We start from the raw sequence: 144,179 nt of genomic DNA, 5'->3' as shown, positions 1-144,179 counted from the left end.
CCGACCAAGGGTCCTTCTTCTGACCGGGTTCCAGGGAGAAATCAACCGGGAGGGGCGCATCCCCATCTTTCCCCGCGCTGACGTCGTCGTCACGGCCACGAGGCGGCCTGTCCAGCGCACGGGGACCGGCAGAGCGACGGGAAGGGCCACAGAACTGGTGGGGCTCAGTTGCAGAAGGAGATGCGGAGCCTCCTGTTGGATGGCTCAATTTCGAGCCCGGGCCCGCAGCACATTCTGCAACCCATGGGGCGGCCGGCGTGGGTCCCCTCGGGTACCCAAGAAGCCAGCCTGGCCACACCAACAGCCACGCTTGTCTGGAGGCCGGACGGCCCCGTCCCGCACATGGAGGCTCCTCCTCCTCCCATGAGATCTCTGTCTCCGGGTCTCCGAGGCCCCTTCTCTGCCCTGCTTACTACCGCACAAAGATGCCACATCCTAAATATTTAAGGTATGTCTGTGTGTTTGAGGCCTGGTCTAAATCAGCATCCATGGGGCCCCCGGGGGGCTCAGCGACTGGGCACCTGCCTTCAGCCCAGGGCGTGACCCTGGGGTCCCAGGTTCGAGTCCCACGTTGGGCTCCCTGCATGGAGCCTGCTTCTCCCTCTGCCTGGGTCTCTGCCTCTCTCTATGTGTCTCTCATGAATAAATAAATAATATATTTTTTAAAATCTCCCAGATTTTTGTTTCTTTTCTAATCACAGGAGCCTCTCTATCCTCCACATCTTCTAAATAACCCATGACTGCAAGGGGATAGGAAGGGAGATGGGCCGTGCTCCACCCTAGGACAGGAATACCAAAGGCCTAAGGCATCACCTAACCCCCCTCAACAGGGGGACCCCCGGGGCCTCGCTCTCTCACACCCGTCTGCGTGCCTGGACGTGCATGTAGCCTCCGCCGCAGCCGTCCTGTGACACGTGGGGGTCCAGGAGGTCTGGATGCAATGAATCGAGCAAATACCACGTTGACTCTGTTTTTCCGTCTTTATGCCAAGAGGATGTGCTTCGACCCAGGATGCCCACCCCCTCTTGGCAGAGGCCTCACAGCCTTTTCTCCTCCCTCTTTTGTGACTCATCACTCGGTCGGGGCTTAATTTGTTAAGAACGGAGCACACGTGTTCACATGCAAGTCCCGAGTCCCTCCGAGATCCTGGCGACCGGGGCCAAACTCCCTTCTCAGACAACCCAACGGACGTCGGTGCTGAGCCCTCGCCCCTGGACCTGCGGGACCGTAGGTTTCAGAACGCCCCCTCCGTGGAGTCGGAAAGGGGTAACTCAGTACTTCTGACTTCTTCTCTTCATTTCAAAAATCCAATCAAATCAGGATAAATAAATAAATAAATCCTTCTTGACACGTTGATAAAAATTTGGGAGGAAAAATGCTGAGAAAGGCAATGGGGGCTGCACCCAGCTCAGGTTAACCCAGCTCCATCTCTTAAGAGTGATGGCAATCAAATTTGTTCCCATCTCTCTCTCAAAAAAAAAAAAAAACATAATTAGAATGCAGGCAGAATTATATGAAAAGGGATAGGATTATTTATAAAAGTTTTAGAATGAATCTTTCTGGGTCAGGAGATTTGCCCAGTGGCAGGAATTTAATACATAAGCATAACTCTTTAGAGAGCTCTTGCTCCAGGGATTCTTTTTCCACCCACCCCCCAACAAGGGCGATCTTGAGGAAATGAAAAATTTCAAAAAAAAAGAAAATTTCAGAGGGATGTTAGGAGTGGCTGGGCAAAACCCAATTTGATCTCCACTGTAGTGGCATTATTTGATTTTTGCATTAAAGAGTGATCTCCATAATGTGAAGATTATGCCAAGCGCCCTATAAAAGGATGCAGACCTCGGGGCAGTCGTCTGTGACTCGCTTCCAATTGTGCACAGAACGACACACACACACGAAGACAGGCCAAGAGGTGCGGGGTCAGCAAGGCATTCGGGGCTGGCAGACGGAGGAGGAGGCAGCGGAGTCCCACCCGCCGAAGACAAACTCCTTTCCTACGAGAACAAAGTATGCTTGAGAGGTTGTAGAGCTGGTCGACCCAACGGGTATGGGTAGATGAAGACGTGTGGGATGATTATGAATTGGACCTCCGAGGTCGAAAAAAATCCTACATAGAGATACAGATACACCCGTAGATGCAGGACAGACACACACACGCACACAAGCTTTCCGCCCGGCGTACCCATCCCTTGGGAGAAATCACATACAGAGTTGTGGACGTCTGTCGCTCTCGGGCACAGCGTCCACACAGGACAGCCCAGATTTCACTTTCGAACCACTGCAGGCCCATCCCTAACCCTGCTCCTATTCGTAGAGAAAGGTCAGAGGCCAGAAGGGGGGCTCGATTTTATTGCACCTGTCGCACCTGTCGCACCTACAGCAGCTTCCTCGAGAGCGCGTGGGAACACTGGTGTGTCCACATCTGCCGTCAGCGGGAAAGACCACCCACCTGGATGGACCCGAGTCGGCCACCGGGGCCCGCCGAGGAAGCCTTCAAACTCTCCGTGTCTGTTCTGGACTTAACGCAGGTTTGGGAAATAAGTGACCCTCTTTGCCCCGGGGCTCCAGGTCTGGCTTAGAAGTTCTCAGAGATGCTAGAAGCTTGAGCCTCTTCCTACCCAGCCTTCCTCCCCCCCTCCTCTCTCTGCTGTAGCCCTCACAGGCGTTTTCTCAATTACTATCTCAAACTTCTAATTCTGTCGGAAGCACCTTATTCCTAGGGAAAAATAAATAAATAAATAAATAGTTGACACACAGGGTAAAAATTAACGCTGCACTTGGTGGAGTATCTCAACAAAATAAAGTTTATCCTCTTCCTTCCGTCTTCATTTCAGGAAAAGTTATGTGGTGTCAATAGTAATTGATTCTTAGGTAAACGCAGAAGCTTCTCGATGTAAGATTTTCATAGAAATGAGCAAAGCTGTGTAGGTAAGCAATAAGGTATGGTCGGCCTCCACCGCGAGGAGTCGAGCTGTGTGGGTTGACCTTCGGCTTGAGGCCCGCGGATTTGTATACGCTTCATCCAACCTAATTGTTTATAGAGGGTGAAGACCCTCCGGTGTTTAGACGAGTGCAGAGAAAGAAAAGGATCCACCCTTCACACACTTTCGGTTCCTGACATTAAGCTTTGAATTTTCCCTGCGCTTACTACTACTATGGCAGAAATGGTTTCTGTATCTCTTAATTGTTGGCTCAGAGTGACTCATTTTGTTGTTGTTTTGTTGTTTTTATTTTTTTTTAAAGATTTTATTTATTTGAGAGAGAGTGAAAGAGCAAGAGAACACACAGGGGGAGAGAGAGAAGCAGACTCCCTGCTAAGCAAAGAGCTGGACGTGGGGCTCGAGTCCAGGACCCTGAGAGCGTCACCTGAGCAGACGCTTGACGGACTGAACCACCCGAGCATCCCCAGAATGACTCGTTTTTTAATCTGATAAAGTACCCTTTAAAAAAGACCCTTTTTTAAAGATGGTCTATACCTGGATATATATATGAACCCAGTTCATATATATGTTGAAGTCTAGAAATTTACCGATTTAGTACCTAATCACTAAAAATCCAGGCATTAACAAGTCAAATCCACCCCAAATAAACCATTTAACATCAACCCAGTGGATGACGCAGAAGCTGTCGTTCCTCCTCTATTTCCGAGACCCACGCTTCCCCAGCGCGGGCCTTCTATACATCAGGCTGGTTGATGATGGGAGACACCAGCCCCTCTAGGTTACTTTTCCCGTTGTGATGTATCTTCTTGGGTTTGGCCAATGCTCAGCTTTCTTCCTTCCCAAGGCTTTGCCTTTGACTCATTCCAACAATATAACCCTATGTGATCTGTTATCACTACCGGCTATATCCCTGTACTCACGAGGATGGCCATGGAATGACAACACCGAACCCACAGAGTTCAAGGAATTGGAAAAGCTTTTTGTAGAACACGTTTTTTATTTTATTTTATTTTATTTTATTTTATTTTATTTTTTTTATTTTATTTATTTATTTATTTATTTGTTTGTTTTATATCATTTCATTTCATCTTATCTTATTATTTTATTTTATTTATTATTTATTTTATTTTATTTTATTTATTTTATTTCATTTCATCTTATTTTATTTTATTTTATTTCATTTCATCTTATTTTATTTTATTTATTTTATTTTATTTTATTTATTTTATTTCATTTCATTTCATTTCATCTTATTTTATTTTATTTTATTTATTTTATTTTATTTTATTTTTTTACACATTTATTTTATAAAGGGACATTTGCTATGTGCCCGCTTTAAACGGCAGACTTTTTGTTGCATTTGATGTCGGCTATATATGTCTATTTAAATACCCATGAGGATTATGAATTCCTTCTCTTTAAACTTTGTTCCTCAATGTTAACAATCTTATCAAACGCTCACGGAGGGATATTGAAGGAGGGGCGTCCCATGGAAGAAGGTAGCAAACGGTACCGAGAGAGAAGAGCTTACTCTTTTCTAGACTTCAACAGATTTACATCAGATCTGCTAATGAAAAAAAAAAAAAAGCTACCCAGGCAGGCACACGTCAAATTTGGCCAAATGTTTTACAGGAAGTAGAAGGAATAACTTCGCCACATAGTGGGTCACGGCTTGATGATCCATTTCTTAGGTAGCAGCAGGATATTTTCCTGGTAGGACTGTGAAAGACTGTCCTTTCTTTCTCTGGTGAAGAATTGCTTTTTCATAGTTCTCAAAGGATTTTGTTTTTCCCTCTTCCCATATTATTTTAGTTCACCGTACATGCTTCTAACATTGTTTTCATAGAATTGAATTTCATTCTGCTCTTGGCGAATCCCTCTGAGAAACTAGAAAAAAATGAAAGTCTAGATAGTCCTGGTTCCGGATCGTATTTTTGGACTGATTGCTAATTTAAGGGATCCTGGTTAGATATTAAAAAGAACCAAACAGATTCTTGGGCAAGAGGTGACTCTGCTTTGTAACTAAAGTACAAATAATAGTTTCTGTAGGAAAAGCCCATAAAGCACATTGGAATTTCAGTTTATCTGCTCACAGAGTCATTTGATGAGGCCCCATATTTAAATGGATAGATTACCTTTTAGACCATATCACTGAATATTTTTACGTAACTTTAGCCATGGCAGCCTAAGTTTTAAGTTGGTGGGATCCACTGTCGAAATCTATGCTTATTATTTAGTTCAATTTATTGACAGAAGTCTAATTCTAAGGAGCACTACATCTCTCTGATACCTATGATTAAGGCGGATATGAGTGGATTAAGTGAGTCTGAGATGCGGTCCTTACTGCTCCTGTTTTGACATATGTGATTAAATCGTAATTAAAGCTACTTACCGCCTAATGTGTCTATCTCCGTGGTTGACATTATGCAGGACGTCCTCGTAGTTCAGAGGAATGAATGCTGAAGCGACTGCTCCGCTGTTCCTCTTTAGCTGCTAGGGGGACGCAGATTGTTAGTTTTCCCTTTTTAGAACAGAATCACACTAAGGTCAAAGGCTGACTTTTTATTTTTATTTTTTTTTATTTTTATTTTTTTGAATTTTTACAGAGCGTTGAAACTGCAACTCTCAACAGCAAACTCCATGTCCACTTTTTTTCATGGGTCACGACTTATGCAAGATTTAACTTCTCATTTCTGGTTCTCTCCTTTGGGCTCGTATCCAGGTTCACCCGTCCCCCCCAGCTGTACAACCCTGAGTAAGCTCGTCCACCTCTCTAAGCATTAAGATCCCCATTTATGTTAAACGTCCACCTCAGATATACAGATAATTTTTTTAAATATGACTACAGGGTTTAGCAAAGTCATTGACAAGAATAAAACATAACATCGTGTTTATACTTTTTAAACACATGAATTCATATTTGAGATAACGCCCTAAAGAAATAATCTAACATATAGAAGAAGTCACATGTTCAGATACGGCCGGGGGTGATATTAGCAGATGTGATGTTGGACCGGCCAAGGCCCATGGCCGGTAGATTTCTTGGCTTTGCTTGAGAAAGAACAGTAGAGCAAGTCGCTTACAGAATTAAATATAGATTTGATTTAATATATTTATATTTTAAATAATATGCAATTAATATTCATAATATATAAATATAATATATAAATAATTCATATTTATATGAATTAAATATAATAAATATAACATAAAATATAATATAAAATATAATATAATTTATAATACATAAATATAATGTATAAATAATTTATATATTATAAATAACAATTTAATTTATAATAATTTATAATAAATAATAATTTATAAAATATTTTTAATTTAATATATTTATTATTATCTAAATTAAATAATCTAATTTAGATTTAGATTTAGATTTATTAAATATAGAAGAAAGGAGCTACTTCACAGACAAAGGAGTGATCTCTGCTCTCAGAAGGAGGCTTCTGTTGGCCCCTCGGTGAAGGGGTCCATAAGCTTGTTTAAAAATTAGCTAACTGTCCAGAGGGGCGCTTGTTCCCTGACTTGGGCTTTCTCACTTACGTTGGGTGATTAGTTTCTCCCTTGTCTCAGGGTCATGGAATCACCCACGGGGACCAACTTAAAAAATGTCCAGCCTTTGTGGCTTTTACTATTGATGGGAGTGGGTTTTGTGGTTTCCCATGAATCTGGATCTTGTGACTCCTTTAAGTCATGACCTGATGACTTTTAGGGTAAGGGCCGGCGTAAACCCAAAACAGCTTTACATTGGTCAACTTGTCTCACGAGTCCGCCTTCCTTCTTGCCTCAGAAGTAAAAAAAAAAAAAAAAAAAAAATGCATAATGCCAGACGACTGTTAAAGACTGGTGGATAAAGGTAATTTTATGCAACCATGGAAAATTATGACAATATATAGATTATATATTGGAGAATTATATAATATATAAAGAGGAAAATATATAAAGTGGAAAATTATATAATATATAAAGAGGAAAATATATAAAGTGGAAAATTATATAATATATAAAGAGGAAAATATATAAAGTGGAAAATTATATAATATATAAAGAGGAAAATATATAAAGTGGAAAATTATATAATATATAAAGAGGAAAATATATAAAGTGGAAAATTATATAATATATAAAGAGGAAAATATATAAAGTGGAAAATTATATAATATATAAAGAGGAAAATATATAAAGTGGAAAATTATATAATATATAAAGAGGAAAATATATAAAGTGGAAAATTATATAATATATAAAGAGGAAAATATATAAAGTGGAAAATTATATAATATATAAAGAGGAAAATATATAAAGTGGAAAATTATATAATATATAAAGAGGAAAATATATAAAGTGGAAAATTATATAATATATAAAGAGGAAAATATATAAAGTGGAAAATTATATAATATATAAAGAGGAAAATATATAAAGTGGAAAATTATATAATATATAAAGAGGCAAAGTACAAAACTAAATTTACTGTAAAACTCTGTTAGAACATGAATGTCCAAAAAAAAAAAAAAAAAAAACAAGTTGGGGCAGCTAGGTCACACAGTCGGTTTAGCAACCTACTGCTGGTGCTGGTTTCAGCTCAGGTCGTGAACTCAGAACCCTGAGTCAGAGGCCTGGGTTGGGCTCCGGGCTCAGTGTGGAGTCGGCCGAAGAGTCCCTCCCGCTCTCCCTCTGCCCCTCCTGCTGGGCTCCTCTCACGCACGTGCACTCGCTCTCTCTGAAATGAATAAACAAATCTTAAAACAAAACAAAAAAACACATTACATTACTGATTCTTTCAGAATGGTAACTTGTGGATGAGTTAGAAGTGCTGTTTCCTGTTTTTCAAAATTCCTATATGCGGTCATGTTCCTATCATGAATAAAAATTTTACCGAGGACCTTATCGTCAGGCCTGGAGGCCTGGGGGTGTGGGACGGTGAAAGGAGGGAGGTCGCCGAGCCGGCTGTAGGACACTGGAGGTCGCTGGCGTGGAGGCGACCTCGACATCTCAACGGCCTTAACCAGGAAGGCTGCGTCCGGTTCAGCCTCAATCCTGAGACGCGCAGGCCGAGTCAGCAAAGTTCTTTCCTATTTCGATGTTATAAATATTTCTATCACAAACATCCTCATATAAGGTCATTTTGTACTTACCCAAGTATATCTGCAAAATGATTTCCGAACATGGAAATCTCTAGGTCAAATGAAATGTGCATTTTATAGATTCATGCACTCTGCCAAGCCACCTTCCATTCAGATTATAATAATTTATTCGCCACCAACAGTGGTATGAGAGTGTCTCTTCATCTCAGCATTTCTAATATGACGGTCAAAAAATTCTATTGCAGCACAGTCTCATTTTAATTACCTATTTATGTTAAGCATTTGTCCAGATTTTGAGAGACTTCCGTATTTCCTTTTCCCTTTTTTTTTCCAGATCAGTTCATTCTGTTACTTGCCCCCCCCCCTTTTTTTTTATCTTTTTCTTGGTTTGAACTGACACATTTTTCCAAAGGGTAGGTGTGCAGTGCAGAAGCACTAACTCACTTCCCTTTGCATGGAAACTGCGACCTCTGGCTCGAAAATGCTCAGAGGCTGCCTCTTGGAAGTCACCCGTGACCTCCAGATTGCTCTGTTTAATTGTGTCTTCTCAGTCAGAATTCTTGCTTTTTCTACAGCATTGACCAAGCTTGCCCATTCCCCTTCCTGGGGCACTTCGGAGACTTCTACATGACACACTTCTGCATCTCTTAGGAGTTCCCCCCCTGCTTTTTGGTTCTTTGAGGATGACCACGTGGACCACCTACCAGCTAAGCTTAGGGTCCTCCATATAATTTATCAACAACCCAGGATACTTTTTAGGGTAAAACGTGCTTTAATGGCCATTCCAGGGCAATGGTTATAAATGGGTCATGCCCCAAGCAAACCATGACATACGCACATGGTTTCTAATCAAGTCTCTAATCGAGACTTTCTAATCAAGTCCCTAAATCATCTTTCTGTCAAGTGTTTTCTTCCTTCTCCAAAATCCAGAGCTTTTTTGGCACAGCTGTGGTGCTTTAGCTTTTACCATTTATTTCTTGAAGTTGCATTCTGCAAGATGAGATAAGGAGTAGAGTCTATTCACCCCAGCACCCTGTTTCCTTGCTGTTTCCCAAATCAAGCATCAATCACTTGGAATGATGAAGATTGTCTAATAACCTTAAGAGTATCAGAGAAGGTAGGTCCTCAGAGAAAGGAAAGCACGGCCGTGTCGGAAACCGCGATCCAGCAGCTAAGGGGGTGACTTAGGATGAAGCTTATGGTCAGTGAGGATGAGCCTATCTCTTAAAGGTAGATACTCAAGGGACCTCCAGCAGCTCAAAGCGGCTACACCTTTGCAACAGATGATGGCGTCCTTCATTTTAAGGCACCTGAAGACCCTGATATTCTGATTGTCCATCTACCACCGCAGTTGCTGCAAATCTCTTGAACCAAAACACCGGAAGGAATTCACTTCTGCCCAGACAGGAGCCACGGCTGGCCCGAATGGTGGAAGCTGGACCTCCGGCAGGCAGTCTACGCGATGGACATTGGACTCCTGTCTCCGGGAGGCAGCCGGTCCACCCTACAGGCCTGGGCCACACGGCTGCTCCTGATGTTTCACCCGGGCTGGATTGGGCCCCCACCATTCAGTCCCTGCTTCGTCTCTTTCTACATCGATATGTAAGCCTGGGGATAACCTTGTGTTCTTTGTGTAGCTGGTAAAAGGGATTTTTGTGGCCAGAGGTTGAAATGGATGTTAAAGGGCTATGCTTAGAGAATAGGAAGGGGAGGAGGCCGGGGGGTGGGGGTGAATGGGTGACGGGCACTGAGGGGGGCACTTGACGGGATGAGCACTGGGTGTTATTCTGTATGTTGGTAAATTGAAAACCAATAAAAAATAAATTTATTATAAAAAAATAAAAATAAATACAAAAAAAGAATAGGAATCCAGAAGGTGGGAAGCAATTCACCTCTATAAAAAGTGTGACATGGAGCAATGAGAGTTGCCTGCCCAAAATCTAGTCCCACCTTTTCCTTGCTAGCACAATAACGGTTTGCTTTATTTACTTTGTCCCACCTTCAGTCCATTTTATACATTACACCATTCAAATATCCACTTTATTTATGTCAGTGTCTGGCTCAGAAGTCTGTAGAGATTTCTCCAGTTTCGAAGAATAATATTTAAAGCATTCACCTTTTTTTTCCCCTACCAAAGCATGGTACAGCACACTAAATCTAATATATTTTTAACAAATGTTTATTTATTTTTTTTAATTTGCAGCCATGAGTAATTTTCAAACACAGCTAAGCCTATCTTTGAAAATACTTCCTACTACCGTTTTATCTATATTTTGTTGATGAGGACCCCGAGAAAGACGCAGAGAAAGTTGCACAGCTAGAAGGGAAAAAGAAAACAAAACAAAACAAAACAAAACAAAAAACAAAAAACAAAAAAAAAACAACAAAAAAGAAAAAAAAAAAGAAAAAGAAAACAAGAACACCAAGCCCTGACTTTGGTACATGCAACTTTCTCACTACAATATGCTCCTTTCTGATAATCTGTTGGGCTGCCAACACCAGGCCACCATCCCCAGCATTACTGGTGCACTCAGTGACATCTATGACATCTGGGTTGTTTCCATTCGTTGTCCAGAGGAAGACACAGTATAGTTCCATTGCATATCAGAGCTATGCAGAGGTCCCCTGAAGGCCCGAGAAGAGCAAAAATCCCAGGATACCCTCATCATAATTGGAAATAAGAGCATCCCAGAGTACCTGGTGAGAATGTTCCACAGATACAGGAAAAAAAGGAAAGCCTATAAATCTATATTTCCATACTTACACAGGAAAGGGTTAGCTCAGCAAGTGTGGGAGCCCAAACCCTGAGCATCGCAAATAAAGGCCTGGCCTTTCCCAGCTCCTGGAAGATCATCTCAGAGTCCTTAGAATATCCCAAGAGTGGGATATTATGCCTGGGAACTTGGGCCATGCCAGAGAGTTTGTGCCAGCAGTGCCATAGATGGCAGAGGCCTTGGGCCGTCCCATACCAGTTTGAGGCTGGAGAAGCTGGGGAGTAGCTTAACGTCCGCCACGTAGGTGTTCTATGCCTACATGACTGTTCCCCAACTAAAATGCTGAACAGCAAGACTCGGGCGAGCTTCCTTAATGGACAATACCCTGTATGTCTTATTACGCATTGTTGCCGGGAGCGTGGGGTGCTGCTATCTGTAGATCTCCACTGGGAGAGGACAACTGGAAGTTCGCATCTGGTCTTCCCCAGACTCTGCCTTTTGCACCTTCTACCTCTGCTGATTTTAATCTGTATCCTTTCACTGTGATAAGCCATAACCATGAGTATAACAACTTACCTGAGTCCTGTGATGTCCTTAGAGCAACTCATTAAACCCGAGCATGGTCTTGGGGATCCCTGCTGCAATACCTCTTGGTGGCTTATTTACAATTAAGGTCACCTGGAGTGTGGTAAAGGAATATGTGAAATAATCCTAGTAGTTGGCATTTGTATTGACACTTTATAACTTGCAACTTGCTTGCTCTCTTTCCAGACTCTTTCCAAAACTCTGAGGTAGGTATTATTCTCATTGTTTAGATAAGAAACTATATTTGTTATTTATTTGTGTAAAAAAAATAATAAACCCTCAAGTTTACCGAATGAAGGCAACAAACAAGTACTATCTCATCATTTCTGAGAGTCAGGAGCCCCAGAGCAGCTTAGCTGGATGATTTTGGTTCAGGGTCGTTCATGGGGCCTCAATCACCTGCAGTTACGTGATCCTGTAAAGCCTTGATAGGATTCTAGGCTCAGCCTCCGAGGAGATTCAGCCCAATGGCTGTGAGTTGGAGCCCTCAGTTCCCTTCTGCCTATTGTCTAAAAATCTCAGGTTCCTGCCGTAGAGGCCTCTAGACAAGCTTGCCTGGGGATCCTCAACACATAGCCTCTGGCTCCCCCGCAGCGCACGCTGCCTAAGGCAGAAATTATGGTCTTTATAGCCTGATCTCAAAAGTGACCTGACATCATTCCTGCCACACGGCGTCGGCCGCACAGGTACAACCTTGTCCATTGAGGGAGGGCGTACGCGGGGGCTCCCGCCTCCATCTTCAGGCTCACCAGACGTGAACCAAGAAGTTAGCTGACAAGCGTACAGTCACCCCCTGCGAGAGGCAGGGCCAGAAGTGGAACTCTTGTCTCCAGACTCCAAATTCTTTGCAGGTTCCCCCATTACCGACCCAACTTCCTTGCGAATATTCCCTTTGACGCCAAGGGAAGAGCAGACAACAAGCTAATGTCAGCCTTGAATCACAGCTCTACGGAAATATTATTGTCTCATCTAATAGCTCAGAAGGGGGGTTCAGAAAAGTGGCCTTGCGCCAGTTATGTAATAAGGCCGAGGCAGAGCCCCTAATCGATAATGATTTCTAATGTATCCGTGTCCTGTTCTAAGTTGCCTCTGTGTCCTGCTACAGGAGCAGCACATCGACAAAATACTTACCTGCTCCTGCACTTCTCCGTACGTTATTTTTAATCTAATCTGCGGTATCAATGCTCACACCACAAAGAAAGCAAGAATTGGGCAGGTTGAAGGATGCGTCGATGCCTTGATGAGTGTCCTGCACAACTCACGAATTACTCACACTAGCCGCTCATGGTCTCGAAATTTCGTTTACCTTGTCTAAGGGACTTGTCGACTTCTCTTTCCCTCAAATACATTGCTTGAAATCGAATAGATAATCCTCGCACATACCCCATGAAGAAAATAATATGGCTTATAGGTCAGTAGCTTTTTCTTAAATTCTTGGTTACTGCTTTTCCAAAAAAAAAAAAAAAGGATGATTTTAGTTACCCTATCCGCAATGACTATTTGATAAGAGCAAATTTATGCCCTGCTGCACTGTTTTTGTGCCTTTTTGCTTACATACCAGCTTTTCCTTCAATGCCAATTAGATTTTACCTGCAGTAGGGACAATGCACAGGTCAGTAAGTTCATGGAAATGATGACAAATAAGAAAAATTATGAACAAGTTATGGACACTTGCTTGGCTGGGGAGGATGGTAAAATGCCCTTGGTTCCATGATAAATGTGCATTTCTAATATGTTAAAATATAAAAGCGTGTCTTTGAATCCGTAAATGCCTATTATAGTCCAAGTTTCTCTCTAACAATGGTTGTGTGGGACACAGTCGGGTTGTCTTCAAGGTGCAGTTCAACCTCATTAAAACCAACCCAGGCCTCTCTGACCTCCCCAATTATATCCCGAAGCAACTTTTCTGTTATATTTAGGATCACGCAAGAATAAGTGAGGGGCCAGTTCAGAAGACTAAGTCTGACGTCCAGAAGAGAGTGAGAGGGTCATCCATCAAAGCAGTTTATATCGACATAAGCGGGGGACCTACAGTGACAGAGCCTGACAAGCCTCATTTGGGTAAAATGAGAAAGCAAGAACTCGTGAATCCACTCTCACCGGCAATTTCAATAACCGTGAGTGAATTCTCAAGGAAGGGTCAGGGATGGTTGCTGAGCACTAATGGAGTGAGACGGGTTGAGAGGCAAATGCCGTGTGTACTTAGATCATCCTGACACAGTCACAATATTCAGGAGACAGCTATCATTTTTTTCCTACAAACATCGTTTCCAGTTCAGCCGTGTACATTCTAGAAACAATTTGTATTAGTGTCTGGTTTGCTGCTGTGACTAATTGCCCCAAACTAAGTGGCATAAAACAGCACAGACATACATCTAACAAGTCTGGGGGGCAGGAGGGTGACACAGATCTCTCTGGGGTGGCATCAGGGTGCCCGCAGGCCCACGCTCCTCTCTGGTGGCTCCAGGGAAGAGCTGCCGTCCTTGCCGCCGCAGCTCCTAGACGTTGCCCATATTCCTTGGCTCATAACTTCCTTTCCCCACCTTCAAAACCAATAATGCTGCATCCATCTGGGCCTTTTCCCCCTAGGCTCTCCCCCTCTGACTCTTCTTTCTTCTCCCTCGTCCACTTTTAAGGACTCTTATGATTACTTTGGAGCTGCCCATGTAATCCAGGACCTATTTTAAGGTCCTGAATTAAGATGAGCTGATTAGCAACCTTAATTCCCCTTTTTGACGTAACCTAATATACTCACAGGTTCAGGGACTGCACATGCGCATCTGCTGGGAAGGGGGGTACGTTACTCTGCTGAACACTCTCCTTTTGCTCTTAAGATGTTCTCTTATTTAATTTCAAATTCATCTCAAAATTTTCAGTATTATTTTAGACTGCTAGAGATGTCAGGATCACTGATTTGGCAAAGTATATTTTTAACACTCACTGCTGGTTTCATGAAAGACTGTCAGGCCGAGTTTTAAAATGAAATAGTTTCTTTTCTGCTATTGACTTTCTAGGACAAACCCTTGTGCGAATTGTAGTTTCCAGCTCATAACGTGTGGATAATTTCCTACGTATCTCACGGGGTGATGGTGAGATGAGCAAATATATGTTAAAATATTACACTGTCATTGCTGTGCAAATATAAGACAATTTATCTATTAGTAATGATTTGGGTTATGATCATTTAAATGTTCCGATTCCACTATTTGTTCCTTATCTCAGAGCTTCAAGATACTAAATGTTGCAAGAATTGATTAAAGGCTCATGGGAAAACGTCTCCTACATTTTCAAAGAATGAACTATTGTATAAGCACAGCATTTCCTCCATGAGTAAAATGTTTTTAGAGAGCCCTTAAACTCATCGAATCCCCAGGGTGCCTCATCTTCAGAGGAGCCGATTTAAAATAGACCGTCTTTATTACGGATGTAAATTGGGTGACAATTATGATTGGCCACATCTTCCACTTTCTGCAGGTGGTATTTTTTTTCCCCTTTCCATACCTGCAATTGTATCAAGAAAGGAGACTTGCTTAAGTGCAAGGATGCACACAGGTGGGCCACGGCTCATGGTCGTTAATTTAAGGGCACACTTTCATTTTCAGTGCAATTAGCTGTCTAATAGAGCATCCAAATTTAGCAGTGCATTTGCATGTGCAATTAATTATGATTTAAAAGCAGTCTGCGTTAATGGTTTCTTTTCCATTATCTACAAATGTAATTACTGAAGGATGGATTGAGTTTGGGAATCATTTGGGAAAATGTTTTTGCACCACTGGAGCCCAATGGTGTAAGTGGTGACAGTGAAATCAGAACACCACACCCAGAGGCATAAGGCTGAAAAGGGAGTTATTTGGTGGGGACGAGCTGTAACACAGGACCAGATTGCTGATTTGGGTATAGGGTAATCTTTTTCTTGCTTACTGGAATTAACTCAAATTATAGTCACCATATGACTTCACTCAGTCAGAACAAAGATAAACCCTGAATTTGCAACAGTAGATTTTAGAAGGGAAAAACAAAACAAAACAACAACAACAAAAAAGTTCGCATTAAAAAAAAAATCTAAAATGAGACATCTTAGTTAATTTCTCACAAATCACAAAAATTAGGATCTAGTTCAGTTTAGGAACATTTGTGTGGTTTTCCTGATTAAAGGAAGTAAAATATGACCTCAAAAAAAAAAAAACGAGATAAAATTCAAATGAGGAGCCAGTGATAATTAATGGAGAACAGACTGAAAACATAGTAGTTGGAGAGAATACAAAAATTCTGAATGAGCAGACTGTGTCCCTTCCATCGGCTCAACAACGGAAAAACTCTGCTATTGTTTCCTGAGGGAAAACAAGCCTTTTGCTAACCTGGGATTTCTAATCAATGCAGTGCCCAGAAGTTTGCTGCGGAAATAGGAAGTTCAAGAGCCATTGCAGACTCTGACCTCTTGTATCACTGCCCTCAGGAGCACAAGCAGGGAGAGACACTGGGTTGGGTCATCTTGATGGGCCTAGGCAGGGTGGAGCCTGACCTCCTTACTGGGACCTGCTGGGAAAGCCATCATTGAGAAACTGTGGGGTGCTTCAGCAAAAAGGGGGAAGAGGGAGGAAAAAAACGTCAGGAAGATGGTGTGAAAGACAAATCCTCAACCATCATTTCATTAAGGTTTAATTATTTTAAATAATGGTTTTAAATAAATAAAATCACTTTAAACTTTATTTAAAATTGTGTGCTGAATTACCGAATGAGTAATTTAAGAAATGAATGAATTTTAAAGATTTAAAATGATGGTTTAGAATAAATCGTTTTAATTAAAACCAACCACAACAGTATAAAACAATAAGTAAAAGTCTTTCTTCCCACTCAGAACCCTGTTTCTTCTCCTCAAAGGTGATCACAGTAAAGTTTCATGCATGTATCCCTAAAACAATATATACCATAGCTCAAAACTGTAGGCATATTTTTATATCACACGATCATCGATTTCTGGTTTGCTCATCACTTTTTTTTTTTCATATTAGAGGAGCTTTGACTTCCTTGCATATCAAGATCTTCAGATCTGCTTCATTCTTATGGCTGTTCAACATAATTGAACAGATTTCTGATGAAATATTTCACTATTCTCTTACTGATGGACACCTGGGGTTTTCTAGTTTCCTCTTTTATGTAAAATAATACAAAGTGCGTTTATATAATTACCTTGGCATACTTTTGGTATAAGTGTATAGAGAATACATTGTTTAAAATGAAACTGTTGTCAGATGATATGTACATACATACACTTTACATTTTGAGAAGTATTGGCAAATACAATTTTAATACGATACTCATCACCACAAGTAGTGTCTGAAAATGCTAATTTTCCCAACGCTTTTATCCATTTACCTTTAACATTTGAAAACTTTTCCCAGGATCATGAAGAAAAAAAAATATGTTTTATTTTGCATTTTCATAATTACAATTAATATTGAATACTTTTTACATGCTTGTATTTAGACTTTGGCATCGTTCTATGAGTGACTTATTTACAGTATTTTTCTTCCTCTTTTTTAGAAAACACCTTTTCCTTATTGGTTTGTAAGTTTATATTCTAAGCCTTAACTTCTTGTCTTTTCTGTATGCTACAAATATTTTCCATTCTATTTGTCTGTTGGCTCTTGGTCATGCTGTCTTCTGCTCTGTAGTGCTGCGATATCCCTGACTTTGTTCTGCTCAGTGTCCTTCAAAAATTATATGGGGAAATTGTTTGAAGACTAGGAAAAGGAGGCCTTATCCGAAGACGATTTCCACAAGGTGCGCTGGAGGTCCTACTAGTCCAGAGCAATCATAAACCAACTTCAACGTTTGAGTGTTCCCTTCCCCACAGAGTAGGATTATTGACTTACTTCTGAGGTCTGTTTTGTATTTTTTCTCTGTAACAATCTATTGTGGGGAACATCTCCACTACAACGTACACTACACTCCCTGTCTTTTTTCTCTTTAAGGTTTATTTATTCATTCATGAGAAACACACACAGAGAGAGGCAGAGACACAGGCAGAGGGAGAAGCAGGCTCCCCACAGGAGCCCAATGCGGGACTCGATCCCAGGACCCCGAGATCAGCACCTGAGCCAAAGGCAGGCGCTCAACCACTGGGCCACCCAGGCGTCCGTACACTTCCCATCTTGAGCAGACCCTAGACTCTGACCACCATTTAGCCTCCTTTATCCTCACAGAGCTAAACAAAATGATTAAATTGTTTGGAATGGCCAACGTTCTTAAGGCAAAATGACTTCTGGGGTCTCTATCTTTCTGGAATCCCTGCCTTGTTTCCTCCCACTTTGTTCAGTTATTTTCTTACTTGGTTTTGTCAATTTTTTTTATGCTTTTCAAGAAAATTCTTAAAATAGTTTATTCAGTACTTGTGCTTGTAAGCAGCATAAAGTTTGTCACAATAACTTAGTTTTCTATTTCCTTAGCTGAAAGTAAGGAAATCTTTACCTTATTAATCTTATGATTTGTTCTATTTAGAAGAAGGTGGTCATTTTTCTGCTCTTTTTTTTTAGTTTTTTTGAGATTAAAATGTATTTATTCTCAGGTTTTTCAACTTGGTGAATGTATTTAGGAGCACGATTCTTACTCAGAGAAAGTTTTCTTTCTTACAATGGAAAGAAGTTTCCATTGGTTTTGATATGTAGTTAATTGAAAATAGTATTTTAATAGCTTTTTAACCCAGCAGTGAATTAAAAGGGTTTTATTTTTTAAGACATTGTTTAAATTTTGGGGCCCACCTCCAGCTTATTAATTCCTTATTTATATTATTTTTTGTTATTAATTATGAACCATACGGCATGGTTTTTACAAGTTATAAATATCACTCTACCTAATACCTAAACAACTTTTGTAATTGTTGCTTGTATTTAAACTGACTATGCTGCAAAGGTTTCCCTTTTTCTGGGGTTAAGGGGAAGTTTAGTTTCTTTGTATCAGTTTATCCTACAGATATTCATAGTAGGATAATGTATTGTCATACAGTACTATGTACTGTCATAGCTCTGTCATAGGCTACGAGGACAGAAGAGTCAACAAAACTGACAAATCTCTGCCCTCAATATAATTGACACTTTGCTGGAGGAATCAACCCATAAATAAATAAAGGTATTTTTAGTGATAATGTCTATGAAAAAAATAAAGCAATGTAAGGGAATGGAGAGTAGCAGAGGTGCTAGACTCAATAAGGTATCCAGGGCAAGTTTTCTTCAAGTCAGACATTGAGAAGAGACTTGTATGCAGTTATTGATTGACCTTGTGGAGATCTTAGGGAAGAACATTCCAGGAAGAAGAAAAAAATTATTGATATAGCTCGTCGGTTATATTACTCAAATCCTCCATTCCTTAACAATTTTGGCTGTTCTAAATATCTTAGAAAGATATTTAAAAATGTTTTTAAGATGTCTACTATCATGAGACTTTGTAAGTTTACGAATATTTTAAAATAGGAATTAATTGAAAATCTAGCTATGAAATATTTGTGCTGATATTGTACTAATAATCCTTGGAGTGTTAAAAGAAAATTAAATAAAGAAATTAAATAAATGGATTGGAGGTGGGGAGCTAAGATGTCTGGTATTAATATAATCCCCTTCAGCATTAAGCTATTCTAATTGAAGCTTACCAGTTAGATTGTTGTCTAAGTACCCCAAAATGAAGTGAACCATCCAATAAGGAAGGTACACAAATATCCCAAGGAATTCTTCCCATTTAAAGGGATGAAAAAAATGGGGAAACCAAAATACCCATATGACAATGAAAAAAGCCCCAAGTATCTATCAAGAGAATAAGTCTAGCCCACAATTCTTAAATATGAAAGGACAACCAAGAATAAGTAGATATATAAGGAAAACAGTGTCATGAAAGAGAAGATAAAGAGAGGATCCACACATAATGCAGGAAAGACAACTTAAATCTTCTAATTATTATCCTGAAAGAAATTTGAGAAAATATTACAACATACACAAAAACTAAAAATAAAATTGCTAAAATAGAACAGTTGGAAGATACTAGATTAGAAGACAAGGTCAAAAATATCCTAGAAGGAAATTTTCACTACCTGACATCTGAGAAACGAACATTAGGGACAGAGGACGTATGCTGTTATGCCAACATCCAATTTTAGTAAGTATTCTAGAAGAAGAAAAAAACATTAAAAAAAGAGGAAATAAGTTGATCAGAGAAAAACAGAAGAAAATTTTCCTAAACACATTACTTGAACCATATTATAAGGTCTTATGTTAAATACTAAAGAATTTAGAATTAATCCTATAGAATTGAAGACTATATCTATAGGCTACAATACTATAGTCTATAGGTAGTAAAGAACCAGTGAAAGGTTTTAAACATGGAGTAACATAATATTTTTCTTTTAGGAAATGATTTCCTATCAGCAATATGGATAATAAGCAGGTTAAGAAAAAGCTTACATTTTACTAAATCTCTTCATCTATATTTACTTTGCAATTTATGAGGGAGGAGTTGTTACAATTCCCATTGACAGTTCTGTTTGAGAGAGATGCTATAGACTGTACATGTCAGAGCTGACACTAAAGCTCATTGCTTTTGTTTTTTGTTTTTTTCTGAAGCCAACATAGCATTCTTTTTCCTCTCAACCTTTTTTTGTCCTTCGTTAACATTTCATGTGTATTTGACACCATTTTGGCAGTAACCTGTGCAACTCAAATGGAAAATGTTTCTTTGAATTATCTAAGTACATGTTATTCAATAAATGCATGTTATTTAATAAATCTATTTTCTCATATTCCTAGGAACATAGAAAGATGACTTTTTCCAGATCCCAGTCTGATATTCCCATGAACTATTTTCTAGCCCGTGGAATATGAGAGGAGGTTGTGTGAACCTCTTTTAATCCTAATGGCTAGAAAAATTCATGTGATAAAGAAAACTTGTGTGATATAGAAAAAGCTAACATACTAAACTGTGAGAAACCTAAAACTTTTCAATTAAGATCAGGTACAAAGCAAGGATGTTACCTTTCACCATTCCTTTACAACACCATACTGGAAGTTCTAGCTAATGCAATAAGAGAAGAAAAGGAAATAAAGGGACATAGTTGGGGAAGGAAGAAATAAAACTGTCTTTATTTGCAGGTGACATGATTATTTATAGAGAAAATCTGAAAGAGATGACAAAAACTCCTGGGTCTAATAAATATGTATATTGAGGTTGTAGGATACAAGGCCATTGTATAAAATATATATATATATATATACATATATATATATAATACAAAATACACAAAAGTCAATTGTTTTCCTATACACCAGCAATAAACAAGCATAATTTGACATTTAAAAAAATACAATTTACATTAGCACCCCAAGAATGAAATACTGAAGCATAAATCTAACTCCATATGTACACAATATTTATGGTAAAAACTATAAAACTCTGATGAATGAAGTAAAAGAACTAAAAAAAATGGATATACTCTATGTCCCTGGATAGGGACCCTCAGTATTGTCAAATGACATTTCTTCCCAACTTGATCTATAAATTCAATGAAATTCCAATCAAAATACAAGTAAGTTATTTTGTGAATATTGACACAGCAATTCTGAAGTTTTTTTGAAAAGTCGAAAGGCCCAGAGTAGCCAACACAATATTAAAGAAGATCATGGACAAAGAATGAATCTAGACACAGAGCCTACACAAAAGATGAAAGTACCTGTCACAAAAATTAACTCAAAATGGATCATCGACCTAAATATAAAATGTATACAATGCAAAATTATAAAATTCCTAGAAGAAAACATAAAAGAAAACTTAGATGATCTTAGGTGTGGTGATGACTTATTAGGCACAACACCAAAGATACAATCCATGAAAGAAATAATTGATAAGTGATCTTTGTTAAAATTTAAAGCTTCTTCTCTACAAAGACAATGTCAAAAGAATGAGAAGACAAGTCACAGACTGGGGGAAAATATTTGCAAAAGATACGTCTCATACAGGTTATAATCCAAAATACTTGACTCTTAAAACTCCACAATTGACAATTCAAAGGGATACATGTGCCCTGATGCTTACAACAACATTATCTACTACAGCCAAATTATAGAAGAAACCCAAGTGTCTGTAAAAGGATGAATGGATAAGGAAAAAAATACATTTTTATAAATATAACATATAATATTTATGTTTTTATAAATATATTAAATATATATTTTTAAAATATTTATTTATTTATTCATGAGAGAAACACAGAGAGAGAGGCAGAGACACGGGCAGAGGGAGAAGCAGACTCCTCATGGGGAGCCCCATGTGGGACTCAATCCCAGGACCCTGGGATCATGCCTTGAGCCGAAGGCAGACACTCAACCACTGAGCCACCCAGGCATCCCTTGAATATATTTTTATATAAAAATTTATAATATAAAATTTAAATATATTTATTAAATATAATACATATTTTAATAAAAATAACATACATAATGGAATATTATTCAGCCACAAAAAGAATGAAATTTTGGCATTTGTAATGACATGGATGGAGCCAGAGAATATAATGCTAAGCAAAATAAGTTAGTCAAAGGAAGACAAATATATGATTTCACTCACATGTGGAATTTAAAAAAATAAAACAAATGAACAAGCAGGAAAAGAGAGCAGCAAAGACACAGACCCCTAACTTTAGAGAACAAACTGATGGTCGCCAGAGGGGAGGTGGGTGGAGTGATGGGAGACATAGGTGATGGGGATTAAAGAATGCACTTACCACGAAGAGCACTGAGTAATATATAAAAGCATTTAATCAATATATTGTATACCTGAAACTGATAAAACACTGTTAGGTTAATTATATTGGAATTAAAATAAATCCTCAACAATTGAAATCAAACAACCTGGTTAAAAAATTAGCCAAAAACTTTGACAGACACCTTGTCAACAAAGATACAAATGGCAAATAGCATATGAAAGATGTTCCACATTCAATGTCATCAGGGAAATGCAAATTAAAACAAGATTGTCACTACACATCCATTAGGATGGCCAAAATTTGAAACACAGACAACACCAAATGTTGGCCAGGATGTGGAACAATCAGAACTCTTGTTCATTGGTGGTGGAAATGCAAAATGGTTCAGCCACTCTGGAAGATAGTTTGCCAGTTTCTTGCAATACGATACATATCATGCCCTTACCATGTGACCTGGCAATTGTGCTCCTCAGTAGTTACTCAAGGAGGTGAAAACATATGTCCGTGTTTATAGCAATTTTATTCATTATTGCCAAACTTTGGAAGCAACCAAGCTGTCCTTCAGTAGGTGACGTGGTAAAGAAGCTGTGGTACATCCAGATGGTGGAACATTCCTCAGTGAGAAAAGAGATGAGCTTGAAGAGCCATGAAAAGACATGGAGGAAACTTAAATGCATATCGTTAAGTGAAAGAAGCCGATCTGAAAAGACTACAGACTGTATGATTTTAGCTATATAACACTCTAGAAAAGGATAATTACTTGGCAGGGCCTGGGGAGGGTAGTACAGACGATTGTAAGGGCAGTGACAATACTCCGTATTTTGCTGTGTATGCTAATGCTGTGTATCACTGCCGTGGTGGATTCATACCATTATATATTTGTCCAAACCCACGTGATGGTAAACTACAGATATGGGGGATTTATGAAGAGTTGGTGTAGGTTCATCAATTGTAACAAACGTACTGCTCTGGTGGGACATGTTGCTAACAGAGGAGGTTGCACATGTGTGGGGGGAGAAGGCATATGGGAAATCTCTATATTTTCCTTTCAATTTTGCTGTGACCGTAACAGTGCGAAAGAAAGAAAGAAAGAAAGAAAGAAAGAAAGAAAGAAAGAAAGAAAGGAGAAGGAAGGAAGGAAGGAAGGAAGGAAGGAAGGAAGGAAGGAAGGAAGGAAGGAAGAAGAGGGTAAATAGAACAGAGATTTTATCCCGACATTTGGAGTCTTTCTGCCATAAAAGCTTTTGCTTTTGACAGCTACTTGTGTCTAGAACAAGTAACAGCAAACGTTTTATGTAAAGTGCCAGGTGGTAAGTATTTCAGGCTTTGAGACCAACGTATAGTCTGTTGCATATTTTTTTTTTTTTTTTGGTTGTGGGGTTGTTGCATTTTTTTTTTACAGCTCTTTAAAAGTGTAAAAATCTTTTGGAAATAGCAGTGATGATTGCAAAACATTGTGAATATAATGAATACCAGTGAATTTCACACTTAAAAATGGTTAATAAAAACTGGCCCAACTTTCTTACCAAAGGAAACATTTCATGTTCTTTCTCCCTCTGCCATCTTGAAGGAACCAACAGAAGCCAAGTGCTGAAGATGGTAGAGTGAGATGTAAAAAGCTTGACTGAGTCATTGTTAGGAGAACCACCCAACAATCAGGACTAGCTGTTACAGATTTGACATAAGAAATAATTTTTTTTATCATTTGGAGGAATTATAATCTTCATACATATAATTATATGGTTTAACTATAATTACACACATAGTAATTTTACACACACACACACACACACACACACACACAAATGGCAGCTAAATCAAGGATCTTAAAAATCTCAGGGAATCTCAAATCCACATGCCACAATATCTGATCTTTCCATTGTCAAACAAATGCCTACCTTATAAAAGACTTGGCTTCTAATGTTGATTTTTATAACTTTTTCTTATTTTTTTTTAACCTGGGATGAGTTATTTTGCCTTTCTGAGCATCATGTTTTCAAGAATATAATGCCTATTTCTTAATGCTATTTAAGGATTATAGAAAAAGAACCCTTGTAGCAGTGCCTGAAACAGAATAGGCCCTCAATGTATGTCCCTTTCCTCTTACAGATTTGGATGTTGCTATAAATCAGGCAAGACCAAAAATACCACAATAAAAAAAAAAAAACTTCATTCCTGATGCCCTGGTGTGGTTTGATATGGAATCAGTGCCTCCAATGCTTTTCCAAAATTTGTAGTGGATCAGATGTATCTCTGTTAGTCCTTTGTAGTTCACTATCTTAGCTAAATTAGGTTAAAACTTTAATGTTCTAAAATAAATGAAGTGTAAGCCTACAAATGGGAAAGAAATCCATATCTTAATAAAGTATATTTCATTTGGATGTTCTTTCATTTCCTATTTACTCTCCAGGGCCTCTTTGAGCACAGCCAAATTGGAATCCTTAATTATAAGTAGCCATTTGGAATTGCTTAATCAATGGTGACTTACAACAGAATTCACAGACAAACTTTGTTATCATAGCTACTTTCCAAATGAATCCCTGAGTCTATATGTCTTGGTATGTCATGTAATCTTCCTTTGATTTCTCTAGATAATGCCAATTAAACTGATTAGAAGTAGATCTAAGTGCCTAACGTATACATACACATTTTTTTACAAGGAGTAGGGAATTTATTCGTAGCAGAAGATTTACCCTAGAGGTGTCCAAGCTCTTCACAGACTCTTGAGAGCTTCCATAGAGCCTTGGAATAAGGACCAGAAAGGTATAAATGTGCCAATAGTATGGTGCTATGACTCTAAATAATCACCTGCATTTTTAAAAGACCTTAAGTGTTTTTATAATGAAGAGGTCTAGAGGATGTTCTAAGCAAGCAACAGTGAAGAAAAAATATTCGGGTGTTTTGATAACAGTCCCTATCTCTTACTAGGTTTGTTGCCTCTAAATAGAGTTACCTGGCAGGTGTTGAAAGGTGCTGTCGTAGCTGAGTTGGTGCTTGTTTCTAGGTACGATTAACCGAGTAAGAGCATACTGTGTCTTTCCACTCACTCATGTTTTTTTATACAAACAAAACTCTTCATTTAATACCGTTTACATTGGGTCAAACATGACGGTTAGGGTGTGTTTATATGCAACTAGGGAGCTTATTTATTCAATTTATGTCCTCAGGCTTAACAAAAGCCACACTCCTTAAATCTTTTAGTTTATATTCAAAACAACTTTTTAAAGATTTATTTATTTGTTTTAGAGAGACAGAAATCACGGAGGGAGGGGCAGCGGAAAAGGGAGAGAGAATCCCACGCAGACTCCATGCTGAGCTTAGAGCCCCATGTGGGGCTCAGTCTCTCCATCCAGAGATCACAACCGGAGCCAAAAGCGAGAGTTGAACTCTTAAGCAGACTGTGCCACCAGGTGCCCCTGTTCAAAACGTTTTAAAGACGTTTGTATCTTACATTCTTTTTTGATTATTCAGAGCAGTTCTGGTATCAAATTCCTTTCGGGCAGCAATTTTATAATTTTTCGTTGACTTCTATTTATTAGAGACACAAATGGAGTCTTACAAAAAAAAACAAAACAAAACAAAACAAAAAAAAACAGTGACTGGAACCAAGGCTGAAGGTTTTATTCAGCTGTTAAGCATCAGAGAGTCCTGAAGATTGATAACTACTGAGTCAAAGCAGGTTGGAGCTTCAGGAGGTGAGGAGAAGAGGGGGACACGTATCCTTGTCTTGGGTTTGGCTGGGGTCACAGTTTCCTCATTAAATGCTGTGAAACTCACAGTTGGAGAGTTTCCGGGGTCTGTGGCTCTTGCTCTGGATAATTAGGGCACTCCCATTCCAATGTCTGATCTAACAGGACTTTCCAAGACCCATTTTTGCAAAAAACCTTTAAGTATGGTGGTTAAGTAGTATGAAGGGGGCATCTGGAGGGAGCAAGGAAGCAAGGAAGCAAGTAAGAAAGGGAGAGAGAAAGGAAGAGAGGGAGGAAGGAAGGAAGGAGGGAGAGAGGAGAGAAGGAGACAAAGGAAAAATTGGGGACTTTCTATTATGCCTGTTTTTTTTCCTTTTAAATAGTACAGAAAAGGAACATTTTTTATACTGTATGCTTTCCTCATTCATATCTTCCCTTGTTTTGTTTTTAATCCACACAAGAAGCGGTCCTTATCATGTAATAATCTGTCTACATTTCTACAGTATAAAAAACCATGATTACTTTTATAACTAGATCGGCACAACTTCCTATTTTATCCTTCCTACGGACTAGCCACAATATTGTTTGTTTCTAAAGTCTCTTTTCTATCTTGTACTTAAAATGTCTGCAAGAGTTTGCATTGCTTTTTTAATATATATATATATATATATATATATATATATATATATATATACTTTTTTATTGGAGTTTGATTTGCCAACATATTGCAATAGGTTGCATTCCTTGCTCACCTTTACACATTCAGCTCTTTCCCTGAGAACGTTGCTAGCTCCTGGAAACATTCATAATCTCCTTTTTGACCTAGAATATTTTCTCAAAGACTTTAGAATTATAAAATCTCACAAATATTAGCGCATGGCTTTAAAATAATCACTTAAATAAAAGCTATGTTTTTAAACAGAAAATATTGCTTTCCCTTCTCATAGTAATAGTGTGAAATCTGCACTGATAGTGATAGAGTATCATAAAAGTCCTTTGGAACTTTCAGCAATGATTGGGCTATCTATATTTGGAAGTTAAAAATATTTTTTTAACATAGTTTATTTTTCATGCAAATAAAACTTCCATTGCTTTGCAGGGATTCAAACACACAGGTATTGTTTTGGAAATACCGGTTAGTGTATTGTCCCTCTTTATTTCAATCTCCTTTCCAGAAAAATGTGACTTACACACACGAGACTGAATAATTATGAATATTAATTCTCTTATTGGGATTCATAATTTATTGGAATTTTCTATGCCTTTAAGAAATGAAAGTCTCTGAGGAATACGTTTTGGCGATTTTTAAGCTTCTTATACTAACAGAGATGCACACGTCATTATCATAGATTGGTCTGTGATTACACTGCAAACTATTAAAGTATCTTCTTAAAACATTAATTTAGGTAGAAGTGATTTTACTTTTCACTCCAGAGCAAACATGTATGACTGTCAAGCAGATGGACTTGGTACTTTGCTGACATCCACTAACTATTCAATTAATTTGCTCCCCTGATGGTTAACGGGCCCAAGAAAGCTATAAAATATTTATTTCACTCCTTTAAAGTCATTCACAAGAGACTGGTGGTTTATATATCCTACTTCAAGAAGGTGCCTTGGCATTTACCTAAGTTGAAGTGGAGACAGAAACAGGCTTTAGGTGACTGGATAGTAAACCTCAGATGCATAAAAGGAACTATTTGTAGGTCAGCAAGATGCATCAGATCCATCCCATAAAAGCCCATTATCCATAGGGTTTCTGTTCTTTCCTTTCATCGCTTTTAGTTGGAACCTCTGGTGCTAATATCCCTTGAATTCTCGTTAATGGAGCTAACCAGTTGGTACGGTCATCAAGAACTGGCATGGATGCCCTAGAAAATGCAGGTGGTTGATAACTGTGTAGAATGAGAGGGATATGCCTTTGGGGAAAGTAAAACTGCTATAAGTCAGGTCCCAAGTGACAATTAAATAGTATGTTGTGACTATTTCAATTTTAGCCAACATTTCCATACGCCAACTTAGAATTGCACATTCTTTCTATGTAACTATGTTCCTGAGATTCAATTGTTTGCAGTTCTATTGAGTTATGATGCTGAACAGCCAATACAGGAATAAGAATTTTCTATTTCACTGGAGGGCACTGGCTCTATGACTACTGACATGAAAACAAACTGCCCCCAAGTACGTTAGAACTAGAACGTAGTAAACAACACCCTCAAAGCAATTTATGTCTAGTCCTTCAAAGGTCGACAATTTCTACAAGAAGCCTTAAAGTTTTATCTTGATTTTAGTAAGAAATGAGTTTCTTAGACAATTAGGTTGCAACTATTTTATTTTTTAAAAGAGTTTTTATTATTTGGCAGAGAAAGAGCGAGCACAAGCAAGGGGAGTGGCAGAGGGAAAGGGAGAAGCGGGCTTCCCACTGAGCAGAGAGCCCGACATGGGGCTTGATCCAGGGTCCTGGGATCATGATCTGAGCTGAAGGCAGGAGCTTGACTGACTGAGCCACCCAGGCACCCCAGTTGCAAGTATTTAAGGGCCTCAGTAACCTGGCACCAGCCTCAAGCATCAGTAGACACCTTACTAGTCTCTCACCCTCCGGAAGGAAGGCTAGAGGAAAGGGTAGACAATAGGAAGGAAGCAAGGAAGGAAGGAAGATCAACACATACAAAGCAGCTCCGTGCTCCGACCTAGAGGATCAGCACTGAGCTGGCTCAACGTTCATAGAGGGTAAGCTCCTGTGGGTTTACATCGGGAAGGGCAAAAGCATTCTTTCTCTTCTCTACATTTTTTTCCAAGTGGGAGCAGCATAGCTCGTCATGCAGCTGCTACAATCCAATTCTGTGAATCCGATGCCACCAGTCCAACGTCTCTAAGACAGAGACAGAACCTCTGGAATTTAAGAACCACCCCAGTTTCAAAGCACTTGCTCTCTGTTCTCAAACTCCTGTCCCTATTCCAAGTACAGTCCAGTCCAGTTGATTGAGCCTCACCCACATCAAGTTGACTCAAGAGTTTCAAATGGGAAGATGAGATCAAGCATATTCATTCTGGATTTTCCTTGGTGGGAGGATGGCTAAAATTTAGGCATAGACTGGGATTGGTTTTCAGAGAAATAAAGTGTGCACAGGACGTGATTAATAAGGTATTGTCTAAAGAAGCTTAATATTCAGCTGAGGAGCTAATAGGGGCTTCTTGGGCCAAAGAGGAATTGAGTTTATTGGAAATTTGGGGGGAAATAAATACTGCCCCTCCAAATTTCCATTATACTTGAAAGTTAACAGCCTAAAACTGTTGCACATTTCAAGCTGTTTGCTGAGTCTGGAAGCTTTGTGATTCAGATTAATCCCGGGGTGACTGCTTCCACCCCCATTGTTTTCTTTATTAGGAAGCAAAGATCCCCATATGTTTCTGTGTAAGACAGAATGACTCAGGCATTTTATATTTAATGCACCCTTGGATAGCTGCTTTAGATTTTATATGCTGGGACAAGAGCGCAGCAATCAACTGTGACACCGTCTGTTGATGTAATGTAGAGAATGGCCCTGGAGACAGAGTTTTATGTTCTGGTTAAAAATATGCAGAAATCTGAATCTGTTCAATGCTATTATTTGCCAATATCTCTCCAATGGACTTTTGGTTCCAGCGTTAAATCTAATCAAATGATGGAAGTGATGGGATTGTCCTGATCAATGCAGAGATGAGGTGCAAGATGCTTGCCCCCTAATGCGTCTCATCCGCGCCAGCAACATGTTTACAAGAACTTCTGGGCAACTCTGAAAGAAAGAATTTCCATTTTTCTCGGGATGAGGTGGGCCAAGTTACCTACAACCGCATTCTTTCTTCTATGGATTGTACTTTGACTAGATGCAGGGGAACTCTGTGGTGTAGACGTTGGGCAGGCCTCCAAATATCAGCCCAGAACGTTAGTAGGAGAAAAAACGTGGTTACCCAGCCCCATTTTCATAAGTGTGTTTTTTTATTCTCTCCATCAGTGGGTTTTAGTACCACCCACCTAGTCAGAAGTTCAATCCTCCACTCATGTTTTCTGAGAATCATTCTCCAACCACATCTTTACAAGTCCATGGTCCCCAAGTCCTATAGACTCTACCCTCTAAATATTTCTGATTTCTGTCTCTCCCTCTGTTAATTTCTTAGTGGAGTCTCAATGGCTCTGCCTGGATAATCTTCACAGATTCATAATTAATGACCCTCACCCAGTGTCTCCTCCCCCTTATCTATTATTTATAAAACCATTGTCCAAACTGATGTCAAAGTAAAAAAAACTGCACAAGACAAAAGTACCAGGAAAGGAAGACTTTATTCAAGACTATTTCAATAAGGAGAGAGTGAAAACAATTCTGCTAAAATAAAAGCCTGCAGATTTTTGAAGAACTGGGATGGGAGGAAGTATATGTCACCCTGCCACCTGCCTGCCACCTGTCTTTGCTAATTGGCCTCAACCCCCCCCCCCAAAAAAAAAGTAAAATTTCTCCTATCATCATCATCATAGGAAGTGGTTTTGCAACTTGGAACTAGTAGCCTAATGGAAGTTAGGCTCTAACTTCCCACAGAGACTGGGAGCTAGGGGAGCAACATTCATTGATGATTACATCTCAAAGGGATGGCGCCCCGCTCCTTGAGAGAGACAGTCTCTGGATTCTAAGACTTTAGAATTTTTTAAAATTAATTAATTTTTTAATTCATTAAATTGATTAATTTAATTATTTTTTTAGTGTGATTTTTGAAGCAAGAGGCTTTTAAGGAGATTTACATGCATTTCAAGGGGTTGGAGAAAGAAAATGCAATTACGAGTTTTCTAAAGTAAATGCTCTACGAAAAAGGAGGTCAGTGGTCTGTAGACAGAAAGAAACCCGCCTAAATTTGGTCAAGCCGAGGAGAACTGTAAGTCCATCTTGGACACTGGCAGTAGAGAGATGTGTCTGAATATGGACATGGCAATCCCCTGCTTAAGAATCTTTGTTTCTTGTCCTCATATAGGATAAAACTGAAACTCCTAACCCATCCTGTAAGACCATTTTCATCATCTGACACCTGACCTACCCTTCTGTACCTCTGGGCTCCAGACATTCTGGAGTCTTTCTTACCTTTCTTGGCTCCTTGCCTTCGTGCCATCACATATGCTGTCCTTACTGCGAGGGATCCTTTCCCTGCCCTGTTTGCCCACCAGACTCACATTCCGTCTCCGTCACAGCCTCTGCGAAGCTGTCCCAGACGAAGTTATTTACTCCTTCACCGACCACATAGCTTCCACATAATTCTGGCGCAGACTTGTGAAATTTATCATCATGGGGTGGTTCCGAGTCTCTCGAGGGTTGAAGCAGTTGTAGTGTAGATAGAAGTGGTATATTCCTTATATTATTTGTCTAGTTCCGACCACAGGGCCAGTCACCTTGAAACTACTTATTTAATATTTTCAACTAGATTAAAGATGTAGTTCTTAGAAATAATATCGTGATCTACAAATAGAGCTCTTAAATATTCTCAATAGTAGCAAATGACCATCTTTGGATTTATCATTTTTTATTATTTTTAAAAATAATAAGTACATGGGGATCCCTGGGTGGCTCAGCGGTTGGGCGCCTGCCTTTGGCCCAGGGTGCGATCCTGGGGTCCCGGGATCGAGTCCTGGGTTGGGCTCCCTGCGTGGAGCCTGCTTCTCCCTCTGCCTGTGTCTCTGCCTCTCTCTCTCTCTCTCTCTCTCTCTCTCTCTATGTCTATCATGAATAAATAAAAAATTAAAAAATCTTAAAAACAATAAGTATAATTTGGAACTATATTTGGATAAAGAATATATATATTCTATATAGTTAATCGTGTTCTTAAAAATCCATAAGTATGTCTTCACCTGTTTTTTTTTCAAGCTGTGTCTTTTTTTAATGTTAGTGTTTGCCAGATTTTCTTTTTTTTTATGTGATTTTTGAAATTAGCACTCCAAGTTTTAAGCAAAAAGCATACAATATTAAATGAGAAACTAGATCCAAGGACTCGCAAGGACAACGCTGACTTAGATAAATGACATGGTTGTGTTTGTTAACAAATTAGTCTCAGCACTCTATTGGTGTTTGCAGAGCAGCCCTGGGTAGGGTTATATCCTCTGTGAGTTCTTAGTAAACATATGTTGGCTGAATATTTTGGAATATTCCATTGTTTATCACAGCAAACTAGGCACTAAGTCCTCTGGCTGAAAAAGTTTAACACATTCGCAGCACAGTGAAATCTGCTTCATGAGATAATGAATGCGTTAGTCAGGTTTCTTGTAATGCCCAGAGATTCCCCCAGTGGAGAGCTGCCCTACACCTGCTAGTGAATGAACTTCACTCCCCAAGGGGGCTTGGTTCAATTTAAAGTTGGTTCATTTCTGTTAACGTGAATTATTTAAATCCCCAAAGTCTTTGGGGATGGAAAAGACATTCTTTAAAATTCTTTAAAAGATAACTCAGATCTGGCTACGTTAACTCCATAGAGGAGGGAATGTAGCAGGTCATGTCTATTTGATAAAAGATAAGTTGGAAAACTTAAAAAAAATGTGTTGTTGCTGTTGAATATAACTTACATACAGAGAAATACCAAAATCTTTTTTTTTGTAAATTTATTTTTTATTGGTGTTCAATTTGCCAACATATAGAATAACACCCAGTGCTCATCCTGTCAAGTGCCCCCCTCAGTGCCCGTCACCCATTCACCCCCACCCCCTGCCCTCCTCTCCTTCCATCACCCCTAGTTCGTTTCCCAGAGTTAGGAGTCTCTCATGCTCTGCCTCCCTCTCTGATATTTCCCACTCATTTTCTCTCCTTTCCCCTTTATCCCCTTTCACTATTTTTTATATTCCCCAAATGACTGAGACCATATAATGTTTGTCCTTCTCCGATTGACTTACTTCACTCAGCATCATACCCTCCAGTTCCATCCACGTCGAAGCAAATGGTGGGTATTCGTCGTTTCTAATGGCTGAGTGATATTCCATTGTATACATAGACCACATCTTCTTTATCCATTCATCTTTTGATGGACACCGAGGCTCCTTCCGCAATTTAGCTATTGTGGACATCGCTGCGAGAAACACCAACATCTTAATCTGTGCATACATTTGTGCACAGATTCGTGCATAGATTCTTGTCATAAACACTGTGTTGAGTCTCTCTTCTTTCATTTTAGCATAATGGTCTGGGTGAATTTTATAATGATGAATCTCTAGATTTGCCCATATTGTTGCTTGTTTCAGCAAGTTGTACCTTCTTGTTACATAGTAGTGTTTAATTGCACGTCTATACCACGTCTTGTTGAACTTTTCTCCTGTTGGTAGACAGCTGAATTGTTTCCAGGTTAAGCTATTATGAAAAAATTATCACACTGCAGGTTCAGAGACATATTAAAAATTATTTTCAAAGATAAAAAAAAGAGTACAATTGTTGATAGGTATATGATGGGCTTCATAAGAAACTACCAAACTGTTTTCCAAAGTTATCGTGCTATTTAACACACACGGAGCAATAACAAGAGTTCTAGTTGCTTCACGTCCTAACATTTGCTGTTGTCAATCTTATTCAGTGTAACCATTCTACATGGTAGGTAGTATATCCTCATTGTGGTTTTCAATTGCATTCCCCGGGTGATTAATGGTATCAAGAACCTTGTCATGTATTTATTGACCATTTATATGTTTTCTCTGGTGCCATAACTGTCAGATCTTTCACACATTGGATTTTTTTGCCTTTTTTATTAAAAAGTTGTAAAAGTTCTTAAATATTCTAGGGGGAAAATGCTTCGTTGGATATTTGCATTAAGAATACTTTCTCCAGGGGCACCTGGGTTGCTCAATTGGTTAAATGTCCAACTCTTGATTCCAGTTCAAGTAATACTTTCTCCAATCTGCAAATTGCCTATTTATTTTCTTAATGATCAGTTTTCATGAGCATAAATTTTAGTTTTGATGACGTGGAACTTATTGATACTTTTATGGTTATTGCTTACTGAATCTGCTCTAAGAAAGCTTTGTTTAAATCAAAGTTGTGAAGGTCCTCTTATGTTATCTTCTAGAAGTTCTATGGTTTTAGCTTTAGGTGTAAGTGTATAATCCATCACAAGTTATTTTTTCTTTATGATGTGAGATGTTCTTTTTTCCTAGGTGAATATCCAGTTCCTCAAGCGCTACGCTGAACAGATTTCAATTTCCGTGTTGAATTGCTTTGGTCTCTTTGTATGAAGCCGTTTGGTCTACATGCAGGTCTGTTTCCAACCTCATCTGTGGTAGGAGCCACTGCCTGACTTCTAGTGTCAGACCTGGGATGCTGGGGTTCCCCTCAGTTTCCTCCTTCACCCTTGTGCCTCCACACAGCAAGGGGAGGGATTTCCCTCAGCCCTCAGCCCTCCTCCAGTGGTTGACTGCCATTCCTTGGCACCTGGTAGACGGCTTGGAGTTCCTGTGAAGTTCCGTCTTCTCGCCATCATAACTGCAAAGGTTCCTATGTGTGTACCTCAGAAGGTCTTGCTATCTTGCCCCACCCCCCAAAGTAGACTGCTCCCATCTCATATCCAGTACAAGGTGGAGTGTGGGAGAGCTTCTCTCAGTTCTCTTGTTTTGTCCTCAGACTACAACATGCTGGGACACTTCCGCTGCAGAAGGGTCTCTCCAGTCTCCTGCCTTGCCACCAATCCCTCTGCTGAGTACCCAGTGAAGGCCTATGTTAAGGGCTTAGCACGGTAGTTCGGAGTCACTTGTGGACCCTGGACGGTCTCCAAACTACACTCTCACCTACACTCAACATTTAAAAATCCATATAAGTATTACCAGTTTTCTTCCTACCGTTTTTATGGCAGTTTTCTCTTCTGCTCTGCTGAAGATTAAAATATCCATGGGTTCCATATCTCCTAAGAGCACTTGGCATTTCTCATATTTTAATTGATTATGTTACTTTCAGACATTAGGTCTTCAATGGGTTAAAAAAATAAAGTTTTTTTTATGATTATCTGGCTTATTCTTATTTTGTGAGTGATCAATTTCATCACAACTAAAACTATGATACAGGGATAGACTTCTCCATCAATATTTTTTTTAATACCAGAGAGAATGTCTTCTGCACTTAGCTTCCCAAAATACTTAAAATAATTTTATTTAAAAATTATTTAAAGTTTAGTAGCACTTGCACTCACTAAACCAACAGATTTTTGCCCCCCCAAAAAGAGTATTTATAGGATTTTCAGCAGTGTTGTAAAATACTTGTATAATACTGAGGATTTGTTTTAATTGTGAGACCACTTTCCCCCCAATGGCCTCAAAATATTAACATTCTGTGACAAATATCATATGAACCAGTGTGACTTATGAGATGTGCTGACATCATTCCCCCTGTTACCAATGCTATTTGAGTTAATTCTCTTTAAACAACCAAAATATGCTCTTTAGCAAAATAAATTGCACTAGTGGCTCATTGGTGAGTAGTATCTACATACTCATAATAGTTAAACCTTTACTATTAGTTGAACCAAAGATTTTGGTACCACTGTATTGGTACAAGGGCAAGAACGTGGTGGGAACAGGAAAAGGGAAAGGGAAAGATCCCATCTGCCAAGGAGAAGAGTCACCAGATAATATCTAGGGTTAAAAACTCTATTCATTTTAGAAATAAAGTATAAATTTAGCATTTAGAAATAGGAAGACAAACATGGAGGTGTTACCATTTCTGACAGTGGATGTCACCTGGGAGCAGGACTCAGGCATGGAGCATGGGAAGGCTTTTGTTGGCCTGTGAAAAAATACATCCATAAATTATTTTTGTTAAAGACAGAGAGAGAGAGAGAGAGAGAGAGAGAGAGAGAGAGAAATTTAATAGAGCAGAACCTGCAGGCATGGGTCTTATAGACAAATTGGTACAAAATTAGCTTTTATCCCTGATACATTTTTACCAAAACACAATTTATCAAATTTGAATATTAATGAGATTTTAGTACTTTTATTTTGAAGTAAGGAGGAAAAAAGCTAGCTGCAGAAAAACAATCTCCTGAGCTGGCTGAAATGTACTTAATTTTGTAATACCAACTCCCAAGTTTAGATAATCACAAATAACGTATCACTCCAAATAAATGATCCCCTCTTTTGAATGTTTTTGTAAGGTAAAAACACATTTAGGGCAACACTGGAGGAGGAAATAAGTCATGATATTAGCTGGAAAGGCACACAAAGAAGGACGGGGTAGTCCAATCCTCTCTTAGTGAAGAAGGAAATTAAATAGGATGGAGAGAATGAGAAAAGAAAAGAGGAGGTGGGATAGTTTTTTGTCTATTGAGAGACTTTTTAGCATCTTCTGGAGCTGCTAACTTGTTATAAAGCACCATCTCCACCCTCCTCAAAATTTAAGATCACCAAAAATACACCATATTTCCATATCCTAATAACAAATCTTTGAAAATAATTTCCACTTTTGGTTCAACATTCACAAATCAATCAGTGTGATGCAGCACATTAATTAAAGAAAGGACAAGAGCCTTGTGATCCTTTCAATTGATGCAGAGAAAGCATTTGACAAAATATAGCATCCTTTCTTAATTAAAACTGTCCACAGTGCAGGGATAGAGGGAACATACCTCAATATCATAAAAGCCATCTACGAAAGGCCCACAGCCAATATCATTCTCAATGGGGCAACACTGGGAGCCTTTCCCCGAAGATCAGGAACAAGACAGGGATGTCCACTCTCACCACTGCTATTCAACATAGTCCTAGAAGTCCTCGCCTCAGCAATCAGGCAGCAAAAAGAAATAAAAGGCATTCAAATTGGCAAAGAAGAAGTCAAACTCTCCCTCTTTGTAGGTGACATGATACTGTACATAGAAAACCCAAAAGACTCCACCCCAAGATTGCTAGAACTATCATACAGCAATTCGGCAGTGTGGCAGGATACAAAACCAATGTCTAGAAGTCACTGGCATTCCTAGACAATAACAATGAGACTGAAGAAAGGAAAATTAAGGAGTCAATCCCATTTACAATTGCACCAAAAAGCATAAGATACCTAGGAATTAACCTAATCAAAGAGGTAAAGGATCTATACCCTAAAAACTACAGAACACTTCTGAAAGAAATTGAGGAAGACACAAAGAGATGGAAAAATATTCCATGCTCATGGATTGGAAAAATTAATATTGTGAAAATGTCAATGCTACCAAGGGCAATTTGCACATTTAATGCAATCCCTATCAAAATACCATGGACTTTCTTCAGAGAGTTGGAACAAATAAGATTTGTGTGGGACCAGAAAAGATCCAGAATAGGTAGAGGAATGTTGAAAAAGAAAACCAGATCTGGGGGCATCACAATCCCGGACTTCAAGTTCTATTACAAAGCTGTGGTCATCAAGACAGTGTGGTCCTGGCCCAGAAACAGACACGTAGATCAGTGGAACAGAAGAGAGAACCCAGGAATGGGCCCTCAACTCTATGGTCAGCTAATATTTGACAAAGCAGAAAAGACTATCCACTGGAAAAAGGACAGTCTCTTCAATAAATTGTGCTGGGAAAATTGGACATCCACATGCAGAAGAATGAAACTGGACCATTCTCTTACACAAGAGATAAACACAAAGTGTTTTGTGTTTATACACAAAGATAAACTCAAACTGGATGAAACACCTAAATGTGAGACAAGAATCCATCAAAAACACCTAAGTGTGAGACAGGAATCCAACAAAAAACTAAAGAATCCATCAAAAACAGGCAGCAACCTCTGTGACCTTGGCCACAGCAACTTCTGCTAGAGACATCTCCAACGGCAAGGGAAACAAAAGCAAAAATGAACTATTAGGATTTCATCAAGATCAAAAGCTTCTGCACAGCAAAGGAAACAGTCAACAAAACTAAAAGGTAACCTATGGAATGGGAGATTATTTGCAAACGTCTTGTCAGGTAAAGGGCTAGTATCCAAGATCTAAAAAAAATGATCAAACTTGAGACCCAAGAAACAAACAATCCAGTCAAGAAATGGGCGGAAGACATGAAAAGACATTTCTCCAAAGACATGCAAATGGCCAACAGACAAGTGAAACAATGCTCCGCATCACTGGCCACCAGGGAAATACAAATCAAAACCATAATGAGATCCCACCTCACCCCAGTGAGAATGGGGAAATTAACAGGATAATAAACAACAAATATTGGTGAGGATGTGGAGAAAGGGGAACCCTCTTGCACTGTTGGTGGGAATGCAAACTGGTGCAGCCACTCTGGAAAACGGTATGGAGGTTCTTCTAGAAGTTAAAAATGGGGCTACGCTACTACCCACTAATTGCACTACTAAGTATTTACCCCAAAGATACAGATGCAGTGATCTGAAGGGGCACTGAATCCTAATGTTCATAGCTACAGTGTCCACAACAGCCAAACTGTGGAAAGAGCCCCGATGTCCATCAACAGATGATGGATAAGGAAGATGTGGTCCTATATACACAGTGGAATATTAGCCATCAGAAGGAACAAATGCTTACACTGACGTGGATGGAACTGCAGGGTATTGTGCTGAGTGAAATAAGTCAATTAGAGAAGGACAGTAATATGTTTCACTTATACGTGAAATATAAGAAACATCGTGGAGTCTCATAGGGAGGGAAGCCTGAATGAGAAGTCATCAGCGAGGAAGACAAACCACGAGAGACTCTTAAGAACAGGAAACAAACAGGGTTGCTGGAGGCGAGGTGGGCGGAGGGATGGGGTAACCGGATGATGAGCATTAAGGAGGGCACGTGATGTGATGAGCACTGGGTGTTATACGCAACTGATGAATTCTTGAACACTACATCTGAAACTAAGTATATTTTATATGTTGGATAACCGAATTTAAATTTTTTTAAACATCCACTTTTGTTTGATCACAGAGAAAAGAATTTGAGAGAAGACAAGTACTTTGAACCATCACTTCAAATGATACTGTCTCAGGAAGAAAAGAAACAGATTTGCAATGAAATTTCCTTTTCCCCTCATCTCTTCCTACCTGATGGATGGGTAATTGCTAAGCAATTAGATCCACTTGTTTGTTTGTTTTTTTAGGATTTGAAGAACAAATTAAATAGGATTCCTCTACATATCGATTCCAACTTTTCTTTCTTTGAGTCGTTCACCAATTTTTACTTAAACTTGAGGACCTCTTGAAGCTGATGCAATGTAAATAACCATGACCACAAATGATTTTCTTGGATTTTTTTTTAAGAGGAGTTAACACATTGTTAAATTGAGAATGCTCTCTTGGGGGGTAAAAGATTAATATCTGTGTTTTCTTATTTTAAATCTTTCTTAAAATCATTTGGTATTATTAAATAGGCCTTCCAGAGATCTGTTCTCTTGTCATTTAAAACACAAAAAAGGAGGGAATGAACTCACATTGATGGAAATAGAGAAAGTGTATTTTTAGAAATCTAGATTGTTTGGTTCAGTTGAGACCAGGGTTGAATATCTGATTAATATTACGTGAATCCTATCAGCTCTGCTCAGAAAGGACTCCTGACTCACTGCTTCATTTCCATCTGTGCAGCCCCCAGATTTCAGTGACACCAACACACACAAGCGCACAAGAGGACGGCAGTCAAAAAATGTACAAGATGTGTAATTGCTGAGGTACCAGATGCACGCATTCTCACGCCAGGACCTCCTCTCTCTGTAGGCAAGCCAATAGGAAGCCAGCTTTTATTCAGACTCGCTCATTGAACAGCAAGTCAGAGCAAAGGGAGGTAGTAAAATTCAAATACTTAGTGACTGCAGACTCTGAGGCTGGTCCACGCGTCACTATGAGAGGAATGTGTTATCTCTGGCAATGGTAAATCAAGTCTTGAGCTACTGAACCCAAAAACATGACCTTTCCCTGCGTTTGCTTGTCTTTGTGGCCCTCCTTTATCTTTATTCCATTGATGGCCAAAGCTCCTTATCATGGAGCATGATATATTAGCCACCCTTCCTCCTGGGAGAAGGTAGAGAATGAGATGCAGAAAGGTCAGATGTATCTCCTCTCACACTTCCCTAAATGAAGACGCTGAGAGCATGTTCAGTCTTTCTTATGGGCAGGAGCAAAAATGTGAGGAGGGGAGGAGGGTGCCATACAACTGCATTGTGTCATTAGATTTGCCCAGGTCCTTTGACAGAGAGGTATGTATCTTAAAAGGACAATTAAAAGTATGCAAGAAGATTTATCACAAGGATATTCATTGAAGAGATGGTTCATAAGAATAAAAGAATGTAAACAATGTCCAAAAATAGAAAAAAAAGGTTTTTAGAAAGAAAATATATTACATTAATACAGTAGACTGCTATATGGCCATTAAAATCAGGTTCACAATAAATTAGGTGAACATGATTCATAAGATATTATATACAATATAACTTTATTTTTAAATTTAAGAAGTGTACACACAGAAGAATGGCAGGTTGCTCATAGTGATTATCTCTAAGTGGTGGTATTATATGTGATTTTAATTTTTCCTTTACTAAAGCCTGAAAAATTAATAAATGAAGAAGAGTTGATTGGGTCAATCACAATGAACGACACAGTCATGTCAGGAATCAGGAAGGAATAAAAATATCTGGTTTTTGCAGGAACCACTTCCCAACAAATGAAGAATTTATTTTTAAAAAAAACTTCATTTGGGGCCACCTGTTGGAAATTGCTATGGGTCTCTTACATGGATTTCTTCTAAAATAAATGTTAGCTGATTTTTGTCTTGCGTATGTGACCCGACATTATTCACTCTCACTTGCAGGTGAACTAATTTGGATCGAAGATGCTATGTGAGACCATCGTGCTGAATAGGACCAGTCATGGGGGAGCGATTAAAGATTGGAGTCAAGGCACGTATTGGTGAGGGGGTGGAGGGTGTCTTTCAGGCTTTCTTTTTTGTCTTAGGGGCTCTCTTCTCATGGAACTGGTAATGTTAGTAAGAACTCTATGCCTAAGAGTAGCCAGGTGGACTCTCCTCTACTTAAGGGCTAAGGAAATGTTCTATTCTTTATTTGTTCTTCCTGAGAGGTTATTTTTACTCTCTTGGCCTGGGTGCTAGGCTTTGAGATTCGGGAGATGGGCTTACAGTGTCAAAGGCAAGCAACATCACCACTGCCATCCTGTAGCTTAGCTTAGCTCAAAAAGATTCCATCCGGGGACTTGGGGTTGCCCGAACCTAAGCTAGTGATAGTTGCCAACCCAAGTTGTATCGGTCTTCTTCTTCTGTACATACATCTGTCTTGGAAATCTCTCAGGAAAAGGTGGCCCTGGCAGCCAGGATTTGGGTTCTGACACCATGGTTCCTAGATGACCCCACAACACATCATGTAAGTGTCAGGATCTTCAGTGTTTGTATCACCAGGTGGCTGCAGAGACCAGGGAGTTACACAGATGTAAAAAACCAAGCAAGTGTGTGAGGCTTGTGACTGAAGAGAGCGCATCCCACTGATGTAAGAAACACTGAACTAAGCCGAGTGTTTTACAAAACTATAAAGTGGCTTCAAACAGTCACCAAAATCCCACAGAGATGTCTGAAATACCAAGGATATGAAAGAACCTAAGCCAATCTCAGGGGTGATCAGAAAAGCCAGGAGTCATGCATTCTTGATAATTCTTTCCAAAATATTCAGCTCCTGTGTTGGGTGAGCCACCAGAACTTCCTGGCAATTGTTTAGGACCAGCCTCTCGGGAGATCCTGTCTCCTTTTTCAAATACCAATCATCATTTCAGTTTGATTAATTTTCCTGTAGGTGATCGCGAGGCCATTAAAGCAAGATCATCCAGAGTAACAATTCTGTTCTAGAGTTATTTGGAGAAACAGCTGTATGGAAAAGGTGAAACTATTAGTCTTTGGGGAAAGTGATGTGAGGAGAAAATGAAAGACAATTTTGTCTTTGTTCTAACAGAGAACATTCTGTGCAGCACTTACAGCCAAAAAAAAAAAAAATACTCACAGAAACTTTAATATGAACCTGGAATGGGAGATGCATGTACTGAACAAGCCGTTTGCCTTTTCCACCCTTCTGGAACAGGGAGGAAGATTGAGATGGTCACAGGGGCGAGGAGAGAGCATCAGGAGATGAAAGGGATGAGCGCCCGATGACAACAGTCCTGAGGTCAGGGTCATGGTGTTGAGATGTCCTTCTCCACACATCTTTTTCAGTCAACTTCTTCGCATCTTTTAAATTTTTTGTTTAACTTCTTCAAGAGAGAACTTTAGCCTTGATCAGGCTCCTTTCAAGACCCTTGAGTTCCTCTAACAATCCCAAGAGTATGTCTAACAAAGTGCTTCTGTTTAGTACTCTAAGGAGGTAGAGATATTAGTGTGACTCCGCCTCCCTTCCACCCACCTCATTCCCCTTGAGGTCCGGGCGCTTTAGCCCTGAAAGGTAGAAAACTTGGTTAGGACGCTCAAAGTTCTGTAGTACATACGACAGAGACGAAGATAAAATGCCGTGCGGTGTTGCATTTGCAAAGTGTGTCCAACAGTAAGTTACCTACTTGTTGGCCATGCGACAAATTCGATTAGCCATCCTAACAACGGTTTCCGTGAGCTTTAATGACGTCTAGAATCAAAGAATACTCCGCTGCCCCACTGGGTTCGTTCTTGTCATCCGTTGGCAGTCAACAAATATTTATACCCTTGCCTTATCAATGTGATAATTGAGTTACTGAAAATTATATGATATTTCTAGAAGAGGTTTTGTTCCAAAGATTTGTTCTTGAAATTGTCTTTTTGAAGTTCTGTCAATGAATTCTACTGTGTTGTATTTCTTGTCTCCAGCTACCAGGGCCCAGACCCATACATGGCCTCCATGTACACATGAGGACCAAATCAGGGTTAAAGATACCGGTTTAGATGTCTTCAGTATATCTGAGTAGTCAAGCATTTGGGGAGTTCCTCTCATGGGGTCACACCACATGAGGTCACACCACACACACCATGGGACCCCCTCTCATGGGGTCACACCACACACACCACCCACGGAAGATAGCCAAAGTCCCTTGGGAACATCAAAACACCCTGGACAGCAGAACTAACACCCAGCAATTGGGTAGATAAGTCAAATCCTCTCTTTTTGGACAGAATTGCCAAAATCAAACAATAATACTAGAAACAACAAGTCTTTTTCTCCCCCCAACCCCAGATAAGCACCCAGAACTGTCTTCAGAAAAAAGGAGGAGGACACTCAGACCTGTGTCCTAGAAAAAAAAGGAAATTACCTTTCTCCGTCTCTCTCTCTCTCTCTCTCTCTCTCTCTTTTTTGGATGGTATCAATCAAGTTAATGGCTACAGCTTCCAGAAAGATCTCAGAGGCAACCTGCATTGTCACTGATGTACTTGCTAGCTCAGGGGTCCCCATGGAAAGGATGTTCATTTTGCAGCTAATGTAAATTACAGTGCCTGTCTTTGTATTTCAGTGATTTGAAGTGACATTCTATTAAAGGTGTTCCTGACATAAACAGGATTAGGTGGTAATGGGAGAATTAAACAAGAATTATGCTTGGCTGGTAACCTTGAGACTAATGGTTTTCAGAATAACACGGAAGTCTTTTTCTTTTTCTCCATTTTTTATACCGTGATTTCTCTTTGCAAGTGACAATGTCAAGAATTGAAAAATTATGGAAGAACCTCTGTTTTCTATCACATGTGTTTACCACCATCTGCTTGGAGACTTTATCGATAATGAGAATTTGATAGTAGGCCAAATTAGTGTAAGTTCCCTGTTAATCATGACCTTGATGCCTTGGTAATAATAATAACTTGAAAAAGTGCTGACCAAACCGCCCAGCCTTTGGAGCTTAATGAGAGCACGAGATCATCCATTAGCACGGGCAGCAAATGAAATTCCAAGAACAAGTAACCATGACCAATTCAAAAACATTTAAGCCCCCAGCCTCACCTGACCCTTGGGGGTTTTGATGCAATGCCACCTAGACATATTTGCTTCTTGGCAATCTGAGAACAAAAAAAAAAAAAAAAAAGAAGAAGGAGATGAGTAACCAAGGTAATACATCTGATCAAAAATTAATATAAACACTGTAAGCAATTATATTCAACGCCGCAGGTTGTAGGGTAGTGAGACAGGTGAGAGCTAATGGGTAGGATTAGCTTGCAAACGAGTGGGGAGAGAGGATAAGAATTTTGGAATCTCACCGTGTTCCCTCTGGTAGGTGACAATTAACCAACGCAACTTGCACAAATAAGTGTGGAGGGCGTGGAAATGAGGCTAAGAGAGGACGATGGGCACATCAGCTTCCAGGCAGCATTCCCGGGGCAGCCAGTCGCTAAGCCAAAAAGCCTAGCAAATTAGCAATTTGTTTTGATACTTTACTGATGAAATTTGCTCGGTGGAGAAGACCGGCACACTAATTCTGCGCAGGAGGCATTACAACAGAACCCTCCCCAGGAGGCTCTGGGCACAGGTAATATGGTACTTGTCTTTACGCCGAGGCTACCGTCAGTTCTGCTGATTGTAACTCCGGAGTAGTCGCCTCACTAGAGCAACACACCACGGCGAGGTGCTCGGGGGAGGACTCCGGAGCGAAGTCACCTCGTGTTTACTCTGTACCAAGACCTTCGTCTGCGTCTAACTTCATCCACAGCGATCCTATCCGATAATATAGCTACTGCCTTTTTAGAGACAAGAACATAGGCTCAGAGCGGCTAGGTGGCGTGCCCCGCATCGGGTCACGGAGCCCACATCTCACTCCTTGGCCCTCTGGGTGACATCCCCTGGGTCACGGCTCCTGGAATGGCGGCGTCTGGAACAGCTCAGAGGCAAGAGCTCTCCTCCGTCCAACCCTCTGAGTAGTACTAATGCCTTCGTCATCCAGAGTGCGCTCCTTGGACACAACGTGCACTTCCTGGGAGCCGATGACTCACAATCTCCATTTTAACAAAATCCTGAGACGGCATCAAAGTGCACTGTAGGGTTTACAAGACACACCACTGCCTGACCCTTTGACTTAATGGGGCAACGAGGGATTCCCTTTGATCCCCTGAATGCTCTAAGAGCCTGATGAGAATGATGGAACTTCTCCAGAAAAACAAGAAATGCACACTGATACACACTTATACTTACTTCCTGGGGTTAGGGACCCCCTGAAACCCATGCAGGTACAACCTCGGTACCTGTAGTCTCTAGATTAAGAATGCCTTTGAGAGGTGATTAAGGTAACAGGGAGATCAATGCGGTACGAAGAGTTTGGAACGTGAAACCATGACCAAAAAACATTTTTTCCCTCTTTCTTTTCTCCTCCTCTGCCCTCCCCCTCCTCCCCCCTCCTCCTCCCCCTCCTCTCCCTCCTACTCCTCCTCCTCTTCTCCTTCGCCTCCTCCTTCTTCTTCTTCTTCTTCTTCTTCTTCTTCTTCTCCTCCTCCTCCCCTCCTCCTCCTCTCCCTCCTCCTCCTCCTCCTCCTCCTCCTTCTTCTTCTCCTCCTCCTTCCTCTCCTCCTTCTTCTTCTTCTTCTTCTTCTTCTTCTTCTTCTTCTTCTTCTTCTTTCTTCTTCTTCTTCTCCTCCTCCTCCTCCTCTTCCTTCTTCTTCTTTTTCTTCTTCTTCTTCTTCTTCTTCTTCTTCTTCGAGAGAGAGAGAGAGAGAGAGAGAGAGTGCAAGCATGAGCAGGGAAGGGCAAAAGGAAAAGGAGAGAGAGTCTTCAGCAGGCTCCGGGCTCAGAGCAGAGCCCAATGGGAGGCTCAGTCTCAGGACCCTGAGATCACAGCCTGAGTTGAAATCAAGAGTCGGACGCTCAATAGTCTGAGCCACCCAGGCGCCCCAAGGTCCACTCATTCAATCATCAGCAGTACGGTTATATAAGTCAACCACACACATATTCCTAGAGATTGGCAAAATATTTTCATTAACTCACTTACATAGACACAGCGATTTTCCTAGCAGTGTTGGCTCCATTTCTTTCTTTATTCATTTCCTGTCAGTGGACTTGATCAATAATTATCTGGAGTTTCACTCCCAATGCAAAGATTTTCCACGTTGATAAAGGGTGCTTCCTCAAAGATGATGTTTTAGCGTCACGTCCTTCTTGAGGACTTGAGGATATAGTCTCTACTATGATGTTAAGACTTAATTTCAACAGTTTTATCACTGCAGTTAGTTATAAGTTGGATATTCCAGTCTTTGTATTATTAACCGCAAGTCTGCAGAAAAATAAGAAAGAAAAACCCCAAATATAAACTTCTTATTTTGAATAGACTCTCCAAGTTCTCAATTCTTTTTCACCATTTGGTAAATATTTCTAAAACCATAAAGTCATCAAAGGTTGTCTTCACCCTTTATCCTCATGTCTCTCTCTCTCTCTTTTTTTTTTTTTTTTGACATTAGAGAATGTCTGCTCTTGTTTTTATCCTGAAGGGTCCGGCTCTCTCAGCCAGATTAATTTTCAAGTCATCTGTAAGCGGTTCTGGACACATAATGACATAAAAACAGATTCTTATCCATCTTCTCTTCTTTAATAAAGTTTCTGTCTTGTCCAAGTCTTTACTAGAGTCTTGCTCCAGTCTTATTTGGCCTTTATTAGTATCTCTGTCTTCTCCATTTAAAAGTTTTTTGGGGAACACTGGGGTGGCTCAGCAGTTGAGCGTCTGCCTTTGGCTCAGGGCATGACCCCGGGGTCCTGGGATCGAGTCCCTAATCAGGCTCCCTGCAGGGAGCCTGGTTCTCCCTTTGCCTGGGTCTCTGCCTCTCTCTCTCTCTCTCATGAATAAATAAATAAAATCTTTAAAAAAAACTTAAAAAATAAATAAATAAAAGTTGTTGGTTTTGAATTTTGCTGGTATTTCTTCTCTCTTCCTCACTATTGGGGCCTCTAGAGGAGAATCCACTGTGGACGCAATCTCTCGTCGGTAGAGTTCCCTCACATACGTTTATTTACAAATTTCAGAATAATTATGAATTGGTTGCTACTTTCCCAAAAATACTACAAATAATTTTAAATTCCTTTAAGTTTCTGAAGAAAACCACCACAACTATTTAGCTGGTTTAAACCCACACAGCAGCTCAGACTTGGATCCTGACAACATCTCATTTCCTGTAACTGACCAGTAGCGGACGAGTACATTTTGATGAAACCAAGACACCTGCCGAAGTCCACAGGATCCTACTGCCACTGAAACATCTCACTTTCTTCATTTTTATTTTATTTTTATTTTTTATTTTTATTTTTTTATTTTTAAATTACTATTATTTTTATTTTAGTTTTATTTTTTAATTTTTTTTATAAATTTATTTTTTATTGGAGTTCAATTTGCCAACATATAGCACAACACCCAGTGCTCATCCCATCAAGTGCCCCCCTCAGTGCCCGTCACCCAGTCACCCCCACCCCATGCCCACCTCCCTTTCCACTAATCCTTGTTCGTTTCCCCGAGTGAGGAGTCTCTCATGTTCTGTCTCTCTTTCTGATATTTCCCACTCATGAGTGGGAAATATTTTAGTTTTAAATCACACAATCAACACTTTCAAAAGATTGAATTTCAAAGTCAGGTGGTTACAATCAGGAAACTATTTTGTGAGCGAAATAAAATCTGAATTCACCAACCTGTTACGTCACCTGGCTTGCTCTTTCTCAGTTTTAAGTGTCAAGCACAAATCACATTGTGAGGGTGACAAAATGCTCTATGCTCTGTGTTGGCCAATTGAACTCTAATAAAAAAAATGTCCCAATAAAAAAATTATAAAAAAAAATTTTAAAAATCACATCGTGATAACGTTGGGCTCTGACTTGGGCAGGTGCGGAGCCCCCGCTGGCCCGGGCCGCTGAGGAGTGTGCGGGAGCCGCGTCCCCAATCCCCAGGGGCCTAATGGGAGTGCAGGCCGTGGAACCCGAGCTGTCCTCTATGACCCCGACTCCCCAACCGGTTTCCAGGGGGCTCTTACCACCGGCACCCGGGGATGCTGGAGGAGGGCAGGCTGGCCTGCGTGACCCCCGGGCGGACAGTGTGCAGGGACAGTCCGTGCCCAGGGTGGCCGCCACTCCTCAAGTGCACTCTGGGTTCGGGGTGGGAAGCAGGGTGTGGAGTGCTGAGAGGTGCCCTGGAGCTCGGGGGGCGGCCTGGATGCTGGGCCTGGAGCCCGAGGCCCGGTGGGTGGGCCACGTGCGGGGCCAGGCTGTCGTCACGTCCTCGTGCCCTCCTGCCCGCACCCTGCAAGCCTTCAGGGGGCCCAGGCTCCTGCGCCCTGCAGACCCGCCCTGCCTTCTGGGGCGAGGCAGCCCCTCTGCCAGCCTGGCCATGGCGCTCCCCCAAGGCGCCCCGCCGACGGCAGGGACGGCCCCATCGTGGTGGCCTGCGGTCCCCGAGGCCCGACACTGCACTTGCCACACGCTCAGAAGTCACGGCCCAAGGACCAGCAGAGGCGGCCACGGCCTGTGACTCGGGCTGGATCCTTCTAGAGAAGCGGCGATGGTTTGGTCCCACAGCAGCGTGGACCACGGCCCGGTGCTCACAGACGCTGGGCCGCCGGGAGCCCCGGTCCTGCTGAAAACGGCGGATGCTTGGTCACGAGAGGCTTCGAGCGATGCCACGACTAATGCTGTGTCTAACAGCGGCCTTTATTTATTCATAAATACAGCGCAAACATCCTCCTTGTCACAAGGAGAGGCTTTTCTTCTGCTATAAAAACATAATTAATTCAGGCTGAATAAACTTAATGGTGCATTTGCCATCTGGGCAAAGCAAACAAAGCGCCGGGATAGAACCGTGCGAAGAAAAAAAATAATCAAACTACGGGATGAAAGTCCATGCGTAAGCCCTGTTTTGATTTCTTCAACCGCAGATAATTTTTCCACCCCAAGTTTTACGCTCGTGCTTGTTTGGTAGGAACTGTGAGGGGCAACAGGGCATTTAAGCAGACAGAGCTGAACACGGCCGAGCCCTTCGGGCGGCTCCTCTCCAACCTTGTGTCTCCCCGTCAACAGCGTCAGCAAGACGTCTCCGGGTCTGCGCTCGTGTCATCTACACCCGCGAGGACAGAAGCTCTTCGCAGACCTGATCATACAGACGAGGGCGCTTTGAGGACTCTCAGGAGCCCAGGAGTGTGAGGGAGCCAGAGCCGCCCCGTCAGCCCGCGCGGTGACCCCTAAGGTCCTTGGGAACGTGCCCCGTCCCGGGCGCCCAGCGCTGCTCCAACACCCGGTGTCCCCTGGGCGGCCCTGGCTGCTGCTGCTTGTCCTTTCCGCAAACATCCCAGACCTGTGTCTTCTCCACCACCGCGCGGCCAATCCCCCCAGGCCTGCTTGTGTGTGTGGCTGTGCCTTCGGAGCGGCCCCCGGCCCCCCTGCACCCCCTGCACCCACCACCCTCCAAGGCCCCCACCTTGCACGCTCCGCTTCCCGTCTCAACCGCGTCTGGCCACCAGACAGCAGAGCAGTGGCCCGGTATCCCGACGCCCGCCTCTACCCCAGTTCTCCTGATGAACATGAGCGGCCCCCCTTCGAGCAAATAAGTCTCATTAAGAAATGATTTTAAAAATCCTTTAAAAGAATAAATTAAAAACAAATTTAAAAAAATTAAAAATAAATAAATAAATACCAAAAGATAAAAAAAATCTTCCCCCCCCCAAAAAAAAAAGCCTTCTTGGGGTCAGGAGTCTGACCACGGATCGATTCTGCTTGGCCTTGGGACCCAGCACTGGATTGACGCATCGATGCTGGTGACATCGGTGCCTCGAGTGCCAAGTCCTGCCAACAGTTGGGCGTCGTGGGCAGCGAGTGTCCAGGGGCTGCCCACGGCCATCCCCGCCGAGCTGCTGGGGGTTCACCGGGGATGCCAGAGGCACCTCCATCAGCCCGGGGTCTTGACTCGGGCAGACACCCAGCGGGTGCACCTGCCGCGCCTGCCGGGGCAGGGACCTTGTCCTGGGGGACACAGGACACCCTTACTGGTGGTGGCCCTGCTGGCCTCAGGACCCGCGAGCGCTCCTCCTGCCAGCTTGCCCCGTAGCCCCCCGACCCCGGCCCGGGCCCGGGCTCCTGGGTGCGCTGCAGCCTCCCTCTGGAGGGGGACGTGACGGAGGCACATGAGTGCAGGTGAACCCGGGTCCTCCGGGAGCATCTGACGCCCAGACACCATCTGCGGGGATAAATGCACGACCTTCGTCTGTGTGACAGTGTCCCCTCGATTTTTCCATGCATATCTTGAAACCCAGGATTAGGGAGCTGAGACAGAGGGCCGTTGGGGCCCGTGCACACAGCTCAGCAGACGCTTCGCCCCGGAGGCCCCGCTTGGCACCTGCAACTCAGGCTGTGCCATCGCGGGGGGCTTCACCGCCCTGCCCGGGCACCCTTGGCGCTGGCCCGGCATCAGGGCCGAGTTTTCTCGGGTGACAGGGACTCGGCCAGCGGTTACCGCCCGGCCGTCCAGGTTTTGCTCACGGTGTGCAGACACAGGAGCGAGGAACGACCCGCTGAGGCGAGTCGTGCAGGCCGAGCTGAGGCCGATGGGCTCGGAGGACCGGCCGTCTGCGTGGGAGCTGTTCAGGGCCGGTCCCCGCTGGTTCCTTAGCAAGGACAAAACCAGGTCCTTATTAACGATCTGCTAATTTTTCTTCTAGGCTGCATCAGACAGATTATACGACCGGGGGACTCTTCAACGAAGCCGAAGTTGGCTTTGCATAATAAATTCCTCGGTGAAAATAAAACCCGATCATCGGACACATTCAGAAGCATTGAACTAAATCTCTATGGAAATGGAATTTCCTCTGGGCAAAATATGCATCTGTGACATGGGTCGGGAGACTGAGACTCCTACGAACGCAGCGAACTCCGCTGAGCCCGAGAGAGCGCAGACCCGGGGCCCACAGGCTTTCTCTGGGGTCCCTGGGGCCGCGGTGGGGACCCACCACCTGTCGTATATGCTGGTTGGACTCTGGGAGCCTTTGAATTTGCAGGGCAGAGAGGATGACACGTCGGGACACATCACAAGCCCCACCGCACGACAAGAGCGATCGCGGCAAAAGAAAGCGATGCCAGCGATTCTCTGGGGAAAAATGAGAGTCCGTGCAACTCAGTTGCAGCTGGGGCTCGACGCTCCCGGGCTCACCAGTTACGTGGTGGCTCCGTTTGCGCTGCCGTGTGCTCCGCCTTCTAACCTGTTTTTGCTCATTGCCAGGGAGGGTGCAGACATGATATTGTCTCATGTATCTTTTGCTTTCTTTGAAAATTAAAAAGAATATTTTAATGATTTTATGTATTTATTCATGCGACACACACACACACACACACACACACACAGAGGCAGGGACCCAGGCAGAGGGAGAAGCAGGCTCCATGCAGGGAGCCTGACGTGGGACTCGATCCCGGGACCCGGGGTCACGCCCTGGGCCGAAGGCAGATGCTCAACTGCTAAGACGCCCAGATGCCCCTTTATTTGAGATTTTTAAAAAGGTGAGAATATAATCCATCAAAATGACTTTGAACTGTAAACCTATTACAGTCTTACTAGGCTTGCCCTTACTATTTGAGGTTCCAAGCCTATGGATTTGCCCTTTTATTAGAAGTTACACCAGGCAAATGCTTTCAGCATTTAGGGCAATAGGTGAGATAAAGACACTATGCAAATAACGTTAGGCTGGTTAATCAAGGGGGACGGTTCAGGAAGGAAAAATTTTGAGACACAAATGGAAAACTGTTCTCGTTAAGAATTCAGGCCTGAACGATAAAATGTAGGTTTTTACACGATTGTTCTTTTATTTTTTAAGATTTTATTTATTTATTCATGAGAGACGCAGAGACAAAGAGAGACAGAGGGAGACGCAGGCTCCATGCAGGGAGCCCGATGCAGGACTCGATCCCGGGACCCTAGGGTCACAGCCTGAGCCCAAGGCAGGTGCTCAACCGCTGAGCCACCCGGGGCGTCCCCATTAGCTCTTTCCTATGCCCTGAGTTCCTTAAGATGAACTGAAGTGACCCATACCAAGTAACACGGGAGAGATCCCAATTTTGAGCTCTGGGGTCTAATCCCCGGTGTGTGCTCACAAAACCAGAATGGGTCACCGGTCACTACAAAATAGTCCTGGTGACGTGACTGCCATCACGGTCTTCCTTCCCCGTCCCCACAAACATCGGGAGTTGGCTAACTTTTGTCTAAGGATTGGATCAGCAACCTGCAGTTAAAAATGGTGCATTTTTCCTATCCTCCATCAATGGGAAAGCTAGGGGGTAAAAAATGAAAGGTAGATCTTAAAAATCCATTTGGGATGACATTAAAACAAAAAACCTTGCCACAATCCCAACCCCTAAACCTTAAAGTGTGGCTGTCAAATACTGTTCGTATGGACCGATATCAGGCTGACACAAGACACTTTGAAAGTCAAATAGGATATCGACGTCCCCAAAACTACCTTGAAAGACATGCTTAGGCGCACGTTGACCCGTAATGGGGATGCACGAGCGTGGGCGGGCACCGGGGGATACAAGGATGTCTCCATAGAGAGCTGGTCCGTAGTCAGCCATGGAGAGAAATGAGATTCGTAGACCATCAATTCCCAGCCTTGTAAGTCCCAGAGGCGAACTGGGCGACAGAAACGGTGACGCGCCAAAAATATTTCATTTTAGTCATAGTTTTATTAAAAAAAAAAGAGCTTGTAAGTCTCAGACAGTACAGTGCAAAAATATATAAACAATTATTGTCTGTCGGATACTGCTGGCTCTCACGAATCAACAGGCTTTTCCTTATTATTATCATACAAACGCGGCAAAAAAAATGTGAAAATAGAATACGTACACTCGGGAAAGCGTGAAATATAAACCTCATTACCATCACGGGCTTTCTATACACGGTTCTCCGTACTGGTGGAGGTAGGGCGCTGCGCGATGCGCCCGTCACCCATGAACGAGCGACCCCCCGTTTTCTTATAAGGGGTGAATATCAGTGCAATTCCGAAGGACATTGGGTATGTATGTACACGATTTTATTCAATGCTCTATAGTATGCTACAGATATGTACAATGTCGGTAATAAATTAAGAATGAATGAACAAAATCAGCACGAGGACAGTTCACGGACACGTCACTCGATGCCATTTTTCTGCCTTCACTTTCTAAGAGTTCATCCGACCCGAGATTCCGGATCATCCTCTCGTTAGAAAAATTCGTTCGGGCGGCCCGAGAGACCTGCAGAGGGTTTCACGGCCTTCGAGCCGTGGGAAGACGCTGGTTAATTGCAGAAATGCCGAAGAGGATCCTTTGCCATCAAGAGGAGTTGATGAACATTTGTACGATATGCACGAAACTCTGCAAAAACTCCTTAATACTCTTTTCCTCCAGTTCTTCACATTCTTTGCATCCCGTTTCAGTTATATTCTAACAAATAAAACAGAAAGGATCAGATTGGAAAGGCTAATGGTATCTCTTTGCTGGAAATATCTCATCATCTGAACCATCCAGGGAGGTCCCGAGACATACAAAATTTGGGCAAATTAATATCTAAGTAGGAAGAATCACTGGACAAGAGAACAAAGGATTTGACTTAGGCTTATTTTCCCCGTCATGGGTTTAAGGACGTTGGAAAAATAGGGCGTCTCCATCACACCCGGGACTTCCTGCTTGCTGCCCTGCAGTAGTTTTCGGGTCCCCTACCTGAGTGAGGTCCACGGCTCCCAGCCCGGCCTGGCAGGGAGCTCCTTACCTGCTTCCATCGCCAGCCCCACCACCCTAAGGACAGACCTAAGTAGACGGAGCTCATGTGCTGTTCCAGCTACCACCGCTCAGGTCGGGCCCACGCGGGTGCCGCCTCCCCGGAGGCCATTCCTGAACCCAGGCCTTCTCCCGGCTGCCCTAATCGGTCCCTCTCTCTCGACTCTTGCAGACTCCCCCTCTCATCGCATCATGTACTGTACTGGTTTCATGCGGTTTTACGCTTCTCACACTACTACTCTCTGGGCTTTTGCATTTTGTCCCCCTCGCATTTAGCACAGGGCCTGGCCCCCCGTATTCACTCAGCCGTTACCTGTTGATTGGAACTGTTAGGTGAATCCTACAAGGTGTCATTCAAACGGTTTCACGGAGAACTAGAATATTCCAAACGTAGTCATCATACATGAACTACGTAGAGATCGTCTGAACCCTAAAGGCCGTGCCAGCAAAAGTCAAAATTAGATTCTACGTGCATTAAGCATTTGGAAGGCAGGCCCGCCGACGTTTCTCGGGCGCACAGTCTGGGCCGGGCCCGGCACGTCCACGGAGCGCGGCCCCACTTGGAGTCGGCCACGGCAGCCGCACGGCCCAGACGTGCCACCGCAGCCCCTCTGACGGCGCACTGGCCCACGGCTTCCGTGCCCTGTGCTGCACATCAGGCCCTGGCGACAGGGCCCAGGCCCGCCGTCGGTGCTGCTGCGTCACTGTGGCCTGGCGCGGCCCTTCCACCAAGGCCGTGGGAGCAACGCCCCACGAGAGTATTTTAGGCATCAGTAGGCTCATTGCACATCAGCGCGCTAAGTGTCTAGAGTAGGCCAGGCCATGTTCTGGGAGCTGGGACACAGCACTGTGAAAAATCCCACAAAAGTAACTGCCCCTTTGAAACAGGCATTCTGGCTGGGGATGGAGCAGAGCCCCAGAGCAGGTGGGGCGGGGGTGGGGGGGAACAGGCCACGGGATGGGCTGCAGCGCGGAGGTGACATCACCGAGGAGGTGACGTTCTAGCCAAGACCTAAAGCAACCGGGCATCTCGCGGGCAAATCCAGGGCTCGGTCGGACTCATGGAGAACTCACCCCCTTCGAAGACAGATCACTGTTTGCGAGGATGATGAGGTTCTCTACTGCTTCCTTAATGGGATTACTGCCGGACTCGAGCGAGATAACACCTAACTCCAGGAGAAAGCACTTCATCGCGGTTACTTTGCAACTGGGCTAAAAATAGAGTTACAAAGAATCATTTTGGGAAAAAAAAAAGATCTTTCCATTATTCATGTTTATATACACGTAATTTTGATTTTTTAAAAAAGCTGACCCAAATATTTTATTAAAAAAAAAACCACTATACTGCGAAGATGTTGTACAGAGGACACGGTTTTGTTTTTTGTTGGCTTTGAAATAAAAACCGAGACAAACTGACAACGAAACAACCTAAAGGGACGGCATATTATACAGAAGAAAGAACGTAAGTCTACAAAACATGGAAATAATAGGCCTCCTTTTCTCACTGAGAACATTTCCTCTTTGTGAAAGGGTGATAATACGCGCCCGAGACTCCCAAAACATTTGTATGGATAGTGCACTGAAGGATTTTGAGAATCAGACTGTGTTGTTGATATTTTAAACAGGGACAGCTGCTGATCATGCTCTCTCTGCAAGTTCCAAAGTTCTAGAGGCAGAAGTGATTCCAAGAAATGTATTAGAAAGATCAACGGAGAAGTATTACCCACTCGTGGGCTGGCCAATCAGAAAGGTACGTTTTATTATGATTAATTATTATTATTATTATTATTATTTAGATTTTATTTATTTATTCATGAGAAACACAGGCAGAGGGAGAAGCAGGCTCCTTGCGGGGAGTCTGATGTGGGACTCGATCCCGGGACCTCGGGGTCACGCCTTGAGCCCAAGGCAGATGCTCAACCGCTGAACCCCCTGGGTGTCCCCGAAAGATGCCTTTTAGATACCACAAAAGTATGTTTCCCACAATGGTTACTCTAACAAAAGCGTAAACTTAAAAGAAGCATTAACCGAAGTTCGGAGATTTGACAGTGACTTGTTTGACTTTCTGTCTCACTGCCTTGGACAGAGCCGGGGCCCGGCGGCGCTTCACAAATGCTTACGGGATGGACAAAGGAGGAAGGAATACACTCGTGTGTCTGACACTGGCAATATGCCGTGTGTCCCGCAGCAGCTGCTCAGGATGACAAGGGTGGGTACTGTCCGTAGATAGACAGATGGAGCGATAGACAGAGACAGACAGGGAGACAGAGAAAATAATAAATAGATAAGACAGGTTCAGCAATGTTTAGTGACTTCTAAGGTAACACTGCTAGGAAGCGGCTGAATCAGTTTAAATCCAAACTTCAACCTCAGCTTCTTCCCTTAACCCAAGAGTCACAACCATTATCTTCCTGCAAAAAAGAGCAACCTCAGGATGCTGAGTTTTGGTGGTTAATTGCTCTCTTCTTTGAAAAAAAAAATGCAAAAAAAAAAAAAAATAGAAGACATGCTGAAGCCAAAGGAGGAAGACAATTTTTATGTGTAGCAGCACTAGCCAAGCGGTTGATGAATACACTTTTTCCTAGTTTTTGGTGAAAACTAAGAAAGTCCTCATAGGAGCAAAATCTTCTATTTCAGGGAAGTTCTGATTGAGCGCTAATAGAGAGTGAGCTCGCTGCTCTCCACGCAACGGCACAGAGTCGGTCTTCCACCAGGCGAAGAAGTCAGGGGTCGTTTCTCGGTTTGCAGCAGCCAATCCAGAGGGAAGGACCGACAACGTGGCTACAATCATTCGTGTCAGTGTACTACTGAGACAAGTTCCAGATCATTTTTGAATTCTGATAGGTTTTATGAGTTGTGTTGATTTCTTTTCCCACATGGAGGGTAACCAACCAGAATCCCTTTCTGACCATTGTAGAGATTCATGCAAAATGTAGGACATGAATTCTTTTTTTTTTTTTAATTTTTTTTTTATTTGTGACAGTCACACAGATAGAGAGGCAGAGACACAGGCAGAGGGAGAAGCAGGCTCCATGCACCAGGAGCCCGATGTGGGATTCGATCCCAGGTCTCCAGGATCGCGCCCTGGGCCAAAGGCAGGCGCCAAACCGCTGCGCCACCCAGGGATCCCAGGACATGAATTCTTTTAAGCGATTTTAGAAAATATGATTAAGGGTGGTGATACACTCCAGCAGTGGAAACAACAGATAGGGTGGACAGTTTAAAACTGAATCAGTTAACCTGATTTTTGCATCTGATTGCATCATGATCTAATTGCATCACAAAATGTGTAACATATTTTGGTTGACATTGATGGAAAAGGCTGTTTTATATTTTGATTTGGTACCGTTATGAAAGTAGCATCTACGTAGCTCTTCGTCCCCAAGTCCCACAACCTCAACAATTACTTACAAAATTCATTGATCCCATGTTTTCAGAACACACCAGAAGTTGTTTTTAAATACAACATATCTAAGTTGTTTAGATACACAACTAAGTTGTTTTATTTAATTTTTATTTGTTTATTTTTTAACTAAGTTGTTTTAAACTTAGTTTTTAAATACTACACATCCTTCGGTAAATTCATGGAAATACACTTCTTCGACCTTTGAAAACGGGAACCTACAGCAATTTTGAAAAACATAAACTATACTCACATGCACATCACTTTCAGTATACAGAGTGGTATCCATATGTATAGACTGAAAGGAAACAAAATTAGATAATATGAAAAACTATGCCCTGCTTTAGATATGGTGAGAATGACATACTGAAAACATTAAATTACGCTTTTTAATTTTTTTTATTTTGAGATAATTTCAGATCCACATGCAATAATTGTAAGAGAAAATCCAGAGATCCTGTGTCCCCTTCACCATCACACAACCACGGTACAGTATCCCAACCCGGAAACTGACACGATACAATGCACCCGCCTCGTTCAGATTTCACCATTCTTACGTGCACTACTAATGGGCGTGTGCTGTTCTACTCAATTTCGTCAGATGTGTAAATTTACGTAACCAGCTCCACAGTTACAATACGGATCAGTTCCGCCACCATTAGAATCCCCCTCCTACTTTTTTAGAGCCTAAACCCCCTTTCTTACCACACATCCCACTCCCCACACCTTTCTAATCCCTGGCAACCACTTCTCTCCTCTCCATCCCTGTGTCATCTCAAGCATGTTATATAAGTGGACTCCTAGAGCATATAACCTTTTGAGACTGGCTTTTTGCAAAACTTACTCGACTATTTTTTGAGCAGTTGTAGGCTTCCAGAACACGAGCAGAACGTAGAGAACGTTCACATATATCCCAGTTTCTCCTATTATTAATTATTAATAATTAATAGGTGCATCTATTACAATTGATGAGTCAGTATTGATGCATTTGTAACAAGTTCCATAGATTACACTGGAATTCAGTCTTGGGTGGGATATTCTGAGTTTCGACAAATACATAATGACATGTATCTACCGTTACAGTCTCATACAAAATAGTGTCATTACCATAAAAATCACCTGTGCTCCATGTATTCATCTCTCCCTTTCCTCTCACCCCTGGAAATTTCCCACTGATGTGTTTACATCATCTATAGTTTTACTTTTTTCAGAACATCATATGGTTGGAACCACAGTAGGTAGCCTTTCTAGATTGGCTTCTTTCCCTTTGTGGATATGCTTTTAAGGTTTCTCCCTGTCTTTTCCTGTCTAGAAGCTCATTTCTTTTTATTGCTGGATAGTTTTCTGTTGTATGGATGTACCACAGTTGGCCTAGATTGGCTTTTTTCCACACAGCATAAGAGTAATAAGCTGGAGATCCATCCAACTTGTTGTATCAGTAATTCTTTCCTTATAATTGCTCAGTATTGTTCCATGATATAATTCAGCCATTGAAGGGAACTGGGGTCATTTTCACTTTTCAGCTATTGCAGATAAAGGTCTATAAACATTCATGTGCCTGTTTTTGTGTGGATGTAAGTTTTCATTTCTCTAATATAAATGTTCAGGAGTGCAACTGCTTGGATCATATGGCAAATGCGTGTTTTGTTTTGTAAAAAACAAACTATTAAATTTTTTAAAAAATATTAAAAACAAGCTATTTTAAAGTAGCTGTAGAATTTTATATTCTCATAAAAAATATGTGATCTAGTTTCTCCACAATCTTGCCAGCATCTAGCATTATTATTATTTTTTAATTTAAGTATTCTTGTAAGCGCACTGTGATGTCACTGTGGTTTTAAGTTGCACCCTCTAAATAATGTACGGCCACTTATTGGCACCGTCTCTCAGAAAAAGACTTGTAGTGATTTATAATTTCTTTCTTTCTAATCTACATACTTTTAGTTCTTTCTCTTGACTTGGCAATTTTGCTAAAATTCCAATACTGTGTTGAGTAAGAGTGGTGAGAGATGACATATTTGCCTTGTTTCCAATCTTAGTAGGAAAAACATCCAGACTTTCCCCATTGAGTACGATGTTGGTTCTAGGTTTTTTGCACATTCTCTGTATCAAGTTGAGAAAGTTACCCCTCTTCCCTTTTTTGCTGAGAAATTTTACTAGGAATAGCTATCTTCTTAAAATGCTGTTTTTCCATCAAGTGATCTGATCATGTGACAGTCTACCTTAGCCTGCTGATAAGGTGGATTACAGAGACTTTCTCAATATTGCATACCTGGAATAAAGCCCATCAGTCATGGTATACAATTCTTTTAATACACAGGCAGATTTAATTTGCTAATAGTTTATTGAGAATTTTTGGATCTAAGTTCATTAGAGGTATTTGCTGTTTTTCCTTTTGATACTATCTTTGCCTGGTTTTAGCATCAGGGTAATACTTATCTAAATGAGTCAGAAAGTTTTCCCTCTCCTATTTTTAGAAGAGATTGTAAAATTGGTGTTAATTTTTCTGCAAGTGTTTGGTAAAATGCTCCAATGAAACCAGCTGGGCCCGGGGATTCATTCTGGGGAGCTTATTTATGGTGAATTCAGTGTCTTTACTGGTTATAGCAGTTTGGGGACTGTTTACATCGTCTTCATTACATTTTGGTAGTTTGTGGTTTTTGAGAAATTGGTCCATTTCCTCCAAGTTGTCAAATTTAGAGAATAAAGTTGTTTACAAGTTTTTCTTTATTATCCTTTAATGTCTGCAGATTCTACAGCGATAGTCTCTAATTTCAGTTCTGATATCAATGGTTTATGTCCTCTCTCTGTTAATCTTTGTCAGGCTTTCTGGAGGTTTATCAGTTTTATTGATTCTTTCCCCAAATAATGAGTGTATGCTTCATTAAGTCTCTCTATTATTTTTCTGATTTCAATTTGATTAGTTTCTGCTCTATCTTTACTTTTCCCTTCCTTCTACTTGTGTTAGGTTTATTTTGCTCTTCTTTCTACAGTTTTTTTGAGATGGGAACTTATATTGTTGTTGTGAGATCTTTCCTCTTTCCTAATCTAACTATTTTGTTTTATAAATTTCCCGTTTAGGAATGCTTTACCTGAATCCCACAGATCTTGACATGTTGTATTTTCATTTTCATTCAGGTCTATGTGCTATTTTTATATCTTTTGGGACTTAATCTTTGACCCACGGAATATTTAGAAGTCTACTATTTAATTTCCAAGTGTCTGGAGATTTTCCTGTGGTATTTATATAATTGACTGCTACTTGATTCCCCTGTGGTCAAAGAACATACTCTGCATGATTTCAATTCTGATAAATTTGTTAAATTTTGTTTTATGGTCCATGATATGTTTAGTCTTGGTGAATGGCGCCTGAAAAAAGAAAAAAAGAATTCCCTGTTGGTGGGTGAAATGTTCCATCTGTGTAAATGAGGTAGCCTTGGCTGACTGCGTTGTCCAGTTCTTCTGTATCCTTTCTGATTTTCTGCCTTGTCATCCCATTTGTTAGTTAGGAGGTGGTAAAGTCCTCAACTACAATTGTGAATTTGCCTCTTTCTCATTTCAGTTTGATTAGTTTCTGCATCTCGTATTTTGATGTGTACACATTTAAGATCAAATTTTCCTGGTGGATTAATCTCTCCGCATTTTGTGATGTATCTCTTGATTCTAGTAACTTTACTTGCTGGGGAGTGTACTTTGTCTGATACTAAGAGAGCCACTGCTGATTTTTGAATTATTGTATGCGTAACGGCTTCCCAGAGCTTAAAACAACAACAGTTTCTCTTACAGCTCTGGAAGCTTGATCCAAAGTCAAGATGTCAGTAGGGCCATGTTCTCTCTGCAGGCTCTGGAACAATCCTTCTTGACCTTTCCCAAGTCTCTATCTAGTACTCCTGGCAATCCTGGGCCTTCTGTGGCTATTATAGCAGCCTCCAATCCCACACGGCCCTCTTCCCTGTCACTCTCAGTATCCTGTCCTCTTCTTATGAGGACAGCCAGTCATGGCGTTAGGGCCCACCCCACCCCAGTAGGACCTCTTCTCAACTAATTATACTTGCAAAGACCCAATTTCCAAAGAAGGTCACATTCTGAGGTTCTGAGTAGACATGAATTTTTAGTGGGGGGGGCACTCTTCAACCTTTTGTAATACAGTATATTCTTTTCTCTTCACAGTTTGAACCTACTTAGATCATTGTGTTTGAAGTGAAATCTTTGTAGACAGAGAAATGTTGCTTTGTGTTTTATCAACTTGGCCAATCTCTGTCTTTTACTTGTATTCTCTTTCCCCTCTCCGTCTGAGATGCTAATACTAAGAACGCTGGATCTTGGGGTGCCTGGGTGACTCAGTCAGTTAGGTGTCTGACTCTTGATTTCAGATCAGGTCATGATCTCAGGGTGGTGAGATAGAGTCCCACGTCAGGCTCCACGCTCAGTGCAGCGTCTGCTTGTCCTTCTCCCTCTGCGCTCCCCCTTCCCCAGCTCACCACCCTCCCCCCTCTCTCAAGTGAATAAATTAAAAACAATTTTTTTTTAAGTTGGATCTTTAATTGTCCCAAAGATCCCTGAGGCTATTTCTTTCAGTGTGTTTTCTCTCTATTACTCTATATTCAAGTTCACTGTCTTTCCTCTGTCATAGCCATTATTCTGCTCATGAATCTCTCCAGTTTGTTTTGTATCTCAGTTATTGTATTTTTCAGTTCTGTCATTTCCATTTGGTTCCATTTACATATCGTGCTTCTTTGCTAAGACTTTGTTTCATCCAGTTGTTTCAAGGGTATCTGTAATTGCTTGTTGGCACATTTTTATGATGGCTGCTTTAAAATCCTTGTCAAATAATTCCAACATCTAATCCATCTCCATTTCAAAGTCTATTTCAGAGTCATTTCTCAGTCAAGTTGTGATGTTCCTGCTTCTTGGTATAATGAGTGCTTTTCAGCTGTGTTCTGGTATTTTAGCTTTATGCCAAGAGACTTGGTTCCATTTAAATCTTCTGAATCAGCATGCAGCCACCCTGTGTAGGTCTAGGTTCAGACTTCCGTGTGTATGCTGTGGTTCCAATGGCTTTCAGAGTCTTTGTGGTGCTAATTCGAAATGCTTGATACACCTGGTGCCCCTGGGACTCCCACTGGTCCCTGCTGCGACAGTCCCTGTGGTGGAAGGCAGTGGCCCTGGCCAGAGTCATCAGTGGGGCCCCTTTTCTCTTTTCCCTCATGGGTTCTGGTAGGCCAGCTGGCATCTCTGGGTGAGGGAGGGGGTTCTCTAGCCACAAGACAGAGACCTCTTCTCTGGGTCAGCCCATGCTCCCTACAAGCAGCTGCCCCATTTCTTTGTTGGAGAAGGGAGAGTCTCTGGCCTGGGGTGATAGAGAGCTCTTCATACCAGGACACTTATAAATTGAGTTTTAAAGACAATTAGGATCTGAAAATTTTAAGCAAAAGATTTCACTTAAGGCTTTACCAGGCTCATGAATTTCTACAAAGTATCATTTCAAATGAGATTTCATTAACATGGGGAGAAGCATACACCATTAGCAATCATACCAAATAGTTTATGGAAAAATGAGTACTCACTTGAATAAGATTGTCAATTTTTTCCAAATCAAGTATCACGTCCTGCCAATTTGCCTCTGTTTTGGGAAGACCTACGCTGATACAGCTGAAAGCAAAACCAAAGAGCAAAAAACATTTTGAGTGAGCACAATACATGCCTGATGAATGCCACAGGCAAGAGCAATCAGGATTTTTTAAATTTTGATCCGTGAAAAGAGAAGTGTTATCCTTCCCTTCGTGCGTTCAACAGACTTGTAGGTGAATACAAGCACCAAACATCCAGTACCACCCTTGCCACTTCAGACTAACTTAAGAACTGACCTACAAGGATTAGAGAAAAACTTAATTTGGAAGGATAACTTATAAATAACCTGGTACAGTTTATCACAATGGAATAAACACAGCACCTGATGTGTGGCAGTGCTCGATATGTTTCTGAATGAATTGCTAGTTTTCTTTAAGTGGAGGTTCCCTCAGACGTTTAAGCCCAACAAATAGGTAAAATTTTTAAAATAAGCAACAATCTTTTTCATGCACAGATTTTGATAGTAAATATTCTCTGCCCCAGATTAAATTCCCCTCACACACTGCTTACACTGTGACCACGCGAGCAGTAGCTCTCTTCATAAATATTACAGGCCTGAGACCAGTCCAGTCTGAATGGTCATATACGTACTCCTTTCAGTAAAACTGAAATTTAACGTCGAGACAAAAGCCTCATACACTGACCCAGTGACTGCAGAACGATTCCTCAAGCTGGAGGAAAGACAGTTGCTCCCTAGTGGATCTAGCACGGAAGCGAGAGCACCAACACTAGGCTTCCCTGTGAGGAAGATGCACCTGCACACATCTACGGATGCCCACACCAGGAAGGCATGAGCAAGGGAAACTGAGCACAGGGTCATATTATGTAACTACAGGCTGGGTGCTTTGGGCCAATTGTGTAGTGTATTAGCTGCATCTAAGAAAGAAGAAAAAGGTTAACAGGCATGGAAACATATGAGTGTTTATTAGGAGGAAAAACGAAAGGCCTAAAAAAAAGAAACATTTCAAACTGAAGTACAATAGGGCTCAGTGGATGGGAGATTTCAGTGCTAGAGGTAGATAAAGAAAGTAACACAGACAAGCCCTAGTGTCTATTTTTCACTGCTGTGAAAGTCATCTAAGCTATTAATAAAGAACGGATTTCCGGGGATCCCTGGGTGGCGCAGCGGTTTAGTGACTGCCTTTGGCCCAGGGCGCGATCCTGGAGACCCGGGATCAAATCCCACATCGGGTGCCTGGTGCATGGAGCCTGCTTCTCCCTCTGCCTATGTCTCTGCCTCTCTCTCTCTCTCTCTCTCTCTCTCTGTGTGTGTGTGTGTGTGACTATCATAAATAAATAAAAATAAAAATAAATTTAAAAAAACGTATTTCCGAGTTTAGCTAAATGCCAAGAGGTCCAACTTATGTATAACACTCATTTGGAATATTACCAGAATGTAGAGATGCTCCGTGTTGACCAAACCTCCTCTGAGTCCCCATAATCTGCCCTCTATCATACCCCAAATAGTTACTCCCTAAAGATTTAAGCAAACTGAACATAAACCAGTTTAGTAGAGAAGACACTGAGGAACAATGACCATGGTCATTAACTGATGATATTTATGCTGAAAGATAAACTTACCCCAAAATGAAGACATGAATGCCAGCCTCAGTTAGAAAATGACTGTTCAGAAGTAAACACAAGTAGCACTGGATGGAAGTACTTCTCAAATGTGGTTTCTGAAAAATATAGTCACAGGCAAAGTGGTTAAAACTCTTTTAGTTAAGAAATGATATTTAATATAGTATTTTATCATAGTTTTAGATTCCAAAAGGTAAATTTATCAAGCTCTTTATTAGAATTGGTGAAGCCAGAATTTATCCTTCTTGCTCTCTCCCCACCTCCAGCTCTGTCTCCTAGGTGCAAATTTCTTTAATATGTACTACTGTGGATGCATTTCAGTGATGATAATTTTAAGAAAATTCACATATTTGCAATTTACATATAGACTAAATCACCCCTTATTTTGTTTCTATTATCCTTATCCTCCCTCCCATCTTTTTTCCCCCTTTTTAACAGTTCAGCATGTATTTGTTTGATTGCCTTTAAATTCTCCATCACATGTTCATTCCCTTTTTTTTAATTTTTTTTATTTGGGTGTGGTTGACAATAATAGTCCAACACATTTTATATAGCACAGACTAATAACATGAGTTACTGAGACAGGGGTATTACTTATATATTAATTTCGTATAACTATATTAAATTAATTATATACTGATATCATTTTAAAAGTGGATAAAAATAGACCCAACTAAAGATACCCTATACCATCCATCCTAATAAGTGATATATAAGAATTTTTTCTCGGTGATTTAGGAACATATTTACTTATCTTAGAATTCCTCAGTTTTGATACTTTTGCCTGCCTCTTTCACATTGCCAAAGCCTTTACAGTTTCCGAGGGCACCTTAACCACTGAGAGTCTGTGCTTCATGTAGTCTATGCTGAAGAGATGAATAATATCCAGACCTTGTCATCAAAGGCTACACAATTCATTGATTAGATGAAAATTCAAAAAACAAAGTAACGTGAGGCAAGTGAAATAACACATTTACAATGACACGAAGAGCACATCAGGGTGTTAGTGAGAAGACCTATTTCTGTTTACTTTCAAAATAAGAATAATCCATACATGAACGGGGATCTGTGACATCTTAAGGTCTCTGGAGAAGAGTCATATAACTTATTATGAAGTATCTGAGATTCAAGAGATATTTTATGAAAAGCCCATATACTACCATTATCTAATTTTTCTTACCGAAATTCTCATTACTCAATGCAGGGTAAATCCTTAAGTATTGAAGAAGAGCTGGCTATGGCAATGGGTTTCCAGCAGCCATCCATCCAGAATACTTCCTACAATACAATCCAGGGTAAGGAATGATCCATTAAAAACACAAGTGGACTAGCAGAAGAAAGAAAGGGAGGAAATTAATATTCATTGAGCACTTACTCTTTCATGGGCTCTCTATTGAGAGATTTTGATATATATATATATATCGCATTAGATTTTCACAACAATCCTACTGGGTAGGGTTAGCAGCATTTGGGTAAGCTGCCCAGGCCCCACAGCAAGTTCAAGGAGTTGAGACCAGGCCTGTCTGATGACAAAGCCCAAACACTTTCCACTATAGCATGTTCTTGAATTGACAATTTCCAAAATTGCATATTAGCGAACAGCAGAAACAACCAACTACCTGGTTTCATATAAACTACAGACTGTTAATTTAATTTACAACATAAGCAGCTACTTCTACAGACATTGAACAGCTGTCTTCAGTCTTTGAAATAAGTCACTGTTAACTAAAACATGATTTAAGAATTTCATAAGTAACAAATTCTAGTTTTTCTAATTCGAGGCAATGAAGAATGTGAAGATACGCACTCCCATATTCAACTCCATTTCATCAAAGCAAAAATTAAAACCAAGATATATATAAAATATAAACAATTACTTGTGCTATCCTTTCAAAATAGTAGGTATTTATTGACCGCACCGCAAAAATCACAATCTGCCACAGCCTTGACATAAACATTCACTGCTATTAAGTTCTGCAAATTCAATTATTTAAACTATTTTATTTTCTGGACAATCACTTTATGATAAATAATGTATAAATCTTTGAAAGAAAAAAATTAGCATTTATCTAAGCATTAAACAAGATATGGTAAGAATATATTCACCAGGAATGGCTTTTTTTTTCAACAATAACGTATTAAATTGAATCCTCCTGTTACATATGATCTGACTCGTATGCATGAGCTTAATTACAGGGAACCCTCCTTATTACTCTCATCCTACAAAAATCCTCTTTGTCTGTGTCATCTCCTTGCTTCAAGTTTTCACCAGACTTCATAACTTCCTTATAATAATTGTCAAAGCCTCTTAAATTCCCTCCATCCTTCTGAGCCGTATCCCAAACTCCACATAGTTCAAGTAAAAGTAGCTACTGACTCAGGCTGAGCAATCCTGGGGACGATGTAGGGGACTAAGGCCTGCCGAAGCGAAGGCTTCACTGCCCGTCACCCCACATGCGGGGGTCCCGGTCTCACCTGTGGCCCCATGGACTTCCTCTGCCCCCCCCCCCTGGCGCCCACACCTGCCAAGCAGGTGGAACACAGTAGGAAACCACCTGGAAAGCTTTGAGCAAACTGGTGATAGCAGAGGCCGGTGCAGCTGAAGAGGGACGATCACAGCTTCGCCACCCACAACAGAATGCATGTGATTTCCCAGCAGCAAAGAATTTGTATTTTTTTTTAAGATTTTATTTATTTATTCCTGAGAGAGAGAGAGAGAGAGAGAGAGGCAGAGAGACACAGGCAGAGGGAGAAGCAGGCTCCATGCAGGGAGCCTGACGCAGGACTCGATCTCAGGACCTGGGGTCATGACCTGGGCCGAAGGCAGTGCTAAACCACTGGGCCACCCAGGCTGCCCAGAATCTGTTTTTTTTTTTGTAGCAGCTTTGGAAGCATTCAGCCTGCCACTTGCTAATTCTGCGGACCAGGAGTTTTTCTAGAAATGTGTGTGTGTGTTGGCGGGGGGGGGGGAGCAGACAAAGAAACCTGAGAAGGTAAAACAATCTTTGCTCTTGAACCAGGAATCCAGGTTGACAGTTGACATAACTAATATTATTAACGAGTGTAGCTCCCTGATGAGTATTGCTTCCCTGCAACCCTCGGGTTTCTCGAGGTACTTGCTATGTGTGGCCCCGTTCAACCCGGGCCACCTCCTTCTGTGGAGGACACGACTTGGCCTCCAGCGAAGCCCCTGAGGTTCTGAGAGGGGAGCTCCTGGGCTTGGGGCAGGGGCCATGCCTGTGGCGGCAACACGGGGGCAGGGGAGGAGGCTGCAGGCCCCGCAGACAGGAGGCAGCTGGTCGCCCCACACGATAAGAAGCAGCCACTGCTCCCGGGACACTCTGAAGACACGTCTTTCAAATTTGTTGTGTGAAGCAGGGCACCAGCTCGCTCACACCCATGATCTCGTTTGACTCACAAAATACCTGTTGGAGAGAAGCGGCTGAGGCCAGCTTAGGGACGCTCTGAGAAGGCCGGTCTAGGGCTGAGCCAGCCTCTGGCCTCCCTGCTGTGTTTGTGGGGAGCCAGGGCAGCAGCGGGTGACCCTGGCCTGCCCCCCGTGTGTCATTTCTCTGCGTGCGTGCACCTGCCTCAGCCTCTTTGGTTTGCCCTTTGTCCGGCTGCGGGCCTGGACCCAGGAGCAGAAAAACACCGAGTCCCAGCCTTACACTCCAGCTGCTCACCAAGCGTAAGCAGATATGCTGTTCCCTCCAAGCCTGTGACCCGGTGTCCCTGTGGGGTGGCCGCTGAGCTTGCGGCAGGACATCACTGCCCGGGGCAAGATGTCAGGAAGGGCAGACAAATGAACGCAGTTGGGCAGCTCGAGGGGCCCCACGTTGGAGTGACCTGTGAAAACGACCACCCGCACCCTGCGTCCTGTACCCATCCTACAGTCCTTCCCGCGAGGGGACACCGCCTGACACAGCGCTCCTGTGTTTTGCTTGATTTCGTTTCATTATTCACTCACCGAGTCACATATTTAAGGTGGATTTTTAAAGGTTTAGTGCAGAAAAAGAGTGCTAAGAGTCAGTTAACTTGGTAAACATATTCACCTATTCAAAGACGCTAAAAATGAGGGCGAACCCATGTTGCACATTAATGTGCACTGTAATGACTGGAGGACAGCACTGCCGCCCTTTACGCACTCAGTGTACTCAGGGCTCACCATGCACTAGGCATTTCTCTATGACCTTGGGATACATCAGTGAATGCAGAGGACAAATCACCTTGCTTTTAGAGGGAAAGACAAACTCTTCACAATCAACATAAAGTAGTTAGTTATAGAGGGGGGCACCTGATGGGATGAGCACTGGGTGTTATGCTGTATGTTGGCAAATTGAACTCCAATAAAAAAATTAAAAGTAGTTAGTTATATGTTTTATCAGAAAGAGTTAAGTGATACAGGGAAAGAAAACACAGAATAAGGCATGAAGGATGCCGTTGCATTTTGGAGTAGGTGGTCAGGGTGGAGTTCAGTGAGAATAAAACCAGATTCAAGATGGAAAGGCAGCAAGGGAATGTGCCCTGAGGTTACCACCTTGGGTAAAGAGCACCGTCCGATCGATCTTTCTAAAAACCTGCCTTGGCTCCTGTGTTAAGGACAGGCTGGGCAGGGGGGGGGGGGGGTTGGGAGGCCAAGGTGAAAAGCAGGAGTCCTGTGATGATGGGAGTGTGGGTGACATGTGGTGGGGGGGATGTGGGGGATGGCAGCAGAGATGGGGACACGTGGTTGGAGTCTGGAAACACTGTTATGGTGGAACCAACAGGGGTTCCCAACAGACTGGATGTGAGACATACGAGAAAGAAACACTCCCAAGTCTTTTGCCCTGAGCACCTGAGAAATGGAGCTGCCGCCAAATGAAGCAAGGTGGACGGTGGGCGGAGCAGATACTTTGAAGGGAGGGGGTCAATCGGGAGTTTTTATTTTGGACTGTGGAGTTCAACGTCTAGTACATACCCATACGGCAACGTCAAATAGGCAGTTAGATGCAAGAATCTTGAGTTCAGGAAAGTGGTTTGAGCCTGGAATCCATATGGGATTCATTACACTGGTTGAGATCACTGAGAAAAAGGCAGAGGGAAGGCAAACCAAGGTTTTGCCAAACCTGGGCCAAGGCATTTCAATGTTAACTTGTCAGAGAGAGAGAGAGAAAAAAAAAAGGGCCACCAAAGAGAAACTCAAAGGGAAGACCAGAAAAAGGGGAGAAGATGCAGAGAGGGTGATGTTCTAGAAATCGATGACAGTTACACCCAGGAAAAGAAGTGATGCTCACGTCAAAGGTGTGGATGTCCAAGGAGGACACAGACTGAGCCCTGACCGGTGGGCTCAGTAACATGGTGGTCACAGGTGATGCTGACAAGGGCATTTTCAGGGGTGTGACGGAGACAGAAGCCTGCCCAAAACGGGCGGAGGAGAGAAGGGGAGGAAGGGATTTATAAAATGTTAGTGCAGGCAATATTTTGCAAAATACTGCTCCAAAAGGGAGACAGAAAGGAGGGTGGGAATAGGTAATAGACGGTGGGGGGGAATAAGAGCATGTCTACGTGCCGAGGGAAACACTGAGGACATCAGAGGCAGAGAGAGCACCGGGGCCGGAGCCATGTTCTTGAACAGGCACGTGAGGATGAGAATGAGATTTCATGCACAAGTGGGCTGGCAGCTGGGTCACCCTCTGTCATGGAAGGAAGAAGGCTGAGTGTCAGGGAGAGGCAACATCTGGGTGGTACACAGCTTGGCGGTGTATGTTCTCGACTACTGCTCCCATTTTCTAGGTGAATTAGGACAAAAAGTCACCCTCGGAGATGGTGAGGATGGGGAGGGAGCTCCGTCAGGGGTTGAGAACCGGGAAAAAATATATGAAACAGCCATTGGGGTGAGCAGGAGAGCAACAAATATAAGTATGGCGTGAGAGCCATGCCCATTGGAAGTCCAGGGCCATGAATGGTCAGAGAGTAAGAGGAGTTGGCACATGAGTGCTTTCTCCAGCTGCGGACAACTACCAGAAAGAGGTGGGCCTGGCACGGGTGGAGAGCTGTGCTGAGTCGTGCTGGTGTACGCCAGCAAACACCAGCAAGATGGAGCCGGGGGACCTCAGAGTACCTGGGGGAGGATGATGAAGATACACCCAGGAAATCCGATTTTCTGTTTTTATTAGACAGCTTCATGGAGGACGTGCTCCTGGAGTCACATCTGAGAGAATAACTAGATCTTAGATGTAAACAGAGAGAGAGAGAGAGAGAGAGAGAGAGAAAGAGAGAGAGAGAGAGAGACAGCACTCCTGGCAGAGGAAAGAGCCCGAGCAAAGACCTCCGAGAATTCAGAGGCAAGGGTGTCATGTGCTAATGATGAGAAAGCAGCGGCAGGGAAGAGCAGACAAAGCTGCCGTGGGGCGTGAAGCAGGACCTGGCAAACGTCTCCCCCGAAGGGCCTGAGAGTGAGTGTGTCGGCCTCTGTCTTTGCTTCTCAGTCACAGCTGCCTCACCCTGCTGTGACCGTGGGATGGCGGCCGCAGACGGCAGGCGGACGGACGAGCGCGCTTAGGCCAGGTGGCAAATCCGACCTGCAGGCTGAGGTTAACAGGCCTCTGACTCGCGGGGAGTCTCTTTATCAGTCCCAACCGGAAAACAGCCAAGAAGGTGATGTGCTTAAATGTTTCCTTTGTCCCATCATGAAGGATATTAGCATTTTTTTTCAGTAATTGCTCTTAAGCGGTTTTCAATGGACTCTGATATTATAAAATTTTCAAATATATAAGGTTGCATTAAACACAATCTGTGTTCAGTAGTAAAGCTAAGAAAAGGGACTATGTTACCATGGGTACAACTTTCACTTTTATTTTTAAATTTTTTATTATTTTAAGATTTTATTTATTTATTCATGAGAAACAAAGAGAGAGAGAGAGAGGCAGAGACACAGGCAGAGGGAGAAGCAGGCTCCATGCAGGGAGCCCGACGTGGGACTTGATCCCGGGTCTCCAGGATCACGCCCTGGGCTGAAGGCGGCGCTAAACTGCTGAGCCACCTGGGATGCCCCAACTTTCACTTTCAAAAATTAATTCATGTAAGATCTGAAGTTGGTATGTGGTTCTCTCGAAAGGCCACACACCACATTAACAGGGCCTGAAAGTCTCACGGTTTATCAAAGCAACAAAAATGAATGATTAAGTAAGACGTCTCTTCTTTTAAAAATACGGTTTCATATAAGGTTTACAAAGTACCTATTTTTAATATATATATATTTTTTAAAATAAAAACAATGTTTGAGTTTTGGGGAATACTTAAGGCAAATTGCTTAATTATGCTTAAGTGCTTCTAAAGCAAATCATAACCATTTAGTCTACACTACCAAGGGGATGCCTGGGGGGGCTCAGTCCGTTAAGCGTTCAACTCTTGATTTTCGTTCAGGTCATGATCGCAGCATGGTGAGGTCCAGCTCCACAGCATGCAGCCTGCTTAAGATTCTCTTTCTGCCCCTCCCTCTGTCCTCCCCCCGACTCCCACTCACGTGCATGCATGTCTCCCTAAAATAAATAGATCTTTTAAAAAAATTGTCTATACTACCAAACACAAGGTGTTTTGGACTAAGGTCCAAAATTTGGACACCGTAGTTATGACGATGACTCAAAAAAGCATCAATTAAATAGATGGTATTATAAAAAATGAATATAGAAATACTTCATGTAGTTTATCATCTAAGAAAGACAATGAAGCACACATGTAGCTGGACGGCATACAGGCTCCTACCACTCTCTGATCACAGTTCCACGTAGCAATATGGTCACGTGCTTTTTTTAATCATTTGGTGCAAGTCTTCTTGAAAAATGTGTTGTGTAAGTGTTTTTGAAAAATGCCAGCTAGTATAATTCTCTAGGGCAGGTACAATGGACAGCTTGCCCAGAATAGCACAGCTATAATATCTAACCTGTCTAGGAAGAGCTAATGAGGTCTGCTTCCCTAGCCCGCTTTCCAAAAGTACCGCACTCAGAACACTTGGGAAGGGTGAAGACATTCTCCCAAACTAGAGCACAAAAGGACAAAAAGTTGGGAATTATAAGACGGATCTAGTAATTCCAACATAGGACTGAAATGGAACTCTGGGAAGAGCAAAGAGAATGGAGAGGAGGAAATAATTACAAAATGATTCTTAAGAACGCTATAGAGTTGGAAAGAGACACCAGCTTTCACGGTGAAGGGCATAAAGAGGACAGACGAAAAATGTGGTATTTTTACACTTAGATTCTCTGATTTCAGGATAAAGAAAACCATGCTAATAGTATTCATGGAGAAAAATCAACTCACTTAAAAAACGAGAGCAGAATGAATCTGATCATGGTACTTACAAGACAATATAATCTTCAAAGTTTAAGGGAAAATGAATTTGAATCTAGAAAGATATTAGTACTTAAGAAATAGGGCAAAAGAAAAAAAACACTCTTTCATATAAGACATTAGAACATGTAAGATCCACAGAATGTGAAATAATAGCGTGAAGATGCATTTTATGAAAATAAAAATGTCCAAAAAATAAATAAATAAAAAGATGTCGGATATAAAAATATGAAGCATAAAACAGGTTGACATTTATACTTGGGCCTAAATAAAGGCACTGTTCTTCTAAAGTACATGGTTTTTTTTTTTTTCCGCTTCATTCATTTATTTATTTTGTAAAACTGTGAGATCCTTGTGATTGGAAACCCAGTTTCCCTTGTCCACTGTGCCTCCAGCACATAAGAGCACACTAGCTGAGTATGATAAGCACGTGGACTATGTGTGTTGGGTTTGGTTGTTTTCATTGGTTTGCAATTGCCTTGTTGCCTTTCTCACGACCATTGACCTCTCAGCTGCACCTGTTTCCCGATCCAGCAGGTGTCACAATGGGGCGCCGTACTCCTAACCAGCACCCTAACTTCCCTCCACATTCCGTCTTTCTGCTTCATTGATTTTGCTCATTTCAAATCACAAGCTACAAAGCACTACTGGGGAAAAATGCGCCATCATAACTCCTTGAGACACAGCCTCCAACGGGCCTTCTCTATGTCCTGCTAATGATTTCTTGCTCGCTGACATTCTCCACGCTTTTAAAAATAGCTTTATTGAGGTACAGGTTCAGCATAATAAAATATAGTCATTTTAGGTAGGTAGACAGTATGCAGGTTCTAAAAACTGTATACAAAAAAAAATGAAATAAATAAATAAATAAAATAAAAAAATAAAAATAAAAACTGTATACATCTAAAATCACCACCACAACTGTAACACACATGGATATAAAACCTATATATAATCACAGAAATTCCTCTCGCGCCCCTTTCCAGTGACTACATTCTCAACCTCAATACCAGGCAACTAACTGACCTACTACGCGCTTTCCTGAATAGCGATCGTGGAGGGAAAAGTACAGATAATCCCCATGTGGGAAATGGTGTGGGAAAAGAAGAGGAAGTAAACTCATGCTAAGATTATTATTTTATTTGGAGAATGTGAAACACATTCATGATGATTAATTGCAAAAGATCAACATAAAAGTTTACTGCAGGAAAAAAAATAACCTAAATGTGACATTATCATTATAATTTCCAAACCAAAAAAAAAAAAAAAAGGAAAATAAGGCAAAGAAAACTTGAGTAATCTAACAGAAGACAGTGGAGGAAGAAAAGGAAAAAATTAAGTAAAAAATACAAAGTAAAGTGGCAGTAGTAAGTCTAGACATAGGGCATATCCCTCTACAAATCCAAAAATGTGATAAAAACTGTGTCTGTTTTCCAAAAGAACAGATGCTTAGATTGAATTTAAAATTAGAGAGGCAGAAAGACAAATTTTAAAATACGCTATTTATAACAAATGGAACAAAAATAAAACGGCACAGAAAGTGTCAAAGTGAAAGAACAGAAAACGATATGCTAAGCAAATTTGAGTACAGTGATAATAATTCCAGGAAAGTTCAATTTCAAGTGACACGTACCGAGCGATACAAAGGATAATAACACGTGGGTTAAAGTTACAATCTACAGAAAGATAAAAGAAGCATAAAACTTCAAGCACCTTATATCAATTTATATGGCCATAAATTGATTAAAGGAAAAACTAACAGTAAAACAAGGAGTTATTAAAGATTTTAGGACATTTTTGAGAAATTTAAATACAAAAATGAGTAAGACTGTGGACTGTGGTATGAAGCTGATTCTTAAGAAAAAAAAAAAAAAACCTTAGAAAGAGAAAGAAAAAGCGGTGCTACGCAGCATTTGCCAACTTGTGTTGTGTAAATACCCAATCATACCGATTTCAAGCCACCAGTGGTCTAACAACTGGTTCACTAAATGCCCGACCAGTTAGAGGCCTCCTTCCCACCACGGCCTGCGGGGAGATTTGAAAACGCAACGGATCATGCTTTATGTAGTATACGTGCGCGCCACAGTGATAGGGAGGGATGGAGGAGAACGTTCTACGCCGCCGGACAGCACATAGGGTAATCGTGAAAGTTGCCGGGGACTTGGATCGACGATGTCTAGGTGCCAGACCTAAAATAGAATCTCAAAAGTGAAAAAAATCTGAAATCATACCTGCCACATTATGTGATCCCATAATAATGTTGGTTTATGGGAATGATTCATATAGTGAATCATTCTAATGACACTAACAATTCTGAATTAAAATCCTAATAAAAGAAGAGCCCACTTCTAACCTCTGTCCACCTAAAGATGTAAGATGATACTTTGAGTATAAAAGAGAAAGTCAATATGAAAATCATGCTTCATCAAGAAAGATTGGGGCCACCAAAATCTGACATCAATACTGCGTAATAATACCCCCCAAACAAGAGACATACGGCGACGTCTCGCGAACACCGAACATCTGGGCTACGTGGGTGCACACCCTGCCCTCTCCCCACCTCCAGACATGTGCACACCTTGGTCACTGATTTCTGCGTCGGTAGCTGGAGAGGAGCACCGAGGGCTCGGAGCGGCGTCACCTTGGCTCCCCGGGCCGGCAGGTGCAGCGGGGTCGCCCCCACAGGCCAGCGGTGCGCACCCACACACCAGAGGGTGCATCAGGGCTCGGCCCTTCCCCTCAGTCGCTCGGTGGCCATCGGCCACTTTCCAAGTTGCCAGCAGCGCCGGCAACGGTTCTTGAGGACGTGGCGCCGAGACACCCGGACACATGGCCACATGGACACCCAGACACCCGGATGCACAGACACCTGGACACCTGGACGCATGGACACCCGGACACCCGGACACCTGCACACCCGGATGCATGGACGCATGGACACCAGACACCTGGATGTACAGACACCTGGACACCTGGACGCATGGACACCCGGACACCTGCACACCCGGATGCATGGATGCATGGACACCAGACACCTGGATGCACAGACACCTGGATGCACGGACACCCGGATACATGGACACCTGGACACCCGGACACCCAGACACCTGCACACCCGGACGCACAGACACCCGGGCACCTGGATGCCCAGACACACAGACAGCCAGATGCACAGAAACCCGGACACCTGCACACCCGGACACCCGGACACCAGGACACCCGGACACCGGGACACCCGGATGCATGGACACCCGGACACCCAGATGCACAGACACCCGGACACCCAGACATCCAGATGCACGGACACCTGGATACCTGGACACATGGACACCCGGACACCTGGACGCCTGGACGCACAGAGAGCCAAACGCACAGACACTTGGACACCCGGACACCTGGACAAGTAGATGCACGGACACCCAGACACGTGGATGCATAGACACCTGGATGCACAGTCACTTGGACACCCAGACACCTGGACACACAGACGCTCAGACACCCAGACATCTGGAAACCCAGATGCATGGACACCCGGACACCTGGACACATGAACACCTGGACGCCCAGACACCTGGATGCACGGACACCCAGATACCCAGACACCTAGACGCATGGACACCTGGACACATGGACACATGGACACCCCGATGCACAGACACCTGAACACACAGACACCTGGACACATGGACACCCAGACACCTGGATGCATGGACACTGGACACCTGGACATCTGGACAACTGGACACCCAGATGCATGGACACCTGGACATCCGGACAGCTGGACACCCGGATGAACAGACACCTGGACACTCAGATGCACAGACACCTGGACACCCAGACACACGGATGCATGAACACCTGGATGCATGGACACCTGAACACCTGGACACCCAGACGCATGGACACCTGGACACCCGGACACACGGATACACGGACACCCAGATGCACGGACACCCGGTCACCCAGACGCATGGACACCTGGATGCATGGATGCATGGACACCTGGAAGCCTGGATGGACAGACAGCTGGGCACATGGACACCTGGACACCCAGACATGTGGACGCATGGACACCCGGACATCTGGATGCATTGACACCTGGACACCCAGATGCAGGGACGCACGGACACCTGGACGCACGGACACCTGGACGCACGGACACCTGGATGCATGGACACCTGGACGCCAGATGCCCAGACGCACAGACACCCGGACACCTGGACCCGGCGGAGCAAGCGCAGCGTGGCACCTATGGTGGCTGCAGGGGAGCTACAGGTGTCATGCAGGGGGGACAGGGGGGACCCCACTCACCCAGGAGGGGACCTTGTGTTTAAGTGGAGGCCTTGCAGTGTGGGGCCACCAGTACCTGAGGGCGGAGGCCACGACAGGTTTGGAGGCGGAACACGAGAGGAATACAGGGGGCTGCAGGAGCAGTGCGCTAGGCCTGCCGTAGGTCGCCCCCACCTGCCGTAGGTTGTCCCCCCCGCCACAGGTCACGCCGCAGGGGACAGCACCTGCCAAGGCAGCAAGGTGCAGGCGGAAAGCAGGGGGCACCGCAGGGAAGGCCGCGTGGGGACCCGAGCTGCGCGGGGCGGGGGGGCGGCTCCGGAACAGCCCCACGGGGAGCCCCCCACAGCTGGCGGGTGGCTGCCCGAGGAGGGGAAGGGGGTCGGGCTCAGGTGACCGGCCTGCGCCTCCAGGTCCACAGGCGCCGGCGGCGAGGTCCCTCCTGCAGGCCACTCGCGGGCAGGGCCCCACGGAGGGGACCGACTCCCTGGGGTGCAGATGGCCCGTCTGCGGGGCGGGGGGTGAGTGGGGGGCAAGGCTCGGGCGCACACAGGAGAAGGCAGGTGCACGGCCGGTGCCGGGGCCGGGCCGGGGGGAGCTGCAGGGAGGAGGGCGAGGAGCCATCTCTGACCTTTGTCCAGGCCGTGGCTGCAGTGACAGGCTTCGGGTGGCTTCGGGTCACGGTCACAGCCAAGGCGGCCACGCGGCACGCGAGGGGGCTCTCACGGGCTCTGGGGGCGCGTCTCCTGGAACGGAAGCCGCTCGGCTTTCAACACGAACGTTTCTGAAACAGGGTCACAGCTTATAAATTACCTCCGTCCTCGTCCTCAGAGAAGCTCTGATGAAGCAGATTGTGCTGCTTAAGGAATCGTCGGGGTTTCTCGGCGGGTCCCAGGCGAGGGGACTGACAGGGGTACGTGCAGGCCCCGGACGGAGCAGGGTCCTTAGGATGAGGAGCTGCGGGGCCGGGAGGGAGCCAACCGGGCACAGGGAGAAGTAAGGCCAGCGAGCCGCCAGGCCGGACGGCCCTCGAGGTGGGCAGGTCGCCGACAGGCTGCCTCTGGGCCGGGCCGCGACCTTGCACGGGGACGCTTTCTCCCGGAGAGGACCGTCCCCCGACCCCCCTGCCAGCGGCCCTTCATCCCTCACGGAGAACGTGGCCCGAGCCCGGCACGGTCACAAACGACACTCAGGAATGGAGGACACGCGGCATTTCATCACCGAATCACTCGATCCGACCGTGACCGTGAGACCGTAGACACAATCGCGCTCTGGCACGACCTATTTTAAAATCCATTTTAGTACAAGTGTAGGTCGTCGGCGATCCCGCCCTATTTGGGATGGAGTAAAGGAAGAGAATCACTTCTGAAAATCCAAAAAGACTCATGTAGGAGCAAAAAAAAAAAAAAAGACATTCACTAAAAGATTCCTAGGGGTTTACTGAAAAATTATTTGGCCATGAAAGAGCGAAACGGTGGCAAGTGCCAGCTTCCTGGGCACGCGGCCTGAAGGGCACATTTACCGCAGGGCCCGGGGGGCTCCGACCCTCGGCTTCTTCGCTAGCCGGTGCCCAGGGAGCATCAGCCCTAGGCCCGCGGGCGGCACGGAGCGCGGGGTGGGGGGCCTCTCGGTCAGCTTCCCCCTCCTGGAGGTCATCCGGGCTTGCAAGCAGGCTGCCACACTTCCTTCAGTCTGGACCCCAGCGGCCACCTGACCCAGCGGCCTCCCGACGGCTGCGGACCCAATGCCCGGGCCTCTACGTCCCCGCGCGTCCCAGTTCCCACTTGCTCCCCGCGGCTCTCACTGCAAGGCATGCCCACCGGGTAGGGAGGCGCAGACGTGGGTGGCCGCGTGTGGGGGCTCCGGCCTCTTGAAACCAGGGCACGTGAAACCCAAAAGGCGAATTTCCCCCGAAGCTTCCCTCTGAACAAGGCCGCCTGAGCAGGAAGCTGGGCAGCAATCAGAAACGCAGTGTCTCCCGTCCTGCCTTACCAAGGTGAACGAATGCTTCCCAAACCATCAACGATAAAAAATAAATAAATAAAATAATAATAAAAACATTAAATAAATAAATAAATAAACAAACAAATAAATAAAAACAAATAAATAAAAATTCCAACCCACTTTGCTATGGAAAAAAATTAATCTCTATTTGCTCTATAAAAAATACTAAAATCCGCGATCATGTAAAAGAGGGAATCTGAGGGCATGAAGACAAAGATTTGTAGGAGATGAAGCATGTAAAGAGGAGTCAGGAAGTTTATTTCCGATGATAATAATATTTAGTGATGTTCGTGGTATTTTTCAGTTCTTTTATTTTTTTCTTATCTTTTTTTTTTAACGATTTTATTTACTCATTCATGAGAAACACAGAGAGGAGAGAGAGAGAGGCAGAGACACAGGCAGAGGGAGAAGCAGGCTCCATGCAGGGAGCCCGACGTGGGACTCGATCCCAGGACTCCAGCATCACGCCCTGGGCTGAAGGCAGGTGCTAAGCCGCTGTGCCACCCGGGCTGCCCTTTTCAGTTCTTTTAATGTCTGTAATTTGTGACCGCTGTTCCCGCTGCACATAAATACCCCCCAAATATTCCAGTTGGCTAATTCTGTGTTCATACTTTAGCGCTCTTTCCCTTAAAGAGGGCCTGGACGCCGCAAACGCTTGTGGCCCTCCAGACCTGGATTCACTCTTACTTACGACGCGCTGGACGCTTCTTCCAAGCCCTCGGCTGGTTTAATCAGGTAAACGTAGGAGGTAGATGCTTTCATCAGACGAGAGAGTTGAGGGCAAAGACTTTAGGGAACTTTCCAAAAGTGACTCAGGGATGACAGGCCGGTGTCAAGATTTGAACACGTCTCACACTCGAGTTCATGTTCTTTTAACTCTGTGCTATACTGAAATAAACAAATTATAGCTTTGCTGCGCTTTGCTATGATATACAGCCTCTCATTTATCATTCACCAGTGACTAAGCCCCCCCTTTTTTAAAGATTTTATTTATTTATTCCTAGAGACACAGAGGGAGAAAGAGAGAGGCAGAGACACAGGCAGAAGGAGAAGCAGGCTCCATGCAAGGAGCCCGATGTGGGACTCGAACTCAGGTCTCCGGGATCAGGCGCTGGGCGGAAGGCGGCGCTAAATCCCTGAGCCACCCGGGCTGCCCAAAGCCCCTTTTTTAGTTAAGCAGATGTGCTGGGTGCTGGGTAATAGCAGGCTGATATTACATATTTCCTACCCCCACAAACCATAAAGACTACTAAGGAGACCCAAAATGCTGCAATAGAAAGCATAATACCTTTACAGAAAGGTATTAAAAAGCGCTACAAATAAATAAAGGAGAAATTATAATGAATTAAACATTCTCATCAGCCGAGTGCAGGAGTGTGAGCAATGGTGTATAAACATAGGAGAAGTCTTCCTTTCATTCATGGAATATGGACGAGCTAATGTTATCATGTTTTAAGATTTCGGCTCAAGATGGCAGATGTATTTGGGATTACAAATTTGTTGTTAAAATTTCTCTTTATGGAGGGAGGAAAAATGAATCTTTGTTTTTTTCAAGGATTTTATTTATTTATTCATGATAGAGAGAGAGAGAGAGAGAGAGAGAGAGAGAAAGGCAGAGACACAGGCAGAGGGAGAAGCAGGCTCCATGCAGGGAGCCCGACGTGGGACTCGATCCCGGGACCCCAGAATCACACCCAGTGCTGAAGGCAGATGCTCAACCGCTGAGCCAGCGGGGCTGCCCAAGACTTGATTTTTCAGGAGTGAGAATTTCTAGTTGATTTAATGCTGAGTCCACATATTAATTATTAGCTGGATAAGTACAAGATTGGATCATACTTGGTTCATACCCTATATGAAACTTTCCAGCCCCTCAGCACACATGTCCAATAGGAGCTGTCTTCGGGACTGTGGCCCTCTTCATTACTGTTGCTTCCTTAAGTGCCTCTTTTTAGAATTTGCTTTATCAAGTATTCATATTGTTTCTGTGTTTTGACCTGGCTACTGGAGCTCATCACTATTTAATCCGTCTACAAATCCACTCCCAGTATGACTGGGGTCTGTCCACCTGTAGGACTCTACCTAGGAGGCTGGCATCCATCTTGCCAGTTCAGATGAAAGGATGAACAACTAGAGGTCGTATCACCCCCACGGAACGGCCAGACCCGCCAAGGAACACAGAGGCCTAGACTCAAGGGACAGGAATGCTCGCTCATCATTCAAGGAACCTGTAGGACACGTAGTTAACCAGCACCAAGGAAATCTCTCACGTAGACAAAGATATATCTCAGCTTCCAAGTCTCTTGAGATGGAACAGAAGGACCAGATGGAGCAGCACCAGAGGTCAGTAAGTCGCACCTGCTAACATGACCCTCGGGGCCTCCGATCAGCAATGTCCACCTTCCCAGGAGACACCTGCCCCAAATTTTGCCCTTAAAAACCTTCACTCCCAAGGCATCAGAGAACTTGGTTCTTTTACGTATCAGAGCTCCCCATTTTCCTGGGTGGTGACGCACCAATAAAACAGTCTATCTTCATTCACTGCAAGAGCTCCAGGGTCAGGTTTTTTTTTTTTTTTTTTTTCAGGGTCAGTTTTTATTGGCTTGCTGTGCACTGAGTGGATGAACTCTCCTTTGACGCAGTTATAGAAGTCTGGTGGGTAAAAATCTGTAACTTGATAACATTAATTTTATTTGTGGAATTCAATTATCAATATTTTCCAAGGTTAGACTCGGTAAAGAAAATTCAGAGTCAATCACCAGTAAGTAAAGTTTTCCCAGTGTTCACATTTTCTCTCAACAAATACGGATCTTAATTTAAGAAGAGGGAGAACCAAGCTGGATATTAAGGTATTAATAATTCATATGGGAGGCTACTAGTCAAACTTGCCTTTATTGTTAACTCTGAACAAACATTCAGGAAAAAAAAAATACCCGCAGTTGAGCAAAAACTATTTTTGAAGGAAGAAAGGTACAAAGCCTTGCAAATTAATGTCCCTAGTAGAGTACAGGCATTCAAATGCTATATCTGATGTTGACTCTTCACCAAAAATTTTGAGTAATTGTCTAGCAAAATCACTTCTCGGCAGAAAGCACTTCGACATGAGCTATAAGTCTACGAATTAAATTGAAATCCACAGTCTGTATGGTGCCAAAGGAAAATAATGACTCTTGCCCTCAGGAACAACAAAATGGGTCACTGAGAGTCTGGGAGTCACGCACAACAAATGGAGAGAACAAGCTTTCGGTACTAACAACCCCTTATCAAGACAATTAATGACTTAACTCGAGCACCCAACGAGATTCTGTGGGTTATTATCTGAAAAGGAAGAAGCCTCTCTAATAGGGTAGAAAGGCCATGCAGAGTAATTGCCTCAGGAAAAAAAAATGTTTTCTCCCTTTCCAGTAGAAATATAGGAAACATAAATTATATGGCAATGAGAAATACGTTAAGAATCCTGTTATTTCACTTTGATTCCCTTGGGCACCCATTATCACTCCCGAACTGAATATTTACATAAAATAAACACCATTAGCAGAAAAGAAGATGACAGAAAATTCTTTTCCCACTTGGGGCGTTTCAACATCGGGGCTCCCAGGGGCTACTGAAACACAAGGAAACAGCCTTCCTGGACGGCCGCGTATCTATCTATCTATCTATCTATCTATCTATTTATTTATTTATTTTTAACGGGAGAAGTGAGGAATCATCTGGATAGCTTAGACTCCCTTTTGGCTGCTGAGCAACCTGTTTCCAGGCCAGGCAAGAGATTACTGTGACTTCTGTCCCCCTTTAAGAAAAAAATAAAGTCTTCTCCCTTTTTTACTTAGGTTAGAGATGCCAACTCATCGGGATACAAGAGAAGGAAAGAAACCACGTCTCATGGTGCATCGCAGGTGAGAGCTCAGAGCAAGAATCAGGTGTTTTGGGGAAAGAAAAAATACATACATAGGCCCATCATGGAAAACAGGCCGTGTCTCAGGCCCTGCTTACGTAGGGGGACACGGGAGCACTAACGGGCTGCAGAGGCCTGTGCTGGCGGGGCCGAGCGGGACGGGGGCTGGTGTGAATACAGACAGACGCGCGGTGGCATGGCCTCAGGGCGCACGTGGACAGCAAGAAATTTTAATGCAGAAGGAGCCGCATCGGAGGATGCTCAGTGCCGTGAAGAACCCCCCCCCCCCGAATGCTCCCGAATACTTCCCGAGGACTGAGCGGCGGGAAACGCTTCCCGGGAGCTACACCTGCAGCCTCAGAAGAGGTGAATCACGGAACATGAACCACAGCGGGTCCTCGACAGGATAAACATCCCAGGGAGACGCCCGGAAAGCTCGGTCCTAACGAACAGCCTGGGATGGGGGCCACCAAGACTGGGGCAGGTGCAGGAGGACAGCTGGGGATGAAGGAGGGTCCCAGCGCCCGGGAGCCACGGCCCTGAGTTCCGACCGACACTCGGGGTCTGCACTTTGAAGAGCACGCGGGGCGGCGACTGCCGAAGGTGATTCCCATTTTATAGGGCTTCCCTTTATGGCCAAGGCATAAAGCCACCCCCGTAAAGGAGGCTTTGCGACCCAAGTTCCCATCAAGGCTTCGGCAGAAGCAGAGGCGGCTGACAAGTCTTTGCTAGTCCAAGAACAGCAACAACGAAACAGAAGCAGGAATAGGATATTCATCCGGCGGCACGAGGCACGTACAGCACAGGAGATGGCTCAGTCCCGGACACGGTGCCGGTGCCGGGGGCCGAAGGCTTCCTGCCTGAACACGCGGAGCCCCAGCCCCTCCTGCTGTAATGCAATATTGCCATCCAGCTAGAAAGTCAGCGCATCGGCTTCCACGGCACACGGACTCGGGGGTGTTGCTAGCAGAATCCCACGGCTTTCTGAAGGCCCGAGCTGACGGAGTGGCAGTGTCAAAAGAACATAAAACCGAGAGAAAACCAGACAAACAGCTGTTTTCCCTTGCACTGAGGCACCGCTGCAAACGCGCAGTGGTACAGGTTCTCACACAGAGGAAACTCTTGCTGTTCTCTACATGCCGGATGACAGCATGAATAGTTCTGTTCGGTTTTGGTTGCTATTTTCCAGACTTTATTACCAGAAAAAACCATTCCCTGTGCGCACGTTGCCCATAATATCCTCCCTTCCAGGGAGGGAAGTTCTAGCTCAGACCCCATTTCTAACTTAACTGTTCATTTAATTTTCTTTAACACTTTAAGACATCAGCAGGATGCTTGGGCTTGTCACAACTGGGCCATCGGCTGGGAGGAGAACCCATAAGAATGACAATACCGGTGCTGCACACAACATATTTCACAACGAAAGGCAAAATCGACTTTGCTGAGACAGTGCGCAACGACTCGGGCCTCAGCCTGCTATCTTGATGTCTGTGTCTTAACGTTCAGCACTTTGTCCTGGACGGCGGAAAGGCGAATGTCTCATCCGGGAACAATCGTGCATAAATTGTGACCGATAACGTTCCAAGTAACAGATATTTCTGGTGAAATAAAGAGAAACGAGACCAAAAAAAAAAAAAAATGCAAACCTTATTTAAGAAGAGCAAAGTGTGCATAAACATTGGAACCCAAGAAAAATTTTCTTGTGGGAAGATAGAAAAATAATCCCATAACTTAAGTGTGACAAGCCCCATACGCATCCCAATGATTTTTTACTATAATATTCATGCATGTTCGACCATAAATTTTTTTCATATGTCTTGATGAGATCCAGCAAACAAATTTCTAAGCAGTCAAACCAAAATAAATATTTCCAGCAACGTGGAAACTGACCCCAAAATGCCATTGATGTATTTAAAATAACAGAAACTTAGAACTGCTCATTTAGTAATTGGGGACAGGAGGACTCAGGGGGCTCAGCAGTTGAGGGTCTGCCTCCCGGCTCAGGGCATGACTTTGGGGTCCTGGGATCGAGCCCCTCATTGGGCTCCCTGCATGGAGCCTGCTTCTCCCTCGGCCTGGGTCTCTGCCTCTCTCTCTCTCTCTCTGTGTGTGTGTGTCTCTCAGGAATAAATAAAGATTTATAAATAAATCTTTAAAAAAATTAAATTTTTAAAATTTTCCCTATTCTATGCTAAGCCTTGGTTATACACTGAGAGGAAAAACAAGCATCAAACTGTATTTATCTTGAGGTCATCAAGGAGCCAAAGCGACGGCTATGAAAACTACTTCCCACTGGGGACCAAGGAAGGTGGGGCGTGACCCACACGACCTCAGGCCCTCAGACCCACAGGCTTTCCCACAGGTGCCCACAGACCCCCTCACCCAGCACCCTGGTCAGCTGCAGCTTTGCCATCACCGGGAGCGCAAACCGCAGCTCAGGGCCACTGTCACCCGCCAGAGCGGCTGACCAACAGGTAAGACGACTGTTGTCCTTGGGTGTGGAAAAGCACTTACAGTCTATCAGCCGTGGGGTGAAAACCCACTCTTTAGGAGGCCGGTGATGGCAGGCCCGGCACAAGGTGCCTTCACCACTGCCCCGTCCCTTCGAGGGGTGTCGCCTCGGGCCACCGACAGGGCCAGCCCACCTCGGGCTGCGTGGGCCACACCAGGGAGCAAGGCCCGCACCCAGGGCTGGAGGCCGCACCACAGGGTCGGCTCCACCTGGCAAGGCCTCCGCGGCCAGGAGCAGAAACCCAGGAAGCCACTAGTGACAAAACGACACGGAGAGACCAACCCAGAGCAGAGGCAGCCCCCCACTCCCAGACCCGGGGGTGAGGCGCCTGACGATGAGCGGCCAGCACACACACTCCTGGGAAATATTCAAGAGCTGAGGCTCCAAGCCGCTACACTTTGGCCCCTTGGTTCTCTAGCAACAAGTCAACTGATCCGACACATACAAATTTTTCAATCACGAGATTTAGAAAGTATGAGTTGCTGATTGCTTGTCAGTGTGTCCCTCAGACTATCACGTGCAACTGTTTAACCTTCCATGTGCCCTGGAGCTGTTCACAACCTCACCTTTCCTGACATAACCTATGAGCTGGTTATTACTACCCGGATTTAAAGAGGGGGAAACAATGGCTGATTAGCTCAGCCAGCTAGTAAGTGTGCCCACAAACCTGAGTCTCCCAGACTCCTCAGGTGGGGCTTATCTTACGCAGCTTTGTATCTCCAGCCCATGCACGGTGGCCGAAATAAAGAAGGTTATTTTTCAAAGGTTGGATGGATGATGCATGGGTAGATAGACGGATGAATGAATCAACGGGTGCTTCATCTGCTATTTTAAATATTTAAGAAAAAAGACATACATGCAGCCCACCCCCAAGCCCAGCCCCTCCAAGGTCTTTCTTTTCCAGGCTCATTTTTGTTTGTTTGTTTTTTGTGTTTGTTTTGTTTTGGTTTTGGTTTTGGTTTTGGTTTGTTTTGTTTTTTTTTTTTTTTTTGGTTATTTTTCACTTGTGTTAGTATCGAGATATTTTATATTCTTGGTTGACAAGATTCTATTGTCAAATTCTATTTCTCAATGTTTCCCTTAAAACTGAGAATTTGAAAGAAACTGAACATAATACTGAGCTTATCTAAAACTACTCTCTGTAATCTGAACTCTGCATCTATAGGAAGGTGATGTTCTTTGTGGACTTCAAAAGTTTATCTGAAATAAAGTTTCACCTTAACCAAAACAAAATAATTTCTAGTCTTGAACACGAAAAAACGGAATCCCTCTAGGAATCTGTTGTGAAATGCAAAATGCCTTGGCTAAACTCACAATCCATAAAATTCAGTTAGAAAATGTACTTACTCCATCGTAATCTACTTGAATTGAAGGAATAGATGGACTCATTAGTTTGGGCTAGATTAGAGGCTTCTTAAAATTGTACTATTGATTTCGGTTAATTTGGATAGAATTAAGAACTCAAACTGCTTTATTAAATTCTTTCTATTATGCAGTTACTTTGGTCAGTTTTAAAAGAATACACTCCCTTCCAATCCCACCATTAAAACATAAATAATCTCAAAGTCTTAAAGCCAAGTGCAGCCGGCTACGATTATTATGCCCCGTTTCATTCCACCAATGAATCACGATGAGAGCATCATAGGCCAAAAGTATCACTGTTCATCTCTGTGACACCTAGTAAGTCAAACATTATTTTGCATTAATTTCCATGAACCTATGGAATCACAAATCCTCTGAAATGGTTACGTTAAGGTCTCGTCAGTATTTTAAAAACATATCTATAGTAATAGATAGAAGTTCTTACAAAGTAACTTTATAGTACACACAAGAAGTAAAACATAATTTTATAAAATTTATTTCTAGGGGAAAATTCTTTTACCTTAAATATTTACATAATTTTATTTTCACTACAATATTCAGTTTTAGTTAGAATATTGTACATAAGGATGTCTGGGTGGCTCGAGCCATTCTCCATCTCCCTCTACCCCTCCCTGCTGCTCATGCTCTCTCCTCTCTCCCTCAAATAAATAAAATCATTGAAAAAAAAAAAGAATACCGTATATACATGGATCCATGCTCACTAATGATTTCTCAAATTATATAGACACTGAAGCTGAAGAAATCTAAATCTCTTAACTCCAACAAATCTGCCAAAGTTCTGTTCTTTTGCAATAAATTATAGCAGGGGTTGGCAAGCCATGCCTTTATGGGGCAAATCAGGTTGCAGCTTGTTTTTGTTCTACATTTTTAACCTTTTTTTAAAAAAAAAATTTAAAACAAGAGTTTAAAACATTTAAAAAGAAGATCCCGCACCGGATTCCACAGCTGGTGCACAAAGACTAAAATATTTCCCATCCGGCCCCTAACACAGAACATTAGTCAGCTCCTGACCAATGGGTATTTGTACCTGAATGGTCCATCGCTATCTCAAACTTAACCTAAAATCAAAAATCTTCTGCTCAGGCCTACAAAAACTCTTACACACTAGAGCAGAGAAAGGAATACTTCCCAACACGCCCTGGCCTCCCGCAAAAAAATTCTCCCTAGACAACACCTTCAGGCACCTGAATTTCCAGATTTTGCATTTAGTTGCCAATAGCAAGTTACCTCCAGTAAGGTCGATCACTTTACCACATTCTTTAGGTTCCACGCCTTTAAATATAGAAAAGAAAGATTTTTTTTTACTACGATTGAAAATATTAAAAGAATCATTGCAAACAAATAATCAAGTACTACTTATCAACCACGATTCTGAGCGATGTGCATATTTTTAACTAATATTTTGTTATGGCAACTTTATAAGGAAGGTAATGCTACTATCATCATTGCAAAGATGAGAAATCTGAGGAACACAGAAATTACATGATTTGCCCAAAGTTACACAGCTGGTAAGTGGCAGCACCACAGCAAGAAACCAGGCAGCCTGGGCTGCGTCCGTGTTTTTACCACTTTCCCACACTCTTAGTTTAGCCAGTGTTTACTCCCGTGTAGAAGGTCCCTACCACCTAGCTTCCCGGGGGCTCCTACCTTGAAAATGAAACTTGATCTAGAGAGAGTTTCTCCCACAGTAGAGAGCGAAAACACCATCTCTGCGTAAACACTAGACAACAGGTGACCCTCGGGATCGGAAAGATGTGATGCAAGTAGATGTTCCAGCCAGGAGAGTAGGAGGACTAAGAGAAACAGAGGCAGAAGGAGACATGGGTGCAATGAGTTCTCCCCCCAGGGGTTGATATTTCGGGGACAGTGAGCGGAAAGTACACTTAGGGGAAGGCTTGGTCCTGCCTCTCTGCTTTGAAATTCCTAATGGAATTTACCAGCGTGTAGGGTGGCCCCATCCAAGAGGCAGTGAAACGGGTCAGGGAAACAGAGGCGAGGATTGGCTAGGCAGGGGAAAGGACCGAGTTAAGACAACCAAGCCTCCACTCTGGAAGGAATTCAGAAGTTTCTGCCAAAACCCACAAGAGAACACAGCAGAGGGGTGAGAAAGAGCCAGCAGTGTGCACGGGAGAGGCAGCAGGGAGATGGCATAAAGGAAGCTGGCCCCAGCAAGACAGAGATGGCTTAAAAGCACGGTCCAGTAAGGTAGACTGAGGCTCAGAGGGTCTGCAGCATCTATCTTTCCGAAGGTCTTTCGTTTTAAAGAAAATCTCTGTCAGGTAGGATATGCGTGTACTTTCCAGCATATGCGGCAAGAAGTATTATCTCTATCACAAAATCAGCCATCTACCAAATTCTACTAAAATTACAAAGCGGTTTAACCACAATTACAAAGTACATGTTCAGAAAAGATGATCATAATCATACATCACGTACGCTTTTCTGATGCACAAGTTCCATCTCTGTAAAGTGAGCTTTACTATTAGCAGTGATGGTAGACAAAGCCTAATGTCCCGTGGAAGAAAAGTTAGCGTCAGGTTAGCTACTTAAATGACCTATTGGATCAGAAAATTAGAATATCGGGGGCAGACCGGGTGGCTCAGCGGTTTAGCGCCGCCTTCGGCCCAGGGGATCGAGTCCCACGTCGGGCTCCCTGCGTGGAGCCTGCTTCTCCCTCTGCCTGTGTCTCTGCTTCTCTCTCTCTCTCTCTCTCTCTCTCTGTGTTCCTCATGAATAAATAAATAAAAATCTTTAAAAAAGAAAATTAGAATTTCTAAAGAGAAATAAATAAGCTTACTCAAGTACATGATGAAAGTGAGCTTCACGCCTACGTACAGGTATGACTAGCCCTCGGTAGATCCGTGTGCATGGCTAACCCTCAAAGTGTTTTGGGAAACCAATACCAAGACAAAATACACACCTCTCCCAATATCACCCACAACAAGAGAACTATAAGAAGTGGACACAATTCCCTAAATGCTTTTTTTTTTAATAATAAATTCCTAAGAAGAGGGACAGAATAATACTGCAGGTGGGCGTGCAGGTGGGGCGCAGGGGTGCATGCACCTGTGGATGTGATGCCCTGGTCCCTGGGGGGGGTGCAGGTGGGCACGTGGTGGGGGGCTTCCCGGGCGCAGGGGTGCATGCATCTGCGGACACAAGGCCCCGGTCCCTGGGGCGGTGCAGGTGGACATGCAGGTGGACACGTGGGGGGTTTCCCCGGGCGCAGGGGTGCATGCACCTGCGGACACAAGGTCCCAGTCCCTGGGGGAGGTGCAGGTGGACACATGGGGAGCTCCCCAGGCGCAGGGGTGCGTGCACCTGCAGACACAAGGCCCCGGTCCCTGGGGGGGTTACAGGTGGACACGTGGGTGGGGCACAGGGGTGCGTGCACCTGTGGACACAAGGTCGCGACCCCTCCCCTCCCTGGGGTCTGCTGGTGGGAGCCGGCGGCAGGTTCGTGGGGCGGGGGCTGAGTGGCAGCCGCCCGAGGGTTCCCACAGCCCTCCCTGCCCAGCCGGCGCCCCCTCGGACCAGGGCTGGGCCTGCAACCCTGGGGCACACCGTGTCCGCATCTGTGTGGGTTCCGCTGCCCCGCCGCTGCCCTTGTCACCGCCCTGGGGCTCCTGGACACGCACCCATGGGCCCTGTACTGCCCCGTCCTCTGGGGCCACAGGGTGGCTTAAGGTTCTTAGGGGCACCAGGGGTCAGGGCTTGGGCAGCGGCCTCAGGCTCAGCCCGTGACCCCGGGGCCCTGGGTTCAAGTCCCGCAGCGCCACCCCCCCACCTCAGGGAGCCTGCTTCTCCCTCTGCCTGGGTCTTGGCCTCTCTCTGGGTTTCTCATGAATAAATAAGTAAAATCTTAAAAAAAAAAAAAAACTCTTAACTGTCAGCGCCAGTGAGGATGTAGTGACACAAGACTCACAAAATGCTGACAAAGGTATAAATTTGTGCATATTTTCTGGAACATGTGTTGAGCACTGTTAAAATATTTTAAATGTCAGACGTCTTAATTCTGCTCCTAGGAAATTTTCCTTAACAAAATTGTCAGAGACCTGGATGGAGAGATACACGTAAGTATTATTTTTAATAACCACAAACTAGTCAAATCATAATGCATTGTGACACATTTTCAATCAGAGTACTATATTTACATTAAAAATAATATTTGCTTTGCTTATATAACGTCATGGGGAAACGTCACCATCTGCTGTTAAGAAAACAAAACTAGGAGGCAAATGTTCAGACACTTTTCTGTCAACTATGTGGAAGAAATAACGGTGCAACGAGTTGTCTCGTTACCTACTTACTAATTACTCACTAATTGCATTGCTGGATCTGATCTTTTCCCCACTTTACCGTTTCCTGTACTCGCACTCTCACTATAACGAGCACATATTACTCTGACAATCAGAAAAAAAAAAATCTAAGAAAAAAAACTAAAAACTTGACCTTAATGGAGTTAAAAGACGGTGACCGGAGGCCACCCACAACCTGTAGGCTGCAGTTCTGACCAAAATAAAAGAGAAGGTTTTGAGTGAAAGCACGCACAAATGAGATCCAATATAACCTAGTCTGTATGCAAATTCAGCTTTCTAAACGCATTTATTCTCAGAATCCAAAAAAGAAAACGAAGATGATGGTAAATACTAGAAGAGAGATCCAGCTCGCACGACGGCAGTGCGGCCCAAAGCTCCTGCGCACGGAGTCGACTCTGCTTCCCAACCTATTACTCAAAATAAACGCTGCCTTCCAAGGGCCATCCTATAGAAACGGCACCGTCCTGGATCCCGGCCACAAGCAACCCCAGTGCTCCTTAAGGGGCAACTTACTGGGTCCCCCTCGGGGGCTCGGAGGTTGAGCGTCTGCCTCCGGCTCAGGTCCTGACCCCGGGGTCCTGAGCTCGAGTCCCGCGTCGGGCTCCCCGCACGGAGCCTGCTTCTCCCTCTGCCTGTGTCTCTGCCTCTCTCTGTGTGTCTCATGAACAAATAAATAAAATCTTAAAAAAAAAAAAAAAAAAGGAAGCATCTTACAACCTTGACCATGCCGGTCGTAAGAGATACATCTTCAATTCCACCTGGCGCGTATTCTTCTCAACCCTCCCTCGCATCGGCCAAGAACAACCATCGCAGGCCCCGCACGAAATAACCACACCGAAAAGCCTCCGTTTTGAAGTGCCCCGAAGGAACTATAACTAAAAATCTAGGACTCAAAGAGAATTAGAAAAACAGAAGGCACATGACACCGTGCTAATGACCTCAAAACAACTGAGGGGAGGTTCCTGTTTGATTTCTTGCATGTTGCAAGGGCGATTTCATTTAAAGAAAATTGCCCAATTTCTTGCCCCAGAGTTGATCATAATGGAGTTTCTAAAAAAAAAAAAAAATAATAATAATAGCGTTTACTAATTTTCATAAATTTCTCGCAGCGACCATAGCATTTACAGAGCTACACTGCTATTGTAAGAAGGTCACAAGCTGTACCCCTCAGCATCCGAGACGTCCTCCTGCTGCTTCTCTGAGCTCTCGGCCGCAGCAGCCCCTAACGTGTGTCTATCCTAGGCTGTCGGGAAGTTGTTTCTTGAGTTTGGGGAATTCTCAATAAAAATTCTAGGAAACCGAGCAGTTTCAAGGAAGCATATGAAGCACGCTCGTCATACTTTTCCTTTCAATTTATATTTCCTTTGGGTGTTTTCTGATGCCGGAGATGACCGCACAAGAGAGGAATCACCGTTTTCCTCCATGGATTTTTTATAGTCTCAATTTTCACAAACACCTTGACTTGCTCCTTTGTCTATCCTGATCTACATACACACGCTACAGAATGTTTTTTTCCTCAAGGAATACACGTAAATTACAACTGAAAGTAAAAATAAAATGCGTTTCCACTTTATGAAAAAGAAGTCCGTTCCTTGGATTTCTGTGGCTTTGTTTCATTTTGAGACTGAGCTTGATTGCACCTTAGTCTCAGTATTTTTGAAAAGTTTCGATGAGTCACCCCAAAACACCGATTTACATCATTCTCTGATTTCCTTACATTGGTGAAACCATTCAGAAAGTGGATGGTTGGATTATATAGACTGTTTGGTTTTAAGCATCTCAGTTCCTCTAAAATTAACCTAATGATATAGAAAAAAGTAAGACACAGAACCTCTTCATCTTATATGGACAAACATGGGCAAACTATGACTCACAGGCCAAACCTCATCCACCACCTGTTTTGTAAATAAAGTTTTATTGGGAGAGAGTCACACCCATCCATGTCTCTGGCAGGAGTAAAGGCAATAAATAGTCTCCATAGATGATTTGGCTCATAAAGGCTAAGATATTTAGTATCTGGCTCTCTTCAGAAAAAAAAAAAAATCTGCCTTCCTCTGTTATGTGCAGTGTTGTCTGTCCTTAGAAAACGCCTTAAACATTTTATGACAAAGAGCATCTTCTTTTATAATCAAGATATTCGTGTTTAAAATTCCGAGGGTGGGACACCTGGGTGGCTTAGTGGTTGAGCATCTGCCTTTGGCTCAGCGCCTGATCCCAGATTCCTGGGGTCAAGTCCCACATTGGGCTCCATGCATGGAGCCTGCTTCTCTTCCCTCTGCCTCTCCTGTGTCTCTCATGAATAAATAAATAAAATCTTTAAAAAAATAAAATAAATAAAATTAAATAAAATAAAATAATAAAATAAAATAAAATATAAATAAAATAAAATAATAAATTAAAAATAAAATAAAATAATAAAATAAATAAATAAAAAATAAAATAAAATAAATAAAAAATAAAATAAAATAATAAAATAAAATAAAATATAAATAAAATAAAATAATAAATTAAAAATAAAATAAAATAATAAAATAAATAAATAAAAAATAAAATAAAATAAAATAAAATAAAATAATAAAATATAAATAAAATAAAATAATAAAATATAAATAAAATAAAATAATAAATAAAAAATAAATAAATTAAAAATAAAATAAAATAAATAAAATAAAATAAATAAAAAATAAAATAAAATAAAAAATTCCAAGGGTGTGTTTTATATATAAAACACGCTAACTGGTTTCCCACATCTTCCGTATTACTAATGACACTATTACATAAGAGAGTCTTTTACTACATGATAGGATTCTTGAAAACTTACTTCTACAACCGCCTACGTGCTACCATTGTCGTCTTTGCTTCCTGCGACAGTAGCAGCATAGCACCTGATGGCATATTGCTTTAAAGAGCCAGGTGGCGATATACAGGAATGCATCCTGCGGGAGTCACAGGTAGGGATTAACAGATCCAAAATTATGTACTGAATAATGCTCCTTTCTTTGCATTTATGTTTATCTCCACACCCGATCACGCCTGGAAGACAGGGAGACTCATCTGGAGAAAGCTTCAGAAGTCCGTGGGAATTTTTTTGGATTAATCTTTCCTAAGATCTTCAGACTCCCCCGTAATTTAACTCCCATCCGTGTTGACTATAGCTACTTCATTTTGGAAGACAAACGATCACACATCGTCTAAAAGAAGCTATAATGTTTCATGCAGTTCTCTAGTGGAAAGTCTTTCATTTCCCCAAAAATAGCACAGAGCAAATGTGATGTCAAAGGTATTTGTGGACTTGATACCAAGTTACTGACCAGCTTCACGGAAGATGCTGAAAAAAGGTCACAAATTCATCTATTCTAACAGTGGAGTCGCAAAGCGTCCAGTCAGATGCTCAGTAGCAAAACACAACATTACAAACATCATATTTTCAAGGCATATGTGATTTTGAAGGGGTTCGAATGTGCCAAACGACTACACCATTACAAAACCCTGAAGGAGGATATTTCCTATTTTTATTTCCTGTTTTTAAAAAAGGTAGTCGGACTCATGCCATTTCTAAAAGTTAAACAGTATAATTCCTATTTTATAAAATAAGAAACATCTAAACCAAAATTCAGTATGGCCCAGGATCCACGGGATATTTAGGTCAATAACAAAATTATCTATATGATCTTATTTCGGACTCTCACCGATTTAATAGTAGTTTCATATAATTCTAAACCCAAAAAAGCGTAGCCATTCGATATCTATGCCCACACGCTGGAATCTTCCTGAATGATCTAAAATATTTATTCAAAACCTATCATGTATAAGGTCTTCATAACTGGTTTTGATCCTTAAGGAACTTGCCAACCGGTGAAGGGAAACCTCAAACAACTAACTGATGCTCTCAGTGTTTGAAGAGAAAAATAGAGAAAGGCCCGTGTTAAAACACATTGTGAGGCAATTAATTCTCAAGACAGGAAGAGGATGAGGGATCAGGGAAGACTTGGGTGAGAAGGTCACATCTGAGGAGTAGTGTTCCTCTAGCAAAGCGCACGCCGCTCGCAGAGGCTCAGCATCCAGGAAGGTGGATGAGGAATGCAGGATATTTTAAGAGGATTTTGAACGTGGCTTTACTGTTGCCCTGGAATTGGTGAACAGAACACAATGTTGGGGATAAAGGAGCACTAAGCCGCCCCATATTCTAGAGAGAGACTCATAGCAAGTCCCGACCCCGCTCCACAGCCAACTCAGAGGCAGGCAAGCCCTTACGACTTCTACTTCCTCCAAACCACCAAACGTCACCCCAAGAACCCCCCCTAAGTCCATATACAGAAGACAAAAACACCAGGAAGGAAGAGAAAGGCACTGGCTAGAGACAGCAGCCAGGAGCATGATGCGAAATGCTACGGGACAATACGTAAAAGAGGCTGCGCTACAGACTGAGCTGCTTCCCCCCAAATTCTTCTGTTGAAGCCCTAACCCCACTGCGATGGTGTCTGGAGATGAGGCTTTGGAGATGTGATTAGGGTTGAATGAGGTCGTAAGGGTGGGGGCCCCAGGACGGGATTAGAGTCCCTATAAGAAGAGACACCGGAGACCTTATTGTCCCCTCTCTCTCCAGCATTTCAGGACACGGCAAGAGGGCAGCCGTTTGCACGCCAGGAGGAATTCACGCGGGGGAAGCGAACAGCTGCCCCCCTGACCTTGGACTTCTCGGCCTCCAGGAGCCCAGGGAGGCTATTTTGTCATGAGAGGAGGCTGGCATCTCGTCTCCCGGGTAGACATCCTATCAGCTCAAGGGACTGCTGCTTTGCCGCTAAGCCCACCCGACCAAAGGGGGAAAAAGATAATGAGAAAAGCATCAGATGCTATCTGCGGTGTTGGGTTCAGCAAGGCTATGGATCAAAGCTGGCCTCTTTGCAAGGGGACTCAGATAGTGGGGCCTGGTGGTCCATCCCACCCCCGACGCAGAGGGGGCGGAGGGGGAGGGGGTAGGGGGAGGTTAGGCCCAGGCACGCGGAGGGCCAACGGCGGGACCACCGTACGGGGGAAGAACTCACACGCGTCCCACAGAAATGCCCCACTTTGGAACGCGCCCACACAGGGGCGGGGGGCATCATCAGTGATGAGCTACTATCGGCCAGAAAGAGAAGCAACGACCAACAGAGAATGATCTCAAATCCGAAGACATCCGGCCCCTTTGCCCTACGTTCCCCCTCGGTCCCAAGTTCCATCAAGTGAAAACCAGAAGGAGGCTGGCGGCCACGGAAGCTCGAAGGCACCCCCTTCCCCTCCTGGTCCCACGGCTCTAATGTGAACCGGAGGAACAGATGAAGGGGAGCCTGGGCTTTGGACGGACCCCACAGTCGAATCGTCGGGAGTAACCAGCGTGGTACAGGATCTGACGCTGCGCAGCGTGAATCACTGCAAGAGGATTACAAGGGGGGCGGCTCCAGGAACATTTAAGAATCGCCAGAAACACAACTTCGACACCATCCGTTATGGAGGAAAGAGAGTCCATGACTGGTCAGAAGAGATGGATTTGTTCTGGGTCTATTTCAGGCAAATTCCTATCTCCATCATTTTCTCCCACCGTCTAACACTATCTTCTCTACCTTTTTTTAAATTTTTTTATGAATTTATTTTTTATTGGTGTTCAATCTGCCGACATATAGAATAACACCCAGTGCTCATCCCGTCAAGTGCCCGTCACCCAGTCACCGCCACCACCCCCCACCTTATTCCCTTGCAAATCCCCCTTTTCAACACTCTCTCACCTGATCCATTGTTCGTATGCAAAAATAACAAAGAATTCTTATTAAACTTTGTGTCGAAGGGAAAGATTAAAGTTTTTGCGAAGAACGTTCAATTTAAAAGTTGTTCTTGGACGCAGCCATCAATCTTAGCACGTTTTGGGGGGTTCTTTTTACCTTTTTCGTCTCGACCCAGGCGTCCTGTTCATGTACCAGCCAAGCCCCTCACCCTGGTTTTACTCCCACTACACTGGTCTGTCTCCTCCAGCATCTCCTCACTGCTTTGAGATTTCTTTTCTGAAATGTTTTCCCATCCTCTCCACGCGGCTCCATCGAGTGTTCCAGGCACACCTAAGAGAGGCCCATCCTTAGACTCTTTTCCGTTCCTGGTCAGGAAATAGGCTTCCTTGACAGCCAGGACAAGCCAGGAATTCTGACCGGAGAGGAGAATGAATTTAGCAAAGATGCGAGAAGGCACAGGATGGACCCATCTGGGGACGCCCCTGAGAAGCCGCTACGGCTTTTTTTGCTACACCTGTTGACCCCGGAGCTTCAAAAGCGAGGATGGAAAGGAGCACCTAGAAGCGCGGCGCGCGGCTGCTGGGACTCCTGATCCTTGTCTCATCCTTGACCTATTGGCGACGCCACGGACCAAGGTTTCCCAGCTGGGGAGAGTTCAAGCGGCTTCTCCGGGGAAGATCTAGGAAGAGGGAACCAAGAGATTTAAAACACAAAAGAGACTAACTCAGCTCTGTGCCCTTGTGCCCCAAGAATCTGCCCGAGGTTGAGTGACGTCCTCCTAGAAACGGGCCCTGCCGTCCCTCCTCCGTGGCCGCCCAGCGGGATTCCCGGGGGTGAGGGCTGACCTGGCCCGTCGCTGCCCCCGCGGGGCCACATACATGTTCGGGAAAACGCACCTTGGACCGTGGAGCTCAATCCGTGCATATTTAACTAGAATTAGAAACAAAGAAAGTGGGGCAGTCCCAAGGGCTTCCAGCTGGGCCTCCGCGCATCAGAGAAAGGAGTCGGGTCACCAAGGAACCCCGCGACTTGCTCTGAACAGCAGGGCTCTTGACATTCCCAGGAAGGAGCCGGGAAGCGGGGGCACCCGGTCCCCCGTGGGCAGCTCCAGGGGGGTGTCTCCCAGCACAGGCCCACAGCACCACCCGGGGCCCGGCTGCCTCTGTGGAGCAGGGACATCGCACTGGCCCCGTCAGGTGTCCCCCCCCTCCCCGGGAACACACCCAGCGGGCCTCCCGCGTGTGCACTTCTAGCTCAGGGGCTGCTCCCCGGGAACCCGGCCACCCAAACCGTCGGTTCTGGTGCTTGAGAAAATCGGACGTCGGGAAACACTCGGCCTATCCTGACATGCGTGACCGCAAGGTCTCTATTACCCCGACAGGGTGCGTTACGGACCCGCAAGGAATCCCCAGGTTACAGGAGGCTATTCAGCCAGAGAACCCTCTTTTTATACCGAACACCCCCCAAGACTGTGGGATAAGCTCTGGGAAACACGAATGCAACTCCCTCCGGCTCACATTAGAATATAATTGCCAAACTTACTCATGTCTCTACGTCCTGTAATAGCAAAAGACCAGAAAGAACTTAAATGTCCACGGAGGGCTGCTCAAACAAATGGTGATATGGTCACACAACGGGATACTGTGCATCCGCAGGAGGAAACGAGAAGGTCTGCAAGTACCAGTAGGACCAAGTATCCAAAATATGTTTTTTACGCGCAAGGAGAGAGTTTACTCAACAGTGCAGATTTGGTTTTGTTTTTTTTTTTAAAGACGACCCCATGTTTGTTTTGCACAAACTAGTTACAAAGGTATGAACTGGGAAATGATGACAGTGGTTGTTTCCATAAAAGGGAATTAAAATCAAGTTGGTCCCCTCTGAATTTGAAACCACGGGAAGAGGTTGCCTTTTGAAAAAAATTAAAAAGGAAGTAATTTACTCTTTCAGAGTAGTTTGAATCAATATTTGGATATCCAATAACATGAAATAGGATTTTGCAAATATGAATAAAGGTGAATTTTTTTAATATTGAAAAAAAAGAAAAAAATTGAAATATTAGAAATTAAAAGCAAAACACTGCCAAGTTTCAATAGCAGATATTTAGATACATCGTCTAATTATATATGAAAAGATTCTGGAAATAAAATGTATAAGATCTCTACAAAGTTAAAAAAAAATCTCTACAAAGTTACTTGGATTATGAGCTCCTCGAAGACTATGCCTTCCCAGTTATTTATTTGTGATGGCCAACGCGCAGCAGAAGGCCTGGACCAGAGGAGGCAGTCAATAATTTGTTTTTTAATTGAAACCTGTCGTTTCCATATAGCAACAGATTTAAAATAGCCCTTTTTTCCTTCCTTTTTTAATACTAAACGAAAAAAAAAATTTAATGTAGGATCTGGAAACTCTAGAAATTAAGGAAGAAGAGCACGTTCTTTTAATACATCTTCCTGGTTTTTGTTTTTTTTTTTTTTTTTTTTTTTTCTGTGATTATAGTGAGTGACACCTAAAGAGGATCCGGATCTAATGCACAGTCCAATGCAGTAGCCACTAGGGTCCCACCCCTCCCACAGGCCCCGCAGGAGGGGGACTCATTCACATCCTTACCCTCTAGGTCAGTGTTAGTAAAGGACCAGCTTAGGGGCGCCCGGGGGGCTCAGTCAGGTGGGCGTCTGCCCTCAGCTCAGGTCCTGATCTTGGGTCCTGGGATCGAATCCTGCATCCAGCTCCCTGTGCAGCAGGGAGCCTGCTTCTCCCTCTCCGTCTGCCTCTTCCTGGGCTCCTGCTCTCTCTTGCTCACTCTCTCTGTCTCAAATAAATAAAATCTTAAAGTGCCAGTTTACAGTGCTTTCGTCTTCAGGAAACACTTTTTTTTCCTTAAAGATTTTATTTATTTATTCATGAGACACAGAGAGAGAGGCAGAGACCCAGGCAGAGGGAGAAGCAGCCCCCCCCGCGGCCGGTGACCCATGCCCACCTGCCACAGGCCGGGGGACAGCCCGCCACCGTGCCTCTCGCGGCCGCCAAGGGCCACCTGCCGGGAGGAGCAACAGCGGGGGACACGGCGGGGCCCGGCAGGCGCTCGCCACCAATCCCTTCCAGACCAGGGAGGTGAGGTCACCGCAACACCCACGAATACCTTGTCATGAAGTCAAGGACAAGCAGCAGCAGCCCCTGGAAGGCGGGGCGGCTCCTTGACATTCCACGCGTGTGCCCGTCGGCCGCGTGGGTCTGGGTGCCCTGTCCCCGCCGAGTCGCCGGGCTGTGGCCACCCTTCCCCAGCCTCCCCTGGCCCATGAGGCCTCGGCACCCCCACCCAGCACCCGCCCCACTAGGAGGCCGTGGAGCCAACACGCCGGCGGGGAGGCTTGCCACCCCTTCTTTCTTTCTGACCTTTGCTTTTTCATTTCTCTCTGTTTTTGATCAACCCTTCCACGCTCCTCAGCTTTTGTGCAAAGAGAAATCGGGTCGGGGAGACCTCATCAGACACTCAGGGCGCCCCGTCCCTTCTGTGTGATTGCACGTACGTGGCAGCGCCGAAAATCTGGCCCTTTCCCGTTGGGTGCATTTGTATAGAACACCCCAAGTGGCTGCTTTTTTCTAGTCAAAAACGTTACATTTCTTTTGAAGTTTCCCCCCCCTCCGAGGGGCTTACGATGGGTGGCCGTCTTTCTGCACCAGAGCCGTCCCTACATAACAGAGACTGTCCTACTAACTCAAATGACCAAATTAGTAGTCAGAAGGTTTGACAAACATGGAACAGGAGCAAATGAAACTGAAAACTCTTTTTAAAAATATATATATCTTAAGATTTTATCTATTTATTCCTGAGAGATACAGAGGGAGAGGCAGAGACCCAGGCAGAGGGAGAAGCAGGCTCCATGCGGGGAGCCTAATGCGGGACTCAATCCCGGGACCCCGGGGTCATGCCCTGGGCCGAAGGCAGACACTCCACCGCTGAGCCGCCCAGGTGCTATGAGAAGGCTTGTAGAATATATCATCTGGGATAGAAAATAATCTCCCTTTGGCTACAGGCCATAGCCCTCTAGGGAACTACCATTAACTGTGCCACTACCATGTGCTCGGCCCACAGACATCCACTTCTATAGACACACAAGGCCTCTCTGCACCTGTTGTGTAAACCATAGCAAGGACGTTCACAATCCTTTCTCTTCCAGGACACCCTGCAGGCTACCATCTTCACAAAACGTCACAATTTCCAAAAATACGGTTTACGCAACACTGAGATGAAAGGCTCCTTGAGGAACTCTGGAGCCTCCTTAATCCTACCAAAACCACAGAATGGCCTCAAAGCCCAGAGAACCAGGTGCAGCTCCTGGTGCCGTCTTTAGACAGCGATGGGACCTTAGCAAGGTACATGGTGTCTCTTAACCTCTTTCTTTATCTTTAAAATAAAGAAACCAGAGTAGACGGCGTCCAAAGTCCTTCCCAGCGTCTAAGTACATCTATTACGGTCACAGGTAGCTTATCAGCATCAACCTCAGCCACGTTATATTAATCATCAGGACCATCCGATTTGACACCTGAGGGATTTCCTCTGCTCTAACCGTCTTAGTTTCCCAGAAAGAAATGAAGTCCAGAGAAATTAAATGTATTGTCCGGTTTTACACCCAGAGGTAAAGCTGGGGTTCACCGTGTGTCACCTTGGGTTCCCAGTTTAAGCCTCCACTAGTAGCTCATTCACTAACAGGGAGCGCACGGCGCGCGCCAGGCACTGGGCTGCCTCTCCCTATTAGTTTCAGTTTCAAAACAGGTCAATGAAATGGCAGTATTAGTGGAACTTGAATGGTTTTGATTTCACATCTCCGCTCCAACCATCCTACACCAACACTAGCACCGCCAGCAAACGGCTGCAATAATGCAATGGCCTTCACTCTCCGTACTTCCAAATAGTGACTTTCTGGGTCAGAACCACTAAAGTCAACATGTCACCCATAACGACTCTGTGTCACCCTAACCCACTGCAGCCCAGCTGATAACTTCTCTACCTTGGAGGAAGCCAGAAGCTTCACCATCTGCTTTCCCCTGTGGCTAAGCCATCACACTCTTGCTTTGGGATCTCTGTCCAATGTGGTTTGATGATAATAATGGTAAATATTGTCATATATCTACATGTCTACTGTTTCTTGGATGATTCACTTGGAGAAAGGAGAAAAATTAATCCCACATGGTTCCAAGTTAAATGAAGAACCTGTAAGAACAACGAGCTTTTTCTTTGGAAATCTGCCCTGTAGGTTCCAGACAAATAAAAAGGTTTGTCAAATGCCAATCCGTGCTCCGGAGCTAATGCCCGAACTATAAAAAACCCATTGGGAGACAGAAGGAAATTGTATCTTGGTTTGGAAGACCAGAGTTGAACAGTCAGGGGCCAGAAGTAGAGGATGAGATGAGGAAGAAGGTTCTAGTTGTTATACCCTGTTTTCTCCTCTATTTTCCTTCAAAGGTAGGTTTAGGAGATGTTTGTTTAACTGCACGTATTAACCTCGACTGGCACTTTCTGGCTGCATCTGGATTGCATTGCAGATGCATCATCTGGCTGCATCTGCATACCCTCGACCCAAGTAATTGCTCTTCAAATCACTTCTGCAAGACAGACAGGTACCTAGAACAGGGACTGGGAAAGATCCTTGGAGAACAAGGTATTGGAATCGTAGAGAGTTAGAGAGTCGTCAAATCCAGAACAGGCTCTTCAGTTGAGGACGTAAGCTACAGTCAAGGGTTTTGGCTCGAGGCTGATAATACCTGTCAATGATGACCTCCATTAATGGAGGAGAAGTCTACAGGGAAGAGTATAGAGTCGGGTCTCTATAAAGTCAAAACTGAAAAAAAGTAGGCCAAGTGGGAAAAGACAAATGGAACAGATAAAACAAGAATTAAAAAAAAATAAATACTTGGTAGAACAGAAGAAGGATTTTGAAAATATGAAGACATAACTGGGTATAATAAATATAAAAAAAAACCCACAAGTGATACAAGCAAAGATTTAAGTAGATACCCTGAACGTCAGAATGAGCACTGCTAGAAAGCGGCGGTATCCTACAAGGTATTAGGAACAAACACTTAGACGGGGAAAATAAAGGAAGAATGAAGGGTAGATGGAAGTTGAAAATAGTAATTTCAACTCTGTCTACTTGCAGTCTGAAAAAAAAAAGTAAGACAATAAATGAAAAGATAGTAATCAAGATTTTTCCAAAATTCTAAACAGAAGCCCTCAAAACAAAGAGTAGCAAAATAAATAAATAAATGAATGAATGAATGAATGAATAAATAAATAAATAAATAAATAAATTCATTACAAATACATCCCACTCACTGCCAGGCATATGTTAGCAGCATCCAAAAGGCTTCAGGCCCTCCAAAGAGGACACACAAATGGCCAACAGACATAAGAAAAGATGCTCAACATCACTGATCATCGGGGAAATGCAAATCAAAAATCGCAGCGAGGTATCACCTCATCCCCGTCCACATGGCTAAAATCAAAACCACAAGAAACCGCACACACGTGTTGGTGAGGACGTGGAGAGAAAGGAGACCTCCTGCACCGCTGGTGGGAATGCAAGCTGGTGCTGTGCCTGTGGGAAGGGCGATGGAGGTTCTCCAAAAGCTTAAAACTAGAGTCACCGTATGATCCAGTAATTCCACGACGTAGCATTTACCCCAAGGATACGAAAACACACACACACAAAAAAATAAAATAAAATAAATAAATAAAAAGGATACGAAAACACTAATTTGAAAAGACAGATGCAACCTTCATGTTTATTGCAGCAGTATCTACAATAGGTGAATTATGGAAGCACCCCGCGTCCACTGATAGGTGACCGGATAAAGTAGATGTGGTCTATATATATATATATATATATATATATATATATATATATAAAATATATATTTTATATACATATTATACATACATATATACATTATATGTATACATACATATATAATATATACATATTATATACTTATATACATGTATATATTATAAACATATATACATTATATATAATCTATACATACATTATATGCATTATATACATGTATAATATATGTATATGTATATAATATGTATATATTATATATAATGAATATAATGTATACATGTATGTAATGTATGTATATATTATATATAATATGTATATTATATTATACATATATGTATCTATTATGTTATACATATATACATAATATATATGCATATATACACATAATATATATACATATACACATAATGGAATATTACTCATTTGTAAAAATGAATGAAATCTTCCCTTTTGCAACAACATGCATGGTTCTAGAGAGTCTTATGCTAAGTGAAATATGCCAGTAAAAGACAAGTATCATAGGATTTCACGCATGCATGTAATTTTTAGAAACAAATGAACAAAGGAAAAAAGAGAAACCAAAAAAAGCAGACTCTTAAGTATAGAAAACAAACAGAGGGTTAGCAGAGGAGAGGCGGGGGTGGGGGTGGGGAATAGGACCAGGGGAGTAAGAGCACACTTACGACGAGCACTGGGTAGTGCAGAGAAGTGCCGGATCACTATGTTGTACCCCTGAAACTATGGTAACTCTACTGGAATGTTAAAAAAAGAAAAATCAAGCCAAAGAGAAACCAACCATATTCATCAGAGTGAAAAAGCAAAGGTCAGAGTGACATCATGCTTCTTGAAAGAAACAACAGATGCGAGATAATGGAGCAGAGTCCCCACGATGCCGAAGAAGAATAACTTGGTACCTAGAATTAAATACCTAGATGAACCATTATGTGCACGGGAAGGCAAAATCAATACATTTACAGGCATAGAAGAGGTCAGGAAAGTTCACCCTTTATGGCCCATTTGAGGTAATCTTTGGAGAAAGCAAAGATAAGTAAAGAATTTTACGTTTAGTGTTTTAAATAAGCAAAACTTAGGAAGCACCTCGAATACTGCCTGGCACAGAGGGAGCACTCAGGAAAAATGAGCGGCTATTACCTCCGTTTTCAGTACTTCGTCAAGTAGTTGTGCAGATACAGACATACTCATCCTTCTCCAAAACTGAAGGAAAAGCTTTTTAAGGCTCTTTATTAAGAATGCCTTTACTAGAGACTATTTAGCAGATATCATTCATTCATTCATTCATTCATTGCTGCGTCTGGAAGATCCCATTCGATCTTACAAAGCTCTTACTCAAGGCCTCATAGCAAGTGTTCCTGCACGCGCCCATGAACGCGGAGTCGGTGGGTTTGTCTAATGTTGGACTATCCCTCCAGTCCTCAGGGAAATCCCATTCGATCCTGATACGCGTCTCCCTGGTGGGGGCAGCGGGGCCCTGGGTTTTCCCGGTGGGTCAGCTAATGTTTTATTTAGTACTAAAAAAAAAGCTCCTGGATTTTTGTTTCTCTTTCGGACAGCCTTGCTGAGCTTGCGGATTCGTCTTCCTAGTTGTTCGTTTTCAAAGCTTTCACTTATAAAGAATGATGATTTCATCTCGTCCCTCTCCGTCTTCATGCCCCTTCTGAGTGTTCCGGCGAAGCGCGCGGGCTTTGGAGAGCCACCTGAAACGTCGTGACAAAAGCACGCCGAGGAGCTCACCAGGGCTCCACGGGCCAAAGTGCTTGGCCTGGGGCCAACAATAAACGTTAACTGACTATTGAAAATATTTACTCAGTAGAGTCCAGAACCAGAGATACCGGAGGGCACGTGATGTGATGAGCATGCGACTGATGAGTCACCGAACTTTATATCCGAAACTGGTGACACAGTCAATGTTAGTTAACTGAATTCAAATTAAAAAAAAAAAAAAAACATAGGGGACACCTAATCCAATCGTGAGAGTTTAGGAAAGCACCCCGGAGGAGACAATAGGAAACCGAGAGCGCTGGACCAGCTGGGGAGGCAGCGAGTGGGGGAGGCCGGCGGGTAGATCACCCCCCAGGGAAGGCCTGCGGGCCCCCCGCTCAGCCAGTGCCCAGAGCCTGGCTCGTAGAGGTCGGGCAGCTGTTCGGTGGGAGCACACGGAGGACCGGCCCTTCCCGTGCAACGATGAATTGCTCCAGCGGATCACAGCTGCAGGAAGGAACGACGTCTGAGTCAGCCTTTACCCCTCAGAGCGCTTGGCAAGGGCCGTGAACCGAGAAAGTGCCAGATAATACTTGCCACTCCTAGGCAGCTTTCTGGCCTGTGGCTCGCCTGCCTGATGGAAAACCACAGCCGGGAACCAATACTTTATTTTTTTTTATTTATTTTTTTTAAATTTTTATTTATTAATGATAGTCACACACACACACAGAGGCAGAGACACAGGCAGAGGGAGAAGCAGGCTCCATGCACCGGGAGCCCGATGTGGGATTCGATCCCGGGTCTCCAGGATCACGCCCTGGGCCAAAGGCAGGCACTAAACCGCTGCGCCACCCAGGGATCCAGGGAGCCAATACTTTATAAACCACGGAGGCTCCGAGGTACATGGCTCCAGTTAAGAAAGGTCAAGGTTTAGAGATGAGAGACCTCGACATCACATCTAAATCAGCCGTCGGAAAAACCGCATGTCTCAGGTCTTAGGGGTCCTTCTCAAAACAATGAGAAGAGGATCTTGCTTCCCAGGGGTGAAGTCCAAAGAGCTAAAACACAGATTCTTAAAAATCTGACATGCGAGGTTACTGCAAATTTTAAGGTGGCATAATAAAGTTGGTATGACTACGCATTTGTTTCCTTGGATTCGCAGAAGGAGCACTAAATAAATTAAATATTAACAATACTACTTATTAAAAAAAATAAATTTTAAGGGACGCCTCGGTGGCTCAGCGGTTGAGCGCCTGCATTCAGCCCAGGGCATGACCCTGGGGTCCCGGGATTGAGTCCGGCATTGGGCTCCCTCCAGGGAGAGCCTGCTTCTCCCTCTGCCTATGTCTCTGCCTCTCTCTCTCTGTGTCTCATGAATAAATAAATAAAAATCTTTTAAAAAAATAAAAATAAACAATATTACTCTTTGCACGAAATTTTTCTCATCTTTTTTTTGTATTTTGAAGTCCTTTCTTCAAAACACTTGGCAAACAGAATTCAGAAAATGAAAAAAGAAAAATTTTTTTTAAAAAATGAAAAGATTTCTATTTTAAGAAATTTAGCAACCAGGGTGTGTCTTGGTTCTATTTCCTTTCATTTATTGAAACATTTACTTTGTGATTCGTAAAATTATCCCCTCCATAAAAACTGGCACAAAATATGAAACAGCACTCCATTTCTTTTTTTTTTTCTTTTTCTTTTTCTTTTTCTTTTCTTTTCTTTTCTTTTCTTTTCTTTTCTTTTCTTTTCTTTTCTTTTTTTTTTTTTTTTTGCTCTAAAAGGCTCAGGCTAATCTAAAAAGCTCATATGCACCATCCTAAAAAATGAATGGAAAGATTCTATTAGTAGCCTGGCCCAAAATAGATCCTCAGGAAATTCTATTTCCCTTCCTGACCCTCACAGTAAGGCATGCCGGGAACGGTTTTCCAACAGTGACTTGATCGCCGGTGATTTATTTCGAGTCAAACCTAGTCAAGCTCCTTTTCTCAAAATTTTAGATCACTGGACCCCTCAACAACATGTGATAGATTACGGACAACAAAAATAACACCGTGGAAGATACACCGTGAGCCAGGCGAGGTGCTGGGCACGTAAGGAGGCCGTGTTCCCCGAACTGCAGCCCCTCCAACCCCATCATCACAATCCTTGTCATCTCTGCACCACTTCCGTCGTTCGCTCAAGAGGAGGGTCTATACGAACGCAAGTCCACATAATAAAATACTCCGGATATTATTAGAGAGGTATCCGTTGGGAGGAGACGGAACAAAGGAGAAATGCAGTCAGTATTTCCAGGGGCTACAGAGGAGGGGAAATCGGGGCTTCACCTGGAGAGCTCCAAAGAGGAGATGACTCTACAAAGACTGGTGTATTAAAGAAAAAAAAAAAAACAAGAACAAAAACTTAGATACAGAAATAGATTGGCGGTTGCCATCCCCAATAGATGGGGAGTGGGTGAAATGGGAAGGGGGTAAAGGAAATCACAAGGCAAACACTTAGAGTCATGAGATAAATCAGCCACGGGAACATAATGCACAGCATGGTGACTGTATTGCACATTTGAAAGTTTCTAGAAGCGTACGCAAGCCTCTCTTGCGTGAGGGCCTCGGGGGTGGGGGTGGCGAGGGGAGGGACACAGAATTCAGTCCATAACTGTTACCTTTCCAAAAGCTGATAAAAATATGAATGGCAACATGTGGCCCTAAGAGTCCTGGATGCAGTGCGAGAGACCACCAGCGCGGCGGACGGTCGGTCGCAGGTGCGCGGAGGAGAGTCCAAGCGCGGGGCTGGTGGGGGGCCACAGCAGGTGAGCGGGTTGGGACCACCTCGCTGCAACGGGGTGAGCCCCGAACCAAGCCCAGGAGGCGGGGGAACGGGCTGTGCCTGGGAGCGGCCTAGGGGGGCAGCAAGTTCAAGGACCCCGAGGTCAGAGCAGAGCAGCGTGCATGATGGGCGGGAAGGAAGAGTCGTAGGGAAGATGAGAGACAGAAGCACCCTCAGGGCCTCCCGGACCCTGGTAATGGGAGTCGGCTTTTATGGAAGGAGATGAGGAGGCGCAGGAGGCTCTGGGCAGAGCAGTGGTGCGACATAGTGTTCTCACGGGGTCACAGCGTGTGGTTGTGGTGTCCAGGGACGGTCGCCATCACCAGCACCCCCTGCATGAACGAGCCTGGCGGGTGCCCATGGAGGGCCCGCCGGGGGGCGGGGTGAGGGACCCCAGGCGACAGGCCTGCCCCATATCCGCGGCCGGCTCAGTCCTTGGTCAACCGGAGTCGGCCACGGTCACCGTGGAGTGGGGACAAGCCATTGCCACGTGTCTGGTCCAAACTTCTCACCACGACACCCTGAACGGAACGAATGGTCCTGGTGTCCCCGCACGCAGGCTGGCGGAGCCTGTCGCCCAGCAGGTAGGCAGCGACGCTGAGCTGACTTGCGGCCCGTGGCGGGCGACCCAGCAGTCAGGCCCTCCCTGGAGGGAAGCCCCGGGAGGCAGTGTCTACGGGGCTGGAGAGCACGGTGTGCCCCGGGGCCGGCCCGACGGGGGCGACCCTGCTGCAACCTGGGGGAGAGGACACACGCCTCGGGCCTTGCCGACCGGCCAGCAGCTTCCCGGTGCGGCCGCGGGCCCCATCGAGCTGCCTGGGCACTGCCGGGGGGAAAGAGGGACCAACATGTCCAAGTGGAGTCTACAGGAAATTCCTCAACCCTGGACTTGCCAGACTGCAAAGTAAGACTTGTCATCCCTCTTGCCTCTCCAGGCACCCAAACATTTAGGACGAAGTTCAAATTCAAGGTCCAATAGCACAAGGCGCTCTCAGGTTAAAGATCAAATCAAGTGCGTGGCTGGAAGATGCCTCATTAAGACCTCAGACGAGGCCGTGACCCCAGGGTCCCGAGATCGAGTCCCACATCGGGTCCCTGCATGGGGCCTTCTTCTCCCTCTGCCTAGGTCTCTGCCTCTCTCTCTGTGTCTCTCATGACTAAATGAATAAAATCTTTAAAAAAAATAAAATAAAAAGACCTGAGAGGAAGGTAGTGCCTCATAAACCGGGTCAGCGCGACCAAAGCCCTTGGAAAACCTGTAAGGGCTTGTCCCAGTGCTTTCTGACTTGCATCCAAAGTAAAGCCGGGTGTGTCCCGAGAGTCCCATGGGCCCATCCTTCCCTCAATGGAAGGCTTCCTAGGAAGCCCTCAAGCTACTGAAGAAAACTTAACTAAGAAAAGCTCACCAGCAGGTAAACAAAAGCAAACACCCAAAAGGTCCCTACGGACCCAACTCCCAGCAGGAAGGGCTACGCCAGCTGCCAACAAAAGCTCGTTCTTCTGGAAAAGAACCACGGGCTCAAAGGAGGGGCCTTTGATTTTGCAGCCAGCTGGGGGGGCCAGGGGGCCGGGGGGCCGGGGGCTGGGGGCCGGGGGATGCCAGGTGTGCCACAGGCCCCGGGCCCAGCCAGCCACCTGGTGGTGGGCCAGGATGTGGGTGTGACCAACAGAAAGGTGAGGGCGCCTCTGAGATTGGCTGGTGGCCATGTGGGCGACGCCAAGAGCCAAGGGCCTCAGGGCAAGGAGGGGTGGGGGTGCTGCGCAGGGAGTCTCAGGAGCCCTGACACCTGCTCTCAAAGGCCGGCTCTGCCGCAGGGGTTGGGGCTCAGGGACGTCACCACTGGGTTCACCTCTCAGCTCCCTAGGACCTACCAGAGGCCCTAGCCCCACAGGGCGGCTGAGACCCCAGGGCAGCGAGCCATCATCACCTGCCACCTGCCACCTGCCAGCCGGGAAGGGCCAGGCACTGAGCCCCCGACCCCTCTGTTTGGGGCTCAGGGGTGAGGCCGAAAGGGGTGCAGGGGGGCAGGCCCGCGGGGACTGAAGGTTCTGGGCCCTGCGGACCCCAAGCCCCACCACGGGGTCCGGCCCTGCAGCTTCCCGGCTGGGGACACGGGAGGGGACTGCACGCGGAAGGCACGACTGACCGGGAGACTTCGCCTGCGGAGCGCGGCCGAGGAAGCGGGCGGCTGGGGCCACGCAGAGCCACGGGACAGAGGGGGCGACACGCCCACGGCAGGGACGCGAGCACTGGGGACAGACGACCGGGCGCGGGGCTGAGTCCTGGGCACCCTGGGCTGCGGCGGGGCCAGGCTGCTGCCTCCCCTCCCACTGGCTCCTTCCTCAGTGAATCCCCCCAGACCAGTCCCCCCAGTGCCCGTGCCCACCGCGATCCCCACCGTGGTTGCTCCATCAGGTCTCCACCTGCCCTGTGTCCCCCTGCCTAGCCGCGCAGTGTCCGGGCCGCGTCCCCACTGCAGGCCCCCCAGACCAGCCATGTGACTTACCTTCGGCCGCTCTCACACTGTCAAGGGTTCCTTCCAAGTGTGGCCATGGAGACACATCGCAGCGCGCATTTGCATTCACAGAGACAAAAGCCCTCACAGCACCCAATACACCCATTGGGGGAACAACACCATTCTCCCCCGGGGGGGGGGTGGCTGGGGTGCGGCCACGTTCAGCCAGGTGGAAGGACGGCAAGGGGGGTGTAGGAGCAGCAGGTGCGTCCAGGGCCGACGGGAGTCCAGGGCCCGCAGGTGCATCTAGGGTCAACAGGTGCGTCCAGTGCCCGCGGGTGCGTCCAGGGCTGGCAGGTGCGTCCAGGGTCAGCAGTTGCATCCAGAGCCAGCAGGTATGTCTAGGGCCGGCGGGTGCATCCAGGGCCCACAGGTGCATCCAGGGCCCGCAGGTGCATCCAGGGTCCGCAGGTGCATCCAGGGTCAGCAGGTGCGTCCAGGGTCAGCAGGTGCGTCCAGGGTCAGCAGGTGCGTCCAGAGTCGGCAGGTGCATCCAGGGCCAGCAGGTATGTCTAGGGCCGGCAGGTGCATCCAGGGCCCACAGGTGCATCCAGGGTCAGCAGGTGCGTCCAGGGCCTGCAGGTGCATCCAGGGTCTGGAGAGCCGTCAGGCTGAGGCCACCTGGACATCGACCCGCCCAAGCTGGGGGAGAAGCCTCGCAGAGGCCAGCACCCCGCACCCCAGCCTCCCTCACACACGCTCTGGGTTCTGACACTACGGCCACCCTAGGGCCGGGCGACGGCGGCGCGGGGTCAGAGGCCCTCAAAGTGGATCACGGCCACCCCGGGGAGCCCACATCTCTCCAAGGTCCCCAGGGGTGTAGAGAGTTCTAAAGGAACCAATTTCCAGATGCACTATGTCCACGGGGACCCTTGATTTAATAAGGGATACGCCTGAAATGTGCCAACAGCAAGCATTTTCTGTAACCTTCTCCTTTCCCACTTCCCCTTTCATAATTACCCTCCTTCCGTTTTACCAAAGAAAGGCGCATCCCTCTGCCATTCAGAATCTTACCATGTGCCCTGCCTCCCCAGGATGCCAAATAGGGGGCAAATGTGGAAAACTGATACTAGAGAAACCTTCCAGGAAGGCATCAATGTTAATGCTACTCATGTCTACATTCACGATGCACATTTCCAATACGGTTTAGTTTTATGGCTCATAATTACTCATTGAAAGCTAATGAATTGCTTTGATTACCTGTGTACTAATACTTAAAATAATAATATTGGGCAGCCCGAGTGGCTCAGCGGTTTAGTGCCGCCTTCAGCCCAGGGTGTGATCCTGGAGTCCCAGGATCGAGTCCCACGTCGGGCTCCCTGCATGGAGCCTGCTTCTCCCTCTGCCTGGGTCTCTGCCTCTCTCTGTCTCTCTCTCTCTCACGAATAAATGAATAAAATCTTTAAAATAATAATAATAATAATAAAATAATATTAAAATAGCAAAGAATAATTTTAACAAGATTATTTTTTAAAATAATATAAATATGCCACATATGAAATATAAATTTAAATTTATAGACTTTTTGTTGCTGAGGAGTAGGAAGAGCACAGAAGTGGGAAAAATGTATTGTAAAACTCCTAACTATGAAATACTCAGTTAAAGAATGAACATTTTAGAGCTCAGAGCTAACAGTGCACAAGGGGTATTCCTTTTTTTTTTTTTTTGAACTATTAGAAGGTGTATGTGCAAAATGCCCAGTGAGAATGAAATGATGCAAGGGACCACTGGATGTGTCACAGGGCGTTTTTCCTGTATCATTGTGATAAGTAGAGCTTCCCTCACCAACCTTACAACCGTCATATTTTCTTCTTGTAGGATCATTTTCAGTTTCAGTTTCTTTATTTAACAAAACATTTTCCTGTCACTCTCCTGATCCCTCCTGTAGTCTGTTAGCACTTGGAGAAACCTTAGCATCAGGAGAAGAATCAACCATGTACTGTTAGAACATGATCAGCTCATGGGCATTCAGACTTTTTAATCTATTTTTATGTGGTCTATATACAAAACATACATTTTGTACATATATACATTGTACATACAAGGTATATATACATTGTACATCTATATATGTGTATATATATACATTGTACGTGTGCGTGTATACACACATATATATGTATGTACAATGTATATACATATATATGTATATGTATATGACCCGCAAAACACTCCTAGAGTCACACTGGGATAAAACACTGAAAGACACAGGGTGTGCATACATATACCCTGTCTCCAGATAATAAAATGAGTATGGATAATAGCATCACTGAATTGAAATGAGACCAAAGAGCTTCTATTTCCTATTTCTGATTCCAGGACTGGGTAACTTGAAAAAAAAAAAAGATAAAGCAAAATAATAAATAGACATAAATCATAAGAGTCGATTAGTAAAATTCACCATTAAATAGCCAGTGGTGAATATATTGCAGTACTAGCTAAAACTAGCTGGAATGTTCTCTCAACCGCCCTATGGAATGTTTCTATTCAATCCATTCAAATAGGATGGCAGCAAGCACTCAGCGTGGTTCCACCTCAGCCCCCAATAAAAAGCAAGGGTTAAAAATAAATAATAATAAATAAATAAATAAATAAATAAATAGATAAATAAATAAAAATAATAAAAAAATAAAACGCAAGAGCTGCCTTCTTGCCAACCCTCATACCATAAAAAGCCTCTGAACGAGCTTCTCGAGCCTTCGACTACAACACCTCGGTTGCAGCATAATGGGAAAGGCCTCTGTTCTCTCTCCGCGAATCCCAGCTTTCTACCTGGGCGGATGAATGCATAGGTAGCTAGAGGGATTCGGACACAGGTCAACCCGCACGTACCTCCGTCTTATCAGCCAAAAATGATGCAAATTAGAAAAATGTTTCCACTCAGGAACCATAAAAGAAATTCCTCTGAGGAACCAAACGCATATAGAGACACTCGTGTGAATATTGGTTGATCATCAAGCTAATCCTTAAATATATGACTAATGATGTCACCCTGCAAGTCCCGTGTGAGCAGCTCTACTTGAAGTCCAACCTTCTATCATCATAACGCTGCATCCGAACGAAGTAGCGGTTGGTTGTCAGCAGCAAATTGGGGGAAATAGTCTCCTAGGGAAATATTATCCTTCATAAATACCAGTGATCTTAAACCTGCCCGGGTTCAAATCCCAGTCCTTGCACTCAACTAGCTCTACATGTAGCTAAGGGATAAGTTATTTAATGACGCTGTGCTCTGATTTTTCTCAGCAATACAATACAGTCCCTACCAGCATATAAGTTCATAATTTGTAGAAATACAGACATACCTGGAGCAACGTCCAGCACAGAATAAGAGCTCAACAAGTATTAGCTAATGATTCATATCATTTCCCATAATTCAAGTTGCTGGCAGAAAAACAGAACTCTCTGTATCATTAACTAACCTTCCTTAGTAATCTAATGAACAAATTTAACATTAAACTCTAAGACAGAAATGAAGAAAAGCAGAGTTTTCTAAGTTTTTAATTTATTATTAATTGACCTATTTATTCATTTATTTTTCATTAAACAAGCTCTACACTCAGTGTATGCTGGGTGTAAATGTTTTAAAACCTATTTGGGGTTTGAGACCCGGTTAATGACCTAACTGGAGTTGTGGATATTTTCCTAAGAAAAATCCACTTATATACAACATTTTCAGGGCTTCAACCACAGCCTTCCTGAAATCCAATGGGAGCCAGCAACCCGAGATGGAGAAGCTTCTGGGGCCTAAAATCCTTCAGTTATCAAACCCTATTTCAATGAACTTTAAACCACTGATGTTTCCCTCTCCTTCAAAGAGGTTAATAAGCAAGTATTTCATTGGCAACTATTATGTCTTACAATGTACCTGCTGATGTTCACCTATGAATCTCCCCGGTGAAAACTAAAAGCACCAGATCCTCTTCCTTAAACCCACCAATTAATCTGCAGTAAAATTCCAAGTTTCAGGACTATAGCTTCAAAACAGATTCTGGGGTTCCCACTCCAGACTGTCAGAGAACAGCGAACCCAAAGTACTAGCAGGGGTGCCTGGTTCGTTCCCTTGGTAGAGCATGTGACTCTTGATCTCGGGGAAGTGACTTCAAGGCCCACAGAGGGCATAGAGCTTATTTAGTAAAAACAAATAAATAGATAGATAAATAGATGAATTCATTAATCATAGATTAGAAATCAAAGTATGGGAACACTGCCTACTGGAGGCTCAGGACCAGTGACCACTAACTCCTCTGTGTCACCCCGTCGCAGAGCGGATGCTGCTGCAAGAGAGGCCATGCCGAGGATGACTAAAATTTTGAGAGGAGAAAACACGGGGAGAGATGTAAGAATATGACTTTGAGACGCCGTCATCACAGACCTTTAGGACTTTCTAGGACTTCTTGATCGCATAGAATTTTAAATTGTCCATCACCTTTTATATAGAAGAAGGCTATTGCTTTTTCCCCGTCCTTCGCTTCATAGATCTTACGTTGTCCCCTCTAGACCCCCTCTGTCCACCACGCCCACCGAGTCCTTGTCTGTATAACAACAGGAGTCGACGCTTGGATCCATGCCGCACCTTGCCGCTTGCAGGGGAAGAGCCCACCTCACAGCCACTGCCCTGCAGACGCCCCAACTCTCCGGGCCTAAGCCGTTGGTTCAGTCGAGTCAACAGAACCTCTCCAGGTGCGCTGACAAGGTTACAAGCGGCTGTCATCACCTGCGTCCTAACATCAGCAAGTAGCTTTAAAAAACGCAACGGAAAAGCGGCCAACGACAACCACTTTACTTCCAGTTTGGAACATTGACTCACCGTGTTTAGGGCTCTAAGTTAGCATCGCTTGAGAATAACCTTGTCTTAGGGACGTGTGGAAGCTATCGGAACCTTCGTAAATGCAAATGAATCCTAGACGTTCGCCACACCCAATCTCACTAACACTGGGGGAAAATTCACTGGATTTTCATTTACATCCCCCTTGAATAAGGACCTCATCGCAATTAAAGTCTCCCGCGTGCCTTCCAAGCTCCTAATACTGCTGTCCAAAGCGAGGAGTGGCCCGTCCCGGGTGGGAACTGACACCATGGAGAGGGCCAGGCCCGGCTGCCGGGCAGACAGCAACTGTTTCTGCAAGTCCTCTCCCCGGGGGACAGGCATCCCCATCAAGGCCGGGAGGGACCCCGATTTCTGCAAGTCCTCTCCCCGGGGGACAGGCGTCCCCATCAAGGCCGGGAGGGACCCCGATTTCTGCAAGTCCTCTCCCCGGGGGACAGGCGTCCCCATCAAGGCCGGGAGGGACCCCGATTTCTGCAAGTCCTCTCCCCGGGGGACAGGCGTCCCCATCAAGGCCGGGAGGGACCCCGATTTCTGCAAGTCCTCTCCCCGGGGGACAGGCGTCCCCATCAAGGCCGGGAGGGACCCCGATTTCTGCAAGTCCTCTCCCCGGGGGACAGGCGTCCCCATCAAGGCCGGGAGGGACCCCGATTTCTGCAAGTCCTCTCCCCGGGGGACAGGCGTCCCCATCAAGGCCGGGAGGGACCCCGATTTCTGCAAGTCCTCTCCCCGGGGGACAGGCGTCCCCATCAAGGCTGGGAGGGACCCCGATTTCTGCAAGTCCTCTCCCCGGGGGACAGGCGTCCCCATCAAGGCCGAGAGGGACCCCGATTTCTGCAAGTCCTCTCCCCGGGGGACAGGCGTCCCCATCAAGGCCGGGAGGGACCCCGATTTCTGCAAGTCCTCTCCCCGGGGGGACAGGCGTCCCCATCAAGGCCGGGAGGGACCCCGATTTCTGCAAGTCCTCTCCTCGGGGGACAGGCGTCCCCATCAAGGCCGGGAGGGACCCCGATTTCTGCAAGTCCTCTCCCCGGGGGGACAGGCGTCCCCATCAAGGCCGGGAGGGACCCCAATTTCTGCAAGTCCTCTCAGGGGGGGACAAGTGAGCTAAGTCGGTGACGGAGGCGCCTGACACTGCACAGGCTTCACGGGGCCGCAGCGGGAGGGGGGCCGGGGGGCACCTCGTCCAGCGATCGGGGCTCCCAGCCCGCAGCTCCTCCAAGGTGCACGTGCTTGGCAGCCCGCGGGACCCCGACAGGGTGGGCGCTCAGGAGAGTCCACGGAAGAGCCCACGGACACGGAGGAGCCCACAGAGGAGCCCGGGAGGAGCCCACGGAGGAGCCCACGGACACGGGGGAGCCCGGGAGGAGCCCACGGAGGAGCCCACGGACACGGAGGAGCCCGGGAGGAGCCCACGGAGGAGCCCGGGACAAGCCCACGGACACGGGGGAGCCCGGGAGGAGCCCACGGAGGAGCCCGGGACGAGCCCACGGACACGGGGGAGCCCGGGAGGAGCCCGGGACGAGCCCACGGACACGGGGGAGCCCGGGAGGAGCCCGGGAGGAGCCCACGGAGGAGCCCGGGACGAGCCCACGGACACGGGGGAGCCCGGGAGGAGCCCACGGAGGAGCCCACGGACACGGGGGAGTCCGGGACGAGCCCACGGAGGAGCCCACGGAGGAGCCCGGGACGAGCCCACGGACACGGGGGAGCCCGGGAGGAGCCCCGGAGGAGCCCACGGAGGAGCCCGCGGACACGGGGGAGCCCGGGAGGAGCCCACGGAGGAGCCCGGGACGAGCCCACGGACACGGGGGAGCCCGGGAGGAGCCCGGGACGAGCCCACGGACACGGGGGAGCCCGGGAGGAGCCCGGGAGGAGCCCACGGAGGAGCCCACGGACACGGGGGAGCCCGGGACGAGCCCACGGAGGAGCCCACGGAGGAGCCCGGGACGAGCCCACGGACACGGGGGAGCCCGGGAGGAGCCCGGGAGGAGCCCACGGACACGGGGAGCCCGGGAGGAGCCCGGGACGAGCCCACGGACACGGGGGAGCCCGGGAGGAGCCCACGGAGGAGCCCACGGACACGGGGGAGCCCGGGAGGAGCCCGGGAGGAGCCCACGGAGGAGCCCGCGGACACGGGGGAGCCCGAGAGGAGCCCACGGAGGAGCCCGGGACGAGCCCACGGACACGGGGGAGCCCGGGAGGAGCCCGGGAGGAGCCCACGGACACGGGGGAGCCCGGGAGGAGCCCGGGAGGAGCCCACGGAGGAGCCCGGGACGAGCCCACGGACACGGGGGAGCCCGGGAGGAGCCCACGGAGGAGCCCACGGACACGGGGGAGTCCGGGACGAGCCCACGGAGGAGCCCGGGAGGAGCCCACGGAGGAGCCCACGGACACGGGGGAGCCCGGGAGGAGCCCGGAGGAGCCCACGGAGGAGCCCGCGGACACGGGGGAGCCCGGGACGAGCCCCGGAGGAGCCCGCAGCCCCCCGCGCGGCGCCTGTGCGCCGGGGCCGACGGGGGGAGCGCGGGGCTGGCGGCGCGGGCGGGCGGGCGCGGGGCGGGCGCGGGGCGGGCGCGGGGCGGGTTCGGGGACCCCGCGGGGGCGGCCGCGTACCTCCATGGAGTCCGGGCTGCGGCCGGCGGCCCCGGGGCTCCCTGCGCGGCGACGCTGCGGCCGACGGGCCACTGGGCCGGCTCCCCGCGCCCTGACCCGGAGTCCAGCCCTGGAGAAAGGAAAAGCGAAAGAGCAGCGAGCGGGGCGCCCCCGCCGGACGGACACCCCCGGGGGCAGGGAGGGGCGCGCCCGCCGCAGCCCAGGGCCGCCCAGGTGCCGGCCCGCCCCGCCCCCCGCCCCCCGCCCCCCGCCCTCCGAGGTGTCCCGCCGCGCGCAGGGAGGAGGGGGGAGGGAGGGGGGAGGGAGGGGGGAGGGAGGGACCGGGCAGGGCTGCAGGGAGGGACCGGGCAGGGCTGCAGGGAGGGCCTGGGGACGGCAGGGAGGGCGCCCGCCCTGCACACTCCTGCCCTGGCCCTGCGGGGACCTCTAGCAGCCCACGGCACACCGGGCCAGGACAGCTCCCGGGGGCGCCCAAGTCCTCGGCCCGTGGGGAGCCCTGGGGAGCCTGGGGAAGCCCTGGGGAGCCCTGGGGAGCCCTGGGGAGCCCTGGGAGCCAGTGGGGAGCCCTGGGGAGCGTGGGGGAGCCCTGGGGAGCCAGTGGGGAGCCTGGGGGAGCCCTGGGGAGCCCTAGGGAACCCGTGGGGAGCCGTGGGGAGCCCTGGGGGAGCTGGGGGGGAGCCCGGGGGAGCCTGTGGGGAGCCCTGGGAGCCAGTGGGGAGCCCTGGGGGAGCTGGTGGGGAGCCCGGGGGAGCCTGTGGGGAGCCCGGGGGAGCCCTGGGGAGCTGGTGGGGAGCCCTGGGGAGCCCGGGGGAGCCCTGGGGAGCCTGTGGGGAGCCCTGGGGAGCCATGGGGAGCCATGGGGAGCCGTGGGGAGCCCGTGGGGAGCCCGTGGACCCATGGGCTCCAGGGTTGACAGAGGGGCCCAGGGCCTCTGCTGGGGGCGGGGGGCCCTCAGGTCCGGCGCTCAGCACAGCCTGGATCCTGGACCCTGGAGCCTCGGAGGCCCCGGAACCCCGTGTCCACCGCCAGGAACCCCCAGGGAAGGAGCTTTCCCCATTTCCCCGCTCATGTAGGGGAAGAAATGCTGTGGCTCCCAGGAGTCTGGTGGATGCTGTGACGACCATTTCTTTACAATTACCTCTGTGCTAGAAAAGATAGAAAAATATTAAAAGTGACTTTAATATTACGTGCACATAAAAGGGGACACCTGGGTGGCTCAGGTCTGAGCTGTGGGTCCTAAGATCCGGTCCCTATGCTTCCCCCCCCCCCCAAGGGAGCCTGCTTCCCCCTCTGCCTTCAGCCTCTGCCTCCCTCTGTCTCTCATGAGTAAGTAAATAGGTTAAAGAATCTTTAAAAATCAATAAATGTGCATAAAATTCCACGTAAAAGTTTCATATTTTATGAAACTCCCTGCATGGAGCCCGCTTCTCCCTCTACATGTGTCTCAGCCTCTCTCTCTCTCTCTCTGTGTGTCTCACGAGTAAATAAATAAAATCTTAAAAGTAAATAAAGAAATCAAACATTCTTTTCTGCCCACGACAATGCAGTGTTGAATCTTCTTGTGATGACGCCCTAGATCTCAAACCGCAGGAGGCTCTTGCAGGGCAGTGTGCGGAAGCTCTGGCCCGCAGCGGGCGCCCACTTACACGGAGCAGGCCTGTGGGTGGCCTGGAGTCCCTTACAAAGATAGTAGCCGCAATGGGAGGACAGCAAGTGCACATGTGACACAAAGAGCAGGAGAGGAAAAGGGGGCCTGTGTCCCGTGGACTTGGACTGCGGCAGAGCGGCCTGCACTCCTCCCTTACCGCCTTGCACCCTTATGGATGCTACGCACCCCGCAGGTGGTAGCTCAGACACCAAGACACCTCCTTGGCCACACCCGGCATCAACCAGCCTGGCATCAACCAACCACATCCATCAAGGTGTCCTGTCATTGTGCCGCAGGACCCATCACCATGTCTCAGATCCTGCGGTGCTCGGGCTGCCTGGGAGCACTAGGGAGAGCTGCCCACCGGCCAGAGCAGCTCAGAGCCTGACAGCAGGCACCTCCCAGCATGTGGCCACCAGCAGCTGCTGGAGAGCTTTTCAGGACACTCTGGGAAACTGATGGGAATTCCCTTCAAAAACCTGACTTAAAAAAAAAAACCAAAAAACTGACTTTTAAAGTACAACCTGAACATAAGAATAATAAAAATCAGTCTATTTATATTGATCCAGCTTGCATTACATGCGAGTTCTGAAATAAGATGGGCTGAATGGGATAGAAAGCGTTTAGTCACGTTGGGGAGAGAAAAAAAAAACATATAAGTAAGAATAAAGGTGAAATTGGAAATTATTCTAGCCAGAAGACATGCTTTGCTGTATTATTTGCCTCCCTCATATGTAGGTCAAGTTTGTTTGCTTAACAACAGAAAATAAAAGTAATTTTGAGTTAGTTATATAAATGCCTACAAGTCCGTGATGTTGGGTTTTCAGCTTGATTTATTTTTGTTGCACTGCACTCAAATGGAAAAGTCTACTATAAGCAACCTGTATTTTCAGTTGCCACAGGCTATTTGGCAAGATATCGAAAATTACTCACACCAATAAACAAGTAAATTCCACTCTATGAATTAAAAACGAAGACCAAGATTGATGACACAATATGAAACCACTAGGAGATAGCTCATAAAATGGTAATGCAGAAAGATGCAAAAACTAACAAAACCTTATAGAAATGACCATAATAACCTTTCTTTGAATTTACAGAATTAACAAGAGAATCATAGTTCGGCAAATTTTTCATATCTGATTTTTCATTCCAAAGACAATGGTTGCCAATTGGGAAGTTGTCTCTGAAAGAAGTTACTAGTCAATGTTTCCTAACAGCTTTTGAGACTCTGTGGAATGAAGTTAAAAGTTAGCTCATCTGATTTAGTGTTCAAAGTCCATGACTGTGACCTTATTTATGATCCCAAGAACAAACCACAGGCCAAGAACCAAGTTAACCATCTGGTCTTTAAAAAAACCTGGCCAAGGCCTCTCAAGTTTCCATTTTAATTAAAACATGCCGGAAATGCAGCTCTACCCCAAGTTGCTCCCCACCTCTGGTTTTTTGTTTTGTTTTGTTTTCTCGATTCTGTTTGCTTGTCTGTCTGCTCTTGGTGATCCTGATAATGAAGGAATACTCTGTCTGGGGGATTACATACGTTTTCAAGAGGTTCCTACATCGCTGCTTTTTCAGAGGTGCAGCAATACTAGCTAATACTGGTAGTTCCCGTGAGGCCCCGAGTGCTTGCTAAGCACAAATACTAGCTCACAAATATTCAATTCCCACAGCAATGCTATGAGATACGAACCATATCCACTCTACAGATGGGAAGACCAAAGCCCAGAGAAATTACACGCCGTGCCTACTGAGGTCCCATCCGCCCGAGTCGCCCAGCGAGGATTTGGCCCTAGGTGCTCGGGCCCAAGTATGCACGCCGACCCCTGCCCCTCCACAAGCACAACTGCCCTCCACTGCTTGCAAACGAGGGATTCCCGAGGAAAGAAGCCATTGACCTCCAGGGAGTGTCTCTTGGTCCAATGTTGTTTGCTCCAGAGTAACTTCAGCCACCGCTAGGAAGGACACTCACCAGGGCCACGGATTTCTGCTTCCTGAGCTCGTTGTATTTCGGTGATGAAACCACCGTGGATGCCGCAGCCCTGCAACAAAGAGCTACTTGAATAAGGTGGCTGGCAGCGGGCCGACGGAGCACGGCTGCGGGTGGGACACAGCAGAGCCAGTAGCTGGTGCCTGTGAGAGACACGTGATTTCGCTTGGATTGAAGCATCCGATGTACCCACGGCAAAGGCAGAGAAAGGACACCCACTTTCCAGCCGCAGGTGAATCGTGAACAGTTAAGTCAGAGCATACCCACTTGTTCATGTATTCACGTGTGCGCAGAGCACAACAGAACTCACAACAGAACTCACAGCCCCCCCTTCCTTTACTTCCTCGAGCCATTCATAATTTTTTTTTAATCCAGAAGGTATATAGAAACCTTTTCAGATTTTTCTCCTGATTTTGTTCATGTGGATGTAGTGCTATCAAAATGATGTGGGAATGAGTTAGGGGCAGAGGAGAAGGCAGGGAAAGATAAGAGAAAGGCCCAGACTCAGGCTCCCAGGAATCTGTGGGATCCCCAAAGGGCCCCAGAGTCAGGCTCCTGCCCATCCCAAGAAAACAGAGATAAGACAGTAAAAAAAGAGATAAAATAAACCTGGCTCCCTAGCCCCGAAATGATGGAGAGTATCCCCCTTTAATGGCTACGTAGTAATCACAGAAACTCACCAGGCCACAGAGAAATAAGTCGTTATGGTGTCATCAATAGTCCCTGCTCAAACCCAGACGGCACAAGAGTCTCAAACCATGGGCTCCCTGGCTAGGTGCTCAATAAGAGACCAGCCCCCCAAGCCCTCGGGGGCAGCCCTGTCGGGACCCCCTCACCCCGAGAGCTCTCTCTGCGTCTCTGCCTGATAAACTTGCATGGCTTTGCTCACTCTCCGTAGTCGGCAAGATTCATTCTTGACTCCGTGAGACGAGACCCTCGCTCTCCCGCATCAAAACCACCTTATTTTACCCTACAGATATTTGTTCCACAGGCAGCCACTGCTGTTGTTTGGAAATTTCTATATCAGTTCATTAAAAACTGGAAAACCAATCTGTATCATGTACCAAACTGATTTAAAATAAATATACACGTTTATTGAAAAAAAAATGTTTGGGTAGTTAGTAACTGGGGGCGGTGGGGGGGGGAGTTGAAGTAGAACCAAGAGATAATTTCATGTGCCAACAATATTGGGCTGAATAATCTTTTTTTTTTTTTTTTCTGAATGATCTTTTAAGTCTGAACTCGCTAAGCAAAAGCTAGTTCAGGGATCCCTGGGTGGCGCAGCGGTTTGGCGCCTGCCTTTGGCCCAGGGCGCGATCCTGGAGACCCGGGATCGAATCCCACGTCGGGCTCCCGGTGCATGGAGCCTGCTTCTCCCTCTGCCTGTGTCTCTGCCTCTCTCTCTCTCTCTCTCTCTCTCTCTCTCTGTGACTATCATAAATAAATAAAAATTTAAAAAAAAGCTAGTTCAGAAAAACTTGACCCACTTTACTTAGATTTATAATAAAGCTGTGTCATAGGTGTACACAGTATGAATCGTGATGGCATTTATTTCAATGATTAGCTGTAAAAAGGGATTTTTACTTTTCATCAAACACACGGAAAATACATGTGGAAAATACACATTTTCTTTTTTATTTTTTTAAATTTTTAATACACATTTTCTTAAATTAGCTCTATGATTTAAATTCATAGTTAAAATTATAGATTCGTTTTTACAACATGTAACCACCTTAACAAAAAGGTGTGACCCGAAGTCAGTAGCACTGATACGTGCATGTCAACATACACACACACAAAAAAGTCAAACTGACGTCAATTTTGATTTTCATTCCGCGGCTGGCAAGTAGGCCCTGAATAAAAGTTTGTTGAATTTATTTTGGTAAGAAATAATTTCACCTGTCTTTTCACAGTTTTAAGTGCTTACTAGAACCAAACTCTGAGAACTTATAGACCTACATGTAGATACGTACGCATGCATGCACATATAAACATATATATACAGATGCGTCTACATACTCTTATTGCATGCGTGTACGTATATAAATGCACACAGCAGTTCTTTGCAAGTACCATGAAATAATTTGATAATTTACATGACTTAATTCTGTGGCCCATATGTCTATTTAATATTACAATCACTTTTTATTGGATTTTTTTATTGAATTTTTAATTAAACTTTCTTCAAGTTTTAACTAGACTTTCTTTATCATAATCTGGGGCACCTGGGTGACTCAGTCCGTTATGTGTCTGCTTTCTGCTCAGGTCATGATCTCAGGGTCCTGGGATCGAGCCCCTCATTGGGCTCCCTGCTCATGGAGGCGTCTGCTTCTCTCTCTCACTCTCCCTCTGAGCTCTTTCTCTCTCAAATAAATAAATATAAGCTTTAAAAAAAAACCACACTTATCGAAATCAATTTTCAGAAACACTGACAAATACCAACAATGCCAATGGAAGGCTCATCATCATCTGTTAAAATACCATTCGTTTTGTTATTACAGGGATTGTTATTTGGGAAAAGACCGTGACAAAACTCTGGCTTCCAATTACCGTCCTGGAAAAATCAAAACGGAAAGCCTTGGAGATCAGATTAAGATAAACAACATGATTTATTAAATCAATCTAAAATTCACAATGAGACACAAAAGAAAAGCAACAAGGCACCAGGTTAAACACTCGTAGGATAGAGCACATGGGCGGAAGACCCCTCGCCCCAAATCCTGGGTTGTATAATACTCGTATAACCTCTCTGTCTCTCTCTCATTTTCTCTCGATGCCACATCCGCCTTCTCTGATGATGCTGTAGAGATGAAGACCAAAGCTGAGATTTGAACAGGAAGGGGCACAAAGATGAAAGTTACCAGGACCAACACAGATTCGTGCTGTATTCGAGAATCACGCAGGAGGGAAGCTGTGTATTTCCAATTAGCCTCCTACATTTTTTTGGACATAGAACGTGTGAGACTAGAAGGTGACTACATTGGATATCACCCAATGAATGGCCCATGTAAAGGCGACGTATAAAAATGCTGAGAAAGTCACGATCGTAACTATGACTTTCTGTCCTTTCTATCTATAAGTAGTATCCTTGTTTGTTCTTGCATGTATTTCATCATACCATCCATTTTTTTAAAGATTTTATTTATTTGAGAGAGAGCGATAGAGAGAGTCAGTGTGTGCACAGCGTGAGAGGGAGAAGCAGACCCCTCACTGAGCAGGGAGCCTGGCTTGGGGCTCAGTTCCAGGACCTTGAGATGATGACAATGGAAACAAAATATATCAAACTTTGAGAAGAGCAACTAACATAGTTCTTAGATAAAAATTTATAATTATCAATACTTACATTGCAAGAAAAAAAAAGATAAAAGCAATAGACTAAGCTTCCCCCTTAAGAAGCTAGAGAAAGAGACAAAACACAAAGAGAAGGAAGGAAACAATAAAGATAAGAGATGAAATGGAAAAGAAAATCAATGGAAACAATTACAATTAAAAGATAATGAAATTGGTAAATCTCAACCTAAATTGTTCAAGAAAAAAGAGAGAAAAAACCAAATTACCGATCTCAACATTGAAAGAAGAGACGTCACTATGTATACGACAGACGTGAGAGAGAAATTAAGAGTATCAAAAACAATTTGTGGCAATAAATTTAACAACTTAGAAGAAAGACAAATTCCTTAAAAGTCACAAGTTACAAAGGCTGACACACACAAAAAATAAAATGTTCAAATTATATCTAGTATAGAAATTTAGTCCATAATTAAAATTCTTCCCACAGGAGCATCTGGGGGGCTCAGTGGGTTAAGCGCTGTCTTCAGCTCAGGTCACGATCTCAGGATCCTGGGATCGAGCCCAGAGTCTGGCTCCCTTCTCAGCAGGGGGGTCTGCTTCTCCTTCTGCCCCTGCCCCCTTGCTCTCTTGTTCTCTCTCACAAATAAAAAAATAAAGAATCTTTAGAAAAAAAAAATCTCTTCCCATAAAGAAGACTCCAGGTCCAAATAGCTTCACTGGCAAATTCTAATAAAAAAAATTAAGAAAAAATACGAATTTTACACTAACTCTTCAAGGAAATACAAGAGGACAAAATACCTCTCAACTTACCTCGTGAAGCCGAATTATTCTGTCAAAAACAAAGATATCCCATGAAAAGAAATCTACACAGAAGTATCTTTGAAAGCCAGTCAATATAGTTCTCCGTATTAATTGAATAAAGAGGAATAAAAGCATTTGTCAAAATTCAATACTTGGCTGAAAGAAAACCTCCTAGCAAACTAGCAATAGAAGAAGATTTCTTGAACCTGAAAAGGCTACGGCTTATATCTTACTTTACAATGAAAGATGAATTCTTTACTCCTAAAATCAGCTACAAGCAAATATGCCTACTCTATTCAATCAGTACTGGAGCCCCTAAGCCGTGTGATAAAATAAGGGGGGAAAAAGAAAATAATATTGGAAAAAAATAGATAAACAGTGTCATTTGCAGACAATAGAGTCCTGAAGAACCCATAGAAAAATATTTCTAGAACTATAATTGAATTTAGCAGGTCACAGGAAACAATATAAATATATAAACAAATTATATTTTTGTATACAGCCATGAGTAATTGGAAATTTAAAGTGTCTAAATGTAATTCACAAAAGTATGCACCATGAAATACTTAGGCATAAGTATGTAAGAACATGTACTCAAAACTACAAAATACTGATGAGAGAAACTGAAGATGGTCCAGATCAGGGGTTTGCAAACTGTGCCTGCAGCTTGTGGCCTGTTTTTGTGTTTAGAATATAGCTACACCCATTTGATTATATGTGGTTAAGGCTACTTTTGCGGTTGAGAGGTTGGAACAGAGCTCATAAAATTTAGCAAAGCTTAAAATATTTACTACCCTACCCTTTACAGAAAAAGTTTATCAACTCTTCATCTAAATGTCTGGAGAAATATCATGCTCATGAAATTGGACGATTTGATGTTAAAATGTCAGTTTTCCCTAAATGTATCTGTAAATTCAACGCAATCCCAGCAGGTCTTCTTTTTTTATAATAAATTTATTTTTTATTGGTGTTCAATTTGCCAACATACAGAATAACACCCAGTGCTCATCCCGTCAAGTGCCCCCCTCAGTGCCCGTCATCCATTCACCCCCACCCCCCGCCCTCCTCCCCTTCCACCACTCCTAGTTCGTTTCCCAGAGTTAGGAGTCTTTATGTTCTGTGTCCCTTTCTGATATCTCCCACACATTTCTTCTCCCTTCCCTTATATGCCCTTTCACGATTATTCATATTCCCCAAATGAATGAGAACATATAATGTTTGTCCTTCTCCGATTGACTTACTTCACTCAGCATAATACCCTCCAGTTCCATCCACGTTGAAGCAAATGGTGGGTATTTGTCGTTTCTAATGGCTGAGGAATATTCCATTGTATACGTAAACCACATCTTCTTTATCCATTCGTCTTTCGATGGACACCGAGGCTCCTTCCACAGTTTGGCTATTGTGGACATGGCTGCTAGAAACATCGGGGTGCAGGTGTCCCGGCGTTTCACTGCATCTGAATCTTTGGGGTAAATCCCCAACAGTGCAATTGCTGGGTCATAGGGCAGGTCTATTTTTAACTCTTTGAGGAACCTCCACACAGTTTTCCAGAGTGGCTGCCCCAGGTCACATTCCCACCAACAGTGCAGGAGGGTTCCCCTTTCTCCACATCCTCTCCAACATTTGTGGTTTCCTGCCTTGTTAATTTTCCCCATTCTCACTGGTGTGAGGTGGTATCTCACTGTGGTTTTGATTTGTATTTCCCTGATGGCCAGTGATGCAGAGCATTTTCTCATGTGCGTGTTGGCCATGTCTATGTCTTCCTCTGTGAGATTTCTCTTCATGTCTTTTGCCCATTTCATGATTGGGTTGTTTGTTTCTTTGCTGTTGAGTTTAATAAGTTCTTTATAGATCTTGGAAACTAGCCCTTTACCTGATACATCATTTGCAAATATCTTCTCCCATTCTGTAGGTTGTCTTGTAGTTTTGTTGACTGTATCCTTTGCTGTGCAAAAGCTTATCTTGATGAAGTCCCAATAGTTCATTTTTGCTTTTGTTTCTTTTGCCTTCATGCATGGATCTGGCAAGAAGTTACTGTGGCTGAGTTCAAAAGGGTGTTGCCTGAGTTCTCCTCTCTAGGATTTTGATGGAATCTTGTCTCACATTTAGATCTTTCATCCATTTTGAGTTTATCTTTGTGTATGGTGCAAGAGAGTGGTCTAGTTTCATTCTTCTGCATGTGGATGTCCAATTTTCCCAGCACCATTTATTGAAGAGACTGTCTTTCTTCCAGTGGATCGTCTTTCCTCCTTTATCAAATATTAGTTGACCATAAAGTTCAGGGTCCACTTCTGGGTTCTCTATTCTGTTCCATTGATCTATGTGTCTGTTTTTGTGCCAGTACCACACTGTCTTGATGACCACAGCTTTGTAGTACAACCTGAAATCGGGCATTGTGATGCCCCCAGATATGGTTTTCTTTTTTAAAATTCCCCTGGCTATTCGGGGTCTTTTCTGATTCCACACAAATCTTAAAATAATTTGTTCTAAGTCTCTGAAGAAAGTCCATGGTATGTTGATAGGGATTGCATTAAACGTGTACATTGCCCTGGGTAACCTTGACATTTTCACAATATTAATTCTGCCAATCCATGAGCATGGAATATTTTTCCATTTCTTTGTGTCTTCCTCAATTTCTTTCAGAAGTGTTCTATAGTCTTTAGGGTATAGATCCTTTACCTCTTTGGTTAGGTTTATTCCTAGGTATCTTATGCTTTTGGGTGCAGTTGTAAATGGGATTGACTCCATCATTTCTCTTTCTTCAGTCTCATTGTTAGTGTATAGAAATGCCACTGATTTCTGGGCATTGATTTTGTATCCTGCCACGCTACCAAATTGCTGTATGAGTTCTAGCAATCTTGGGATGGAGGCTTTTGGGTTTTCTATGTAGAGTATCATGTCATCGGCGAAGAGGGAGAGTTTGACTTCTTCCTTGCCAATTTGAATACCTTTAATGTCTTTTTGTTGTCTGATCGCTCCAGCAGGCCTTCTTTTACAACTTAGGAGAGCTGATTCTAAAATTGGGCCTAGCAGAGGCAAAGTACTCTTGAAAAAAAAAAAAAAGAACAATGCCGGAGAATCTATACTACCAGATATCAAGATTTACTATGAGGCCATAAAGGTCAAAGCAATGTGATAATGGCATAAAGACCAACAGACAAATCAATGGAACAGAAAAAAAGAGTTCAGAGAAAGTCCAGGTACACAATCAATTGGATTTGACAATTGTGCCAAAGAAAAAAATGAAAGGATAATCTTTCTAAGTGAGAGATACAGGAACAACTGGGTTTCTTAGGGTTTCAACTGGGTTGAAAAAAATTCTTCACATACACCATTCATAAAAACTGACACAAGATATCATAGACCTAAGTGTAAAAGCTAAAAATACAAACCTTCTAAAAGAAAGCATAGAAGAAAACCTTTGCAGTCTTGAAATAGGTAAAGATTTCCTGGGCAGAATACAAAAGGTACAAACTATGGAAGGAAAATAAATGGTATAACTAGATTTCATTAAAATCTAAAATTTTTCTCTCTTTAAGGTTCAAAACAACTGCAAACATGCTAAAAATTCTGGAGAATCCTGCAATAAAAGTCCTGTTTAATATTGTTTGACTATTTCTCAAATTTCCTGGTCTAAAAACAAAGGGTAACTGGGTGATGAGGATGAAGGAGGGCACGTGATGTAATGAGCACCGGGTGTTATATTAAGATTGCCGAATCCTGAGCTCCGAAACCAGTAACACATTATATGTTAATTAATTGAATTTAAATTTTAAAAATAATATTAAATATATAACAACAAACAAACATACAACCCCCCACACACACACACCAAATCCAAGAAAGAGAAAGGAGGGTAGCCCTTAAATCAGGATAAAAATTAATTTATAATAAATCATAAAAATAAAGTAGAACACCAATTAATCATTTACAGAATTTTTATTCCAAAAAATACCCACTAGCAAAGTGCTATGGAAGACATATTACATTCTTCTGGATTATACCCCACTGTCAAGGCTAATTGAGGTAGAGCACCCATAACAGTAAAAAATTATTTTTCTATGGAATGTGCTCCATGCTTGATTCAGTTACAGTTTGACATGATGCTCTTCATGTTTGGGAGTTATAAACATTTCTCTATGGCAATAAACATTGAAAAATAGTATTTCTGTAATAGCTGTACGACTTAATGACTCATCTACTAAATAGTCATTTGCAACTTGATTTGCTTTTCTTATTGAAATTAAGAAGTCCATCCTATAAAATTCGGCTGGAGAATTTCAAATTTAAACTTAGGTCACAAGTGCTCTGGATAAAGGAGTCCAAATGCATTGCTGGGAAGAGGCTTTAGTCCTACAAAATCCTAAAAGGAAACTCACTATATTTCTACTTTACTTGGGGCGTAGAGAAACTAGGTGATTCACATCTAATGACCTATCTAAGTAGCGCGGGCCTCATAACAAATGCCATGAGAATATCATGAAATTCCTCAGCTGTAGATCTTAAATTAAGAGACAATAATGATTATTCCGAAATATTCCAGATAAGGATCTATCAAAAATCACCATTTGTCCAATGTAAGAAAGTATTGTCAATAAACACTGTATTAATTAAATAAACCACAGGAGCGGCCACTCTCCTACAGCCGAAAGAGCAAAGCACGTTTCAGATGGGGTAATATGACACCTGTTTGGATCCTTATCCAATATAGCACACAGGAAATGTGCTATATTCCAAGAAAGCATTTCAAAATCTACTACAGATTACGTAAAGTGAGGAACTCATGCAAATACTGAACGCCCATTTTCCTGAAAAATGGCTTTCAGAGGGAAGCGTTGTCTTATTCTGCTTCAAACCTGAATAAGAAATGAAGTTATAGGGGATCCCTGGGTGGCGCAGCAGTTTGGCGCCTGCCTTTGGCCCAGGGCGCGATCCTGGAGACCCGGGATCGAGTCCCACGTCGGGCTCCCGGTGCATGGAGCCTGCTTCTCCCTCTGCCTGTGTCTCTGCCTCTCTCTCTCTCTCTCTCTCTCTCTCTCTCTCTGTGTGTGTGCCTATCATAAATAAATAAAAAAAAGAAATGAAGTTATAGATCAGGCAAAGGGAACTCCTATGTTTGCAAAGAGAACTTTTATGTCCAAAATGACGAAAACGGAAGAGGCATTGGAAATAACTAAATGTGCAGTTTATAGGGACCGTATTCATCTGCACATGAATAACTAATTCTGGGTATGTGAATTGTGTCGGAAGCCTGGTTGCTTCTCACCCCAGAAATACACACATCTTTCTCTAAATCTACACTTGTTTGCCTTTACAATTAAACTTAGTTTGGAAAATCTAAGATTTGGGGATTTGAAGTAGGTCCTAACAGACCTAAAACTAATGCTATCAACTCATCCCTTCAGTAGCCTTTGTGGATCACGTCTGCACTCAGAATCTGCCACGGGCCACAGATTATACAGAGGACAGTCCCTTCTTTCCAAAGGGAAAAAATGTAGGACCTATGTGCTACCATCAGGAAGTTTGCAATGCTTTGTGGTTGATTTTGTAGATTATCAGGACTGCAAAGAGTGGTTTGCAGAAACCCCTATACGGAAAGCTTGGCTAGAATTTTCAGGTACAATTTACAGTATCTTTTTTGATTGGCTATTTTTTTTTCTGTGATTGTTTAGTGGGAGTTTTCAGGCTAGATGTGGGCTAATCCTTGTGCACTCAAAAAATAGATAGAAAAGAAGTTCCAGGACTAAAGTCTCTAAGATTGATCTATTTAAGTGAGTACCATTAGTCAGACTTATCTCACAGATGGGGACTCACCGCGATAAGGTATTATTTTGCAATGTCAGCTTGATGGAATCTGAAAAATATAAAATTGTGAAACAACCTCACATGGGCCTATGTGGGCACTAATATTCACATCAGCAAAAACGTTTCCAAGTAAACAGCACAATATAGACTTTATTGGGTAGCTTCTTGAGATAATTCAGAGAGCAATGGATGATAAAATGCTCTTTTGACTCGCAAAGGAAAAGATCAAACACCAACTTTATGCACTGATGTCAGCCACAGCTGAACCTTAAGGTAATTGCCTATAAAATTAGGCCTGACTCCTTACGTCGTTATTTAAAAAGCCACTCGTTAACTGATCTACTGAGTTTCATCTCTCTTTATAATCTTGTATAATTATATTTACCCTAAAAAACACATCACTTGCTGCCTCCTACCCCTGTCACTCCAAATACACCTTGCTGGCTCCCAGTTAGTATTTGACACTTTAGGCCGAATCCTCTTTCAAAGAGCATCTCAAGAGCTCTTTCCTTCAAGGAGATTTTCTGTATCCAACTGACAATCCTTTTCCTCTAGAATAATTCCTTTGTATGTGAACACACTTCTTGTGTAGGGGCATGTGTTTGTTCTCAAGCTGTATTGGTTTCCTCACGGAGGTGGGGGTTCCAGCCTGGCGATGTCTGGCTTTCCAGAAATCAGATGAATACGAGTCTCAGTGTCTATTTTGTTTAATAATCCCTATCTTACGGTGCTAGTTTTAGGGTTAGAGCCGAGGGCCTGCCACGTGGGAGGCCATAAGTATACACTGGGAACTTAGGGCTTTGGAGAGAGATAGGGGTGGGGAGACCAGGGTTCAAATACTGGATTCACCATGCATTTCTGTGTGATCCTGGACAGCTACATTTTTATCTGTAGTTTCCACATTTATAAAATGGTGACAAGCATATCTTAGCTTTTAAGTGTTGTGAGAATTAACTTATGATAATTTACATGATAAAGTTTTCATCAGTGTGAACAAGTTGAAGTTGGGCTGTCACCAACAGAGGCCAGCTGTTTGGTTGTCAGGAGGCCTCACCATAGTCAATTCAACAAATTTAATATGGTTAAATATTTTAACCAGCCTTTTGTTATATGATTTGAATGTTCAATAGTATTAGGATCATATAACATTATGTGTCCAGATTCTCAATAGCCCAGTCAAATAACTGCTATTTTACCAAAACACTCTTTTTCCTGGAAGGCATATAAATGAGCACTACCACCAAGTCTCTTCCTCTCTGTTCCCATCGCCCAGCAACCTTCCCTGATTCATATTTCGTTTCTTTCTGATGGCATGATTGCTATCAAATATAGCTGTGGCTGGAGAACCGTTCTCTCCTCTCTCTCCCTCCTTCCTCTTTCTCTCTCTCCACCCCCAGCCTACCTTCTCTTTGAATTGAAAACAGAAATACATAAAGACATAAGAATCACTTGTAATCTTAGCACTAAAAGATCATGAATATTAAGTGTGGCACCAGCCTTTTCCTTTGTAGTGAAGATACTGTATATAGAGGATCCTCTTGCAGGGTTATTTTTAAATTATATTTTTGAGAGCATACAAATAATATACACCCTTTGCACTTATATTAACATCCCATGTCACTTCCCATCTTTCGAAATCCAAATGTAATGAATGTGCAGGACAATATTTAAACTTTCTTCTTTAATTGGACAGTTAGAAATGTTAAAATTTTTCGAAATTATATAATCAACATCAGAGTAATTATTGTTAAACATAATTTTGTACATAGCTTTCTACTTGTAGGATAGCATCCCAGTAGTCAATAATCACAAGGCCCCCTTTAAAAAAAAAAAAAGATTGACTTATTTATTTTAGAGAGAGACAAGTAGGGGAGGGGCAGAGGCAGAAAGAGAATCTCAAGCAGACTCCCCACTGAGATAGAGCCTGATTGGGGGGAGGGGGTGACCCTCACAACGCTGAGATCAATCGCGACCTGAATGGAAATCGAGAGTCAGACACTTGACCAACTGAGCCACCAAGGTCCCAGCAATCACAAGGCTCTTAGTCTAAACTTCTGACTTTCTTTTCAGAAATTTGCCACCTGTGAGCATCCCTGCTGTCTGAGAACCCCATGTCCCTATACCATGCCAATACTAAGAAATACAGATAATTCTAATTAGTTGAATTAGACGTTTTTATAATAGTTTTTACCATTGGTAATCATACCAACTATCTGCATATCATCATGTATCTATACACTTTCCGAAACTGTATTTCTTAACGGTTTTCAATAGTCATTGAGTTGGATTACGGTTCCAGAATAATTTAAAATAAATACTGGTGCCTTGCATCTTGATTGTATTGAAAATGATTCTGGTATTTTAACCTTCGATATAATTTTGGTTGTTGGCTAGAAAAACATTCTTTATCATATGAAAGAAGTAAGTATATTCTCATTTATAAGTTATTTTATTATAGAAGAGTTTTAAGGCTATTAAATGCCTTTAGGATTCAACTGAGATTACCCTGTAATTGAACATCTTCAGATTTAAAGGAGATGTTACAATACATTTTCTCCTTTGGCTTATTTCACTCATATGTTATATATGCTAAACCATCATGTGGTTTTTATTCTTTTGCAAACCTGATGAATTTGATGGTTGTTGACTTGATGTTAGAATCTGCATTTGCACTTATAAAGCATGTTGGTGTCTTTATTCATTCTCTCCTTTGGTCTCTGTGATACACACACACACAATATTTCTATGTTGGATTTCCAGGAGCATACAGTTTTAATACTGTTTTATCTTCACTGATGTTTGGTCTATTATGCATACAGCAGTGACTCTATTTTTACCCAAAGGAAGTCAACTTGAATTTTAACTTTCTTGACATTCTGGGGAAAGATAAACAATCCAAACATTTGAATGAGAAAAACCAGGGTTCAAATTCCAATCATGGGATTTTTTTTTTCTATTTTGAAAACTTTTTTGTTATTTATTTTCTTTTTTTTAAGATTTTGTTTATTTATTCATAAGAGACACACAGAGAGACAGAGAGAGGCAGAGACACAGACAGAGGGAGAAGCAGGCTCCATGCACGGAGCCCGATGTGGTACTCGATCCTGAGTCTCCAGGATCAGGTCCTGGGCTGAAGGCTGCGCTAAACCAGGGCTGAGCCACCACCAGAGCTGAGCCCGTATTTTTTTATTTTATATATAGAGAGAACATATTCATGTGGGAAATGGGGCAGAGAGAGAGAGAGAGAGAGAATCTTCTCATGGGGCTCCATCTCACAACCCTGGGATCATGACCTCAGCCAAAGATCAAGAGTCAAATGCTCAACCAACCGAGCCACCGAGGCACCCCCCAACTACGTGATTTCCAACAAGCAGCTTCTTTCAGGCTTTTACCCCGCTCCTGTAATTGGGGACAGTGCTAACCCACCTATTGGTAGACCAGTAGTGACACGGCGCGTACATATCAGCCCAGGGTTTAGAGACCCTCTGTGCTCAAGAGTGTTGCGAATTGTCACCACTTTCTGCCTTCTTCCTCAGCACTACCCTTACTTTTTAGATTGTATTTCTGGCCACCGTGTTTCATGTTTATTGTTCTTTCATCATGTCCTTCACCTTATTATGTATTTCTTATTCTAAGAGAACCTGACGTTTTTCTTCAACACACAGGTGCAATTTTTTGCATCAAGTTTTTCAGCAGGGCCCATTCTGTTATTTTGCTCTTTCATTGGCCAGTTGTCCTTCCACCCACCCCCCTTTTCTTCCTGGCTTCTTATTTTCACATAGCATCCAAGTGTCTCTTTCTCAGCCTGTACTCTCCTATTGGACTGACACTCCTATTTCTTAGGAATGACAATGACTTGAATCTTTTGGGGGTAAGCCATACAGTTGTCTACAATTTCTTTTGCTTTCTTTTATCAATTACTTTTTTGGAGATTGGATTTTTCAGAATAATATGCTTCACTTTCTCTCATGCTGCAGTATTTTCTTTTCTAGCCTGACTATTTTCATCTATTTTAAAAACTAGTACAAAAAGGAACATACATAATGTATATAATATATAATAAATAACATACAATGAAATAGGACATTACCCAGACTCTTGGTGCTTCCTGTAAACCCTCTCCCGTTACCTGTCTTTCTGCCCTCCCCTTTTAAGAATACATCTCAGACCTTCCTTCTAGCATCTTTTTTCTTCTCACTAAACTATATCCCCCAGATGTTCCTTCAGGGAGAATCTGTTGTGGTAGATCAATTATTACATGAAAACATTTTTAATTTGGCTTTCTTTGAAAGATGCCTTTGCTGGGCACGATTTTAGGTTGAAAGAAACTGGTAACATGTTGAGGATGTTATTCTAGTGCCTTCTGGCTTCAGTTAAGAGGTTGTCGAGAAGTGAAATGTTAGTTTCATTCCTTTGCTCATAATCCATCTTTTCTCCCTCTTTTTTTTTTGGCTTATGCAATTTTAATTTTATTACATATTATTATGTGTTAAACATTTTCATACATATGATTACAATTGCATTATTATTTATTCTCATAGATTAGGAAATATAAGGATAAAAATTTAGAGTAATTTCTATGAACTTGCATAGCTCTTAAGTACCAGGCATGGAATTTGTGTTTTGTTTTGTTTTGTTATTGGAATTTGAACCCAGGTCTTTCAAACTATAAATTTTTTTAATATATTTTTTATTGGAGTTTGATTTGCCAACATATAGTATGACACCCAGTGCTCATACCGTCAAGTGCCCCCCTCAGTGCCTGTCACCCAGTCACCTGTTTCTCTTACGCCAGACACAAAGATAAACTCAAAATGGATGAAAGATCTAAATGGACAAGAATCCATCAAAATCCTAGAGGAGAACACAGGCAACACCCTTTTTGAACTTGGCCACAACAACTTCTTGCAAGATACACCCATGAAGGTGAGGGAGACAAAAGCAAAAATGAATTATTGGGACTTGATCAAGATAAAAAGCTTCTGCACAGCAAAAGTACAGTCAACAAAACTAAAAGACAACCTACAGAATGGGAGAAGAGATTTGCAAATGACCTATCAGATAAAGGGCTAGTTTCCAAGATCTATAGAGAACTTATGAAACTCAACAGCAAAGAAACAAACAATCCAATCATGAAATGGGCAAAAGCCATGAACAGACATTTCACCAAAGAAGACATAGACACCTCCCTGCTTTTTCTAACACTTACTGTTTTATTTGGTTCTCTGCAGTTTTTCTAATTCCATACCTGCATACGATAATTTATCCTATTTGGGACCTGTTGATATTCCTCAGGATGAGCTCACTGGGTCTTATGAAATTCTTAGCCATTGTCCATTTAGATGTTGTCGCTTCTGCTATTTTTTCCCCCAGAACTTTGATTAGGTATGTGTTGGACTAGCTCATTCTATCTTCTTTGTTCCTCAACTTCTCTTTTATACTTTTTCATCAGTTTGTCTCTGTGAGCACCAATTGTATGATTTGTTAGTTTCTATCTTCTGGCTTGTTAATCTCTTTTAAGCAGTTATTTTGTAAACTTAGCTTTAATTTCACTGACTATATTTTTCACTTCTAAAAGTGTAATTTTGCTTTGTACCAATTATGCCTGCTCATTTTTGGTAGGTGTTTGATCCTTACTCATGTTTTTTATTCTACATTTTGTTGATATAAATTTATTAGTCACACTTGTACATTTTGTATCTCTAATAATTCCAATACTTTTTCTGTGTTAGTCCTGTTGTCTCTCACTTACAACTTGTGGTTTTATTTATGCATTTTATGATCTTTAATTCTGAGCCTATGTTTGTTAAAATTCTGTGGGGCTTTGTTGAGCCTTAATGTGAGGATGTGTTCAGCAAGAAAGAATTTGCCTACTTCTCTATGTCCCAGAAAGCTACAAGCCCAGAGCTTCTTTACACCAAAATTCTTTAATTGAAAATAATGTGAATTCAAGTTCAAAGCCCATTAAAGAGCACTGGACAAAAAATATTACTTCTTCTCCCTTTACCCAAAGCCAGGCCTCGTCAGAGAAGTCTCCTATTTCATCCCTTCCCTGGTTTAGGTCGTTATAAGTCTGGGCTTTACACGAAACTCTCCAATCGAATTCCTCCCTATACACTGGCCCTAATCTTTGTCCTGCCCCTGTCTTAAGCACAGTCATTAACAGCAAAGCTCCAAGCTACCAGGGATCATATTTCCCTGGGTCAGTGGGCAGCTCCAACTTTCAGTTACCTCCTAGACTTGTGCTCTTGCTTCATTCAGCAAATTTCATCAATTTCTCTAGATCACATTTATTATGTGATTGCTATTTTATACAATTTTATTCAGCATTTTAAAAGGTCTTTTTGACACAGCTTCCAGAATTTTCCAGAATTTCTGGGACCTTGTAATGTTGCTGGAAACAAAGATTTTAACATTGGCAGTGTGTTCACAATTGGTCAGGCTCAACAAGAAATGCCCAGCTGCTTCTGTTGAGTTCCACCTTGATCAGGAGTAGTTTTTCCTCTCACGATCTCATCCCCACTTAAGGCATTTCTACATCAGATGGGAGTACAAAAGTCTGGGATTGTTGCAAAAGGAGCTGGACACGGACAATGGATTACAGGGAAGGTCTACACAGATAGACTGCTGATGACACCATCTCATCTACCCCTTACCTGTGGACCAGGTCCTTCCTTTCAGTTCTGTCTGCCTTCTTCCTTCCCCAACCCCAATCATATTTAGTTTCTACAAGCAAGAAGAAAACTACTCTGCAAGAATATCTTTCTGTGCCAATGTTCCTCTGGGTCATTTTTTTGTTCCTGTGTTGTCTTGTCGTAGGGATGGGGAGATAGGGTGGGAAAAATCACCCTTTAGAGTATCACCGAGAGAGCAGAGATAGAGAAAAATGCACAGAAAACATGTAGATAAATTCTTCAAGATTTTAGAGAGGTTCTTAGATTCCTCTTGGGATATTGTTGTTTCCCCTATGGGTGAGTAGGTGGTTTTCTTTTTCTTGGATCTCAAACCAATGATTTCATGCCAATAATGTTAATTTATTCTGGTCCATTACTATTGTTCTCTAGTTTCTTATGCTTAAGTGTGCAGATTCATTTCACGCAGCCCTACAGTGTCTTTTGCCTGCTGTATTGTGGTGACTACTTCACCACAATTGTACGTCTGCTGGTGCTTAGCACCGTGACTGCACAGTGACCAGATCTGTTCCAGCACTTTGCTGTTACCTTTACTGTCCCACGAAGTCAGAGTTAATAGGAACAACGCTGCTCGATAAATACCCCGTGCTTGAAGTCTTCTGTAAATTCATGTCTCATGGCCACACCAGTACTCACATAGGCTATGAACTCTCCTTTGGGCAGATAGGAAGTTTGTCTAGTAAGTATGATTTGACTCAAATTTAAGTTACTAAGTAGATCAACTTTTCAACCAGAGCACAACAATTACAACTCATTTGTGAACTGAAGCGAATGGGAAAAACCAGTACAACAAGTTTTCTTCTTTATCTCTGACAACGTATTTGTCATGCTGGCATCTGTTTATTTCTTCTCTCTCTTTCTCGCTTTCTGCCTCTCCTCCTCCTTCCCTCTCCAGGTTCTGTTCTGCTTTCAGAAGGGAAATAAAAAATGCCATAGTTTTCAAGATCTATTTTACTCACACTGGGAAACATTTGTTTGAAGGCACAGAATGAAAAGCTTCAGAAACTTGAAATAGGCTTACATTGAGAAAAAAGGCAAGATTCAGGACCTTCTATGTTTTACCCTTTATATTAAGGAATGGATGCTGAATTAAGTATAAATTTTTATTAAATAAAGATTCATATGTAAATCATGTAATTAGTTTTAACTAATTACTGTGCATTATCAGTGTTGTTAATAACTTCCTAGGGAAAAAAATAACTTCCTAGGATTGCCATCTTTCAATTCTCTGGATAATCAGAAAAACAGAATGAATATAGTTTTTAGGTTATACTTTTATAAAGTAAGTAGAAATTAATGAATACTGGTATTGGTACGCTCTTAAATAAGATAGAATATACTCAGAACGATTAAGATTTATTTCAGCTGGTTCATAAATCTTTATTTTTTTAGTCTCAAGTTCCTACTTTATTATTTTTCCAAATGGATTCTAAGTTTTGAGGATAAAAATATTTATTAAATTTTTTGGACCTAACAATTTCCTTACAAAGGAACTATAAGATACTCCTTTTGGTCAAAGGGCATCATGGAAAAATTACTAAAATACTAAAAACACCATGAATGGAAAAAAAATTTGGGAACCTCTGATCTAGTCCAGTATTCCATACAATGCATAAGGTAGGTTCTGATCAGATTCAAAGACCTATAAAGGAGATAGATCTGTAACAAAGACAGAAGTGAGCTAAAAAATAAAAAATGATGCAGTGATTATTGTTCCTCCAAATCATGAATTTTTAAAAAAATTATTAAGCACAGCTTATATCAAAGCCTATATGGATTCTTAAATTTACCCTGCCCATATTTGCTCAGCTCAGCATTAGAACATTTTACTAGTTTAAAGACGCCTGGGTGGCTCAGTAGTTAAGAGTCTGCCTTTGGCTCAGGGCCTGATCCCTGAGTCCCAGGATTAAGTCCCTGCATCAGGATCCCCGCAGGGAGCCTGCTTCTCCCTCTGCCTGTGTCTCTGCCTCTCTCTCTGTGTGTCTCTCATGAATAAATACATAAAACCTTAAAAACAAAAAACATTTTTCTATTCTCTTCACACTGAGAAAAATATGCTGCTTGTTGTGATCTCTTATTTGGTTCCAAAGTCTATACACAAACAAGCTCTGGGGGATTCATGGAGACGGGAAACGTATATGTATAAACATACCCTCCGTTTTCTTTTATAAGTGAGTCAATTACAGTATATGTCTCTTGTTGTCATCATCGTTGTCCATGATTTAATATCTAATTACTAAGGGCTTATTGTTCATTCAACAATTTTTTCTTGAGTCCACACTGGACAAGCATTATGTTATACATGCCACAGACTTTTTATTATGGCACATGTAATAAATTCAAACCTGTCCTTTAAAATATATATATTTTATGTGAAATAAAAACTAAAATCTTATTTTTCTTTACCTGATTAACTCATGGGTTGAGATATCTAAAAATTAGATGGCTAGTAACTCGCAGATTAAGTTAGAATTATATTTTGTTAACTATTTAATAAATGAGTGGATATAAAAATACTCAAACTATAGATGAATCCCATCCTGTATATTCCTTCATCCTCTACCATCCAAATCCTATTTTCTTCTTCAGAAGTCACCTTTACCTACAATGTGGGGTGCACATTATCTCATTATCTCAGGAATTAAACACACACACAGAATAGGATCATATTATAATATATGTATTATATATATATATATTATTTTGCTATCTCTTGCCTATTCCCCTCATTCACAAGTTTTAAAGCATTATTATTCATATATATATATATTTATTTATTGTCCCCATTTTTATTGAGATAATTGACCTACAACCTTAAATTAGTTTAAGATGCACAACACAATTATTTGATATAGGTATATATTGTGAAATGGTTACCAAAATAAACTTAGTTAACATCTATCACCTCACATAGTTACATATAAATTTACTTATAGGCAAATATATATATATAAACATATATGTATATATATTTTTTTATGAACTCATACTTTTCCACAGTAGGGGAAGCATAGTAGTTGAGCATAATATAGTCAACCTCCTGATTGTGATGTTATTAGATCTTCTGCAGTTTTTTGATATTAATATATAATAGTACCTTATAAACACTCTTATTTACATATACTTGGGCACATACTGAGTAATTCTGTCATATATATTCCTAGAGGCAAAGTCCTATGGGACAAAATATATATGCATGTAAAATCCTGGTAGAGATGACCAAATTGCCTTACAAAGTGGTTATAACCACCTGTTTTACCAACAAAGCAGCAGCAGAGTGCTACTTCCCCTTACCAAAACTGTCATGGGGAAATGTTTGCAATCTCCTTTTTGGCCCATTACTGATCAAATGTGTGACTAATTCAATCAACATTAGAAAATGTTTTAGGTTTAATGTCCAATATTATTAACAGAATTAGCCAGGTCATGCATATACAGTGTGTCTCTATTATCTACCAATTTTTCAGAGAACTGTGTTAAATGACCCAACTATGATTGGGTCAGGTACTTTTGTCAGGTACTTTCTAAATTTCTAACAATTTTTCCTTTATGTTAAAGTCATTGTGTTAGGTGCATAAAAGATTCACGAGACATGACACGTTGGTAGATTGTACCTTATACCAGTATATAAACCGGTCACGAGGAGTCTCTTTTGTCTGACTGGGAATACGTGTTTTCTGATACTACCACAAAGTATTTCTTTTAGTTAGTTTTTTGCTTGTTACATGATTTCTGGTCCTTTAGCCTTAAATCTTTTGGCTTCATATTGTTTGACGGGTGCCTCTTTCAAAGCACTAATGACTAGAGTTTTAACATTCGTTTTTAACATTTGTTTTATATGGCTTAATCTGGAAATTTCTGCCTTTTGAAAATAATTAGTTGTAGTTATTTATATATTTTGACTAGCTGACCATCTATTTTGCTGTCTCTTTTTTTTCAGTTTTTTAAATAAAACACTGAAGTATAGTTGGCAATGTTACCTAGTTTCAGGTGTACACTGTAATGATTCAGATTCTATGCATTTCTCGCTACTTGCCATGACAAGCGTGGTCACCTTCTGTCACTAGATAACGTTACTGTAATCTTTTTTTTAACGTTACTGTAATCTTATTGACTATATTCCCTAGGCTGTATTTTTCGTCTCTGCGACTTACTTAGTTTTCCATTACACATATTCTTGTTTTCTTCTTTATTTGTCCCTTTTTTTATTGCTGGCTTGAATTAGGTTTCTCTGGTTTGGAAATTCCACGTCACATTTCCTTCATCTAGAGGTTTCTTTGTTATTTCTTGAGGTGTAACTTACCTGCGAGTGAGGTACAAAGACCTTCCACGTACAGTTTGATCAGTTTTAAAAATGCAGCTGTATAAGCTACATTCTCCCCAAGCTTCCCCTCACCTAAGAAGTTTACTTCCGTTACTACCCCGGCCAGTGCCGGCCACCCAGCAACAAGCACTGTTCTCATTTCTACACCCGCAAAGTCGTTGTGGGCATTCTGGAATTTCATCTAAGTGGAAGCCTACGCATGTGTGCTTTCATGTCTGCCTTACTTCGGTCAACGCGTGTCATGCATTTCCCTCCATGGCCTTGCGCCCATCAGCAGCGCATTCCCTCATTTTGCTAAGTATTCTTTCACTGTATGAAACAGCAGAGTTGGTTTATTCATTCACCTCTCGTGGGATGTTTTGTTTGTTCCTGAATGTGTGCAGTTATGAATGAAGCTTCAGTAAACACTCTTGTGTAAGCCTTTCTTCGTGGAAATGTGCCACTATCTCTTTCTGGGGACAGCTGTATTTAGTGACCACGCTACCTACCAAGTTTCTGCAGAAGAGGAGATAAGAGATATAGAATCAGAAATCTTTTGGAGTCTCTTTCTTTCTTTCTTTCTTTCTTTCTTTCTTTCTTTCTTTTTCTTTCTTTCTTTCTTTCTTCTTTCTTTCTTTCCTTCTTTCTTCCTTCTTAGATTTTATTTCCTTTTTATAAGACAGAGGTACACAGGCAGGGGGAGCAGCAGGCAAGGGACGGGGGAGGAGCAGGGATCCCGATGTGGGACTCAATCCCAGGACCCCTGGGTTCATGACCTAAGCAGAAGGTAGATGCTTAACCCACTGAGACACCCTGGTGCCCCTTTTTGAGTCTATTCCTGAAAAGGCAATTTCAACGCTAGATATCTATAGATGGTGGGAAGGGTGGAAAGTCCATTAAATATTTTGACCATTACCCATTGTTGAGTGGTTTTTGTGATAAAAGGTACATTATTTCCCAACCGCAAGTGGCCCAGAAAATTAAAAAAAAAAAAAAAAAAAAAACAAGAAACAAAAAACATGACAAAGATTATTTTCAAGGGACACAATAACGTGGCTAAAATGGGCTGATCAGACTAGAAGAATAACGTTGTAACCTGAAAATGTGTCAGTGTCCGCGAGGCAGAGCCGATAGCCCTGAAAGGGTTCAAAGGCCTGATATAGTCAATCTTCTGGGAACAACAGGGGTGATGTTCTGTGTGATGTGGTCTCCCCACCGCAAGACGAATGGGTCAACTTTTTGTAGGAGTCACAGGTCTGAGAGTGGCACCCTCTAAATCAAGAAGCAAGAGTCCTTCACTTTGTGCCAAGACTCTGATGATGAATGTGTTGCCATGTCAAGCACCACGGTGAACCAGACAGCAACGGTGGCATCTGAGAGCAGAAGCCTCCATTAATAGCTTGACTCCACGCATTCTAATCGGAAAACAAGCCCTTATCATGGGCATCTCCTTATGTGACTAAGACAGCATTAGCATTAATCAGGATTTTATTTCTATAGTTCATGGCCCCGAAAAGAACATCTTTAATTCATCTGTAGTTTTCCAACTGACAAATGAAAATGGCTAGTTCACTGACAAATGGTAAAGAGTGAATAGGGTACAACAAAGTTCAGTGAGGGGCGTACTGGACAGAGCCCTGAGAAATGCCTTGAGTCCTGCCACTGAGCAAAGTAACCCTGTCCATTTTTGATCCCGCACATAACTGGGACTGAGGCTGAATTGTGGCCCCGATGCAGTCAAAACCATCAGATTTCAGCGTGGCCAAGCTAAAAGCTATA

The 144,179-nt window shown here is 43.7% G+C and overlaps 1 protein-coding gene across 9 annotated transcripts; it reads right to left on the bottom strand.

Moving 5' to 3' along the window:
* Positions 1-52,361: 52,361 nt before the first annotated feature.
* On the bottom strand, positions 52,362-118,075 carry IL15 (interleukin 15). 9 transcript variants are annotated; one of them, XM_055317123.1, is made up of 9 exons: positions 117,871-118,071; positions 97,423-97,456; positions 97,084-97,205; positions 65,223-65,320; positions 64,043-64,140; positions 62,398-62,482; positions 57,084-57,128; positions 54,502-54,639; positions 52,362-53,094 (listed from the first exon to the last, which is right to left on the bottom strand). In XM_055317123.1, exons 4-9 carry the CDS (start codon positions 65,232-65,234, stop codon positions 52,984-52,986), a joined length of 489 nt encoding a protein of 162 aa, XP_055173098.1. In that variant the 5' UTR covers positions 65,235-65,320; positions 97,084-97,205; positions 97,423-97,456; positions 117,871-118,071; the 3' UTR covers positions 52,362-52,983. The 9 variants fall into 9 exon arrangements, with proteins under 9 accessions (XP_055173098.1, XP_055173095.1, XP_055173097.1 ...); XM_055317120.1 differs by lacking the exons at positions 97,084-97,205; positions 97,423-97,456 and adding an exon at positions 77,289-77,441; XM_055317122.1 differs by lacking the exons at positions 97,084-97,205; positions 97,423-97,456; positions 117,871-118,071 and adding exons at positions 77,289-77,441; positions 110,421-111,021.
* Positions 118,076-144,179: the final 26,104 nt, after the last annotated feature.

This window comes from Nyctereutes procyonoides, unplaced genomic scaffold (genome assembly GCF_905146905.1).
Source record: "Nyctereutes procyonoides isolate TBG_1078 unplaced genomic scaffold, NYPRO_anot_genome, whole genome shotgun sequence".
Classification (NCBI taxonomy): domain Eukaryota; kingdom Metazoa; phylum Chordata; class Mammalia; order Carnivora; family Canidae; genus Nyctereutes; species Nyctereutes procyonoides.
The sequence above is the reverse complement of the archived record's forward strand: the minus strand, read 5'-3'. Positions and strand labels throughout refer to the sequence as shown.

Bases quoted from the DNA above. Each gene is read 5' to 3' on its own strand.
- IL15 (XM_055317119.1), bottom strand. From the start codon at position 110,808: ATGCACCTGTGGGCCCTGGATGCACCCGCCGGCCCTAGACATACCTGC. The intron at 97,457-110,420 runs GTAAGTCACATG...TTCTAATTCTAG, and splicing joins CAGTGTGAGAGCGGCCGAAG to TTAAATATGCACGGATTGAG. The intron at 97,206-97,422 runs GTGCGTTTTCCC...CCCTCTTCCTAG, and splicing joins ATTGAGCTCCACGGTCCAAG to ATCTTCCCCGGAGAAGCCGC.